Source organism: Mytilus californianus, unplaced genomic scaffold (genome assembly GCF_021869535.1).
Source record: "Mytilus californianus isolate M0D057914Y unplaced genomic scaffold, xbMytCali1.0.p SCAF_15, whole genome shotgun sequence".
NCBI lineage: Eukaryota > Metazoa > Mollusca > Bivalvia > Mytilida > Mytilidae > Mytilus > Mytilus californianus.
In genome coordinates, this window is record NW_026262637.1 from 13,982,493 (window position 1) to 14,126,671 (window position 144,179).

Sequence of the window (144,179 nt, forward strand, 5' to 3'; positions counted from 1 at the left end):
CTTATGATTTTAATATCAATGATGTTGTAAATGTACGAAATTGTGTATACGATTACCAGTAAACAATATTATACTATAACGTTTGAACATTATAAAGAAAGGATTTGATATGTCACTCACGACAAAACATCATCACGTGAACATAAAATTAAACCATTGGCTTTTCTATGGAAAAAAGATTGTTTCAAAGAAGAATTTAGGAAGTACAAAACACTACATATATACGTCATATCAAAAATATTTCCGACTTTGTATGGTTACAGAGGAGTTGCGGCTCAATGAAAGCGGTCTCTTCCTTTGGTAGTATAGAAGATTCATAACGTTTATTTGAGGCAAACTAAAGTGAGAGAATGGAAACGAAAAAAATCAGCAATATTTCCATTTGTAAAGGAGCATATTAACTCAAGAACGATAAAAGTGACGTCACCGAAATTACAAATCTTGATCTCTGCTTTGTTGTTATAAGCAGTGTGTATATTAATAAGTTTCGTACATTTGATAGAGGCAAATTAAAGTGAGCTTCCTCATTGGGTTTTTGATTATGTGATTACTTGACCGCTTTTATAGTGATTATTTGATTATCAGACCAAATATTTCATAATTTATTATTTGATCATTTGTTCATCTGGGACTGTATTTTTGATTATTTGATTATCTAGTTTAAAAAAATAATTAATGATTTAATTTATGTGATCATATTGGCAAAAAAAAATGTGATAATGCGATTACTTGGACACACCCATGAGGGGCCTCTAAAGTAAGAGAACTGAAACCAATTCGGAACTTACGGAATTTCGGACGTACACACAGCAAGGGTTAAAGTTATCGTCCCCTCTAACAACGTCGATCGAGGTTTACTCTGAAGTTTTGTTCAATGCCACGTCGGATCGTCAATGATTACATACAGTGGAATAATATTTACTGTTTTAAATACATGTACCTCTTAATTCTATAAAACATACAAATAGTTAATAAAACATTATAATACAATACAAGAGTCACTATAAAAAATGTATATACATTATCTACACTATTTAATTGGCAATATAAATACATCTTCTTTTCATCATAATGTCATTGCAGATTTTGGCAGTATAAAAAGAACATATTTTCATCTGTGAATAAAAATATAAATATATCATCATCAGACAAATGCATTAAATAAACATTTTCTTGATAAAACAAATAACAAGGCTAATCTTCATACACTGGACAATTCAATGAGACATGTTTTTACATCTTCAATGAAAAGATTTTCATTACAAGTGATGTTAAAAAAATTCTATTTTCAACTTTAAAAAGACCTTCATAGCTTCTAGTCTCAATTTTCAATGGAGCAGTATCATAACAAATACAGATATTAAATATAACGAATTTCATCCATCCTTGCACACAACTAACATACTGATTGGAATTGATTAATCACAGCACTATCATAAGGAGACAAGTCAGTCCACATGTTCAACTTCTATATAAAGAAGGATAACTCTAATAGTTCTTATAAATATACTTGGCTTTTACAATATTATAATTATAATCTCCGATGCAAATAAAAAATGAGACATATAAAAATACACATATCTGACTACACTTAAAACAAAAAGGAATTCACATAAGAAACAGGTGGGCATAATAATCTAGACTATTGAGCATTTGTAGCTGTACACTTTTGTGAACAGAACGAATGGAAATGCATATTTCATATTTCAATTTGTAATAAATGATAAAATTGTGATAAATAATAAAAAAAAGCACACAATATAAACAATACAGATATAACTTCATACATGTGTAAATCTTAAAATTGCAATGGTCTTCTAAATTTTTTTTTTTTGAATAATAAAAGTTAAAAAACACTTTCTAGATTCAAATGACATTTGACAAACACAATTAAAGACATAACATTAACCACTTTCTTTCTCGGTTTACAATTTGTAAATTGAAATTTCCCGATAACAACGCCTTCACTTATACTATAGTAAAAGCATATGCATTCACGGTGAACGTAAGAAGTATCCCGAACTCATATACAGACAACCCACTTCTTGTAGTATTGCTAAATCTGTTCTATAATTATTGGAGTGTGAACAAGTTCTGGTCATCAACATTGCACTCTGTGTATATGATGTTAGTCTGGTTTAGGGATGGACCATTTCTGTCAACTGTTCTGCTTGGTTGAATACCCAGAGGAGAGGATTCCATCATATGCACATTTTCCTTTTTGTCGCTATCTTGTCCTAATCTGTATTTTAAGCAGGATTGGTAGGTTGACTGTATAATACTTAAGCAACGATGACGATAGACATAGATCAAATAGATGGCAATTGAAATAAAGAGTATGTCTACAAGTGTCCAAGCTAAATAATAATCCCATCGACATACTTCAATTGTTCTAACTTGTTCTGTAATATTACCAAATGGATAAGAAGTGTTGAATTTGCTGTTACAGACGGGATATTGAAGTAACCAATAAAACATTGAATTTGAGTCAACGTTCACATTTTCCTGCTTTTGAAATATGTTGTCATCACGCAAATAAACAGAAATATAATTAGTTTTCTGCTCTTCACAAAATTCAACCAGACGGCAATTTCTGTCATACAAACAATGATAATGATTTTTGTTTCCCGGACATTTCTCTTTAGCTTTAACTTCCCAGTCCTTTTGAAAACGTGGACATTCAATTTCTTTCGTTGTATGAGGGGCGTCTACCGCTATAATAGATAGCGTAATTGTAACTGGTAAAAATCTGGAAATAAAAAAAAATATATATCAAAGTGATCACGTGGCTCGCTTATTCATGTAAATCCTGTATGAAGAAAATGCAATTCGACTACTTATGAACTCTGAAAATGAGTGTATAAATGCGGAATACAAATACAAGTTACCGTTTGTAACACCTCAGTATAGAGAAGAAGACAGAAATCAGAAAGGGTAATGAACGTCAGAGCAATTTTGTACTAATATGTATGGACAAAATCATTTCAGTCTGTCTTAAATGGAGCAAAGGTTTTTCCATTGGTTTATATTTTATTACAGGGCAAACCCAAAAGACACGATAGACGGTATAATCAAAATTTCCATATGGTATAATAAAACGTATACATGGTATATCACATAAATAAAATCACTTCATTAATTGAATAATATGAGAGTATGTACGCATGTGTTCAGGAAGCTCAATACTGATCTTTCTAGTAACAAAAAGGATATATGCAAGTCCAAGACCGAGTTATTTTTTAATCCTCCCGCCTTGTTCCTACATTATGTAGTTTGATACTGAATATTCACTATCCATTCAAGTAGTCTCCAGTACGATACATTTACGAGAAATAAAAAATCTGTTTAATTCACGACATAAATTGTAGATTGACTAATTGATTGGGTGTTGCTTCCTTCACGACAAGTGACAAACATTCCATGCATATTCAAGAGGAGAACAATCAACAAATCATAAAAAAAGTAAGTCGATCGGGATGATGGATAGGATATTTGGACCACAGAGACTCGGAGAGCAGATTTAAAAATTTTAATCGATGTTGTTTTAAATTTATTTCGTAATTCCTGTCCTCTCTACTAGGATTTTTTAGTATACGAATATCGATATGGATAGTAAACTGAACATTGCTAGAAAACTATGAAATATTGATACCAACGTTAAATGCGTTAATAAAGTAACCAGACTCAAGCTAGCGACCAATCAAGCTAGCGACCCATTCTATCGACCACTTAAGTTAGCAATGAGAATCAACTTGTCAAAGAATCATAATGCGGTATGTGTGAAAACCACAAAATCCCATCATGAAAAAACGTTCAGTGAAAAAGAAATTCTAGCTACCAGTACGGTATATATTGCTTTTTAACGTTTGAATGACCAGATATGTCCAGCATTTGAAGTGAAAGTGGAACACATCAACACCAATGGCGTCTGTATCTGAATGCACTGACTAGCTTGCTTGCTAAATGCCGGCATATTGAATTAATGAATAAAGAAATATATAGTTTCTATAAAAAAAAAAAACGTGCCAGCAATTCGAAAAAAGTCTAAACATCTTAATAAAGCCCGTGTCAGATGAATGATGTTTGATGAAATTCGGTATATGTCTATTATTAATACTTTCGTGGTTAACGAACTACCGGGGGGGGGGGGGGGGGTATTTTTATTCAGCTGCATCCAAACACATACTCAATATTATCCTACATGTATTTTTATAAATGAAAGTGCGCCCCTCCCCGGATTTTACACCATCGGGTTGGAAAATAACCATATTTTAACATCTTCTTTACGTTTTCTGTGTTTTCCAAAATCATATTGTAAACTTGTATCAATTCTTGCAAATAAAATATTAAAGACGTCTATCTCCTAAGCATACAATGGCTATATAATAGCACATAGCGGATCAGACATGAGAATAAAAAGTAAACAAATTGAATTAAAAATAAATGGGGTATGTGTTCATGGGACACAGATGATGCCCCCGCTTGCATATAACGTTATAAAGGGACATTACCTAAGAACGGTAAAAGTGACTCTACCAGATTTGTACTTGATCTGAGTTTTGTTGTAATAAGCATTGTGTATAAGTTTCATAAAATTTGCTTGAGGCAAACTTAAGTTAGAAAACAAAAACGACAAATTCAGCAATTTTTCCATTTGTAAAGGGGCATAACTAAATAACAGTAAAAGTGAGGCCACCAAAATTCAAACTTGATCTGTGTTTTGTGGTAATAAGCATTACACATAAGTTTCATAACATTTGTTTGAGGCAAAATAAAGTTAGAGAACGGAAACGATAAATTCAGCAATTTTTCCATTTGTAAAGGGGCATAACTCTAGAATGGTAAAAGTGACGCTACCCAAATTCAAACTTGATCTGTGTTTTGTGGTAATAAGCATTGTGTTTAAGTTTGATAACATTTGGTTGAAGCAAACTAAAGTTAGAGAACGGAAACGAAAATTTCAGCAATTTTTCTATTTGTAAAGGGGCATAACTCTAGAACAGTAAAAGTGACGCCACCAAAATGCAAACTCGATCTGTGTTATGTGGTAATAAGCATTGTGTATAAGTTTCATAACATTTGGTTGAGGAAAACTAAAGTAAGAGAACGGAAACCAATTTTGGGACGTACGGACGGACGGACGTACAGACGGACAAGGGTAAAACTTAATGCATAAAAAACAAGAATATTTGTCCATGATGATTTGCTCGCACAATCATTTTCCATATTCAGTGAACCGTAAAACTTGTGTGAAAATGCTAATTTTGGCATTCAATTTTGAAAGATTACATTATAATGAACATGTGTACTAAGTTTCAAGTTGATCTGACAACAAGTTCATCTACAACTACATTCATTATTAACGTTAATCTAATGCAGTATGAATGGACTGACAGACGGATAAAGGAACGGAAGAACGGACGAACGGACGTATGAACAAACACACAGACCACTGTTATCATGCGCTTTACTATATCGTAGGTCGAGCATACAAAAATATATGTAAGTTGACTTAAACTTGTTCCTTAGTACAACGTATATGCTTTCAAATAAACGAAATAAGAAAAATACTATGTGCGATAGAATTACTGTATACTGGCTCTCAATACACTCAGCATCCTCAAATATCCTGTATTTTTTAGAAAAGGAACTTTTAATGTCTACTTTCAATACTCAAATTGAAAACATAAAGAAGAACAAGCTGTAAGAGTGTATTTCATGCCGATACCAAGTACTTTCAAATGGAATTACACGTGCACTTTTTTGTACGGCATGCATCCTTACTTGAAAGAAATGTATCGACAGGAAAAAAAGACTTCTGATTAAAAACAAAAGTACACTTTGAACAGCAATTTTGAACCCATACAATTCCCGAATGGGCCTAACTCCCAAAAAATCATTTCAGTGGGCCCTTCCCTAAGTTATTACCTTTCATTTGAGCCATGTCCGGTAAGGAACTTTGCCGTACGGAGCTGGCGAGGCTTACCGAAAGAGTGTAGGGTGGACACGTAATTACTTTTTTAACAGCAACTTTGAACCTCTACAATTCCCGAATGGGCCTACGTACGGCAAAGTTCCTAACCGGACATGGCTCAAATGAAAGGTAACAAGCATTCTGTGAGTATTGCATGGCAATACATAGTCCCCTACCGGTTAAAAATTCATTGTATTGGAACAAAATTCTAACTTGATCTATAACTTTTCATGGTGTAAACTATATAAGAAATATCAAGTCAATATGTTCAAGCATGACGAAAAACAGTGTTGAAAACTGATTATTTAAGTGAATTTTCTAAGTCCAAGGACCATAACTCTGCACAAAATCATCAGACCGGAACAAAATTCAAACTTGATCTGTAACTTGACATGATAAAACTATATACCAATTTTCAAATCAATATCTTCAAGCATGACGAAAAAAAGTGCGGAAAACTGATTATTTTTGTGAATTTACTAAGTCAAAGGACCATTACTCTGCACAAAATCATCAAACCGGAACAAAATTTGAACTTGATCTGTAACTTGTCATGATAAAACAATACACCAAATATCAAATCAATATCTTCAAGCATGAAGAAAAAAAGTGTGGAAAACTGATTTGCCGGACGGACGGATGGACAGACAGACAGACAGACAGAGTGCAAACCTAAAGTCCCCTTCGACTTCGTCGGTAGGGGACTAATAACTTAGGGAAGGACCCTATGAAATGATTTTTTGGGAGTTAGGCCCATTCGAGAATTGTAGGGGTTCAAAGTTGCTGTTCAAAGTGTACTTTTAATCAGAAGTCTTTTTTCCTGCAGATAAATTTCTTTCAAGTATGGGTGCATGCCGTACAAAATAGTGCACGTACAGCTTCATTTGAAAGTACTTGGTATCGGCATGAAATACACTCTTACAGCTTATTCATCTATATGTTTTCAATTTTAGTATAGGAAGTAGACAATTAACGTTCCTTTTCTAAAACATACAGGATATTTAAGGATGCTGAGTGTATGGAAAGCCAGTATATAGTAATTCTATCGCACATAGTATTTTTCTTATTTCGTTTATTTGAAAGCATATACGTTGTACTAAGGAACAAGTTTAAGTCAACTTACATTAAATATATATTTTTATGCTCGACCTACGATATAGTAAAGCGCATGATAACAGTGGTCTGTGTGTTCGTTCGTTTGAATGCCAAAATTAGCATTTTCACACAAGTTTTACGGTTCACTGAATATGGAAAATGATTGTGCGAGCAAATCATCATGGACAAATATTCTTGTTTTTTTTTAATTCAATTTGTTTACTTTTTATTCTCATGTCTGATCCGCCATGTACTATTATATAGCCATTGTTGCTAAGAGATAGACGTCTTTAATATTTTATTTGCAAGAATTGATACAAGTTTACAATATGATAGGTTTAGAGTTTAGAAAAACACAAAAACGTAAAGAAGACGTTAACATTTGGTTATTTTCCCAACTTGTCCCTTTCCCGATGGTGTAAAATTCGGGGAGGGAGCGCACTTTCATTTATATAAATACATGTATGATAATATTTAGTATGTGTTTGGATGCAGCGGAATAAAAATAGTTCGTTAACAAAGAATGTTTTAATAATAGACATATACCGAATTTCATCAAACATCATACATCTGACACGGGCTTTATTAAGATGTTTAGACTGTTTTCGAATTGCTGGTATGTTTTTTTTTTAATAGAAAGTATATATTTCTTTACTCATTAATTCAATATGCCAGCATTTAGCAAGCAAGCTAGTCAGTGTATTCAGCTACAGACGTCATTGGTGTTGATGTGTCCTACTTTCCCTTCAAATGCTGGACATATCTGGTCATTTAAACGTTAAAAAACAATATATACCATACTGGTAGCTAGAATTTCTTTTTCACTGAACGTTTTTTTATGATGGGATTTTGTGGTTTTCACACATACCGCATTATGATTCTTTGACAAGTTGATTCTCATTGCTAACTTTAGTGGTCGATAGAATTGGTCGCTAGCTTGATTGGTCGCTAGCTTGATTGGTCGCTGTAATTGGTCGCTAGCTTGAATCTGGTAATAAAACAATACAAAAAAGACAGGAATTACATTTTTTTTCTAAACATTTATTAAAATTTTTTAATCTGGTAACCGCCAGTCCCTAGTTGTCACAGTGATTTGGACTGCCTAGAAAAATTAGGGCAAATTGAATATGGATAGAAATCTACCCGCAACAGGTCACCTGCGGACCCCTCAGACATTTGTTGCAAGATTCTTTCCAAGTTCAAAGAGAGTGGTACCGGATTTATCTGGACGAACATGGCTGTGTATTTATACATCTCGCATTGTCAAACGAATGCCATACTTTACCTAGTGTTTTACTGCCGGACGGGATAAGTTAATTATAAAGGGATAATAAAGTCCAAATAGGGAGGCGTCACAGCAAAAATTAATAGCCTAGTATCAAGACGTCATAAATATTTGGATTAAGGGATGATATAGTTTCTATGATCTTCTATACTCTAGTCAAGCAGTAGAACCTTCCAGATAAACTAAATAGAAAAAGGAGGAGAGCACCTTAAATTGGGGGCCCTATTTGATTTACATTACAAGTGAAAAGGTAGACTTATAAATACCTTTATGAACGTAACGAAAACATGTAAAAGGAGTGTTTGTTTTTGCTTTCTAAAAATAGTAACGGGGTTTTCCATGTTCAATGTAGAATAAATGCCTATGAACAGTCGAAAATATATACTTAGACTGCACTATCTAACATGTATACCTCTGCCTGAGACCTCTGTACCGCCACACATTACCGACCCATACACATTTTTGAAACCGACCGCTGTGTGTAAACATGTAACTTGTAAGGGACACGTGTCAACTGCGATCACATTATTATAATAACTCGTTAAAAACTTACCCGTTATCTAATTGTGCGGTTGTCAGGTAAAGATATAACCCAATTGTTAACAAAATGAGTATATTATCCATTATGTCAAGGAATGATGTGGTTGTATTTTCTCAAAATAGTCTTTTTAATGAATCATGATTAGTCATGTGATAGCACTTAAGCAGTTTCATTGGTTGCCTATTTTAAGAATAGAATAGAATACAATACAATACAATACAATACAATACAATACAATACAATACAATACAATACAATACAATACAATACAATATTTTTATTTTTCCAAATTAAAGTGCCCATTAAGAGCATATTAACATTAATAACAACATGACATAGACATTACAGAGTGATTAAAGAAACATAAAATAATAGTTCAAATTTATGCATGAGGAAAGGGTCAGTGGTCAAGGGGAGATAATTTTGCTATCTATTAGAGTATTTTTAAAACTAATTTTCTGATTTTCTAAGTTGCAGGCCTTTATCAAGGTATGCACATACAATAGATAAAAAACTGCTATCTTCATTACTCATGATCCATGTAAAAAGATCATTTCTGTTTAAATTAACTAAACTGGGGTATTTTTTGATATAATCAGTCATATATCTCTTCTGAGGTTATTGTAAAGAGGGCATTCCAGAAGAAAGTGCATTTCATTTTCAATAGAATTTGAATTACAATATAAACATATCCTCTCATGTCGAGGTAATATTTCATATTTACCACATACATTGATAAAACGTTCATGTCTGCCAGTTTCTATTCTTAAACAGTGATTGCTGAGTCTGTATTTTGTTAAAAAATGTATTTGGGGGTGCTTTAAATCTAAATAATTTTCATAGTCAAATGACCTCTTGAATGAAAAATAGAATAGAATATTTTTATTTCCCAAATTACAGGGCCCATAGAGGGCATAAAATCAGATACAATTGATTTACATAATTGGTAACAACAACAATAATAGTCACTTGTAAATATATATTTAGTATATTAGCATTGGTCAGAATCAGAGCCAAAAACCACATATATATTGTGAATAAAAGAATAAAATTACATTATATGCATTCATTCTCAAATCATTTAATTGACTTAGTGTCAATATTCATACCTGATCTTCTTAATTCAAAACAGTCACAAATATAACAGCCCAGTTTTTCCATAAGAGTTACATTTTCTTGGGTCAAGAGCCATAAAAATTTAGAAGATTTATTTAAATTTTTAAAATTATAACAATTGTTAGAAATATATTGAAAAAAATCTTCCCTTTGAATATCATAAAGAGGGCATTCTAACAAAAAATGAAGCTCGTCTTCAACTTTACCAAGTGAGCAATTTGAACAAAGACGCTCAGATCTTTCTATATATTTTTTTGAATATCTGTCTGTCTCAATTTTTAAAGAGTGAGCGCTTATTTTTAATTTACAAATTGACTGTCTTTTTTTAAAATCCTGTAGTTCTAAATATTTTTCTTTTTTAAAACAATTTTTTATAGAAAAATAAGTACCAAGCTTCCCTTTTTCAGAGTTAATTGTTTGATACTTCAGTCTATTCCAAAATGTTAAATAACTTTCACATAGTTTATTTTTTATCTAACATAAAGAACCAATTGATTGGTCAAAATTTGGCAATTCAATCTCTCTCTGAATATAATCTATACTAGAGTACCATGTATTTGCATTAGAAATATGTAATTGTTTACAACATATGAATGCATCAAATAATAATCCTTCTTTCAAACCTTCCAGTCTATAACAATATTAGCACTGACTATTGAGAAAATCGGTTGTTGAGGTGTTTCTTTTTTCAAAATTCGCCGTTGCAAAATTAAACTGAACGTTGTGTCCATTTAGTGGAGTAATTATACGAAACTTTAAAAAGAAGAAATAATTATCACGTATATATTCTTCTTCTTTTATAATTAAATGTTTCGTTTAGTTTATACATATATTTGTACGTTTAAAAAAAGCTGATGATTTATTATTAAAAGAGGCTTTCAACCTTTCAAAGTTTCCACATGATGAGCAGAAAAAGCTCGAGAGAAAAAGAGCTGGTATACAAGTATTCAAACTTTATTTAAATACTTTAGCATCAATGAAAATTATGCACTTAATTTAAAAACAAAGTTAAAAAAAAACTATTTATGCAAGAAGATGCAATCAAAATATGATTTAATATGGCATACTGAGCTTAATAATGATTTCAGAGGCAATAAACTATATGGGAACAAGCTGACAACTTACAGGCTTTTTAAAAGCAGATTTTGCTTAGAAAATTACTTTTTACAGGGAAATTTTAAATACAGAAATAACTTAACAAAATTCCGTATCAGTGCTCACGATTTGGAGATTGAGAGGGGAAGGTACAAAAATCTGACAGTATCAGAACGTATCTGTAAATTGTGTGGTACTGAGGTTGAGGATAAAATTCATTTTCTTCTTCAGTGCCATAAACTTTCAAATATTCGTCTTAACTTTTTAAATGAACTAAACAACGGTTTTAAAAATTTTAGTAGGTTAGATATTAAATCACAATTTATTTGGCTTATGTTTTCTGAAGATATTTTCATACTGCAGAAACTTGGAGAATTATTGGAAAACTTATCCTCTCACAGGAAAGTTTCCTTAAATGATAAATAGTTGTAGTAATTTGTTTGTTTGTTTGTTTGTTTATTTGATCATATTTTATTCGCTCAAAGCAAAAAGGATCTTTGATCAGACACAAGTAAAACATACTTATGAAGTTAAAATACAATATATGATAATATATAACAATACAAATTGAATATGAGCATGCATTATATAATATAATCAACATAAATATTACTATAATATACTGAAAAGAGAAAAGGGGATAAAGAAAGAACGACATGGATTAGGATGATGATGATAAAATATCATGATGAGTTGCGTTTTACCTATATTGTTAATATACCACAAGGAATCTTTTTTATCTCTTTAAAAATTAAATTAAATGTGAATGTATGGTATGGAGATCATCACTACTTAATAAAATACAAAATAGTAGCAGAGTAACATCAGAAGCAAATTTTGTACAAAACATCAAGGCAAACTCTTACTTTCACACTTGAGAACATTTATAAAATTATAACAACTATCATTAGTACTTATTAGCCCAAAACGATAGATAATTACCGATGGACACATCAATCGGCTATCCAGCTTCAATAGCATGCACTTATCTATATAGTATTCATAAGATATAATGAACTGCTTATGATACATGACAATGAAGATACTTGTATTAAATATCATGTTATTATGGCCGTGTCTTCCACATGCTACAATACATACGACCAAATTTGCAACGAAATTGACACCCTAAGGAAAAAGAAGATAGTGTCAGTAAAAAGCAGCATTGCGCAAGGAAGTTTGCGACTCAACTCTATATTTGAGTTCACAGGTTGGAATTTACCAATGACAATGATCGTCCCGTACAAGGTGATCTTATAAAGTTCGCTTGACCGATTATGTCGTACGACCTTTCGCTAAGATTTGCGACAGTAAGGTGTCAGCTATGTTCAGTTTTATCTGTGGCATTCTTATTTGTATCTGTGGCAATACCATCTTATGCTATTATTTAAGAAAATAATCATATAATACCTTAATATTACACGTGATATATTAAGGTATGTATGTTGTATGTATGTTGTTGTTTTTGAAGTGTGTATATATTAGTCTTTATATATCTAGCACATTAGTATGTTCCCTTACAAATGAAAATGTATACATACATTTAGTATAGTCATCGCGTCTGTTTGTCCTGTCGTTTTTCGTCCATATGTTTGTCCTGTCTTTTTTTCGTTCATCTATTTGTCATTCCGTCCACCCAGCTCGTCCATATATTTGTCCTGTCGTATTTTCGTTCATCTATTTGTCATTCCGTCCATCCAGCTGTGGGAAACCCTTGTCCAATATTTTAGAGTTAAAAAGTTGTCTTTAAATACATTTTATATATATTTTCAAAAACTATTATTGACCTTATGACAGGTTAGCCAGTGCCAGAGAAATCATATATAATTTTTAAAGGGATATCCATTAAGCTTTTTGTATATAAAATCAGGCCGTTAGTTTTCTAGTTTGAATTGTTTAACATTTGTCATTTTAGCTGACTATGCGGTATGGGTTTTGCTCATTGTTGAAGGTCGTACGGTGACCTGTAGTTAATAACTTCTATGTCATTTGGTCTCTGGTGGAGAGCTGTCTCATTGGCAATCATACCACATCTTATTTTTATATTTTCTGTATATTGTGACTTTAATGAAAGAACTTATAACAATTTTGTTATACTCTCAAACTAAATGTTGAGAAGCATATAGTTCTTGCGTATTCATGAAGAAAGATAACTCGAGTATGCCATTGTTGATTTTAACAAAAAGTAAACTCGAGTATGCCATATTGTTGATTATACTAAAAATTAAAGTCGAGTATGCCATTGTTGGTTATATTAAAAAGTAAATTCGACTATGCCATTGTTGATTATATTAAAAAGTTGGTTATATTACTAGATATGTTTCTGCTTTATTCAACAATTGTGTTCTCATTTTACAACTCATAAAACAGTTTCCTGAACAGTTAGTTTCTGATTTTCCAATATTTTGTCAAATAAAAACTGTTTTTTCCAATTCTTTTATCAAAGTTAGGCTATGATTTGAAAAGAAAATAATTAAAAGTTAAAGTCTTATTATACAATAATTATAAAACATTATATTCTTTACTCCTTAATGTCATTTTTTTTTACCATAAAATCAAAAACTTCTTACCAGATTAATAAGTCTTTATCTTTCTTTTTCATTACATTTTTTAACATCCATTTTCAAATCTTGGAGAAGTTTAATATTTATATCTTTGTTTCCCACATACCCCATTGTCGGAAATTGTTACTGTTTAACCTTGATTGAAATAGTAAAAGAATTTACACTATATATATCTTTATTCTGATAAACCTTCGTCAATACAATGGTATACAGAAGTTACATATAATAAATTATAGCACAGTTATAAATTAAAATACATTTTGTAAAACATAATATGTACACTAATTACAAATCTAAATTGAATTTAGCCAGGAGAACACACACATGAATTAATATGCCTTATAAATGTACATAGCTTTTTTAAATGTGATTGTTTTGTCATATTCATAACTTCCTTAAATTTAATTATATTTGGATAATTAATATACTTTTGTCTTTCTATTGCCATAAATTTACACTTCATTACATTATGAAATTCATCTCCAAGATCTTTTAAGTCACATTGTTCGCATATTCTTTTATCTCTCTGATTTTTTTTCCGTCTACCACTTTCTATCGGTAATCTGTGGTTAATAAGTCTAAATTGACATAGCGTGTAAATATCACGGGGTTTCAAAACATCTAAATACTTTTCGAATCCAAAGAGTTCCTTGAAAAGGCGGTAATTTAATGTTTTCGAGTTCGTTTGAATATCTGAGTACCAATGCATGTTTGTTTAAATTGATCTTGGAGAGATGTTCTAACAGCAGTCTTTAACCAAATTTCATTAATACAAGTTTGAAATAACCATACGTAAGGTAAACCAGTTTCATTAAGAATAGATTCTATACATTTCATCCAATAAAATTTAACATTAGTTCCATGAGATAAACTAAACATTGATTTGTATGTTATTGCTGATAATTTACTGGGTTTGCTAAAAATCAACTTTGTCCAGTATGAAATCATTCGAACTTTGATATCTAAACTAATAGGATAATTCTCCATATATAACACAATTCGGGGTGGATGATTTTAGATGGAGAAGGTTCTGTATTAGGGGTCGACCGCGACGAAGGGAGGGAAATTTGGACTTTCACTGGAAAATGAGGGTTATACTGGACAGGGATAGTATTTAAGCCTTGCAACAGGCCACCTACGGACCCCTTAAATAATTGTTGCAAGGACTCTACACGTGTAGGTAGCGTGGCTGCATATTTAAACATCCTGCACCGACAAACGGACGCCCCTCATTACCATGTGTAAAACTGTTGAGTAGGAGATATCCATGCAGGTGATATATTTTTATACCCCAGTCAACCCCTGAGGTTCCAAATAGGAATTGAATATGAACATTATAAGAATGAAAAAAGATAAAAAATAACCTTTCTGAGATCACTCCATGTTATATTAAAAGCCAAGTTTTAAAAACTTAAGACTAAAATACTTGAACAATGAATGAAAATTGTCTATTCGGAGCCACTGTTGAATTTTACTAATACAATATTTATGGTAATAGAATATATGTATCTTGTTAACGGAAGTTCCTAACTGAAGGTAAACACATGATCACCAGTATTAACTAAGAAAGATCATTTGTTTTCATCCTGATTATGCATAATGATACAATGTATATCGGTCACTAAACGTTAAGCAAACATTAATTCAACAAAAAATATTTATTTTTATTTGTGTATTTGACTCAAACGTTTTTACAGTGAATCGTTTACTTAAATGTTTTAATTCGAAAAAAGTTTGCTATAAGTATGACATATTGTTTATACACATTAGCAGAAGTCCATTACTAGGATATGGATTTCTGACATTAGTGAATAACGATTACTATTCTGAGAAACTATATGCATAAAAAAGGAGATATTATATGATAGCCAATGAGATAACTACCCACCAGAGTCCAAATGTCAACTATATGTCACGATTCGATTAAAAAATGTGCAAAAAACATACCGTATAGTACGCAATAAAAGGCATGACATGACAGATTGTATAAAAATTCAAACGAGAAAACCAACCAATTTATGAGGAAACAATTAATATAAAAAAAATATGGCAAACAGCAACAAACGACAACCACTGAATTATTAGCTGAAATGGTACCTGCATATATATAAATGTAGCGCAAATACACATGTCTGCGAGCGCTCAGCCCTCTTGTAACATGGAACAGTGGTAACAGCACAACGAAAGAACAAATATATGTTCAGATTATACCTGAAAATATTTTTTGAATTATTCCCCTTGCTCCATAAAAATCGTCGTATAAATGGAGATTAGATATTTTTAAAGAATACCTTGAAGATTTGTACATTTGTTATTCCTTTATCAGGAAATAAATAACAAACTCCAGGAAAGGAAAATAACTTACTCACATTTATTTAAATTTTTTGGGCGTATAGTTAGTTTCTATATCCACGTGTATCACTTATATTACATTTTTTATGTTAAAAGATTAAAATCACTCTTTTTAATTAGTACGCAGTACTTACGAACTACTTTGATTGATTGATTGATTGCACACATGTTTATGACGAATAAATTAACAATAAATGCAATGGGTAGGTTCTGTAATATGGGTCGACCGCGATGAAGGGAGGGAAATTTGGACTTCCACTGGAAAATGAGGGTTATACTGGACAGGGATAGTATTTAAGCTTTGCAACAGGCCACCTACGGACCCCTTAAATAATTGTTGCAAGGACTCTACACGTGTAGGTAGCATGGCACTCTCTCAACACGAGGCATCGGATTTGACGTCTCCATTCTGATCGAACGTGGTTGCGTATTTATGTATACCGCACAACCAAACGGACGCTCCACTTTGGCAAGGGTTTTACTGCCGGTTCGAATAAGGCCAAGAGTGACCAAATTTCTATTTCCCAGTCACCCTTGGAGTTAACACTTTGATTTTTTTCATAATGTAAATCGATTTTGAAATATTCAAATAAAAAAAAAATACAGTCAGTTGGAATTCTAACACCATGCCACGACCTGTTTTCCATGTATTGTATGTTCCAAGTTTTAAATCCAATAAGCCATTGATAATAAAGACGTTATGAAAGTACGTTTTAATAACAAAAAAAGTATTTTCAAAAGCGTTGTTCATTGCAACACGAGTTATGCAGAAGTTCTAAAGTCGTCATAAGCTGAAAATAAAATTCGACAAAATTGAAAAACTCTTGTCATGTAATTCATACTTGAAAAAAAATCTTTTACAAATTAATCTAACCCAAAGATTTGAAATATGTCGTATCAAACTGTAATAATTAATCCGGTGATGAGCACGTAAACTAATTTCCAAGTTCTGTGTAATTTAAAATCATTAGAAAAAAATAATGTAAATCATCTATTTACATGTATAAGAATGATGGTTTGCTGGTAGAAACAGTCTTTCTGTTGGCTTCTCTTGTTTCACTGCTTGTTTCACTGCTTGTTTCATGCTTTCAAGAGAATCGATCTCAAACTGGTGTTACGTCGTAGGTCGCATGTATACTAGGTTGGTTTCCTTCGTAAAATATTCAGTATGCCTTCGGAATATGCAAAGTATTGTCAAACTTGTCAATTAACGGCGATGTACTAGTCTACATGTATGCGTGTTTCATTCTTGAGAATATTTGAAACTAGATAAAAAGAGGCGGAAGATATCAAAGGGAAAATCAGAACATACGAGTCGAAACTTGTCGAAGAGAGACCGACAAAATTATGGAGAAAAAAAACGACGAAAAGACAAACAGCAGTTTACAACACACAAGCTTATGCCAGTTAACGCTGGTAATATGTTATCTTGACATGATATAATAAAAAATTGCTTATTTTTGTTTTAAGGTGTGTCTATATTCGTGTTCTTGTAAAGAGTTGTGTTATTATGTGTTCTTTAACCAGTGAGTATTTCAAAATTGACAAAAAAAAAAAACAATATCAAGTCTTCAAATCGCCAAAGTTAGCCTTTATTGTCAGTGCAAATAAAAATTAAGGGAGACGTGAATATCAAAATGTATAGAAAGATACGCACTTACAACAATACAATAAAAAGCACTCTAAGCAATAGCTTGATATAAATATATTTCACAACACATCTACATAGAAAAATACCATACAATATCACGCACTATAGTGCTAGGATTTTATAAAAGTCAGCTTACAAATGAAGTATCTGATAAAAAGTACAAATCAAGCACATTCAATGTGGGGTTAGTTGTAAGTACATTGCATGTCGGTTATTTTATTTTTGGAGGAATCGGGTATTGGTGGTTTGTGTGGTCTGTTCAGTACTTTTGTGATTTCTGTTATCTTTTTTATGTATTATTCCGGTTTTAATATACTCCGTTGTAAGTCTAAATGTTCCATAGAGCAACGTTATAAATTTGCGCAGATTAATAACATGTTGTTGTATATGTGTTTTTGGAATATGTTATGAAAAAGTAACCAAAAAAAAAAAAAAAAAAAAAAAAAAAAAAACGCACGAAAATACAACTCGAGGTTGATACATGGTATTAGACATATACAGAATGAGGACACAACAAGTCTTTCTGTTAATCTTTCTGCGTCTAGAAAACATGTTGATTTTGATAGAGGACAAAGAGCTTACATCAGCACCTAAATTCAATAAAAGAACAAAATGACGACAATACTTGGCGAGGTTCGTGATATTTGACAAGCACACAATAACATATGGTGTTAAAAATGTTGCTTGATCACTGAACCCTGCCGTTCTTTTATTCTGATCAGCTAAATAGGCTAAATAACAGTGGAACATGGGAGAACGTACATAAAAACAATTCAGGTTGAAAAACTACAAACAAATTTGACATATGACGGTATTGGTTATTCTGTCTAGAATGGTTTGGTTTTTATGCTCACAAATATTTTATTTTTGACTATCTGTTGTCTCGAGGGAATGTGATAAATGTCATTACAGAAAGACGTATCGTGCGTAATGAAATCGCTTTTATTGTCTCGCCGGCGACGAAAGTCGCAGAATGCGCGATTTGGGCCTAGGGATAACAATCTGGCGTCGGCGAAAGTGTTTTGTTATAAGCTTTATATTACATATGGTGTAGCATTCTACTTTTTTATTAGTTATCACGATCACGTGATGCAAAGGATAGACTCTATATGTTTATGTTTCTATTTATATATATATTGACGGTCAATATTAAAAATCTTGCAAAATGCTATGTTTCTATTTATATATATATATTGACGGTCAATATCTTGCAATATACAATGTAAAATACACAGCAAGAACATTGAAGTCCATTTCAATAATACACTATTTACTGGACATATGTAATATATAAATTAAAGACTTTCAATCAGTCAATACGTTATATATGGACCTGTTAGATTATATTGAACCTCGGACTTCGTCCTTAATATGATAATCTTGATATCAAAATCTGCGTTAAATTTCCTGTTGTTATTTGCTTTCCCTTATGTTCTTTTAAAGTTTCTTTCTTCCAGGAGGATGGGGATATCATTTTGAGGATATTAAGTGTTTATCCCTTCGTCGACCAGCCATCGAAGTTTCGCCGACCGCGATTGTCGCAAAAAATAAGGGAAAAAAAACCTGCCTATTTCTAAAATGGATCACGACTTGTTACTTGTTCGTGTGATTCTAATAATATAGAGAACGATCGAAAAAGAAAATTTTTTTTTTTCAAATAATACAGCTCTATATATAGCACATGATTGCCACCCAAAGAATCGAGTCTATTATCTGAAATCATTGACCAAGAACTGTTCATGTCGACACTAGGGATAGGTCTAATGATTCGTAGGACAGAGCTTGTAACAGTGCAAGGCAGATCATTTGGTTTAAGTATATATTTTTGAAATACAGCCAGTGTAAGCTTAATGTTGTCAGAATTCTATCACAAACGGCCAATACCAACACAAGATCTCCAAAAATCACACGGATCTGTCTTAAAAGAGACACACATATGTGCAACTGTGTAAGTTAAGTACATGTAAAAATTACAACGGAAGCGCTCATAAATATAAATATAAAGCAAGAACAAAAAATTGCAAGTTATCGATGAGAGCTGAAAAAAAATTGTAATGTTCCTTTAATTCTACATCAATAGGCCACATAACGATTATCATAGAGTGTTAAAATATCAGGAAGGCTATTGTGTTGATGGTACCGAGATGATAATCAATCAAGTGTAACTGTACAAATGGGGACATTTACTTAGAGGCATGCATTGTTAATTTTCAACCTAAACGATATCGCATCCTACTATAGTATCTGAACATGTTTAGGTTTCTTTTGTTTTCCTGTTTTATTTTCTTTAAATTTTGTTTTAAAACAGCTACGTTTATCGTTCTTTTCTCTATCTGAGTTATAGCGAAAAGCAATTTCATTGAATCATACGTCATTTTTTGTTTTTGTTTTGTATGATTGTTTTTCATAGAATATTGAGTTGAATAACAAGGATTCCCATGTAATTAGTTTAATTATTGATATTTTTTTTCTACTGGGTCATATTTAAATGTCTCTATGCAAACAATTTAAACCAGAAAATAAACGGAATTCGATAACGTATAATACATTGCTCTTATCTCTACTTGATCAAAACAATTTACAGTAATAATTAAAAACGAGTGGTTCTGTTAAAATGTTTTTAAAATGGACGCGCCTGAATTATCATTAGATGAGAATCTTACTTTAAAAATAAAATTTATTACGAATATATTTTAAATTGTCCTCGTTCCACTCACAAATTATTCTTTTTAAGACCATTTTTGGTTATATGGTTTTCTCTGCAGGTGGTATGCATTTTTGCTTTTTTAAATCATTGGCCCTTTCAGATCTGTTATTGAAGGAAGTTATTAATCAAAGTCGTAGCACGCAGCAGTTTGATTTACAATGAGAACACAACAATGATGGGAAACTTTTATTTCCAAGCAAATACGTCATGATTAGTCCAGCAAGTTGTGTCTGTTATGCCAGTATACACTGAGTTTGTTGTAATGTCTTAATGTATATAACTAGTGTCAGAGCACACGGAATCATTCTAGTTAAAAATGTAACTGTGTTGTCTTGCAACGGCATCATTTTTAATGTTGTATGTTTGACTGTGTTTTAAGGGCCCATTTTGTATTTTTTAAGGTTAGTTTTCTATTATACTCACATACTGTTATTCCAGTTCTTGCTTGTTGGAATATATATATATAATTACAATAATTATTATTGTGATAAAGTACCTATAAATAGTTGACATTTACATATTATTTTGCTGTGTACAAATGATCCGAATATAAACGACAATATAGACCTAAAAATCTTGTAATTCATATAAAAATATATTTTATATAACCCGGTGTCATGATTTATACAATAAACTTAACATTATTGTACAATTCACGTTACATTGATAGTGAAATGTACCTTATGAAAAGAGGGATCAAATTCGGGTTTAACATTTCTATTATCCTATACGATATAAAATAAATAATATGTCAAATGTTTTGATTTCATTTTCCTTGTTCGTTGAATATTGACTTTACGTTTTAAAACGCCATAATATAGTATAAAAAAATGTATGAAAAGACGAAAGAAGAAGTCATGTGATTTAAATACACCGAACTACTTTGTTACCCATGACAATTATGTACACTAAGATGGCGGATGTTTGATATGACATGGGTCAAGTCCGTTAGGTGTAATATTATACCGGTCTTATATGTTTGATTTAATAACTTAGGGTATTAAATTAGTGACTTAATGTACTATTGTGAAAAATAAATAAGGATAATGTGTTTTAATTGACCAACTACTGAAGGACATTTTGGATAAGAACAGCTATGGCAAGCAGTATGGCAGTGCCCCGTTCTTCGAGATCCATAGGGTCGGGGAGGGGAAAAAATATCCCCCTCATTACCCATCCTATGGCTAATCTAGGGAACATGACAGATTTAACTATACGTGGTACATCAAGTCTTGGTTTACATAGACAGAAAACTGATGTATCGTCCAACAGAACAAAACAAGATCTTGGTACCAATGTGAGAAGGTCGAACACTGCTGTAAATAACGAGAGAGATGCAGAGGTTATTCTCGATGGAAGAAAGAGCTGTCCTGATAGAATACTACAATGGCCACCAGGTAAGAATTACGTTATCATACAAATTGTTCATATTTAGCAAATTTTTCATTATTGTGTAGCTATATTAGCATAGATTACATAAAAAGTCTTCAGGATGAAACTTTGGTTCCCATACAACAAAAATTATATCTGCACAAATCTTGTATTAAAGAATTATTTATTTCCCATACAAGACGAACAATAAAGTGTCATGTCAGCAATACTTTACATCCGTAAAAAGCACATAAAGCTTGTTAAAATTCGTTTAAAGAAAAGAATTATATCAACAAAGAATGTCTCTTTATTCATTATTGCTTAATATCGTCTAATATAATATCGTATGAATAGTCAATGATTATCATGCAGGTAGACTCCAATGTTTTGGTGGTGAGCCATAAAGCTACCACAACGTGAATATTATTACTGTAGAACAATAATATAAGATTATATAAATGTTTTGTTACGTTTATTGCCTTTAAAATTTAATGTTTACATTTAAATGTCATTATCATAAGGACATGTAAATGCTTTCTAATTTCGCGGTATGTTAGCGGACAGAGAAATTTTAATATAATTAAACAATAAATTATATGATAGTAGGAGATGAAATATGAAGACATTTTTTTTTGTAAACGAAGGTCTACACGTATGTTCTTAGCCAGTTTTGTAAGGCTTTCAGGTGTTTTAATTTTTCAAATCCTTGAAATAGTTTTAACAACTTTCTTGTGTACCGTTTTCCATTTATCTATACATACATTTGATATTTATATTAAAATGCTTGTATTTTCTATTTAATTATCACATAATCTGACAATATTACCGAGAGTTGTGTGGTAAGCTATATCGGTTATATTTAAACATCGACCCGTTCCAACTTATACACGGAATACCTAACTTGTAAAATCTTTAAAATAAACATTTAATGGTTGAACTTATTACTAAGTTTCATGTTTAAAGGTGTCTTACATTATTTGTCAAGAATTTTAATAATCATATCTTGTTTTAGGGATATATCAGATGAGACCCATTTTTCATAGATCAGTGCTCGTAATTAGTAAACATTTAGTGTTGACTGTAATAAACATAATAACAATTTATGCAAGCTGCTAAATGTGTAATTAAAGTTCCAGATATTTGTTAAATAGCTTATCACATATTCATTCCTTTTTTGACGCGGCTTTGATCATTTCTCTTGCATTTCTTTAAAAGTGTAGTACCAAGTAAAGGCTAGTTTTGGCCTAAAATTCGAAGTACATCTGATGAAAGATTTTTGACATATTTTAGACACTTAAGTGTCTACTTCAGTCGATTCAATTGGTTTATGTTACAGATTTGAACTGATTTGGTCATTTCAGATGCTCAAATTCAACCTTAAATATGAAAAATCTATCAAATATGCCATAAAACGTCACTTTTCATGTGGTTTTTGTCTACAATAGAAGTGGCCGCATTCGTGTTCAGTCTCAACCTTTATATATGTTATGTATTATCATCAAATACAACATATATTTAAATATCAAGACTGAACACAAATGCGGCCACTTCCATTTTAGACGAAAACCGTCTTAAAATTAGCACAAATGCTACAATTAGGAAGATTTCAGTAATTTTGCATGAATTTATGATGCTATTACATATTGCGTGTGCATTATATTGTCAAAACAGTATTTTTTTAATGGAACAAAAGTATTCTAATTTCCAATAAAGAGCTAAAAGTTTACATTTCAACAAATTTGTAAAAATGCTATATTTTGGGGCCAAAAAGGGGTCTTATCGGGTCTAATCCTTTGATTTCAAATGTAGTTCTTTTCGATAATTGTTTCCAATATATTTAACATTACAATAAAGAATTGTAATTATTAACATGGTCGTCAGTTTAGTTTACGATTGTTTGATGGTTATAATTGTTATCTGATCATTTTTTTCCAGTTTTTGCCCTCATGATTAGTTATAGACTGTCACAGCTAAGCATTTAATATCAAGATATAAAAGCAACTGTTCGTACCCCTTAGATACAGTATACTCTGTTGAAGGATACGTCACGTTATCTAGGATTATCTAGTTTTATCTTGGCCAATATATTGATGAGCTATTGATTAAACTTCACAAACATTCAGTGAATACTTTATTTCAGTGTTTCTGTTATTTGGTTACCTCGATTTTTTGCGTAGTAAACAGCACATGTTTGACAAGTTAATTCCCCTGTTAAAGCTTACGTTTTCCTGTAAGCAAATACTCCACATGTTGTATTGTATAACACTTATATTATCTAGTAAATGAGAAGAACTAAAGCTTTGTTTGGTCAATGTCTAATGTTTAAAAAATGCAATGATTGATACAAAAAGTAAAAACCATTTATCTTTATCAGAAATAAATGATCCTAGCTAAATGTGTATTTATCACGTATTTATTATCTGTAAATTTTCTTTTCTTCATACAAATCTAGCAGCTTTGTTTTGCTTTTGAAGAATTTTTTATATATTATGTTCCTTTTTCCCTCCAACTGATCAAGTGTGCGATTTTGTGCCACCATATTCCTACCGGAAGTCCACTATGCCAACTGGCTTTCTTCCAAAAATAGAGGAAGCAGAGGAACAAAAATATAGTCATAGGAAAAACACAGAAGTTGACATTGGAATAGTTGAATACACTGTCAAAGGAAAGAAGAAAGATCGCCTTCAATTACCTCCCATTGAAAAAATAGTGGAATTAGTTAAAGAACAAAGAGGTTTTCTGAGTGGTCTGATTAATCTAACTGAGTTGCAGAGGCAAGCTTAACCAGACACCTTCTAAATATTATGGGCAACCCCTTTATAACTTGTCTTGTCTATAACTTACAACTGCTTTGTTTTCACAGTAAAGTTATTGGTGTATCGCGGTTTACCTTTAAAGCTATGGCGGTATAGACTTTTTCGTCTTAGTAAGTTTGGTGGAGCGTGGCATATTATTGCTGTGATTAGGTTAAAATAAATGTTCAACAGCACAGGAAACGGAAACAAGTTAATGCCACTATCAACCATAGCACTGTGTGATAAAAAAAAGATTCGTTGTCTGATTTTACCATATATTTTGTTTGGCTTGAATATATTGTGGCTTTTATTGAGCTGGAATTCGTACAAGTACAATGTACGTCCCTGTTAATACTGAAGTCAAACTAAGAATTAGCAATACGATGTATGGTGCTATTTTCTACCACAGAAATCAGCTTTTAAAGCCATGTTAATGTTCAGTTTAAAATATTTGAAGCATTTGTCCGTAGAAAACAATTACACTATTTAATACAGAAAAGAGAAAAATTTGCAATAGTACAACATAGTATATGTGTTTCCCCATTGATTAAGCTTAATTCTTAGGTCATGATTTTCAGTGCTACAGTATGGTTGATGTTGCTTTCACATATAACGTTATATACGGGTTCGTGTGTTGGTGTGTTTGATGTTTGATTTTTTGTCTGTTTATATGTTGGTGAAGGGATTTCTTATAAAACAGCTGTAGATTTCATTTAAATGTTCAATTCGATCAATGAATTTAAAGCAATACAGACTAGTCGTAATAAATTTCATTTCAATTTGTAATATTCAATAAAGTATTACATTTTTACATTACATTTAATCTATATTTGTTGAGATATCTAAATCGAATTACTTATGGCCTAACATGAGGCTATCCAAATTGCACATGTTTTTACAGTTTTTTCACCTTCGTTTATTCTTGAAACAAACAAGAGTTTCAATACTGTGTTTATTTTGTAGATATATCTTTACTAACTATATAGTTCCACAAATTTAATTTTGAATCCAAACTGATATATATAGTTAAATAGGTTTGAACCGACCTTTATCAAACGATTCAAGATTTTTTAACGAAGAGTACATAAATTACACAAATGCTTTACTGAACATCCGTAAAAATCGAACAGCTGATGTTTTGTTTTATTTTACTACTTTTTTTTAGATCATTTGACAGGTTAAGCATTTTGTAAGAAATGGATGCCCGACACATATTTAATTGCTAATTTAAAAACAAGTCAACTTTTTGTGGACGTCGCACTCTGCGTTTCGGTATTTCTTTTTTTACACTGGAGACTTCATCTGTCGATATATAATGTGACTGTTTTGTGTATCTATAAGTATATTTAGATATTCTGAAAGAAATGCATTATGGTAATTAATAAAAAACCGAATTCTTTAGTCTTTAAGGAAACCTATAAGATTATCCGTAACTTTTGTTTTGCAAAATGGGTACAAATTTGATACTCGGTGCAATTTCGGTACTGTGACGTTACTGATTTTGCTAAATAACTGAAATATATAAAGGGAGATCAGATACTCAGCTAAAGCTCAATTTTGTGAGCTCGCCTTTTATTCGCTTTTTAACCTCTCACTAATTATTTCTATATGTTACAGAATATTTAGTGGGACCCAAAGCATCAGCTGTAAAATGCGATGACTTACAGTTTTCTCCGGCTAGAGATAAAGTCCTGGAGGTAAGAGCAATTCAATTTCTTAACAATGCTTTCTGTATATATATATATATCTTTTCTTTTTATGCTGATGTCCTATGGAGCTAACAGCTCTCTCTCTCTCTCTCTCTCTCTCTCTCTCTCTCTCTCTCTCTCTCTCTCTCGTCTTTATGTAGTTATTTCACCTACCAGAAAAGCAGCTAATAGCAAGTACGTACTTTTCTATAAAGATACGTCGGAAATCACTCAGATAACAAATAAATATGTGAGATGCAAAAAAGCTTAACATAATACCCATTTATGTTTCATTTTCTGGGATTGCTGTTTAATCAACTAGTGGGAAATATTTCATTCTTGTTTGGCGACACAAACCAAAATACAAAACAAATAGATACTAGTTTTTCTGCAGTCTGTAACCGGAGAATTCATTTTTAACTACTACACTAACGCCAGAAGTTCCATGTAAAATAAGAAACTTTGCATTATATGTGGTCACCTATGGACCCTTGTTTTGATTCTTGCTATGTTATATATGCGTTTATAAACATTCAAGATATTGTTCAATACAAAGGCTTATAGAAATTCCATTGATGGAATAATAGGTTTAATAAAGGTAATTATGGTATTATGACAATGAGATGATTAGCGATTTAATTTATTTGCTTCGGTTAATACACAACAATGGCTCTTTCGTTTTAATTATGACTTTAATATTTACTGTTTTAACTCCCTAATCCATGTAAATAATATTTGACCTGAAGCTACTACATAAACTTAAAAGGACGTTTGTAAATAATTTCTAACAATTCATAAGATTGATGGCTTTGTAATGGTTTAAAAAGGGTGCACGGTGCTTACAATTAAAAAGTTTGCAATACATCTTCTTTGTAATGCAAGTATCATTTTGTCAATACATGTGCTTGCTATAATTTATAAAACGGTAGATGTCATAGATGCATATTTGCTTAACCTTGAAAATGGTAGAACGTTGAAAATACTTGGCTTTAGGCATCTTCTTTGTATATACCCCACACCTTAAGTTATCTTCTTTGTATAGACCCCACACCGTAAGTCATCTTCTTTGTATATACTCCACAGCTGAAGTCATCTTCTTTGTATATACCCCACAGCTTAAGTCATCTTCTTTGTATATACCCCACTGCTTAAGTTATATATCTCACAGCTTAAGTCATCATCTTTGTATATTCCCCACAGCTTAAGTCATCTTCTTTGTATATACCCCACAGCTTAAGCCATCTTCTTTGTATATACCACACTGCTTAAGTTATAGATCTCACAGCTTAAGTCTTCATCTTTGTATATTCCCCACAGCTTAAGTCATCTTCTTTGTATATTCCCCACAGCTTAAGTCATCTTCTTTGTATATACTCCACAGCTTAAGTCATCTTCTTTGTATATTCCCCACAGCTTAAGCCATCTTCTTTGTATATACCCCCACAGCTGAAGTCATCATCTTTGTATATTCCCCACAGCTTAAGTCATCTTCTTTGTATATTCCCCACAGCTTAAGTCATTTTCTTTGTATATACCCCACAGCTTAAGCCATCTTCTTTGTATATATCACACTGCTTAAGTTATAGATCTCACAGCTTAAGTCATCTTCTTTGTATATTCCCCACAGCTTAAGTCATCTTCTTTGTATATACCCCACAGCTTAAGTCATCTTCTTTGTATATACCCCACAGCTTAAGTCATCTTCTTTGTATATACCCCACAGCTTAAGTCATCTTCTTTGTATATACTCCACAGCTTAAGTCATCTTCTTTATATATTCCCCACAGCTTAAGTCATCTTCTTTGTATATTCCCCACAGCTTAAGTCATCTTCTTTGTATATACCCCACAGCTTAAGCCATCTTCTTTGTATATACCACACTGCTTAAGTTATAGATCTCACAGCTTAAGTTATAGATCTCACAGCTTAAGTCATCTTCTTTGTATATTCCCCACAGCTTAAGTCATCTTTTTTGTATATACCCCACAGCTTAAGTCATCTTCTTTGTATATACTCCACAGCTTAAGTCATCTTCTTTGTATATTCCCCACAGCTTAAGTCATCTTCTTTGTATATACTCCACAGCTTAAGTCATCTTCTTTGTATATACCCCACAGCTTAAGTCATCTTCTTTGTATATACTCCACAGCTTAAGTCATCTTCTTTGTATATTCCCCACAGCTTAAGTCATCTTCTTTGTATATACCCCACAGCTTAAGTCATCTTCTTTGTATATACTCCACAGCTTAAGTCATCTTCTTTGTATATACTCCACAGCTTAAGTCATCTTCTTTGTATATTCCCCACAGCTTAAGTCATCATCTTTGTATATACTCCACAGCTTAAGTCATCTTCTTTGTATATACCCCACAGCTTAAGTCATCTTCTTTGTATATTCCCCACAGCTTAAGTCATCTTCTTTGTAATATACCCCACAAAGTCATGATAAAGCTTGTTGATTAATATAGATAAACTAAGTACAAGGGTTCAAAAAGTTTCCATTCTGGTTTTCTTTATTGACAACAATGTTATTCTGGTTTCAATATTTTGTATTACATTATTATTTGTTTTTATTATAAAGCTGACTGACATAGTACGAGAAAGACTAACGACAGGATATTACGGACTACGCCATCTTTTCAGAGCCAATGATCCTACTGGCCAAGGAAACGTGTCAAGGTAATTACTCCATCCTGATAAACCGAACTAGTAAAATATATACAAATGTATGTCTTTTTGCTATGGCTGTGGTTTTGTGTCCATTGCTGTTGATTTTGATACTCTGCACTGCAAGAAGGAATAAGACAGTCTTTCGTAAGTCGGGAATATATAACAGTACCAGTGCACAGAGTTTAGTCACAGTCAACGATAATGCTATCAAGATTGTCATTTATATACTTCTTATATAATATTCCTATCGAATAATACATGTTTTACAGGTCTTCTTGAGGCCCTTATTTGGTGAATAAAAATTTATTTTTAATATTGATACACGTTTAATTTGCAGATCTATATTTGATTTGCAGAGTTTTAAACACATTTTAATTTTCTGATTGTCTAATGGTCATGTTGAAATATGCAACTAATATCAATAAATGAATAAGACTAGTAAATAATTGGGAAAAAAATGAATATTTATGAATGCGTTTTATTTTCGAATAAGCTTTACCATTTTTATACATATTTCAATTTCTGATTATCATTTGTACACAATTTTTTATCCCATTCTTTTGTTACAGAGAAGCATTGCTTCGGATACTATATTCCCTGTGTGGATTTATCACAAGAGAACAATACTCAAAGTTTCTAAAATCGTAAGTAATTATAAATTACATGTACATGCATAATAAATATATCTGTGTATTACTTTTAATGGACACTTTGAGGTATTTCATTAGTCAATGTGACAGACTATATTTTACGTGGATCCGTAGACTGATTGATTTCTTGTTGTTGGCTACACGTCTAGCGTTAGCCCGTTTACCTAATCTTTATTGTGCATCTGACAACGCTCCGTTTTAATTGCTATTTTGTCCACTTCATCAGCATATACATTTTCCGTCCCAAATCTTTTAAGGTGTGTATTATAAAGAAACATTTCACGAATCACTACAAGTTCTTCAGAATGTAGAGAAAAAATTGGCCATTGTCAGATCTGGAATTTAATTAAATTAAGTTGACGTGATACTTTTGTTTCACGAGGCATCGAACGTCCCTTTTCAGCCAATTAAACAGACACCCTGTGGGAGCATCGTACCAACAGACGAAAATAACTGGGCCCGATTCCTATACCCCGGGACTCTTTGGAATGAGTGTAGGTAGGAACCTTATATGCAAATGCGCCTTATACTTGAAAATACAAAAACTGTTATTCCTATGATATCTGTAACCAGTTTATATATATATATATAGACCATGAAAATTGACACCCACTTCATTTAATAACAGGATTGACTATATTTGACATGTTCAGTGATGATTATACATGTTCACAAACTGCAGTTATGCTATAAACAACTGTAATGCGATATACTATTTCGCAACTATTTCGCAACAAATGACCTGAAAAATACAAAATACACTGCCGCAGTTAATGAAGTGTCCTCAACTTTATGATTATCAATTCAATTCAATCATTTTAAATTCCATATCAATGAGTAGTAACGTTCAAGGATACAATGGCAGCAATTTAAACTTCATTTCAATGTGTATTGGTTTATATTAAAATTGAAGTCTCGGGGATATGACATTTCAATAACTGTCTATTTAAACTTGTGTTAAGTCAACAAATTCATGTTGATAAGGCTTGAGTTTTACATATATAACAGGCTTTACAGAAGTATGTTTATCATTGTTTCGTAGTCGCTAACCGCTGGATAAGTTTTAAAAAATGACATAGTTTTATAAAACGGATTTGACTGAAGAGGCAAGAATGACCGCCTGAGTAGTTAGATCATGTTTAACATCCACATAGTATGTCTAAACATGGATGGACTGGGATACAGAGTAGTTGATTAATTGATGTAAAATTATCTAACTAGCTTCACGTGATCGAACTAGCTACACTTGTATATTTCCATTTTTTTTTTATTTATTTGCAAGTCAGGGGCTTATACATGGAATGTTATGATCTCGTCATTTATTTCATAATGTTGACTTGTTCTTTTCTGCTATCTTTTTGACGTTGTGTTTCTAACACGAACATCATGCCAATGGTCGTGTCTTCTCTTTACATTTTTGTAGAACTGCTAATTGTCTCGCCGTCTAATTAAACCTATGGGTTTTAGATTGTCCATACAAGCAAGTAGGATGGTATTTTCTTCCAATTTCAACTATTAAGTCTTCTGCAAAAATATATAGTGTGATGTTTGGAATTTTCTATTATTTTCTCCCTCTTTTGAGTAGACAGCGTTCCTGTCCTTCTCTATTGAGTGTCGATTGATCCTCGGGGGACCTGTTATTAGTTGCGATGGTATGCCTTTTGTAGGCGGATGCACTTCATCTCAACTGAGTTGGACTCGGCCGGTGTGTCCGATGCCGAGACAATCTCAATGGTTTGAGTGGTCTCTCCTGCCTCATTAGTTTCTGCATTGTCGTTGTCATTCGGAGTGGTAGTTCCATTCTCTTTTGATGACCCAGAAAAATGTCAGGAAAGCACTCAGTCGGCAATTATTCCAATCCGAACGTGCTTTAGATGAACTCTTTCTGTGGTTTGAATGTCGTCTCATTTCTCTTTCTTTCTGTGTCTCCATTTCGCGACAAGCTGTTAGTACCCAGTCGGCGGTTTTGTCCTCTAGGATGTGTAGACAATGAAAATATCACTGGATAGTACGGGCTGTTGTTGATGTGTTTCAACATCGTCGACAGATATTATGAGAGCTTCTACACGTCATGTATATTTACAATTGAAAAAGTTTTTTTTTTAATATAAGGGCGTGATGATTTTTGATTTATAAAAGGCTAACTAAATACGCACGAGGATTTGCACATTTAACAAGGATTCTTCAGAACGCACATAGTAAGACAATTTCCAAATCACTTAATTTTATTACGTTAAACGATATCTATACCGTAGGTACATTACAACTATTGAATATCACAAACTGTAGAATAAATTCCAGTATAGAATAGACATAGATCATATACTTATATGTACCACACGTTATCCTTTGGGTCAGCAGTATAGATACAAAGTTCAATGTTATCTGTGGTCAAAATCTGTCCTGTCTTTAGTGATGTGTGTGATTTCAGTATTGCAATTGAATATAAACAACAAAGTTTTCAGTAATTCTCAAAAGTCTTAAGCTTTGCTCTATGAATTAGCTGTTTGAGTTTTAGTATCTTGTGTGTGTTTAGTTTCATTATATTTGTTGGAATGTTCTCGATAAAATATCAGTTGTACTCAATGCTATATGAATACAAAACCATAATATTATATTACAGTCTTGGATTGGAAGGAAAGGAAACCATAGCATTCGATAACTTTGTAGCATGTTTTAAAGAAAATGAGGTACGACTATTACAATTAAGCAATTAAAAATACGAAAAATTTAATTCGCGACTCAATTACCAGGTGTGTCGTAAAAAGCATCTACACTAGATTATGCTAAATACAAAATATACACTATGATTTTTTTGTATGTATTATTTACATAAACAGTATTGTAGGTTAACCTACTAGTACGTGTATATTAAACTCAAATACAGTTGTTTTGGTCAACTCAAATGTAAAAGAGATTGCCACATTAACACCAAAGGTTTATGTTAGCATATTTTGAGCGAGTGTGAAAACCAATCACGATGAACTAATTTAACGGATTTGTGAAATGTATATCAAAGGTTAATTTTGCATTGTCTTGAACACGTTCGAAAATTAGTTCCGTTCAAATATTTCTAATGGAGTTATACCTAAGTTATTAAAATTCAAGTTATATGTCTAGGTTAGTCTATAAAAAGGTATATACTATGAAATTTAGAGCGAGGGGCTTGCCCCGAGCTCTTAATTTCATAGTATATACCTTTTCATAGACTATCCAATTTAGCACATATTTACAACTCGAGTAATCTTTTAATTGGTCTATTGATAGTTTATTTTGGCTGACTACTTGTATCACAGGTGTTTGTAAAACGGAGCTCATAAACGAAGTTTTGTAAATCTACTCACTAGTATCATTGTAAAATATGTGATTTCAAAAGGCCCTTGACTCTAGAATGAAAAGATAGTAGCTGCTGGTGTAAGTATGTATATTGATATAAAGCGGTGTTTTACTATACATGTTCTTCTTACATGGTAAGATGACCAAATAAATTGACCAAAAGCAGGCAATAATTAAATTGCAGTGGAAGCTTTACATGTTTTGAAAACATTTTTTAATTTCACAGTAAAACTTAAGCTATAATTAATTTGAAACATATTTTTAGATAGTTTGTCCCCATAGATATAGTTTAGCAGATAGGCATTAAAAAGCATCCACAAATAGATCAGAGATTATAGGTTTTGTGTTTTTTTTTTTTTTTTTTTTTTTTTATTATTTCAAAGTAAGAAACTAAAAGATTTATCAGAATATGTTTATATATATATATATATATAATTGGCACATTATCTTCAGACATAATCACAGTTTTTCAATTCATGACATCGTCCTGAACATGCATGAAATATTTGCCACTGGAAATTAAGCAACCGATAATCAATAACTCAATCAATTCATGACGAAATAGATCACCTTCCTTAAGAAAGTTTAAAAAATTATCACCAAGTTGCTTTAATTTCCCTTCACAAGGTTTCATAGTACACACTTTTTTGTGTACAAAGTAATAGCATGGATGATACATTATCATAATTTTAAGATATCGTTGTACTCTAATCAAGGTATAAAGAACCATATGTATTACCCTTTATTTAAATGAAAACAATTTGCAATTGTCAAAAACATTTTTTAGATCCAATGATTTTAGCAGGATATTTAAAAATCAACGTGAAAACTAATTACAAACTATTTAATTAAATTTGGAACACAGCATTTTATTTCAAAATAGCCAGTGGCAATTTTTGTTTTAAATATCTTGATTACGATACAATGAAATCTTACCCTTGTGGTCATTCGTGCGTAGTTACTTAGTACACGGGAAAAGTATGAACTATGAAAATTAGAAGGCAAATATAAGCAATTTGATTGGACGAGAAGTTGTAAATATGTGCTAAGGAAAATTACATTGTGAACGCTTTCGAGCCTACATTAGTTATCCTATTATGTTATTTATACAAAAGGTTGATCTTGGCATTTTAAAAGACGATTTCGATAATTAGCGCCGATGAAGTTTTTGGTGGGCGGGGAGAGGGGGTTGTGTCTCTTGGAAATTATATTTTTTTTCATTGGAAGCGCTCTGCCACCACCATTTTTTGTCAGATATTTAATGCAAAGTTTAACAGAGCAGAATAAGTATGGCAGTAATTGCCTTTAAAAAAATTGAGTGGTGGCGGGGGATATTGAAACGCATATCTTATATTATTAACATTTCATCCATGTTATCATTCATTAATACCGAAGTGCTAAACTTAAGTATAACGTTGATTAAAGTGTTGACTTGTATTACATTATTATATATGTTATTATCGTTACAGACAGTACAAAAGCAATGGGTAAGCCCAGTACAGAGATCAGCATTAGAGGAGGCATTAAAACGCAGGCACCCTGAAGACAGACTTAAACTTGATTTGAAAAGGCACGATCCATATACATCTGCACCATTCTCTGATACCATCTTCAAAAGTAAATTAAAAACTATGTAAGTTTACGAAAGGTTCTATACTTAAACTAATTTAAAACGTAAACTGATAAAATTACTGGACCAAGTTCATGACATAAACTGGTATATATATATGTACATATGACGTGTGAGATTTAGATTAAATCTTATTGTTATGAATCCAATAATTAACAAAATCATCACAAGTTGAAGAATAACACACAGCCCTTCCTAAAAATAACCCAACAAAAACCAAGGGAAATGTTTCCATATAACTATCTATACATAATAAAAGTAATATCCACTGTTTCTCCCGACAAAGATCATAAAACTCCTGCAGCAACATATAAATCTATGACTGAATTAATACTAGTCACCCTTACAAAGTCACTAAATATCAAAGATGATAACACATAACTTTATATACTACAATTTCTTTATTTTCAGTGAAGATGCTAGGAAAGTGTTCCCTCCAATATGTTTTGAACCTGATGGTATGATAGTGCCTCCACAACTACGAGAAGCATACGCACACATCGGCATTTATCTGCACGATTCAGACTTCCAAGTTTTGTGGGATAGGTGAGTTGGTGGCACTCTATATTTACTACATAAAGTATATTTAGAATATATATAAATGTTATTCCCTCCCGTAAAGACGAAACATAAATATGATAAAAATGACACGACAGATTTGAATTTAAATTGCTACTTTAAAGGTAAAAAGGCACACGCTCTTTAATTTCCAGCGATTTTCTGAATTTTTCTTTCAAATAATTTAATTTTCAGAAACAACCTCTAAGGGATTATTATATCAATGACCAGTGTGCTTGGTAACTGTTATTTTTTCTGAACAAGATAATACATGTATATACAAAACAAAATAAATTATTTATGTAATTAGCCAGGCGTGCATTCAAAGAGGGTATATCAGCTTTTCAATATTATGAGCAAATAAGTTATTTTGGTTTTGAACAAACTAATTATTTAAAACATCACTTTAAGAAATGATTTGTGCTACTTGTTGTAAAAGACAAATTTTCTATGTACAGGTATGACACTGAAGGTTCTGGTGGTATAAGAACAATTCCATTTCTACGAAAGCTTGGTTGTGATTTGAATCCACGGCCAAAAACGTTCCATAGATCACACACGCAAATACCAGTCCAACAACCGCAGAGGCCAAAGTCCGATCATTTCCTTTATAAATCCCTGGATATTATAGACAAAGTGCAACATGATGTGGAAACTAACACTGCAGTGCAAGTGGAAAAGACAACTGAAAAGACGGGAAATGGCGTGATTAAAACGACAGAGAAGTCAGAAACAACTTTGGAGAGGGAAAGCAAAACAGAATCTACAGAATGTGAAACTAAGGTCAAACAAGCAAAACCAAAACTAAGGAAAGGGCAGCCAAAATTAGATAATATCATAGACTGTTTACATTATAGGGTAGGTAAATTTAAGCAAAAATTATTCAGCACAACACATGCTCATTTAGTTTAGTTGATGTTATAGTCATACTTATTGAATTTATCAACAAACCTTTATCAGGGTTCTTAAATTTATCTTTGATGAGTTAGTTTTCTTTCTTAGAATTTTCTCTCCAGTGAAGAAACTAAATACTGCTATGTGCAGTAAAAAGATGACAACAAACGAAAGCAATTTCTGATCTTTTTGTTCAACATATAAATTAAAGGACGAAACAAATAAAATGTTGACTTTTGGAAGAAAACACCTTATACATTCCGATAACATCTTTGGCCTCACTAGTTATTTTCAATCCAGTCTAGTTAATATGAATTCTCCAGATTTGTTGACTTGTTCAAAACCGTCAAAAGCTAGACACTTTTAACGAAGTTTTAAGACTTAAGGTGTATCAATTACCAAGTTGTAATATTTCTTTACAGTCCTTGTTTTTTTCTTATATCCGTATTCTCTTTGGTACAGGTTTGAAGAAAATACCAATAAATGTGGACCTTCATATACATTTTATGCTGTAGAAGATATTTTAAAATTGACTTTTTGTGACCTTTTGATGAGAGAAAGTAAAAATATTATTTTAATTACGGGGATCTCAAACAGGTGCGTTTCATAATGGGGCAATTTCATAAAACGGTAGAAAATATATCACTGCTTAAATACACTATTTTCATATTACCGACTTTTGACTCCGGATTATATAATTTGTCTACTGGTTATCTTGGACATCATGGTACCAAGTCAGGTAAGAGCAAGCCAAAGAAGTAAAACCAAGCTTTCAATCGGTACAATTTTGGGAGAAAATTACCTGCTTAACATTTTTTGTTCACTACAAAATCATCGGAAAACAGTAAACTTTCCCCTCAAATTACACCGATTATATGTTTGATTTTACTTATTTTGGTTGCTCTTACTTGACCGAGTACTATGATGTCCAAGGTAACCAGTCGACAAATTATATAATCCGGAGTCAAAAGTCGGTAATATGAAAATAGTCTATTCAATATCTTGTAAAATAAAAATGTAGGCGACCATGGTGCATTCAAGATTAGTGGAATGTTGTCAATATAATATCTCTATTGTGATATTTTTTTCCAGTTTGAAGAATCATACAACGCAATATTAACGGCATTTGAGTTATTTGACCACTTGAGTGATGGATATATTTCCAGAGTAGACTTTAGGCGTGTTCTACAGGAATTTGGCTTTAACATTTCTATAACTGATTTAGATCATTTCTTATCTAGGTAAGTTTGATATCAATGCTCTGCCAGATATAATTGCGGCTGTCATATATAAGCGATTTTTAGCGCTAAAGAATTTACAAGTTAAAGTTTTACAGTATGCTAATATTTTAAAGCTCTGTATTTTGTTTCTAAAATGATGAAATGTCTAAACACTAAAATAAAATACTTTGCACACAAAGTATCTTTAGGCCAATATAACGATTTATATTTATCTAATCAGTCTAAGGGAAATAATCAGTGAATTTTTAAATGTATTTATGGATATATATGATGGAACAGTGACTAAAACACAAACTTTGTATTTTGATTTGATGTTTATATCTTCCTTTTTGTTTATTATTCTTGATATGATATTCCAAATGCATTTACTCTAAGCCACACAAAAATCAAGCTATTAAGATAGATTTGACTAATTATGAAGACATATATCCAGAGTCTGATATTGCAATTGACAAGAGTAAAATATTTCTAAAGATAATATGAATGAAAAGAAGGATATTAATTTTATAATGTGGAACATTTTTTTTTGTTTTTACACACATTTTAGTATTGAAAAACTTTCAAAACAACTAAATGATAAAACACTGAGTAAAACATTCAAAAGTATATTTGGCGGGAGACTTAAAGGAAGTGCAAACACTGCCATGGATAGATTATCAGAGAAAACAGTTCAGGAAAAAGAGAGAAATGTTACAGTGGGGAATGCTGATGTTGGAAGTCGAGTCAGAAAAACTGCTTGGACTGAATTAGAAGAGAGTGACTCAAATGTGCACATTGGCAACTCTAATATCTTAAATAGACAATCAACTAATTCACACCAGAAAAACGTAACCGAACGGAAAAAGACAGCTCACTTTGGAAACTCAAGTTTTAACAAAATGGCGAAAGCAATGCGAGAGAGAAAAGAAAGCCAACAGACATCAAGTGCGATTGTCGGAAATAGATGCTTTAGTAGAATGTCAGAAAAGGTTACAGAGAAAACGATCGACCAGGATAAAAGATGCGTTAGTGTAGGAAATACAAGTATAAGTGTGGAAACAAAAACAACACATAAGTCCGTTAGTTCTGTCGACATCAGGTATCCACCACAAATACCCTTCTGTATAAAACAACAATAATCTTACTATTTCACACGTGCGTGGACCTTTCTAAAAACCTACCTTCGACAGTAAAGGATGATAGAAATCTATTGAAAAGATTTACAATGTAAAAATGTTTCCAATAGTGGTTTTTCGACAAGCGTATTGACAAACACAACAAAATAATATATTTTTAAAGAAAGGTAATGTAAAACAATGTCTTAATATTCTCATGAAAAAAATAATTAATCTCATTTTTAAAGCGTTTTTCAAAGGTTTTAAATACGCTTTTTTTCCATGAAGACAATATTTGTCTCAATACTTGCATTTAAACTTTTAATGAATATTAAGAAAAGAAGGGATGGTTCTTAGAAAGGTAGTACACACAATATAGCACATAATAATTATATGGGGAATGCTTACTGATCCAACTTGCTATTCGAGGGAGATACTTATAATGTAAGTTATAGTAATGTGACATTAATTGCTGCAACATTGTGATTGGTGATAGGAATTAAATCACTTTGTTCTGGCAAGGAATGCATAGACTTGAGCAGTTATTGTCCAAAAAGTTTACAGTTGCTTATTTGAAAGCTTTAACACCAACGCGTGTTGCTTAACGAGTTGTGTATTTAAATTCTTGTTTGATAATGAAAAGCATACCTACATACTGCTCAGGTTCTACAATTAATTTTATATGTATTATGGTATTCATTGATCGAGGAAAAAAACATTTTTCTTAATGTAATTGTATCGATTCAGTGATATTTGTTCTGAAGCATATGTTTAGAGCCTTTCATCTTTCATGTTTTTATTTTACCAATTTTGCGAAGAAACCAAATATAGAGCGATCAACTCCATAATGCATATATAACACAGAATTAAAAACACACTACACTTGATCCCTTTTAATTCTTCCTTTCTATGCTTCTGTAGGGCCAGTATAAGATCTATAAGGGGTCAACTGAACTACAAGGAATTCTTGTACAAGTATCAGAGCAAGTCAGAAAACAGTATGACAAACAGAATTGTTACAAACCAATCCCATATGTAAGTAGTGTGAAACATCGCCCTTTGTTTCAACTTCATTAATAATTCAGATCATATAATAGAGAAATCGTGTCTTAGACTCTTTTTATTGTTATCGGAAAATTAAGTAGTAAATACGCTTTAAATGATCATATATTCAATCATTCTTCATGTATGTTTGCTTCATGTTCGTTTTGTCTGAAAGCTTGCTTTTGCGCGAACAAACGAAATCTGACATTTTGAATGACCGCTTTAAATTGCATACAGAATTGAATTTTTTTATAGTGACTGAGTTGCTTTGAGAAGATATTGTACAAGCCTACATTACCTTGCTTCATAGTTCATAGCTTACTTCTTTGCAGTAAAAATTACTCTCTTTTTTGCCATACTATCATACGTAGTTTATAGTCACTCAGTAGCATGATATTATTGTAAAGTTATATAGAGTAATAGTAGCATCGCTAGAAGTTAAAATGACCAGTTTTGCTACTGGTCAGGTATGTTTTGTATAACTTGACCTCTTAGATAGAAAATTTATGGTAGATTTTTAATAATGGTAAAAGCTAGAAAACCAAATGCGGCTGTCAACATCTTATTTCATAAACATGTTACAAAATGATTTTTATGTAAATAAAAGTACAAAATTGTTGCTATCATGATATTTCATACTTTAAACTGAATATTTAAAATGTCATCTAGTTAAATTGTTTTACTGATTTCATATTTAGTCAACTTTCTCCTTCAGTTGAAAAAAATATATAAATTACTACATCCTCACACTTCTTAATCAGTTTTGTTTCCGAATCTTAATCTCTTTTAATTATGAACGCTTTCAATCAAGGTTATTGATTAGACCGTTTAAGAGCCACACAGTCATTTAGCATAGCTGTTCAAGTTGTCATAACACGTCATTTGTTGTAATGGATACCGTGTTTCACAAGAAATTGTATTAATGATCAATATTGATTTTCAATGGATTTTGCATTATCATGGCTGTGTGTAGATTTTTATAAGTAAATATGATAGCAGCGATGATGTGCATATCGAAAAGGATAAACATAATTCATTTTGGCCATTCTGAATTATTTTTATACGTTCAGAAAGATCAAACATTGTAACAGTTGTCATACAGTGTGTTAAAAATCGCATAGAATTTTGCTTGCTTTTTTATTCATTGTATCTTGGAAGTGTTATGTGGATATACATATGTAATTCACTGTGTAAAAATTAGTGTGAAATGGCCAAAGTAGTGATGAATCCATTACATTTTTCTGTTATTGGTCATTCAGTAAAGAAGCATGAGAGGAATATAAACTTATCGAATATAAATATAACAACCATAAAAATAAATATGAAAGTAAGGTATGTCGAATAAACAATGTATATGTTTTAAAGATAACAACGGTAGGAACCATTCTGAATATTCTATATTGTATGTTTTATAAAGACTATTTTATTGTAAGGAGATAATTTTATTGTTTTATATCAAACGGTAATTTCTAATGTAATCATACGTTAAACTTTTTCAATTTCTGACTTTACTCACATAGATATTGCTGCAAATTGATATTACATTAATAATTTGAAATACAATGTACACTGAAAGAAGTGAATATTACAGTAATTTTATAAAAATCAAGATTTTTCAGATCGTACTCTTCATATGTTAAGTTCAATGTCAACTTATACCGTTTAATTTAGTTTCGTTTTGTTTTTTTGAAGATTTCAACATGATTCACAACCATTGCCAAACAGCAATTTAAGCGTAGAGGAAATGGAAGCCAAACTTGTGGATTATTTCCATGGAGATTTTCTCAAGCTCATGAGCTATTTGAAGTGAGTGGCTAAATTATTATTTTAAAATCTTGCTATTGTAAGCGTAAATTTATTATATTAGACCTCACCTGTCTATTTTCACACGAAATCACCAAAATATCTGCAACTTATAACCACAGTTTCTAATACAATACTTGAACAATCTTCATTTCTGACGCTAAAGATCAAAAGTTTTCATAAGACCGATATATTACACGTTTGAAAAAAAATAAACTAAAATCGTCATATTCAATAGGGTTAAACTATTAATCTTGTTTGAGGGAATTGCAACCATTGTTTTTTATGCATATGGTTATTTATTTTTGTAAATGTACCCTTATTTACTGTACAGTTCAACAAATCTAATTTTGAATCCGTACAGAATCATAGAATAATGGATTAGAACCGACCTCCAAACGATCCAAGGTTCTGTAATGAGTGATACAACTTTCAACTTGTTTGATCATGACTTAGACACATTAAATTCGTGTAACAAGAGGAATACTACTTGTTAAATAAAAAGATCAGCTGATCATTTGAAACCTAGCTTTTTGCAAAATGAAAACGATGTAGATTAATGTGTGTATTTACACAGTGAACTTATATATGTCATAAAACTTGTAACTCACATAATGATTTCCCCCTCCTTCACTACATCACATGTTAAAATATTTGTTTTCTGAAATAGATATTTCTGTGTTCATACCTAGAATGTGCAATAAATTCTTTCCCGATTAACTAATATAAATAATTCATTTTTTATTTGATATATCTGTTGTAATATAACCGAGAATATCATAAGTTTTATTGGTATTGGTATTTGCTTTCAGATCTTGCGATAAGTATGGTTTGGGTGTAATTACCCCTCATGAGTTCCGTGGTGCTTTAGAGAAGAGACTTGGTTACACAATGTCCGATAAACAGTGGGAACAACTGAAAACTGATGTCGGACAAGATGCAGATGGTCTAATACCTTACAACAAATTCCTCCAACTTTTCGACGTAATGTATGTATTATAAAAGATTCGTTTATGACGCAATATATAACAATTAAATGCAATGAAATAATCTTGAGCGAGTAACTAATGTGAAAATTGCTACATGTTTGCTTCTTGAAATGAACCCTTCCTTTCCCCTGATAATATATACAAAAACTAGTAGAAGTACAATGGATAATGCAGCTAAGAAGATATCAATATACACAATAGATGCAATGGAAAGAATAAAATAACATGAGGCCGAGTTACTAAATATAAATTTGAAAAACGAAAGTCAATGAAAATTAGATGAAAAAGAGCAGTTTCAGATATCTTGATGTTGCTAAGTTAAACTTAAAATTTCTTGTATTCTGAATCTCGTGATGACAACTTTAATTCTGTTAAACATTTTCTTGTGTAGCAAAGCAACCAAAAAAAGGTATTTAGAAAATGTCTGGACATAATATATGTGGTATGTGGATATATACACTGTGTAATAGCACTCATATTGTACAGAGAGCAGCTGTTAAGGGGTGTGTTTTAGCAATATCTTGATGTAACGATTTGTTCCTCACAGCACTTAGCACATTTGTATAATAGAAGTGTAAATTTATAGTGTGTTGGTGTCCCAAAAAGAAACATTAAACTTGCATGGCTTATGATAAAGTTGATCATACTGTAAGATTCCCTTTAAGGCCACAATTATTTAAGAAATATATATACCTACCGCGCTTTCGATAACAAATGGATAAATGATGCGATAATATTTAAATTAAGTCTGTAAATAGCCAAACAAATAAAAAAAAACATTTCATCCATTTACTACTTATTATCAGGAAACACAAATGGCATAAAACTAAAAAGTTTACATAAATACTAGTAGTCAACGTACTATTAAAAACGTAATTTGTTTGCATGTTTTATGATTTGTTCTTATGTCTACTTCCAATATCTATATTTTAAAGGCCCGGATCATGGAATAAGAAGCAGGAAGGAGGGGTAGATGTTGTTAAGGTTGTAAAGTCAGATATGCCAACACCAGCAGCAGTGGAACTGTTAATGAAAGAGAAGGCAAAGACGTCTATATCATTTAAGGAGGTGGATAAACTAAAAATAGATGGTGCAGGAAATAGAACAATTGTAGAGGTAAATATTGTTTAGCAGTTTATTTAAAATTTTCTGATTTGTGATAAGTTGCTCTTAAATGTTACCATAGTTGCAATAAAAGTATTTTTAAGTTTTTAGAAATGAAGTCGGTTACTTCAGATGAAATATCCAGTTTGTTATATTTTGCAGCAGAAATATGTGACACTTTTCAGGATTACATGTAGTCATTATCTTTTTATGTCTTTCAATCATCTCACGGAACAGAAAAGTATGTCTACCGTATTGAATATATAGAATAAGTTTTGTTTGGAAATTACCAAATACGAAGAGAAGACAGGATGAAAACTCTACAAACATGTGACCCTATTTACAGAAATATTTTATAAATGATGTTGTACATTTGGACATGCATCGCTAGTTTGATAGTGAACATTTGTATAAGCAGTCATATGTGAAATACCAGCACTAGCTAGATATATCCAAACAGAATGTATTTTTTTTTATTTCAGCTCAAACGACTGCTAGAGGAATTGTTCAAAAATAAGTTCCACACTTTTGATAAGGTACATTATAATGCTGATAACCTGGATTAAGATATCTACTACTGTATTACACCTTATTGTTCATTTTTAACACTTTAATATAACAAGTCATCTTATTATTTCTATTCACATAGTTTAGAAAATCTACATTAATTATCTTCTAAATTTATAAAAGAGTCACACAGCAACTAACTTTCAAACTTACACCAGTTTGCAATGTTCAATAATCGTTTGTTCATTATGTTCATTTTTTAATTGCGCGATTTTGGAAAAGTAGTGAATGAATATAACTTGCAGAAACTATCGAAAAAGTATAACAAAAATACCGAATTCCAAGGTAAATTTGAAAAGGGGCAGTCCATAGAAAATCAAACGTTATCAAGCAATAGAACGAATTGTAAACAGCTGTCATATTCCTGACTGAGAACAGGCATTTCCGAAGGAATAGGTGGGTTAAACCTGATTTTATAGCTAGCAAAACCTCCCACTTGTATAGCAGTTGTTTATAGTTCCGTTATATTGACAACCTTGGGTAACAACAATAATTTGGATCCAAAACTGAGTAAACATACACCACAGACATACAACACAAGTGACTACAGAATTCAAACAAACATACATGGATGGATACCCCATATCCTTTCATTTCTATTATACAACTAAATCTTACAAAGACGCCAACAAAAAAGTTGTAGTTGATAGTTAAATTGAAAATGACGTCAACTAAAAAGTTTTTGTTAGTTGATAGTACATACCAAATATAGTATACACTTTCTCGAAAAAGTACAAGTTTAGTAAAATATTAAAACAAAGGTAACCAAAATGGAAACACCATAGTATAAACCACTTGCGTCCGAATTGCATATCAGGACCCATCTGCGCCTGGAACGCCTATAGTCAAAAACACGATAGCGGTATGCACGTCAAAAGTCATATCACAAAAAGAAACCATGTTGTGTTTTTGTGGAGTTCTAAGACATTGAATATTTATCTATTAGGTCTTGGTACTTTCCGATGAATTGTTTGAGAAAAAAGACGAGGCGTTCTTTGACAAAACCCTGGCTCATTGTTATTTTGCTTAGACACCGATGACATTTTAAAAAGTCTGAGTAGCAGCTGCGAGCTCCTGAATGTAGAATGAGCTGAGAAATGTATACGCCATACGCGGGTGAAGTTGGTATATTTCGCTCAACGCTAAACTCCAAAAAACGACAAACAGTAACAATTCATTTATAATATTTGTTTATATTTTTTTTTAAATTGTGTAATAAAAAATTGTATGTTTTTTTTTTCAACAGCATTTCAAACAAATGGACAGGAAAATGATGGGAAGAATGAGTAAATGGCAGTTTGGAGCATTGATCAAATTGTAAGTTATACTCAACGACATGTATATCGGAGGTTGCAATCTATGTTCAAATTCACAAAAGTAGGTGTGACAGGAAGACTTTTTTAACCCTATAATTTACTAATAAATGATGAATGAAACAGTCATTTATAAATGATTTCACGTGTTAAAATGTTCACTTATGGTGAAATTGTGTCATAATAAAATTGAGAATGGAAGTGGGGAATATGTCAAAAAGACAGCAACCCGGCCAAAGAGCAGATAACAGCCGAAGGCCACCAATGGGCCTTCAACGCAGCGAGAAAATCCCGCACCCGGAGATGGTTCTCAGCTGGCACCTACATAAAAATATGTACTAGTTCAGTGAAAATGGACGTCATACTAAACTCCAAAACATATAAATGAACTAAAATTAAAAAAACATACAAGACTAACAAAGGCCAGAGGCTCCTGACTTGGGACAGGCGCAAAAATGCGGCGGGGTTTAAAAAAACTGTTTTAACTTCTTTATAATTTCAAAATGTAGACTTTTAAAAAATATCCGTCATCAGAAAATTCTTTATGACGAACAATAAGAATGTATTCTAACAGGAAAGTCGTGAAAAGGTCTAAACATGAAAATCTCTCATCATATATCAAAATTAATTATCTAATCATGAAGTTGTTAAATTAAATCGAATATGATTGTGTTACAAATTTTATAGCAATATTATTTTTTAAATGTTGCTTTACGTCGTCGCGAGGAATAATTGCTAAAATTAGCATCTTTTAAATAAAGGCAACAGTAGTATACCGCTGTTCAAAAGTCATAAATCGATTGAGAGAAAACAAATCCGGGTTACAAACTAAAACCGAGGGAAACAGTCATCAACTATAAGAGGAAAACAAAGGAACAACAGAAACACTGAAGTGCAACAAAAACAAACGCTAACATACATAGAAACGAACTATTTGATATCAACTGCCATATTCCTGACTTGGTACAGGACATTTTAAGAAAAAATGGTGGGTCAAACCTGGTTTTATGGCTAGCCAAACCAAATAACGTCATCGAATTATTTTTTATATGGCTTAAAAAAAACTCACCAAAGATAAATGAAAAAATAAAGAGATGAGGTATGATTGCCAATGAGACTATCAACCAAACTTCAAATAAAGTGGATGTAAACAATTATAGGCAACGGTACGGCTTTCAAAAATGAGAAAAACCAATACCGTATAGTCGGCTATAAAAGGCCCTGACATTAGAAATATGAAACAATTCAATTGAGAAAACAGACGTGTCGTTTTTTGTCTTTATGCGATTCTTATAGGGTTTTTTTGGGGTTTGTTTTTTTTGGGGTTTGGTTTTTTTTTTGTCGTGTTTTTAATTGATTTGTTAGTTAAGTCAACTTCACTAATGAAGTAAGTGATTATATAGGTTTGTCACATTAATTTCATTCATATTACTTACAGATGTGGATTAACAATGAACCAACAGGAACTTGACAAAGTTTGGGCCACACTCAGTATCGCTAATGATGGAATGTACAGCTACAGTGCACTTATACGACATTTTATACAGTTTAAAAATAAAAATAAAACAGCAGAAAATGTTTTAATTGGTGAGTTAAATATAGATTCTACCACTTCATCGACTGTGATACGATATTTCTACACTCGAGACAGTTAAATATTTAAAATTTAACTGTCGAGAATGGAGAAATATCGTATTGTACGAAATTTGGTTGTAGAACCTGTTTCTCTGAGGATTTGTAGACGATATGCAGACAAAATAAATTCTTTTTCTTATTGATCTGCAAAATGATGTGTTCTCTCTGTGTAACGTCATCAGGCATGGTCGCCTTTTTTCGTGACGTTACAATAGGAAATTCAGGGGAACGCATGAAAATTTGACGTCATAATTGACTTTCGACCAATGAAGAACTGAGATCAAAGGAACCACACGTTGATTAGATAAAAAAAGTCAACAGTTCAGGAAAAGGGTGAATTTGCTTAGAATTAAAGAAAACAATATTAATGCAGAGTACAATATTTGGTTGATATTATAATCCTGCATGTGTGGATCGTGTGCAAATGAGGGGTGTATGGTGGTCTTTTATTGATTGAACCATTCACAATTTGGCTGGATTTACTTGCTGCATGTCATGGAAATATGTTCTAAATTGAAACCAAATATCCGGACCTCTAGATTTCCTCTTTTGTAAACTTCTATGTTGGTTTCTTTCATATTGGCATTATAATTTCTTATCTTCATTTTATTTAAACGTTCTCTTTTGTTTAGAGGTCGTTGAAAGGAATCATCTTTAATACACAATTTCACGATTATTGGTTACAATCAATGATGATCCAAATATTCATATTTAACTATTGCGTGTCTTACGTCAATTATGATGAAAATTACATAAATTGATGAGTTTCTTTTCACATGAGATAATTAACCTGTTAATATAATGTATTAAATCAGCAGAATACTTAGTTATTTTCGTAACTGAAATAAGTTAACAAGAAAGAAGTGAATAAAACAAAATATGTTTTATGATTAGATGATCGCAATTTTCTCACAGAGGACACTACAGAAGCTGTAGAGAGGGCCCATCAGGTCCAGAGAGAAAGAAGAGAGAAGAAAGCACACGAAACCCATGCGTCTATAGAAAAGGTTGAACCAGAACTTCAGAAAACCGCACCATCCTCAGCAATATCAGTGAAGAGTGTTCGTACAAAAGACTTATTAGTTAAGGTTAAACCCGACGTAAGTAAATATCTACTGATTTTATATAGTTAGTCTGATTATGAAAAATATTTTTAAAATGAACTTTTAATTGATATGTTATATGCGACAAATATTTCAGTATTTATAAGTTGTGCAATGTACATTTTGGCTTATAATAAAACTGATTTTAAATCATTATAATAACTGTTCAAAAAATATTTTAAAACCAAGGTTTTATGGATTTCATAACGTTTTCCTTCACATTTGGCGTTTTGTCTGTAATAAAAAGTAAAATAACAAAAATACCGGACTCCACGGAAAATTCAAAACGGAAAGTTCCTTAACAAATGGCAATATCAAAAGCTCAAACACATCAAACGAATGGTAAACACTGTCATATTCCTGATTTGTTACAGGCATTTCCTTATGAAGAAAATGTTGGATTAAACCTTGTTTTATAGCTAGCTAGACCTCCCACTTATATGACAGTCGCATAAAATCTTATTATATTGACAACAATGTGTGAGCAAAACAAATAGACATAATAGGTAAAAATGTCAAAAATTGGGGTACAGCAGTCAACATTGTGATATAATCTTAATCACTATAAAAACAAATAACTATGTCAACAAAGAAAAACAAAATTGCATATAAACACTCTATAGACAAAGTAAATAAGCAAAAATGAAAGACAAGAATACAAAAATGACCATAGCACAATAACACAATGGCGTATAGTATTTGAATTATTGATAATTTAAATAATTTTGTTTTGTATTTTATGCATTTAGGTAATTAGCAATTGGGAGGGACTGAAATCTGTATTCAAATATATAGACAAGAATGGTTGTGCGACAGTTAACTATAATGAAATAACGGTAAGAGCCTTATTCGGGAATAAACATTACCCATTACTATACTGTATGTCTTGGCATATCAATTTGTTTAACACTTCATACATTGTATTTCACCATAAGCGCAGTATTTGACTTGGAAAATTGCAAACAATATTCTTTACTGTATTTCATTAATATACATCATGTCATTCTACTTTGTTCATTTTTGGGGAAGTATTTTACTATGTTCATTGGCTAAATTTCTAGATTTGATCGTTTTTGCAATACTTATAAGTAAAATGTATCACAAATCATAGAAATTTCTAATCATTTGAAAAAAAAAACATCAAAATTACTAGGCAGTTAACTTTGGTACGACAGATGATTGGAAAGGCATTATATGTCACAAACATAAACTTTGATAGACGATAGAAATACAAGAACTTCTTTCCTAACATTCTGCTTTACAGGAAGTAATGGAGTCAATGAAGTTTAATCTATCAGCAGAAGAACTGAAGGAATTAATACTGAGGTTTGATTTACAGAAAAATGGAAGGTAATTCTATTTAGGAAAACGTTGTGTCCTATAAATTGTTGAGAGGTGCTGTCCGCAGCATTGTTTTTTTTAAATACATATCGTACTTGATTTATACTGCCATCAACGTTCGTACAATCATTCTTCCCTCTATAAAATATGGCCTTCAGAAATATGGTGATGAGGCATATTCAACCAGAGGTATCAATTAGACGTAGACTATTAAAGAGTCTAAATATCCAAAATATTCAATCACAATCTGTAGAACATTTCAGTAATATGAAAAAATTAAATTTGTCTACGTTCTATGTAATCTGGTAGTCCCCAAGCTCAATTAAAAAATCATCTACATTGTGTCACAGGTTTTTTAATACAAATGGGAATCGAAGACACAAAGTCCTCTGTTGGAGGAGAATTAAAGTCCTCTCCTCGAAGAAGCACACTGATTTCAACAATATATACACTAGATGGACTTTTTTTTTTAACTTTTCAGATATATTGACGATGTCCTGCTTAAATTCTCATTTAAGTGAAAGTTTGCATTCCATATATATCACAGACGGCTTGCGATTAAGTATACAACCGATTGGGAAGTCGACAAACCCGTGCTTCTTTTGGAGTTCATGTAATTTTCGCAGTTTTTTCTTGTATTTGGGTTTCCATTCTCTTTTCTTTTATGACCACTGTTGCCTCAAATTCAACATTCAACTTAGCTTAGAATGTTCTCGATGTTTTACGGTTAAATAAACAGCTATATACCAGTTGGATATAAATTCATCTCTGGAATAAGATAAATAATAAAATATTGATACTTTTATGTAAATATCATCAGCAGAACAATAATCTAATATAATTTACCTAATGCAAACCATATATTATCATTCTCTTATAATTGTGTTAACTTACTAGCGACTTATTTTTGCCGTCTAAAATCTGTAGAAACCCGTATAGTAGTATGATCTGTAATTTAACCGATTGTGTCCTATTACCGATTGTGGCATTTTGCATGAGAGTGAGTTCGACTGGCGGGTGATGCATGCACATTAGGAGACGCTTACCCTGTTGACACACTGGTTTCGCTCCTTTTGGAGTTAACGAGATTCTTACTGGTTTTGTTTGTTGCACTGATTGGTCTTACAGATTTTAAAAATCGTCAAGCTGCTGTCGCCTTGATTTAACAGATATATTTCATGCATATACTGAAAAGGACTGATGATAATCACTATTTGGTGAGATTATTTGGAACACGTGATTTGTCAGCATAATGTGTAATTATATACAAATACATTGCAGTCCTTTGGATAAGTCATCATTGTTTTTTACAGTGTTCTGTATTTTGATTTGTTTTTTACAGATTTCATTATTTGGAGTTCATGAAATGTTTTTCACATAGACCAGTACCAGCGTCACGTTACAAAACCCTTGTCTACAGCAAACATGCACACAAACTAGAGCAAAAAGTAAGTACACCTCTACTGTGTCTGTTACAAGCCCTAAACATATAATGAAGTCAAGTTGAACTTCACAAAACATGGACATCACATAAAACATTGATTGGCTAAATTAAATGTTAATTCAAAGTGGTTTAGACAATACAAAAATACAATCCACGTCTGTAGATTTATATTCATTTTGTAATTATATGCTTATTTTTTGTTTTTCTGTATTTGTTAAGAAACAAATAAAGAACTTAAATGGTCTAAATCTTTGGTTATTCTTCATGGATTTCCTTTGTTTAATTCTTATACATAATCTATAACCTATTTTTCTTTAAGTTCGACATTATGACAATACATATGTAATATTGTTAATGGCGGGATATTACTTTGTCTTCTTGCAAACTAACTAAGCTTTTTATCTTGTTCACCTTTAGGTTGCTACATAAAAGTAGCAAAATCTTTAGCAAGTTACGATTTCTTTGTAAGTAAAAAGAAAATTTGCCGGTTTGAAATAATGTTTATATTAAGTTAAACATTTGATTGAAATGTGTGATTCACACTGCTATGACTATTGTTGCTAAATGATGACTAATCACTTCTGCAGGTTGCTGCACGGAACAAGGTAGTTCTGATCACGATCTTAAAGATCAAATGCTATATGTATATGTTCATTCATATATATATGTTATAAATTATGAACAGAAATGTGAACAGTTTCCTAGAAAATGTCAGAATTAAAAGCTACACAATTTGTATCCTATTTGTTTAATAGCTTACCTAAATGTAGATTTATAAAGTTGTGTTTTCAATAATTTGCCTTTCAAAGAGTTTATCTAACCTGTCTTTCGGAAAACTTAAACAGACCTTAATAGATGGAGAAAGTGTTCACGTTTTCAAATGTCATTCACATACTTGATTTTTGGATATTTAGAAATTACAATTATCAGTATCAATTCACTTTGGATGTTGTTTATTTTACCTTTCTTTATTTTTATTTAGTATTTACATTAATGATCAACATACCTTCATATCATAGGTAAATAAAGTTTATTTATTTAAAGAGTCAATGGTCTGATGCTGTTTAATTTCTTATTCATAATAATAAGTGAAACATAGATAGCAAAATAAATTCAGTGGAAAAGACTTAATATACCAAAGCCAGACTCAAAACTCATAAGTCGAAAAGATACCTTAAAATTCATAGCAAAACACATAAAACGACAACAAGGACTGAGCAACACGAACCCCACCACAACCGGGGTCGATTTCTTGTGCCTTGGAGGGGATGTTGGGTATTTGTACTCTGTAGTACAACATATGTGTTGTCTTTTTCAGTTTGAAAATGCGTTTCACTATACTTTGAGTCTAAATATCGTTTATGAATATTTTATATATAGAGTTTAAATATTTGAAAAACAGCATCAGAACATTTTTTCTATGTAAATGAACACCTTGTGGGTCCTACTCTTGTAACAGTCCCTGGTATTTGATCCCACAATATAACTGTGTGATGTTGGTTGATAAATTAGAGAACATTTTTCCTTACCCTATTATAAGAACACAGTAAAAACTCCTAGTTTAACAGTTTGAAGAAATAAACGTTAGGTGTGGTTGTGAATTTTAAGTTATATACAATATTTGTTAATATTTATAACATTATGTTTGGTTTGAACATGCTAATTTGCACCATTGTGCTTGCTTTATGATCTGACATATATTCATAATTATTAACAGCAACGGGACATAGGATCAGCCACTGTTGCACAAGTAATAAACAATATGAGAAAGAAGGTGACACTTTCTATTATCTAGTCGAAGCATAGTGATTAATGCATTATACATATCATTTTTATGCATGATTTTTATATTATATATAACTCTGCTCTTAGCATTTAAGTGCAAAATCTCAGATACTGTTTAGCCACATAGACTAATGAATGCAGCTTCATATACTATTAGACAAAAATGACACTGTATTATTTCGTAGATTTATGCATGTAAAATGAATGTATACAAACAGTGGCACAATTAGTGTGCACTTTCTGTTACATAGTATGGAAATTCTATTATTTATCTTTAAATCGAAAACATACATATATTTCCAGTAGAAAGTACACAGTTTTTCTTTTTAGGAAAGATTCTAACCGTAGTTACAATTCAAAGTATACAATATTTGTACAATGAATTACTATTTTTGATCCGGAAATGTGAAGAAGGTCATATTTGCATTCGTTATATTTTGCAGTAGCTTTTCATTTTAACATACATAAATGTACTCCTCGACTACCATTGCTACTTTGACTCTTTTTATTTTTGTTGACATGTCGTTTTCTAATGAACGTAAGGATTTATTTTGTAGAGACTGCTTGTACTTGCTATACTATTTCGTTTTTAAAATTGCATGATTTGTTGAATCTCTGAACATCGTTTGAATGAAAAGATAATTTTAATTGTACTTTTGTACATATGTACATATGTATCGAAGAAATTACGTAACTGTTTTATGTAAGAAAACGGATATTGTGTATTAATTCATAACATAAACGTTAAAATATTGTTATAAAATTTTTCTATATTTTTGGCCCGAGCATCGCTGAAAGATAATTATTGTCGAAATGCGGATCTTGTGTAGTAAATAAAATCATCATAGATACCAGGATTAAAGTTTTGTACGCCAAAAGACTCACCAGTGTCGCTCGATTAAAAAAAAAGATTAAAAAGGCCAAATAAAGTATGAAGTTTAAGAGCATTGAGGACCCAAAATTCCGAAAGGTTTTAACAAATTCATACCGTTAATGTTATTATAAAAATCTTATAAAGGCAGATGAACATCGCTTTTATACGATTTTTCACTCAAGAGACATGCTAACGCCTGCAAAGAGTAGCTGAGCTGTAATGATTTCCATTTTGTATGAGACTTTGTCATAGACTTGAGATGTATGTCTACTTTAAATATACTTGTTATCGATTTTAAACGCTTTTGATTTTCAAGCTCTCGAACAACTGTCCGATAGGTTGTACATATTTTATTTCGTGACCATTGAACGACATTTTTTATGAAATTAAAAAAAGTATTTTCTAATTTTTTGAATATGAACAATCGTCTTGTCATGTAATGATTAGAAAACACCGTGAATAATACAATGATAAAATTTAAGATATACATAAAAAGTATAATGGAACAGACATATGATTCAATTAAGTGATAAGCAGGAGCCAAAACAGTAAGGACTAAAACCAGTATGATAAAGACCTCGGTAATATTAAAATAAAGAGATCAAATTGATTCATTTTAGTATGGTAAAAATTGACTTTTCATTATCGTACGAGAAAATCTGTTCTGTACATTTGCAGTTTGTACAGTAAGGAATGTACATGCAGTGATTACTGTACTTTCGGATCAGTATATATTTTTTTAATTCAGTATTATATCAGTAAATATTTACAAAATTGATATTCAACTTGTATAACTTTTATACATTTATAATACCGATGCACATATTGTTTTTGAATCTATGTTTATGTAAGAATAGCAACTACCTACAACTTATTGTTATATTAATATTCTATATTTACAGATGATGAATGAACACAGAAATCTAAAGCGAGCATTTAAAAAGATAGATCGTCAAAACAGAGGCTATCTCAGTGTAATGGATTTCAAAAAGGTTTTGACAAGCTGCAAAGTCAGCTTTAGCAATGAAGATTTTTACCATATCCTCTCTGAATTTGACCATAACATGACTGGAAAAATATCATATCAGGATTTTCTGACAACGTTCATGAATGCAAATATATAGAATAAGTACATTTAGAAATAGTGACGACGTAAATATGAAGTTCCTTTTTTGGTGCATTTTTGAAGCAAGAAATAGTTTTATTACGATGATTTTTTCAGCAATTTAAAAATAAGTTCACATAGCATTTAGCAATATATTTTTTTTAGAATCAGTAGTTGCGAATAATACATCTGCTTATTTCTTACCTATTTTTGCTTTTGTTACTTTAGGACAATTCATTTAAAGCTCGTGTCCAGATTTCTGTCTGTGCCAAACAAGAAATTAAGGGCAGATGATATTAGATAAACTCATAGATACCAAAAATTGACGTAATCTGTTATTATGTTACTATACTGTTATATTTGTTTAGATATTGTTATGTTTTTATTATTTAATAGTCAAATATTTTTGTTAAATTATACTGTGATAATAAATGTTTTTGTAATGTTTCATTGTTACATGTACGTCTATTTCTTTGCAATGTTCATATTAACTCGCCATCATTTTAAGAGAAGTAGAATCAACTTTTTAAGCAGAATTTGCATTTATTTATTTTTAAACTTAAAAAGAATAGTAAGCATTTAGGAAAATGTTTAAATCATTGAAATACAAGACAAGACATATTATCATATTTTTCAAACAACTTTGGTACTTGTTAAAATTTTTTTAGTTTTCATTATTAATAATGAACTTATTTCTCATTGATACTTTTATTTTTATAACCTACTTAACAATAACAATAATAAAGTAGTACAATCAAACGATAGATATTTTTCCTTTTTTTATTTATGTTTTAAGGAAATTTACACAGCATTCGTTATGTATAATGTTACATACACTACTGGCATTGAAGAGGTAACCTTTTTTCTCTGTTGTTGTTTATTTTGGAAAGGTAGCACTTACTCTGGACAAAAGTAATTTTATTTTGACGGTCTATCCCGTATGTTCTTTCTTTCAATAATGGTACCCATATTGGTTCATCATCAGAAACACCAGTAACATATTTGAAACATTCTTGGCTTTAATTGTTTTGTTATAAGTTTTTTCAATTTCACCAATGAGAAACAATACTGAAGTAGGGCAAACTGTATCCCAGTCTTAACAACCCTTTCGAAAAAAGAACTGTGATATAAAAATAAAGAGATGTGATATGATTGCCAATGAGAAAACAATACATTAGAGCTCAAATGAAGTGGATATAGGCCATCGTACGTCCTTCAACAATGAGAAAATTTCATACCGTATAGTCGGCTATAAAAGGTCCCAAAATGAAAAATGTGAAGCAATTCAAACGAGAAAACTATCGGCTAGGTTTTTAACAAAACTATTTACGAAAAACCAATTTGACAGACATAAACCAACGACTAGCATTGAACTACATGCTCTCGACTTTAGACAGGCACATAAAGAATATGGGGGGGTTAAACATGTTTGTTAGCGCTCAGCCCATGATTCTTATGTTTTACGTTAATTTTATAACTTTGATTTTTTTATTGCGTAATCACCTATTTTTTTCCTTTATTCTATGAATATGTAATGCACTTACAAAGTAAAAATCTTTACCTGATCCAACATTATGCACTCAAAGAGAAAAAAACTGATTACCAGATCCGATTTAATGCACCATGCTCGTTCCTGTTGCTTTACATAGGCAGTGTATCAGTTTGTCCTACCTAGTTGAATATTTTCCTTTGCGAACAAATCTAAAACTGTATTATTATGAAAAGCACAAAACAGACAACACAAACCTAAAGTTTAGAATGACTGGATTTGAAAATGTATACTGTGATCTTGTATATATGGGTTAAAACCTTGGATCTATATCTTAATATTCATACATCATAGCCACGTTCAAGGTTATGCTTACATTGTACCTTGGTTTGACGGTATCTTTAAATGATTTTAGAAAAATATATTTCACAATAAACCTTTCCAAGTTCAATATCATCGTTTCATGAAATCTGACAAATTAAGAGTCTATTAATCACAACACGTATGGATTTACTGCAGACGGCTTGTCATGATGGATATGGTTTCAAGAAATTCTGACGTATCCTTATTAGAAGAGTTAATGGGAAAACTGTAAAATAGATAAAATGATACACAACGTCAGAACCTGAAATCTATAACTCAAGACTATCCTGTATTATTTGTCAAATTGACACTGAATATTTATCTATTAATAGATCTTGGTACTTTCCGATGAACTTTTTTGAGAAAACACACTCTAACTGCATTGTGATAGGTCAATTTATATTGAAGACAGATCGGTTTAACGTTCATCAGGTTGAGAGAAAAAAATTAGGTTTTAATGATATGCTTAGTACAACAATCTTAATAATGTCAGAATAATTCTCTTATAAGTCGAGACTGTATTATTATGTTCGTACACTCATGTGATGACCCTTAGTTGCAAATGAAAGAATATCAGTATAACTGTTGATGTTGATTCGAATTGATTGATTTTTGGATTGTCATATATATTTATTGAATGATTCATAGTTTGAAACACAACTGCAATGATTGTTATTTCTTTGTTCTAAAATTCCCTGAAACTTTGGTATTGCAAACACGCGTCTTTCTGCACTTTTCAAACCATTTTGTTACTGATACATGTGATATATCATAGTGAACATAAATGGTATCTTTGACAGATAGTAAAAGAAATATATAATACTGATTTCCGTGAACACACAACTGTATTTTTTATGAACTAATTATAAACAGACCCCACCACAAAATCAAAATGAATAAATTTAGATATTTAGAAGTGCAAATACGAACTTTGTATATACAGAACAACACATAACGGTGTTTTCAATTTTGCATGGTAATATTGCAAAACGATATAAAAAATGGAAATTTTAACCAAATTTCTATATTTATCAAATATAATAAATTGTAGCCATTTCACTACAACAGATGTACAATTGACAATTAATGAATGGCTTGTATAACGGGAAAAAAATTAAATAGTATAGCCAAACCCGGACAAGTAATCACATGAGGGAGAAAATATCATTTTCTTATATTTTTTCAATAAACAAAATATCTCCATTTTTATGTGAACCCTTCTACTTATTGAAATTTAAACTTTTTCTTTCGGTGTTCAACATTTTGAATTGAGTTTTGTGTTGCTTTAAAGGGGCTTTTGCTGTCAAAATCATGTTCACCGATTTGACTCAAATACTAAGATTTGATTTATAACATACTTGAACGTATATCCAAATTATAAAAAGTATAAAATAAACAATTTACAATGCATGGGCTCGATAATGTGTATCAACATTTCGTGTGTAATATAGTCTAGACGCCATCTTATTAACCATCGATGTGACCTCCGAAGACTGCCGACGGTAGAATAACCCGATATGAACATAAATATAGATATAAATAGATAGCGAACTCGTGCAATTGGATTTTTCTAGGTCTGTTTGATTTCATATTATAAGTTAAAAATATATGTTAATCATCGTTTTTACCTGTATGAGAATTAGTTTTTGTGGATCGAATCAGTCAATCAAATGGTTACCCTTGTTTCACTTTCAAAGTTGACATTCTTTTCCTTTTAATAACTGAACACGCCTAATTTATCCCATCTCTAGCTAAGGGTTAAATTGAAGGTCACATGTATACGGATCCAATGAGGTCGAAGTGAATAATTCATCAGCGATGTTTTTAGCTTATTTTGACAAAATTGAACCAAACTGGCTTCTAAAAGTGAATTATTATTTCATTATTTCACTTTCATTAATGATTGGACAAAACAAAAATCATATTTTAATTTTTATTTATATCTCGATTCTAAAGCCCCTTTAATCATTGCTGTGATGTTAATTAGCAACAGATTAAATCGTTTGACCGTTGTTTAACATTACATACTCTTTAATAGATCGAATGACGGCCTTTTTAACGTCAAGCAGTAAATCGATATCGTGTAACGAGACGCGTTGAGTCACAAATTCTAGATCCGTTATTCTGCACAGATACATTATTTTGACCCCTAGTGCACCGCATATAGAGGGTAAGTTTCCTTATCATTGTGATATTTTGAATGAATGTGGCTTCACATGGGTGATGTATGCATTACAAGAAACGACCTTTGAGGACTCACCCGGTCTTGACCCTTTTTTAGTTCATGCAATTCTCTCAGTTTTGCTACCTTTATCTGTCTATTGGTAATTGATTAACGAGATTTATTCATTGTTTTTTTCTACTTTGATTTGCATGTTCTGAATGAAACTATGCAATTTTAACATAGGTAAACTATTTCTGCCTTTAATGTACCATCAAACAGTACACGTAAAAGTTTTAAAATAGTACAAAAAGAGAAAGAAAATCCACAAAACATGAATTTTGGTGACAATTATATACAACATTGACTTTATTTATAACGTTAAATGTGATGAATGAATGTTTCGTTAAATATGTGTATCAAAGGCATGGTTGTAGACTTACATATTATAAATACTACAATGTATGTTTAATAATTCTGAATCACATTGAATTTCTAAATTTAGGCAGCCAATAGAAACCATTAACACGCTCCAAAGACTTCAATATCAGATAAAATAATCTTATCTTAGATCCATGGATTTTGCATATTTAACACAAATAAGCCGAAAATGAATTTTTCAACTCTCTTTACATTATGGTTATCCTTTTTTGGATCATACACATTACGTTGTTGTCCGCTTTTATTCATCCATATCCAGTGAATATAAACAGGTGCAAAAAAGAGAGAAACATATTTAAATATATGCACACACTCCTTTCTCTCTTTGAGAATCTATTTACTATATAAAATGTTCAAATCATTATATGTGTGGAGATCATGTGGAAGAGAATGTGACTTCCTCACTATGGTGATACAAACAATCAGAGGTGAACACCTTAGATAGTTTATGTTGTACACGTAGCGTTGGTAATAAGTCGCACTCAATTCTACAATGATCTTCTTTTGTTTCAGTTACTTGTTTTGAGAAATCTTCTCGTGTATTTACTAATATTTTCCTGTTCTGATGTAACGTATTTTATACAAATCTGCTTGTTCAACTTGTTTTTTTTTACCCTTATTATTTGCATTAAAGTAAAGAATAACGATAGTTTGTTCTAATGTTCTAAGTATGATAGTATAATGTCTGTTGAAAAGAGAGGCAATTGATACGAAAGGTCCATGTAAATAGCCGAATAAAAACATACATTTCCATGGACAAAAAAAAAAAGAAAAAAAAAACGACGAAAAGACAAACAGTTTTTTATATAATCTACACAGACTGAGCAAATCGATGTAGACCCAAAAGCGGGTGATACCATTAGTTCTGCGGAAGGTATACAGTTCCTGTTCCAGCAAGTCGAATATCACCGCTTTCTTTTAAGAAATTATCAAACTAATGATAGATTGTACCGTCAATTCATTTTGACCCCTTTCCATGCATCCACGTTCATTTTCTATATAGAGATTACTTTATCTATATATAACATTATACATATTTAAAAGGTTAAATCCTAACTATCCCACTGCCTTTCGATACTTTTATTTTGGCATTGCACAAGTCATGTCTTTTTTGACTGTCCCTGACGTTAAAACACTAAATCCCTGGGATGTGTTTTAGTTGATTTTAGTCTCTGATGCATGATTTTTTATTATTAATTGTTTTTTGCTTTTAACTAGCTTTCAGGAACTGCGAGTACTCTCAAATCGTACTTTCGTGTTAGTTTGACCTGTTGATACAATTTGTAATGCATTTTTGTTATCTAATGTTTACTTATTTTGTGTTATATCTCGTCTCACTATTCTTAATATATACCACCTTTGATAAGTATTTAGTATGACGATAAATTTTCACTTCTGTTCTCGTACTATGAACAACAAATTTATTTATTTTGTAAAAAATATTTCCGTGCTCCATGTACTCCTTACAACATATTTTGTCCAAGGTTATAGTTGTCTTTCTGATATTGTTTTACATCTCACCCCCTTTTTTTTATTAATGTAGTATTTACATTGTGTCATAGATCAAATTTATTCGTTCAGTGTATGTTTACTTGTTTTTGTTAATATGTCTTTTGATTGAGTTAAGCCATTTCAATTGATATTTTATAGTGTGTCTTTTTATGTTTTGAAGTTACACTATTATTTCAGGTTAGGGTGAAGGTTAGCGCCTGTTAAAACGTTACAACCCTCTGCATTTGTTTGCACCTGTCATAAGTCAGGAACCTGTTGTTCAGTGGTTGTCGTTTGTTGATGTGGTTCATAAGTGTTTCTCGTTTCTCGTTTTTTTTATATAGATTAGACCGTTGGTTTTCCTGTTTGAATGGTTTTACACTAGTCATTTTTGGGGCCCTTTATAGCTTGCTGTTCGGTGTGAGCCAAGGCTCGGTGTTGAAGGCCGTACTTTGATCAGTAATGGTTTACTTTTACAAATTGTAACTTGGATGGAGAGTTGTCTCATTGACACTCATACCACATCTTCTTATATCTATTAATTTTGTTGTGGAGTAAATTTTAATTGATTCGTATTTAATTATCATTTGAATTAATATACACTATATATTTGTTAAATCAGAAGTCAGGTATTGGTTTTCTTTTAAAGCCTAGGCAATTGGTTGTGACCCGTTAAAAATAAGAAATCCTTTGATATTCCAAATTAATCTTAGTGTAGGGATGAAGATAATGGTAAATGAACTAGAACTTTTATATGAGATATTTCATTATCAAAAAGCAGTAAGAAAAAAATTAAAAACACTACAATAAAGTCTGAAGAATTTAAATCTTCTTGAATAGCAACGTAATGAAGGCACTTCTTCTCAGTGACAATTAGAGGAAAAATTAAACAAAACTTACTTAATAATTGCCAATAACATTGGCAATCATACAACACCTGCTTATCTTGATATTTATATCGGGTTTAGCTTTTACTAGTTTTGTCTAGAAACTATTAAGTTAATTTCTTAAACACCTGTCGTGCACAATGAATCATTATCCAAGTTGTTTTACTGTCTGTACATCTCATTTAACCAGTCATCTTATTGTAGTAAAACAATGTTCATTATGCCCGTGTCATTGATATTTTAGTCTTAGATACATGATTTCTTTTATTAGTTGTAGTTGACTTAGAACTAGCTGTCGGTAACTGCGAGTACTCTCAAATCTGTACTATGTTTTTTTTTTCTGTTGTTAGGGATGTATAAATACCCTGCCACGTCCGGTCTATGTTTTTGTTAGATCTTTTTCTGTTTAGTATCGATCTGATGAGTTAAGCCATTTTCAACTGATTTTTATAGTTTGTTCTTATATTGTGATGTAACACCATTGTCCCAGATTATATCCTAGGCCGTTAGTTTTCTCAATTGAATTAATTCATATTTTTCATGTCGGGGCCTTTTATACCCGACTATACGGTAAGGGATTTTTCTCTTTGTTGAAGGCCGTACGGTTGCCTACAATTTCTTACATCCACTTCATTTGAACTTTGGTGGATAGTTGTCTCATTGGCAATCATACCACATCTCCTTCTTTCTATGTTTATCTCACACTTGTTTAGTTAACTGACGAAAGTGTCGGTAGTTTTATTTTTTTTTCGTTAAAATACACTCAAACATTCCAAATCGATTACTCAGAGTATACTTGCTGAACATTATTCAAGAAAAAAATTGCCATGCGAAACAAATTGGTATCATATTGATTTCTACTTGTAAACATATGTAACATTTGTATGTAAATCAGTCTGATGTTCAACATTAACCATCATTATTCCTTATTCACAAGCCGTTAAAAATAAAATTAAACTTTTCAACTGCAAACATGAACAGATTTTAGAAAATGAACGTTTTTTTCATCTAAAAAGGCATAATTTTTAAAACAAGAAATTGAAAACAATATGTTCACTTGCCCTTTTGTGATATTTTGAGTGAGTGTGGATTTGCATACTGGTTGATGTATGCATAGGAGAATACGCTTAACTGTTGACCCACCCTGTTTTCTCCTTATGGTTTGGCGTTGGTTTGTATGATCTGCATGGTTTTATGACATTTAACATAGATAAACGATGCTGTCTTTGATTTAGCATCAAACCATTCACTTTAAAGTTTGAACATAATAAAAAAAAAAAAAAATTGAAAAACCTATAACATCAATTTTCATTAAAACGATAGACAGCCTTTATTCATAAAGTTATAATTTATTAAAATGTTACGTTAAATGGGTTATTCAAAGGCATGGTTATATTGACATGTTATGAATACTTTGTTTAATAATTCTGAACCACTTTTCAGTTCTAAATTTAGGCAGCCAATTGAAATTGTTAGCACGCTTCAAAGACCTAAATATCAGATAAAGTAATCTTATCTTAGGTCCATGGATTTTTTTAAAATTTAACCAAAAACGCCGAAAATGAACTTGTCACCTCTGTTCACATTATGTTTATAATATTTTGGACCATACACATTACACAGATGTCCACTTTTATTCATCCATATCAAGTAAATGGAAACAGGTGCAAAAAAGAAAGAGAAATATTTAAATATATGCACACAATTTTGTCTTTCTTTGCGAATATGTTGACTATATAAAATATTCAACTCATCATTAAAGTGGAGATCATGTGGGAGTGAATGAGACTTCAACGTGTTCTTTATTTTGTTTCATTTGCGTGTTTTAAGAAATCTTCTGATTTATCTATTAATAAAAACTTAAATAACAAAATACCGATATCCAAGGAAAATTCAAATCGTAAAGTCCCTTATCAAAGGCCAAATCAAAAGGTCAAACACACTAAACGAATGGAAAACAACTGTTATATTCCTGACTTGGTACAAGCATTTCCTTATGTAGAAAATGGTGGATTAAACCTGGTTTTATAGCTAGGTAAACCTCTCGCTTGATATTTGTCCTGTTCTTACATAATGTATTTTTTACAGTTCTGCTAGTTCTACTTATTTCTAAATTTCTACCAATGGATTTTGCAAGTTTAATAAAAAAAATTCCAAAACTGACATTTCGACTCGGTTTACAAAATATATGCACACAATCTTATCTTTCTTTGAGAATCTATTGACTATAAAAGTTCAAATCATTATATCAGTGGAGATCATGTGGAAGTGAATGTGACTTCCTCGATACGGTGATACAAACTTCAAACGAGACGATTTTAATTTTGAAATTATCAATGTCCTTCACCTTAGTAGCAATATACCAACTTCACCTGCATATGGGATATACATTTCTTAATTTATTCGGTATTCAAGAGCTTGCATCTACTACTCAGACTTTATAAAACGTCACCAGTGTCGGAGCAGAAAGTTGATGAACCAGGGTTATGTCAAAGAACGTCTCGTCCTTTTTCTGAAAAAGTTCATCGGAAGATACTAAGACCTTGTTGATAAATATTCTGTATCAACTTCACAAATAATACCTGATGGTCTTGGAATATAGATTCTAGGTACTGACGTTGTTTATCATCTTTATAACGTGTTATAGTGTTCTTTTATTTGTCTTTGTAAATTATTAACCTTTACTGTTTAGTCCATTTTTTTGGTAACATCCTTTTGGCGTGGCTCTGTACTAATACATCCCGCCATTGTGTTATTGTGCGATGGTCTATTTTTGTATTCTTGTCTTTCATTTTTGCTTATGTGCTTTATCTATATGCCATTTTGTTTTTCTTTGTTGACATATTTGTTTGTTATTATAGTGATTAAGATTAAAACACTATGTTGACTGCTGTACCCCTATTTTTGACATTTTTACCTATTATGTCTGTTTGTTTTGTTCACATATTGTTGTCAATATAATGGAATTTTATGTGTCTGCCATACAAGTGAAAGGTTTAGCTAGCTATAAAACCAGATTTAATCCACCATTTTTTACATTAGAAAATGTCTGTACCAAGTCAGGAATATGACAGTTGTTTTCCATTCATTTCATGTGCTTGAGCTTTTGATTTTGCCATTTGATAAGGGACTTTCCGTTTTGAATTTTCCTTGGAGTTTGGTATATGTTATCTTACTTTTTACGATGTACACGTAACGAAGGTAATCAGTTGCACTCAATTCTACAATGATCTTCATTTCTTTTCAGTTAATTGTGTTGAGAAATCTTCTCGTGTATCTATTATATTATTCATGTTCAGACGTAATGTATATTTAACAGTTCTGCTTGTTCCGCTTATTGTTAACCTTAATTTATGCTTAAGAGTAAATAAAAGCGATATTTTGTGTGTGTTTGTGTTAAGTTTTACTGCAAAGAGACGGAAAAGATACGACAGGTCCATCGAAAAATATTCAATCAATAAAGAACAGACATAACAAGGACAAAATAAAAAGAAACGACACTTTTCAACTGCTAACATGAACAGATTTTACAAAATGACAGTATTTTCCATCTCAAAAGGCATACTATTTATAACAAGAAATTTAAGACAATATGTTCCCATGCTCTATTGTGACATTTTGAGTGAGTGTGGATTTGCATTCTGGTTGATATATGCACAACAGAATACACTTATATTGTTAACGCACCCTGTCTCCTCATTGTGGGTTGTCGTTGAATTGCATGATCTGTATGGAGTTATGACATTTTAACAAAGGGGAAACGATGCTGCTTTTATTTTCACTTTAAAGTTTTTTTTAACGTAACTAATATATTTTATTGCACACTATTGCTGTTAACAATTTACTTAGTGTACATCATTGCACTAAGTATCCCTGATATATTAGTTATTAGGTATCCAGGGAGAATATCTAATAAGAGTAAATTGATATTACATTACAATATTACAATATTTTAAATTATTTCATGTTTACCGGAGTATTCCACTTCTATCCGACAATGGTTTTTCATATTAGTTAATATACAGCGTGTTGCCATCATCATCTTTGATTTGATGTTCTGGATTATTTTAACTGAATTTGAATAACTACGGAATATAATATTTAGACAAATTGTCCTTTGTTAATAGGTAAATTGACCATAATCTTCTTGATTTTTGTATCATAAGCAAATTTTGCATTTATTTGAACTTTGTGCAGTTCTGACTAAAATATAAACAAACTACTCTGGTAGACATGATTAAAGTTTGATCATAGTACAAAAATAGATTGAAAATCCAATAACACCAATTTTCATTACAATTATAAACAGATTTTATTTATAAAGGTATAATTTGTTGAATAAATGTTCCGTTAAATGGGTTATTCAAAGGCATGGTTGTAGATTGACATATTATGAATACTTTGTTTAATAATTCTGAACCACATTTAAGTTCTAAATTTAGGCAGCCAATTGAAATCGTTAACACGCTTCAAAGACCTAAATATCAGATAAAGTAATCTTATCTTAGGTCCATGGATTTTGTCAATTTAATAAAAACGCCGAAAATGAACTTGTCACCTCTGTTTACATTATGTTTATAATATTTTGGACCATTCACATTACACAGATGTCCACTTTTATTCATCCATATCAAGTAAATGGAAACAGGTGCAAAAAAGAAAGAGAAATATTTAAATATATGCACACAATTTTGTCTTTCTTTACGAATATGTTGACTATATAAAATATTCAACTCATTATTAAAGTGGAGATCATGTGGGAGTGAATGAGACTTCCACGTGTTCTTCATTTTGTTTCATTTGCTTGTTTTAAGAAATCTTCTGATTTATCTATTAATATATGTTTTTCATTCATTTCATGTGTTTGAGCTTTTGATTTTGCCATTTGATAAGGGACTTTCCGTTTGAATTTTTCTTGGAGTTTGGTATATGTTATCTTACTATTTACAATGTACACGTAGCGTACGTTATCAGTCGCACTCAATTCTACAATGATCTTCATTTCGTTTCAGTTACTTGTGTTGAGAAATCTTCTCGTGTATCTATTAATATTATTCATGTTCAGACGTAATGTATATTTAACAGTTCTGCGTGTTCCTCTTATTGTTAACCTTAATTTATGCTTAAGAGTAAATAATAGCGATATTGTGTGTGTGTTTGTGTTAAGTCTACTGCGAAGAGAAGGAAATGATACGAAAGGTCCATCGAAAAATATTTAATCAAAAAGGAACAGACATAACAAGGGCAAAATAAAAAGAAACGACACTTTTCAACTGCTAACATGAACAGATTTTACAAAATGACAGTATTTTCCATCTCAAAAGGCATACTATTTATAACAAGAACTTGAAGACAATATGTTCCCATGCTCTATTGTGACATTTTGAGTGAGTGTGGATTGAGATTCTGGTTGATATATGCACAACAGAATACACTTATATTGTTAACGCACCCTGTCTCCTCATTGTGGGTTGTCGTTGAATTGCATGATCTGTATGGAGTTATGACATTTTAACAAAGGGAAACGATGCTGCCTTTATTTTCACATTAAAGTTTGATCATAGTACAAAAAAATTGAAAATCCAATTACACCAATTTTCATTACAATTATAAACAAACTTTATTCATAAAGGTATAATTTACTGAATAAATGTTCCGTTAGATGTGTTATTCAAAGGCATGGTTGTGGATTGATATATTATTAATACTTTGTTTAATAATTCTGAACCATTTAAGTTCTAAATTTAGGCATCCAACTGAAATCGTCAACACGCTTCAAAGACCTAAATATCAGATAAAGTTATCTTATCTTAGGTTAATGTTATATTAAATCTAACAATAGACGCCGAAAATGAACTTGTCACCTCTGCATACATTATGTTTATAATTTTGTGGACCATACACATTACACAGATGTCCACTTTTATTCATCAATATCAAGTAAATGTAAACAAGTGCAAAAAAGAAAGAGAAGTATTAAAACATATGCACAAAATTTTGTCTTTCTTTGCGAATATGTTGACTATATAAAATATTCAACTCATTATTAAAGTGGAGATCATGTGGGAGGTAATGAGACTTCCACATGTTCTTCATTTTGTTTCATTTGCTTGTTTTAAGACATCGTCTGATTTATCTATTAATAAAAAGTTGAATAACACAAATACCGAACTCCAAGGACAATTCAAATCGGAAAGTCCCTTATCAAAGGCAACATCAAAAGCTCAAACACATCAAACGAACGGAAAACAACTGTGTTGTTCCTCACTTGACAGTCGTTTTCCATTCATTTCATGTGTTTGAGCTTTTGATTTTGCCATTTGATAAGGGACTTTCCATTTTGAATTTTCCTTGGAGTTTGGTTTTTGTTGTCTTACCTTTTACAATGTACACGTAGCGTAGGTTATCAGTCGCACTCAATTCTACAATGATCTTCATTTCGTTTCAGTTACTTGTGTTGAGAAATCTTCTCGTGTATCTATTAATATTATTCATGTTCACACATAATATATATTTAACAGTTCTGCTTGTTCCGCTTATTGTTAACCTTAATTTATGCTTAAGAGTAAATAATGCCGATACTCTGTGTGTGTTTGTGTAAAGTCTACTGCAAAGAAAAGGAAATGATAGGAAAGGTCCATCGAAAAATATTCAATCAATAAAGAACAGACATAACAAGGACAAAATAAAAAGAAACAACACTTTTCAACTGCTAACATGAACAGATTTTACAAAATGACAGTATTTTCCATCTCAAAAGGCATACTATTTATAACAAGAAATTGAAGACAATATGTTCCCATGCTCTGTTGTGACATTTTGAGTAAGTGTGGATTTGCATTCTGGTTGATATATGCACAACAGAATACACGTATATTGTTAACGCACCCTGTCTCCTCATTGTGGGTTGTCGTTGAATTGCATGATCTGTATGGAGTTATGACATTTTAACAAAGGGAAACGATGCTGCCTTTATTTTCACTTTAAAGTTTGATCATAGTACAAAATAAATTGAAAATCCAACAACAACAATTTTTAATACAATTATAAACAAACTTTATTCATAAAGGTATAATTTGCTGAATAAATGTTCCGTTAAATGTGTTATTCAAAGGCATGGTTGTGGATTGATATATTATTAATACTTTGTTAAATAATTCTGAACCACATTTGAGTTCTAAATTTAGACATCTAATTGATAAATAAAGGCAACAGTAGTATACCGCTGTTCGAAACTCATAAATCGATAGAGATAAAAACAAATCCGGGTTACAAACTAAAACTGAGGGAAACGCATCAAATATAAGAGGAGAAGAACGACACAACAAAAACACAACATTAAAATGTAACACACACAGAAACGAACTATAATATAACAATGGCCATTTTCCTGACTTGGTACAGGACATTTGAAGAAAAAAATGGTGGGTTGAACCTGGTTTTGTGGCATGCCAAATCTCCCGCTTTTATGGCAACGTCAAACACAACACCAAAACAACAACATCACATGACAGGACCACAATACAAATAAATGGGAGAACATATAGGACAAAGAAACACACGAATAATAACTAGCAGAAGGTACTAGGCTTAAAATTCAATACGCCAGACGTGCGTCTCGTCCACACAAGACCAACCAGTGACGCTCAGATAAAAAAAGTTTGAAAGCCAAAACAAGTACAAAGCTGAAGAGCACCGAGGACCAAAACTTCCAAAAAGTTGCGCCTAACACGGACAGGATTTTCTGCCTGGGACAAGAACATCCTTATTATTTAGAATAATTTATAATTTTGCAAACAGTAAATTTTATAAATGACTATATAATAGATATACATGATAAAACCAAAGTGGGGACTAACTACAGAATACAAACGGATACATTACATAAAACAACTTAATCCAACATATAAAAATACACAGCCGAGTTAGCTAAAGCCTCAACGCACAAAGTGACGTCACATTTGAAATTCTAAAAAAAAACACACAAAGTGACGTCACATATGAATTTGTAAAAATATTTCCCAAAAATAAGATAGGACCAGGATTGACCAAAGACCAGATCTGCAAAACTGCCATTACATTTATTAATAACAATGAAAATTACAATACTTATTAATATCAAATTGTGGTAGTAATTAGATAACTAATTGTATCATCCAGCTATGTCGGTGTTTCCTCCGAATCAAACCGTAAGCCAAATATATCGTATAAATTTCGTTGAGCCAAACTAAAATCTAATAAATGAAGGGGGTGATTAATTATCTATGCCATAACACACGAATATAACAGAAAATACGTTAAGACATTTGACAAAATCCGACGAAAACAACAAATATAACATCAAAATTAAATACATGAATTTGGGATAGAAAGGTACCGTGACACGTCTTATAGCAATGCGGTTTCACACTCAGCAAAACAGTCACAATCGGGAATAAGTCACGTTCGGTAATTAAAAGATCAGACGACGTAATGACAAACCACAATCTAACACGTGGTAAAAATGTCCTTAGTTAGTTTTGACAAAGACACATCGTATGGATCAACCAATTGGTGATGGTGTCCGTAAAATTTACGAAGTGTCATTTTTAATCTGTCCTCCTCATAACTTTGTTGGAGCAGTTTCTGCGTAAGGAGCACACTCCTGGATATGAAGTCCGTATAGGGTGAACAAGCACGAGAATAACGTATCAATTGAGATATGTAAACACCATACGAAGGGGCAGAGGGTATGTTACTGCTGAGAAATGGGAAATTGATAATTGGGAAGTTGAAATCGTCCCGTTTATCATAGATTTCGTGTGAAGTCGTCCATCTGTGTAATATTGAGGAAAATATCAAGGTATGAAGCAGTCCTTCTAGTATCAATAGTATCCTTAATTTCAAGTTCACTGGGATATATGAGATGTAAGTATTGGCTGAAATATGGGTTATTCAATGATAGAACATCATCAATATATCGGAAAGTAAAATTAAAGAATTTCGCAAGGTGCTTTTTCTTTTTGTCTTTTAGAAGGTTCTGAATGAATTCTGCTTCATACGAGTACAAAAACAAATCGGCCAGTAGGGGTGCACAATTAGTTCCCATTGGAATACCGACTGTCTGTTGAAATATAAATCCTCCAAACTCAACAAATATATTGTCGATCAAAAAGTCCAACATTTTGATAATATCATCTTCAGTATATTTTCTGGTAGATTAAGTGTAGTTTTTCACAAAATATGAATTATTGTAACCCAAAACAAGACATTTGTATCTACGATTCCCATTTTTATAGAAAAAGCTCTGTTTAATGAGATGGTGAAGTTGAAATCGTCAACACCCTTCAAAGACCTAAATATCAGATAAAGTTATCTTATCTTAGGTTCATGTATTATTAAATTTAACAAAAAACGCCGAAAATGAACTTGTCACCTCTGTTTACATTATGTTTATAATTTTTTGGACCATACACATTACACAGATGTTCATATTTATTCATCCATATCAAGTAAATGTAAACAGGTGTAAAAAAGAAAGAGAAATATTTAAACGTATGCACACAATTTTGTCTTTCTTTGCGAATATGTTGACTATATAAAATATTCAACTCATTATTAAAGTGGATATCATGTGGGAGTGAATGAGACTTCCACGTGTTCTTCATTTTGTTTCATTTGCTTGTTTTAAGACATCGTCTGATTTATCTATTAATAAAAAGTTGAATAACACAAATACCGAATTCCAAGGAAAACTCAAATCCGAAAGTCCCTTATCAAAGGCAACATCAAAAGCTTAAACACATCAAACGAATTGGAAAACAACTGTCATGTTCCTGACTTGACAGTCGTTTTCCATTCATTTCATGTGTTTGAGCTTTTGATTTTGCCATTTGATAAGGGACTTTCTGTTTTGAATTTTCCTTGGAGTTTGGTATTTGTTGTCTTACCTTTTACAATGTACACGTAGCGTAGGTTATCAGTCGTACTCAATTCTACAATGTTCTTCATTTCGTTTCAGTTACTTGTGTTGAGAAATCTTCTCGTGTATCTATTAATATTATTCATGTTCACACGTAATATATATTTAACAGTTCTGCTTGTTCCGCTTATTGTTAACCTTATTTATGCTTAAGAGTAAATAATAGCGATATTTTGTGTGTGTTTGTGTTAAGTCTACTGCAAAGAGAAGGAAATAATACGAAAGGTTTATCGACAAATGTTCAATCAATAAAGAACAGACATAACAAGGACAAAATAAAAAGAAACGACACTTTCCAACTGCTAACATGAACAGATTTTACAAAATGACAGTATTTTCCATCTCAAAAGGCATACTATTTATAACAAGAAATTGAAGACAATATGTTCCCATGCTCTGTTGTGACATTTTGAGTGAGTGTGGATTTGCATTCTGGTTGATATATGCACAACAGAATACACTTATATTGTTAACGCACCCTGTCTCCTCATTGTGGGTTGTCGTTGAATTGCATGATCTGTATGGAGTTATGACATTTTAACAAAGGGAAACGATGCTGCCTTTATTTTCACATTAAAGTTTGATCATAGTACAAAATCAATTGAAAATCCAATAACAACAATTTTTAATACAATTATAAACAAACTTTATTCATAAAGGTATAATTTGCTGAATAAATGTTCCGTTAAATGTGTTATTCAAAGGCATGGTTGTGGATTGATACATTATTAACACTTTGTTTAATAATTCTGAACAACATTTAAGTTCTAAATTAAGGCAGACAATTGAAATCGTTCACACGCTTCAAAGACCTAAATATCAGATAAAGTTATCTTATCTTAGGTCCATGGATTTTGTACATTTAACAAAAAACGCCGAAAATGAACTTGTCACCTCTGTTTCCATTAAGTTTATAATTTTTTGGACCATACACATTACACAGATGTCTACTTTTATTCATCCATATCAAGTAAATGGAAACAGGTGCAAAAAAGAAAGAGAAATATTTAAATATATGCACACAATTTTGTCTTTCTTTGCGAATATGTTGACTATATAAAATATTCAACTCATTATTAAAGTGGAGATCATGTGGGAGTGAATGAGACTTCCACGTGTTCTTCATTTTGTTTCATTTGCTTGTTTTAAGAACTGATTTATCTATTAACATTTGGTCTGTTCTGACACAATGTACTTTTTTACAGTTCTGTTGGTTCTACTTATTTTTAAACTCCAGCAATGGATTTTGCAAACTTAATCAAAAATTGCTGAAAATGGTTTTTTCGACTCGATTTACAATATGGGTATCATTTTTTGATCATACACATTATAGAGTTGCCCGCTTTTATTCATCCATATCCATTGAGCAGATTCAGGTGCAAAAAAGAAAGAGAAAAATTTGGATATATGCACACAATCTTATCTTTCTTTGAGAATCTATTGACTATATTAAATGTTCAAATCATTATATCAGTGGAGATCATGTGGCAGTGAATGTGACTTCCTGTCTACGGTGATACAAACTTCAAAGGTGAAAACCTTAGATAGTTTACAATGTACACGTAGCATAGCTTATAAGTCGAGCTCAATTCTACTATGATTTTCATTATATTTCAGTTAATTATGTTGAGAAATCCACACAGATAAGTAATGACTGATGAAATCGATGTACACACAAAAAGCAGGTGATACAATGTTTAATTAGACCTATCACGGGTTTTGTACTTACATGAGCAACATGACGCGTGCTACATGTGGAGCAAGATCTGCTAAGCCTTCCGGAACACTTGAGATAAACCCCGGTTTTTGGTGGAGTTCGTTTTGCTCAGTCTTTAGTTTTCTATTTTTTGTTTTGCATATTGTTGTTTGTATTTTTGTCTTTTTCTTTTTTTCTAATGGCGTTAACAGTGCATTTTCTACTTATGAGTTTAAATGTTCCTTAGTATCTTTCGCCTCTCTTTTATTAAATCTTCTCGTGTATCTATTAATATTTTTCCTGTTTAGGCGCTATGTATGTTTTACAGTTCTGCTTGTTCAACTTTTTTTTTAACCTTATATGTGTATTACTGTTTTATTAGCGATTGTACGTTCTTAATATGATAGTATAATATCTACTGCAAAGGAAGGCAAATGATACCATAGGGACAATCAAAAACCTTTAGAAGAAAGAAAAATCATCTACAACATCCATCTGATAATTTGGTACGCTAGCCTCGCGTTACGTCTACATAAGACTCACTGGTCATATCCAGAAATCAACGCCACTTTGCTTATTTGAATATTATACTAAAGAAATCGGATACGGGTCACGGAAATTATATTGAAATGATAGGGAATTTAAAAAAAAAAGTCCGTTTTATCTTTAATTTAAGTGATAGACAGGTTGCGGGGACAGAAAATAAATATACACAACAATATACACCTTTTAAACGAAACATAATGACTGTCGTTGCAAAAATCAAGGTTCCTGAGCTATTTTAAAAATCGAAGCGAGAGGCTTTTAACATTGCAGTGTAAAATACAGGCTAAAATGACTGAAACGTCAAATTTGCAAACTTCGTGTTCAAAATTGGCTAACAAGGTAATTACAAAAACAGGTTGCGGGGATGAAGCTTGAAACTTGAATGTCCAAAGAATAAGCAAGTCCAAACCTTGTATGTGTAGTCGTTGAACTCTAGGTTCCCACGTAAAGTTAAAATGCCCCTATTTCAAGAAGAATAAACTCACGAAAACACGAAAAATTCACTAAAATCGCGTTTATTGTTTTGATTTTGACCGCCTGACAACTTACGGAAAATCACAGTGATTATAAACAAGGACTCTGTGACGGGCAACTTATAATATCCGTGTTTTAAAGATTTTAATGATATCAAGCCAGTCCAGTTCAAACTATTATCACGTGGTACAATTCTCATTTACATATTATGAATATTAATTAGCAAAAGTACTACTTATTTCTGGCTATGTGGTGCTTGAATTGCAATAGTTGGAAGGCTAAATCTAGTACAAGGTTGAAGAGCATTGAAACCAAAGATAGCTATGTATGCTTCAGGTGACAATTCTTAGTGTTTCGAATAATCTTACAGTTTATAACCAATAATTTATAAATATAAACTTATCAACGATATTTTATGTCAACACAGAAGTGATGTCTACTTGGCCGGCGATACTCTATGGAAAGAAATGTCCACCAGCAATAGCATTTACAAAGTGGTTGTTACACTTAATCAATTATATTAGTCTTATAATTTAATATGCACGGTGTGCGTTCGGTCGACATAAATCTCATTAGTGATGCTCGAATCACAGAACTATTAGTTGGAAGGTAAAATCTAGTACGAAGTTGAAGAACAATGAAAACAAAAAGATACAAACATTTCGCCAAATATGTATAGGGTTATTTCCCCGAGCAGAAGTCCTTAGTGTTTCTATTAATTTAACATTTCATAAAAGTAAACTAAACAGGTCATACCATGGACCAAAAACAAAAGCGTTTCACAGAAAGCTAATGTTTGAAAAACACGATCCACACCGAAAAAAATGATAGATACTTCGGCAGATTCAGCAGTTCCTGTTTGAATAGTTCTGGTTCCCCCAAGTCAAATACCATTTATGTTAGTTTCCAAATATGATTACAGATTGCTTCATAATTTTATTCTAACCCTTTTCTATCCAATAATGATTTTGGATAGGGAATTAAACATATTTTTCAGAATGGTTTTCGAAATTAAATCTTCATGAGTTATGCCTTCGACATTCTTTGTGTGACCAGGTGGGAAAATGCTAATGATGACTCGAATGTGTTCAAATACTTTAATAAATATAACAAAAGAAGGCAATGACAGATCTGAAATATACAGATAATGACAAATAAATATAACTTCACAAATAAATGCATAGGAATATATAATTTCGTAGCAAACAATGTATATTATGTTTAATTACACAATTGCAAATATATGATAATTTTAAACAAAACACAGTTAATTGACAACTCTAAATGTAAACAATTTGTTAATCAATTCAAATGAAAACTGTTTACTAAAGTAAGTTGACTATACGACTCAATAAAATACTTTAGAATATAGTAAAGTGCTCTCGACCAATGAAATTGTAGGATTTGATGCCTCTTAACTGTGAAGAATGAATGTAAATCATGTTCTTAGTAAGGGATTATTTTATTATGTGGGTCTATTTACAGTTCAAAACAAAAAGTTTCCCTAAATGAGTTACAACTGCCCCGAAGCACATTTATCAGATTGAAAGGATTTATCACACAGTGATTGAAACTGACTAACAGTTGAATTGTGAAACAAACAAAAAACTCAAAAATAATTTGTGCAGTAAAATTGGTACCGTGAATATTATTATGAAAATATTAATAACTTCAAGTTACTAAATAATTAAACAATATCAAAGCATTTGCAAAAAATAGAAAAAACAAGCTTTAAAATAAAAAAAAACTTAATCTTTAGCTTTCCAAAACTTTGATCACTGGATCAGCGGTTGGGAAGAATAGTTATTTCCAATATTTCGATAAAATAAAAAAAAAACAAAAAAAAAACAGGAATTTAATTTAAGTCTTGAACATATTAAAAACTTTTAAAGGCATTTTATTTGAACATTTCCCTGACATAATGAAATAGTATTTGATGTAAAAAGCCGGACCAAAATATTGACTGTTAAATAAAATTTAGTTGTAACTCAAATGTACCAATTGATTTAAACTGTAAATTAAAAAATAAGGATAATTCCTCACTAAAATATTACATGATTTACATTCATACTCACAATCAGGAAACATATACAATTCCTACATTTTCTTTGTTCTGTTGTGTCACCTAATATGTATAACGCATTTTTTAGAAATAATAATAATAATCACTAAAACTAATCCATAAATGAAATGCCTAAAAAGGAAGTCATGCATTAATTATAAACATTGCACTGACAATGAAACTAATTCTTATATACAACCAATTAAGAGATCATTTAAGCCTTGAGCACTTTACAATATTCTAAGTTTGTAAGAGAATGGTAATCCCTTACTTCATGATAAGTACTCGCTAACGCTCGTACTTAATCATGAAGAAAGGGATTATCATTCTCTTACATATATGTACAACATTGAAAGTTAATTACAGGTAAATAAGAAAATATAAAGTATAAAATACAATTAGCAAAGGCAACGAAACTAAATGAAATACTTAAGACAAAAACTTTTAACCATAGATTATTTGAAAAAACCTTGAAACGATAAATACCTTTTAATGTTGGCTACGGCTCATAATGTTGCTTCTGGTCTAACATATTCCGCATTGACAATATAGATAAAAAATCACAGTATATATAGTCAAAATACAAGTTCCAACTAGCCAGTACCAGATAAAACAATTATTCAGAAAAGTAGTTTGTCCAATAGCCAATAGAGAGTAAAAATCAAAGAGCCTACATGGATTATTTGGATTTACTGAACCATACAATGAAAAATGTGTTCAATATAATTAGATCATTATAATATAAGAGGAAAATATATATGAATGAAGTACAAAGTAGGGAATATTACCAAATAGATAAATTATACATACTGTGGATTCATTATTATTCGTTGGAGACCAATTTTCGTGGATTTCGTGGGTACAGGTGAACCACGAAATTAAATGTTCAACGAATACCAAATTTTCTATAGGCTTGTATGCAGACTTCGGCGAAACCACGAAATTAAGTATTCACGAACATGTAAGTTTTCCTTAATCCACGAAAATTGGTACCCACGAAAATAAATGAATCCACAGTAAACCAAATTGTCTACACCTGGAAGACAAAAGACTAGATTGCCATATTTTTGGATTATCCTTGTATCTGTTTAACATGAAAAAGTGTTTTATATAATTTTTTTTTTACTTTCGCCATTATGACCGCTTATTGATCAGAAGACTTTCATTAACAGCATATTTGTTCAGGAGCTGTGAAATTTCAATTTCAACATTGTTTTCAACAAAAGACAGTGTCTAACGAATATGTAAAACTCTTCTGTTGCTCCGGAACAAACAATGAAATATATTCCAAAGATATGAAGATTTGGTTTTGAAGTTTGGTTTGAAGCCCGGAAATTTGGAAACAATCCGGGTAAACTTATCGATCCTTTAAATAAACTTATTCTAAAAGGTTACCAATTCAACTCTGTAATTAAATCTTTGAATTTTGTTATCATTGGTATTAATATTAATTTTGTTATCAGTAATTAAAATCAAACTAAATATTTTATTTTTATATACATATGCACATTCATGGCTCTACAATCTGTCAATATCTTGGCATTGCACAAGGCCATATTTTTCTCTGACTGTTTATGACGTCTTTACACTAAATCCAATGGATGTTGGATGTGTACTGATTGATATTTTAGTCTTAGATGCATGATTTTTTTCATTAGTTGTTATTGGCTTTGAACTAGCTGTCAGTCAGACCTTGGGTAATTAAAAATGTAATTGTAATTAGCTGTAATTAATTACAAATTTGAAAGTAATTCAATGCAGTGTGTAATTGAGCATGTTTTCAATTACATGTAATTGAAAGTAATTAATTACATTGCCTTTGCCATTTAATTATGAATTACTTTTCAATTACTTTGAATAACATTTAAATATTTGTTGGGAAATTTTAAAGATTTTTGGCTTTCTGGTTCAACTTGTAAATTTTATTTTTTCCAACATTTAGTGTGCACTTGGTACTTTGATTTTTTGAAATACTTTTTAAATATTTATCATGATGAAAAAAAATAACATTCCTTGATTTTTCATTAATCATTATAGCATGTATGATAATCTTTATTTGTATTTAATTCATTAATTTTTTCACATGTTTACATAAAAAAACTTAAAAATTAAAACAATACCAACTTATTTACATAAAATTTGTAAATATGTTTTTCTAACAATTAACCATAATCTTAGCCTCAGGTTATTCCTTTCACTTAACTAATTATTAAGTACAAGTATGTCCCTTGATTAAAATGCCAAAGGCAATTTTTATTTTAAACCATCTTATTCATATGTTAAAATCTGTTCAGATGGATATTATATGAACACTTTCTACAAAATTTTGAATACGGCAGTCAAAACGTACAAAAATGGAGTCCAATATACTTGACAATTTTGACTTGCCAATTTAAGACAAGTCTGAAAAATGTTACCAGTAATCTTCTGTAATGAATGAAAGCTTTAAAGTTACTTCAAATTTCACATGAGGTACATAAGAAAACCTTTAAATCTAAATTAACATTTTTAGTAGAAACTTGAAATTTTAAGATATCTTTATGATTTTTCCCCCATGAAAAGAAGAAATGCAATCAAATAATCAGCATTTCAAATCTAATGGTTTGTAAACTTAAAACAAATTTTGTACAAATGTTTTCACTTTTATAAAGTGCATGTATATTTAAAAGTTTCATTCTATTTTAACCTGTTGTCGTTTTTATGATTTTATTCAATATGATATAGCTCTTACATGTCTTTGGACAAAAGTAATTGAAATGTAATTAATTACATTGGCAATGTTATTGTAATGTAATTATTACATTGGCAATGTTATTGTAATGTAATTAATTACATTGGCAATGTTATTGTAATGTAAGTAATTACATTTGAAAATCAATGTAATTGCGATGTAATTAATTACATTTAAAAATCAATGTAATTGTAATGTAATTAATTACTTTGGCATGTAATTGACCCCAGGTCTGCTGTCAGTAACTGCGAATACTCTCAGATCTGTACTTAGTGTCTTTCTGTTGTGTGGATGAATAAGTACCCGTCCACGTCCACTCTGTGTTTTTGTTAGAAGTATTTCTATTTGTGTCCATCTGATGAGTTAAGCCTTTTTTCAACTGATTTTTATAGTTTGTTCTTATGTTGTACTGTTACACCACTGTCCCAGGTTAAGGGGGGGGTTGGGGGGTTGGCGCCAACAAACTTGTTTAACACCGCCGCATTCTGTATGTGCCTGTCCCAAGTCAGTAGCCTGTAATTCAGTGGTTGTCGTTTGTTGCTGTGAAACTTATTTGTTTTTCGTTCAACATTTTGTACATAAGTTAATTGTTACAAACTTTTAACTTTTTAACAAACTAAAACCGAGGGAAACACATCAACTATAAGAGGAAAACGACGGAACAAAAGCAAACGCCAACATACATAGAAACGGACTGTTGATAACAACTGCCATATTCCTGACTTGGTACAGGACATTTTAAGAAAAAAATGGTGGGTTGAACCTGGTTTTATGGCTAGTCAAAACTCCCGCTTATATGGTAATGTTAAAAATACCGCTCAAATGACAACACTACGTGACAGGAATACAGTACAAACAAACGCAAGAACACTCAGCACAGAGAAATACATAAATGAACAATATGATAATAGTACATTAAAACATGTAAACCGCAGAATAACAACGGACACCTCCCATGAATTTTACGACAGCTTTATACCAGGCTTTAACTTGTGTACGCCAGACGAGCGTTTCGTCTAAAAAAAGACACGTCAGTGACGCTCAAATCAAAATGTGTGTGAACATGTATATAGATATAAGAAGATGTGGTATGAGTGCCAATGAGACAACTCTCGATCCAAGTCAAAATTTATAAACGTAAACCATTATAGGTCAAAGTACGGTCTTCAAAACGGAGCCTTGGCTCACACCGAACAGCAAGCTATAAAGGGCCCCAAAAATAACTAGTGTAAAACCATTCAAACGGGGAAACCAACGGTCTAATCTCTATAAAAAGCGAGAAACGAGAAACACTTATGAACCACATCAACAAACGACAACTACTGAACATCAGATTCCTGACTTAGGACAGGTGCAAACAATTGCAGCGGGTTTAAACGTTTTAATGGTACCAAAGCTTCACCCTTATCTGAAACAATAGTGTAACATCACAACACAGAAAGACACACTATAAAATATCAATTGAAATGGCTTAACTCAATCAAAAGACATATTAACACCAGTGAACATACATTGAACAAATAAATTTGATCTATGATACACTGTAAATACAAAATAAATAAACTAAGGGAAGAATAATTAAAGTAACATGTTATACCGCTGTGAAATGTTAAATAATTTAAGAAAAACAATATGCTTGAACAAAAATATCAGTCATTTGCAAAAACCTTAAACACAGTTAAATGAAAATAATTGTGTTGTGAGGTATACGTGTACAGTTCAAATGGAGAAAGGAAATATTTTTACAAAATAAATAATTTTGATGTTCATAGTACGAAGAAGTGAAAATTGTAGTAATACCAAACACTTATCAAAGCTAGTATATAGACCAGATATAGCCCTGAATAACATTAAATAACAAAAAAGCATTACAATTAGTATCAACAGGTCAAATAAACAAGAAAGTACGATTTGAGAGTACTCGCAGTTACTGACAGCTAGTTAAAAGCCAAAAACAATTAATAATAAAAAAATCATGCATCAGAGACTAAAATCAACTAAAACACATCCCAGGGATCTAGTATTTTTACGTCATGGACAGTCAAAGAAGACATGACTTGTGCAATGCCAAAAATAAATGTATCGACAGACAGTAGGATAGTTAGGAGTTAACCTCTTTATAGATCAAAATGAACGTCGGTGTGTCTTTATACATCCCGTTTGAAAAGAATACAAATATAGTTAAGTTTTAATTTGCTGATGACAAAATCGATATTAATGCCAATGTAAACTATATTCAAAGATCTAATTACAACATTTGTAAGATAACCTTTAGTAATAAGTTTGTTTAAAGGTTCGATGAGTTTACACGGATCACATAGTGATATCCGCGCTTTAAGTACAATATTACCGTAAAATTTAGGATGTGAAATACCGTTTTTAATCAGTTTTCTACAGGTACCACCAAATTTACTAATCAAATCTTTGTATCTATGAAAGAATTTAGTAAAGGTTTTACGTAATTTATGGTAACGAAATCCCTGACTTAATAATTTACCAGTGATGCATTGATTACGTTCGTTAAAATCTATGACATCACTACACACACGGGCATAACGAACGAGTTGGGATATATAAACACCGTATGACGGAGCCAAAGGAACATCGCTGTCTAAAAAAGGAAAATTAACAAGAGGGAATGAAAAGTCGTTTCTTTTGTCGCAAATTTTAGTATGGAGTTTTCCTTTAGAGATTGAAATGTCCAAATCTAGAAAAGGACAACTACTGCTCTTTATAATATATTTAGTTAAAGTAAGTTCTTTTGGGTAAATTTCGGTGCTTGTTTAAATTGAACAAAGCGATATATTCATAATCGGTTGTGAATTTTATTAGTAATTATGTTGAGTGATAGTTTAAAATTCTGAGATTAAAATCAGATTCAACTGCTCCATATTTTATAACGAGACTTTGTATTTTTATTCTTTGTACGTATACATGTTTTAGGAAATATGATTCAGTATGATGTATGATTATATGCTTCATGAATATTTGTAATAATATAAAGGTGTACGAGTTTAACCTTTCCAAAAAGGTGTAGAGTATGTAGAGTGCTTCGCAGTATCTTATCGTCAGCATTTACTTTGGGTTTTTTTGTGGTTGTTAGAGAAAACAACAATTTTCATTATTACTTTTATTTTCGGATACGTTGTTTTTGTTTTTGTTTCAGTTTCGTTATTATTAGCAATATGATACAAAATACGATCTAAAAGGGAATGATGGTTACGAATAAAGGTCTTCTAAAGGTAAATAGAAGATAAAATAGTTAAAATAACAATTATTTCATTAGACGGAAGTTACATTCAGATCTACTTACACAATTTTGATTAAAATAATTTCATCGATTTATTTCTGTCAGTAAATGAATACCTTTAAATGCATCTTCCCCTTAACTATACAGCGAGAGTTACTCATTTATTGATGCTTTTAAATTTACTAGGTTTCGAGGGTTTCACCTATAATTCTGACATTCTTTATTTGGGTGCTAGTTTTGTTTTTTGTTGTACTGATTTTTGAAAGTATCGTTTAAAACCCATACTTTAATTGTACAACTAACTCGTCAAAAATTAAAATTTTGTACGCCAGACGCGTGTTTTGTCTTCAAAAGACTAACCAGTGACGCTCGAATGAAAACAAAAGTTTAAAAGACCAAATAAAGTACGAAGCTGAACAGCATGAAGACCAAAAAGTACGTAACGTTTTGCCAAATACGGCTAAGGTAATTTATTTCTTGGGAAGAAAATACCGAGTATTTCGAAAAAGGTTTTGCAAAAAATTGATCATTATGACCATATCAATGATAATTACTGTCAATACAGAAGTGTTGACCACTGTTGAACAAATTCCTTTTAACAAATAAATAACTAAAATTTACACATGGGACAACATCGAATAAACGCACCATTGAACAGAGCTACAATCTTCGTATTATATATGTAGGACTCTAAAATGCGATGGGGACGCTAAAACGCGATGGTCACGCTAAAGTGCGATGGTCTGCGCTAAAGTGCGATGCCTCCATACGCTAAAGTCCGATGGTCCGCGAAAGTATAGACGTAAGAAACGTAATTGGATTATGACGTTAACAGTCGTTTATACAAACCAAAAATGAATATGCCGGAAGATAAATTAAGAATATTTGATTAACAACTTTTAAATCAAATGTCCATGACTTAATTTCAGACCTAACCGTGCTTTGTCGGCTGAAGCAAATGTGTTTTTTGGGGTGCTGGAAGAAGGACTTGTGTCCTGCAGTCTAACATTTTACTATATAGATACAAAATAGTATACGCATAGGTATCCTGTATCCTACTTCTATTGGAAGCGAACGGATACATTTATTTCAAATGATTTGTTTACGTTGCAGTTTACTTTGCTGTCCCCATTAAAATATATATTGTCAGTCGATTTTTTTTAAAAGTAACGTCGGTAAAATAAAGGTACATGTTTTTTAAGCGTAAATTATAAATTGTCGGCTAAAACATAGCTTGTTCAGTGTAGGAAAATATGACATGTATTTGTAAAAAAGGAGAAAGCTCGGCGAATACCGCATTTTCTCGCATTTAAGCTTGAAGCCTTGTATCAATAAATGCTAACTTACTTTTTCCGACAATGAACGCATTTTGTATTTGTAATTTACAATGACGACTGTAAAGTTATTGATAGACTTTGTGAGCGGCAGGCTACACCAATTATCCAAATATTTAATACGAAAGAAATTGTTAAAAATCATTTAACAAGAAATACAGTATTTTGTGACACATAAATCACCTTTTTAGCAATGATTACGTGGTCGATCTTCTAAATTTAGAAACAGTCACTATAGCCTACCGGTCAATCATAAAGCCTATTACATATGTTATACCTTAGCATACTAGCTTTTGCAAAAAGACTTGTTTTTAACATCCATGCACTTTACTGAATGTTTTAAGCCATCGAACCTTACCCTATTGTTCCATCGCACTTTAGCGTGCTATACCATCGTACTTTAGCAAAGTAGAAATCATCGCACTTTAGCGTGAGACACCATCGTACTTTAGCGTAGACCATCGCACTTTAGCGTGACCATCGCACTTTAGAGTACCATCGCACTTTAGAGTCCTACTTATATATATATAAGATATAATTTTATTGGTTTAAAATCCAACGTTACAGGATTGTTACCAAAGACAAGAGGCATTGGCTATACATAAACATACAAACATATATCTGTCCACATTTATAAACATTGTATATGTAAATTTGTATATTCCCTCCATTATTTTTAAGAAAATATTGTTACAATAATATATGTATCTAATGTCTGCTGAGGAGGTGGTACCACAAAGTTATTTATTACCCAATAAATTATTTTATATAAAATGACTGACGTAATTTATGATATTAACACCATACGCTCCTTACATAAAAAATAATGTAAATAAAAGAAATCTTATTACAAAGATTAAAACAAAGAATATGAGTGATATAAACTTATCTATTTTGACTGTCACTGTTTTTCAACAATGTGTGATCCTATGGCATATTCATAGGTCGTTTTTCGACTACCCATATACTGTCAGACCATTCCTATATTTATAGGTTTCATAACGTTGGGGGAATTGGATATCGTTTGATATCAACCCGAGTTATTTAATTTCAATATAATAATAAACGAGCCTCGGCGAGAGTTTATATTAAACGATATCCGATCCTCAAGAGTTATTACACCTATTTCTCTTTTGGTCAACACTCTCATTGTGTTAAATTAAAAATTCCGCGAATCGTTGGTCTAGTCTTTTGCATATACCTGTATGACGTCATATGTCCTGTTCCGGAGTCAAATTTTAACATGAGACATTTTTAAACATTTTGTACGCTTCAGAATTTAATACAATTTGACAATAAGAAGATTTTCAGGTGAAAAGTGTGAGTGTTTTGTTTTTATATTGACGAAATCGCATATGTCCGTTGCCATGGATGAAATGTACATCGTCTTAACCTTTGAAAGTCGTCAATGACCTAACGAATAGCCAATGGAAATGTCGTTAATTCGTCTCATGATGCTGGATAAACCAATCAAATTAATGCAGTTCTCGTATCACTATTTCATATCACACTCCGTGGAGTGCGATACGAGAAATATTATCTCTTCATGCTAGAAATAGATAACAGGCCACAACCATAAGAGAGAAATTCTTCTCCCCTTCCTGTCGTGATCCCAATGTTTAACACTCCAATTAGCAACCAATCACAACTAACTGTTGTTAAGTAATAATTTCATGATGGCGTGTATACCGACTAAAACTAATAGCTTTGCATCGTAATGTGAAATAAATATGTCTGTTATCGGTCCTATGGATTCTGATTTTCAAGCCAGAAATAGTTTAAGCTAATTAGATAATATGCATATGGACAAGGATATTAACAGTTACAGTAATAACATAACCGTATTATTTGCTTCCTCAAATGCACGTTTTGGCCATCAGCAAAACTAATACCCTTTAGCTATATAAATCGGGAATTGATTCAAAAATGAAAAACATTAAACGGATTGAAGGTACAAAAGTAAACGCAAAATATTTTTTGTATTGGAAACAAAAATAGATAACAAAAAAAGATTGATCTAAAAATACTCGCAGTTAATGAAAGCTAGCTCAAACAGCAATTCAAACAATATTCTATCAAATTTCAATTTGATTTACTTCAACTCCAACAGAGTTGTCAATATTTTTGTTTTGTACGATTTTTATCATTCGTTAATACAATCCTCGTGCTACAAACCTTCGAAACAAGATTAATTACTCTTCATTCCTATAATCTGCACTTAAAGACCATAGAACATGGGGATAAATATTAAAACCAATATCTTACCCATAGGTTGTTGATCAGTTTTATATCCTATATAAATGTAACTTTTCATACAGGTGAAATATATATACAATACTTACAAGTCATCTTCCTGGTATTTGAAAGGAAGGTAATAATCTGTTAGCAGTTTGAACATTGATTATATACCTAGATTTCCAGGCGGAAACCCAGTTGAAATAGAACAAAAGAATCGAAGCTCTTTGTTAGAGAAGGCGATAAATGCTTACTGTAATGTTTACTATAGTAACAAAAATTTTAAAAGTTAATAGAAACAAATAAAATGACAGTTTTCGGCTAAATTACGAAGTATTTTATCATAAAAACACCATTTGCATAAGTTTTCAATTTATCTATTACATAATTAAGCAGAACAATTAGATATCAAGTCCACGACATGGGTGCCTATTCAGTTGGATCTAAAAAAAATGCATAACCTCCAATTTAAAAAATAAAAATACCACGGACAGAGAACATATCAATCTATTTGTTCCTTAATTTTCGCTTCTGCCCTTCCATTATGTGACTCAAGAAATAATTCCAAAAATGGGAAACAATTGCATCGAAAAGATAAAATCGAGTGCACCTTTTTATTTTAGGGCGTGTTTGAGTTGAATATTTTGTCTTGAAAACGTAAAAAGCAAAAGTATTTGATACATCATCTCGCTTCAGATTCTATCATTTTTATATATTAAGGCTACAGGTTGACTTTATAACATCGAAAATTCACAGTACTAAAAAAAATGAAATATATGGGTCAAGTGAAATACCTTTCTAATGAATCACAGAAACAGAATCGGTGTGTTCGAATAGCAAATTTTTACTAAAAATACTTGACGACAGACTTTTAAGTTGGATCTTAAAAATGCATATCTTCGAAAAAAACTTCATTTTTTGTGTGTGATATCTACGGTTTATAGTCTTCAACCACTGAAAATTTTTAGTCTGCCCTTCCACGAAATATTGAACTAAATTTTTTTTAAATGTTTATGAATTTTCGAAAATTCCACCTGACAACCGATCAGACAATAGTTTTAAGTTGACTGAATGTAGACAAGTACATTAACTGATGCTCATTAGCTAGTAGATACATTTGTCTTTGAAGATACAACTGGCATATAAGGATCGTAATGGTGCTATTTGGATAAATTTATCGGTTTTCAAGAGCTAAATTGGCAGCGCGTCATCCTTACAATGGCTTCCATTTTTACTATCGTAAAAATGAACTGGCGTAATGGGGAGATAATTTTGACAGAGTACAATGTAGAATCCTGACTGGATTTCGGGTAACTGACTTCCCTTTTCCTGAAATTTGTTTTTTTGAAATAAACTTTTGTCTATGAAAACGACATTAAATTATTTTGCCAAAATTTACGTCGTTACCTAAAATTATATGATTTGATATACTGTTAGGACTTTCAAGCAACGATACACTTTTGTTTGCAATTTCCAGTCGATGATATTTAAATATCATATCCAACATAGCAGTTTTGTAGTATATATACGTTTCAAATTTGTCAAATATGTGGAGATCTGACGGCCAAAATAAGCCGTTAAAGAAATGACATGAGGTTCGTTAGGCTACCGCCTGGTATCCCAGTCCAAACATGTTATAGTTTTGGTTTGTGACCTGGAATTGTTTCAGTTAAATCGATTATACTACTATTACCTTTATTTATAGTATAGCAGGTGTAGATACCCTTATGTCAAAGCTACCTGTCCAGTAGCTTTTAAAAACTAGGACAAAAAATATAAGCGATATGTAGCTCAAATCAGGAAAAAAAGCGAACTGTAACTTAAATCAGGACCACGAAAAAATTAGTGAACTGTAGTTCAAATCAGAAAATAGAAATAGCGATCTGTAGCTTAAATCAGGAAAATAAATATTGGGGACTTTAAAAGTTCCTATGGTAAATCTGGGATATAAAACTTTGGCTGTTATGATCTTCGTTTAATAATATCTTTTTCAACTTATCATGGACTACAGAAAGTCTGCTTTTGATAAACAAAGCAATTCATACAAACATACGAAGCAGTAACGAAAGCTTTCTTTCTTTGGTATACTGAATTAGAGGGTAGTCTCAATCACACATAATCTTTATATCTAACTGATAAAATAAAATAGAGTCTAGTCCACTCTGACAGCTTATTGAAAAGAAATGGAGAATTGTTCAAAATAGTTATCCGTGTTGACCTGCCGACTTGCTTTTGTACTCACATGAAGCGCAGAATTAATACAGAAACTTCTCAAAGATAAAAACAAAAAGTATCTTGCAACGTTCTTTAACTTCATTTTCATATTCTGTGGATTAGTTTTCATGTCACTAAATGACCCAGTGCTTGAACCTCGTCAATTCCAAAGAAGTTCAGATTAAGAATAAGACAGAAACTAGGTATGTTTCATATAATCATGTTCCCTAGACATTGACCCAGATGGACGACTTCGTCGTATAACATTTACATATCTAACATATGTTACGCTCGTACATGTTCAGACTGTAAGGACTTGTTTAACGAGAATGTCGTAACAGAGTTATGTGGAAGAACGATTGAAATCAAAACTGCAGAATATTAACGATCCCTATCACAGTTATGTTGATCAATATATGTGTCTGTGTCTCGACTTATTAGCAACAGGTTTTGTGGTCTAATATCTTTAGATATCAGAAAAGTTGCCTAATCTGTTAATATACCGATTGTTGTTGACCTAGCCGATCTAGTTCGTTTTAGATTTCATGTTTTTTTAAATTTTAACGGATTTATGAAATTTTAAAATCTGTAAAATTTTGTCTATATTAACTCAACTTTTTTACCGTAAGTTTTAATTAACATCGATGCAAGGTGTATGTGTTTGATGGTTGTTGTATTATTCTAAAACTATATGTGGATGCAGTATAAATGTGTGTTCCGTATTCGATGATCCTACTTTTACTGTTCATATATAGATATCATTTTCAGGACATTGTTTCAAGTAATCGACTGTCTTCATCATACATATAATTAGTGTGATGCAAAGTATAGACTTTGTTTAGAATTGTTTAATCCTTCCATTGGGTTTCTTTACCCATATAAATATATCAAGAACACTTTTTGTTAAATTTCTCCAGGTAGAATGAGCGTCATATGGAAATCCTGTATCTAATTAAAGTAGATTTTTTTCTTGCAAGTTCATATACAGGAATGTCCAACGTAGATATAAGTTTAATATCTGACGAATTGATAAATCTTACTTTGTAAAAGAAAGTGACATTATCGAGATGTTTGATTTCTTAATCGACATGTTCCTGTATTGATATGAGGCAGAATTTATACAGGATCTTCTGAGTAAGAACGATAAGAAGCTAGCAGTATCCTTTAACTTCAAGTTCTGTTATATAGATGATGTCCACACACTAAATAATTCAAAGTTGTATGACTATGTTGAACGGATCTATTGCATCGAATTTGAAATATAGAACACAACAGATACAATCGACTCGGACTAGTACCTTGACTTACATCTAGTAATTGACAATATATGGTATATTTGAATTTTACACTATCAGATCCTTTCTGTGGCTTCATAAATTTGATGAAAAAATTTAACTCTACTCCATGGCGCAGCAATAGTCATCGTTATCAAGCATGATCTTCTTTTCATAGTCGCATTGATGTACAAATGAACTATATACAGTCCACACAAGAAAGGTTGCGTATAAAAGCCATTCTTATATTAACCAACCCTTTATATGATAATTTCGTATGGCATCTTTTGAAAATACGCACAGTCCTGATTAAATCCCATGAACCGCTGTTACCTTGATTAATTCCTTCACAAACTTCCAAGATAAGTTGTAATATAGTAGAATAATACAGGCATAGGTAACGCTCCATTCTAAGATTAAGGAAATTAGGTGATTATCGGCATAGATTACACCAAAAAATCTGAGGTTGCGGGATTTAGGTATCAACATGAACCCTGGAAGAACAAGTGCAAGAAAAATAACTCAATTTCATTTCAACAATTACATTATGCACGATACAATTGTTTAGATAAAATAAAAGTGTAGTTATGTTTTTTTTTAGTTGTAAGTAACTTTTAAAGCTTATAGATTAGCATGCATAACAGCAATTCATTTTATATTGTTAATATATATATCACAAACATATTTTATACAGTCTGAAAGGTAAAGCTTACTTTTAGGGAAAAAAAGAAAACATAACAATAATTCATTGCAATTAGTTAAACAACTTAATTAAGCGTTAGTAAGCATAAATGTAAACAAAGCTATATAAGCAACATAACACAAAAATAACGAATTTCTATCCTTGCCCCACATTTTGCCATACATTTAATCAATATACATCATCATAGCAATGAAATCTAATTTATTTTCTTCCAAATATGATGAACAGTATGTTATATTATCTCTTATAACTATTCTGATGCTGGATCACATTCATAAATGTATTTAAACCGTTTACTTAATGATGTGCATGATCCGTTTTGGGTGTTCCAGATCTTCAGAGGATTATTCATCTTAGTACCGTATAATATTTTATTCCACCTAAAACAACGTGACTGATCCTTCTCTCACCTGTACCTGAAAGGGATAACTGTGGAAATACTATTGAATAAAACTCTTGCTGGACACAGTTTGTTGCTCACCACAGCGTGATTTATATTAATAACATAACATTCAATGTCTTACTTGCATCTTTTAACTACGTTTCCAAACTATTGTAGATACTCACTGTTATATAAGGACGAACTCTGTTGTCATTTTCTGCACTGCGTCATTATTTAACTTAAACGTTATAACATATATCAATATTTATTTAACACATCGTTATATTGTATTTATATTTCAAGTTTTAGTTTTCACAATATCGTTTGACTGATTCAGGGAATACATATCAGCGCCTGATATCCTTGCGCTGTCTAGACCTAATTGTCGGTTACAAATACTGAATCGCTCCAGTGCAATGTTTCTACTTTCTTATCACAATAAGCTCAATCAAAACATAAAGATACATTAAACTGATCAGCTGAACTTTATTCAATGGAAAAAATGCATGGTTAGAAAAGCTGGAGATATTTTGCAGTAGAAGGGCAAATATCTCACAAAGTAAAGTCATTATCCAAACGTTTTATTTTTTTATGATTTGTTAAAACACAGTCCGTAATCTAACTTTGTATATATACATAAGAAGATGTGGTGTGAGTGCCAATAAGACAACTCTCCATCCAAGTCACAATGTATTATTAGTTACATAGTCATTTAGTGACCGGGTAAATTCCGTACCTGGACACTAAATGACAATGCAACGAATTAACCACGTCGATGCACATGTTTGAAACGACAAACACCAAATGAGACATACACATATTTAAGACAACAATCGCCAAAGGATGCACCTATATTTGAGACGACAAATACCAAGTGATGCACATGTTTGAGACGACAAACACCAAATGATGCACATGTTTGAGACGACAAATGCCTAGTGATGTACATGTTTAAGACGACAAACACCAAACGATGCACATGTTTAATACGACAAATGCCAAGCGATGCACATGTTTGAAACGACAAACACCAAATGATGCACATGTAAGAGACGACCGGCTTTATCTATGTTAAATACTACAAATATAAATGTGAATAAAAATTTAATTCAACAATAACAACAAGGAAAACAACATGAACAACTGATGTCACTTTGCAAAATTTTACGAAAAGATCATCAATGTCATTTTGAAAGTTGAAGTTTATTGTTTCAATGGTACATCCTGAAAAAATGGGCAGGATTGGTTTTTTCTGAACATTTGAGATATTTGTCTCGGTTTGCAATGAACTTAAAGGAAAGTCAGTAAAGAGATCAGAAATATTCAAACCCTGCAATTCCGAAACTGCGACTGAACAACAAGGTCCATCCCCACATTCTTGCATAATCGGCACAAAAATGTACATTCTATTACTGTTTCAGGTGGCGGCAAAGAAAGTAAACTTGAATTTTCTGGTGGCGGCAATGATAGAAAAGCAGAATTTTGGGGGGTTAGACTTTTTCCCATTTTATGACCCATTGCAATTTTCACTTCAGTATCAGTTCTCTGATAAACAGTAAGAGACTGAACCGATTTATGTCCTTTCACTGCCATTATTTGAGATTGATTAAACATACCTTTTTTGTCAATATTGTTGCTCCTGTCGCACGAATGGAATGGTTTGTGTAAATTTTGGAAAGTTTAGCCCCCTTACTCAACTTCGTCATGAATTTTGCCAGTGGTTTTTCTCCTAATCGAGAGTTACAGTACCAAACTGTATCGTCATCACTGAACAATTCCTTCGGGGTCTGCCACAAACTAGTGCATAAAGGATGAAGTTTGCTGATGTACTTTTTAAAAGATTTGACGGGACAAAAGGGTGATCCAGGGAACTCGGGCATAACACCTGATGTTGATTCTCTATCATTACCTCTATGATTTTTAGTTAGTTCATCTTCACACTTTCAGACATATTTAAGGCCAGTCTTTGGATCATTTCAAACTTCAAAAGTTGCTTTTTTCATTCCTTGCATAATTTCCTGTGATCTTCTACATAAATATAGTCTAATGTCAAACTGCACTTTGTTCAAAAAAGCTTCTGGCGCGTCAAGGATCATGATAATAGATTCATAAATTTTCTTACGATCAGGCTCATTAATAACTGGATTGTGGACAACACTGCCTTTCCCTATCCGTTTCAACTCGGCAAGCGCGGCCTTTAAACACTCATTAGCATCAGAAAATTCCGTGTCCTTTATGATATCCATCTTGCGGTTGTATGGGACACCATGAAGATGTCTGTTAAGAGCATGTCTGATGTTTTCGAACGATGTTGCTTTGTAGTGTTCACCGTCTTGTTTACGTGTGTTCATGTAAAAATGTCCCAACACTTCGTTCGGTTTTACTGCGTCAAATTCCTCGAAATTTTCGTCCTGATCAGTTGCTTTCAAATATGCTTTAAGTGTTCGTGCTGCCTTTTGATTACTTTTTATCGTAACTTTTGCATTAATCAGCATTTCTTTTTTCAATCTCGTCTGCTGTTAGGGAAGCAACCGTTTTGTCGCCATTTTGTAATTTTGTGTTGTGTGCATAGAACGATAACTCTACCGTTGACAGGGTATTGCTAAAACAGTTACCAGGTATAAGAAATACACGGTCTTTGTCAGGGTATTGCTAAAACATTGACCGGGTATAAGAAATACATGGTCTTCACGTGGTGCTAATTATGAACAGGGATTGGTTGATTTATTCAGAGATGGGGTAAAAGTTAACAATTATAGGTCAAAGTATGCATGGTTATATTGTTGAAGCATATATCCTAATAATTTTGAGGTAAGGGATACCATTTACCATTTTCAGAGTTCATGTTTTCCAATCATAATTTTTTGTAAGGGGAATGGTGCTTACTACAAAGTCACTGAACTTTGAACATTAACAAACTTTTTTTGACCGTTAGAGTCACGGATAGGTTAATTTACCATAGACATAATTCCTACTTTCTATTCTTATTCAACGAGAAGGATTTATCACATACATGTTACTGGACATTTAAAAGTTAACACAGGCCAAACCGGAAATTATCACACTATATAGTAACCTGATTTTTGGTGGGATTGTGTGTTGCTCAATCTTAACTTTAAGTATACTTTGTTGTGGACTATTCTGAAGTCTTTGTTACTTGACCATGTTGACTGTGTACCTGCTCATTGTACTTTTTCTAAATATAATAAGAACAGGTGAAAATTCCAAATATTTGATTAATCATATTTTCCTATATACAATATGTCACTTATGTGCCTTTTTTGAATACATAAATAAGCATCTTAGTTTCATTTTGCCTTATTCTCATTGGAAGGACACATGACTTTTCTGAATATTTGATAATGGTATTTTGTTATATGCAAATTCTCAATATTTCTTGGACAAAAATATGGGCAATTTACTTGATGGATTTTCTTTCAAAGATATGGAAGACAATCTCCATAAGTACTGATCTCAATTAAAGACACTTTGTAGTTAATGGATATCTTTTTGCATGAGAAAATAAATCCTTATCAAAAATTTACTTTTACTATTCTTTTACTCCAATATCGAAAAACAAATTTTATTTCCCATTTTAAGTTGGAATGTCAAATCACGTATTAAGTTAAAGAGCATTGAGTACCAAATATTCCAGGTGTATACTGTGGTACGCATAACGCGTGTTTATATAAATAAGAAGATGTGGATTGAGTGCCAATGAGACAACTCTCCATCCAAGTTAGTCTACATTAGACTCATCAGTGACGCTCGAATCAACGGATTTGGAAGGTTAAATCAAGTATGAAGTTGAAGAGAATTGAAAACCAAATATTCATAAGAGTTTTGCCAAATACGGTTACGGTAATCTATGTCTTAGTGTAGAAAATATTTATTGTTTCGAATAATTAAACAGTTTGTAAACAATAAGTTTAATAAAATGATCGTATCAATGATATTTTATGTCAACACAAAAATGCTGACTACTGTGCTGCCGATATTTTCGAGAAATAAAAGTCCACTAGCAGTGGAATTGACCAAGTGGTATATAAATTCATCAAAGATACCAAGCTTATAATTTTGTAACGACAGAATTTAGTCCACCTAAACATATCAGTGACGCTCAACTCAAAATAGTTGGAAGGCCAAATCATGTATAAAGTTTAAAAGCATTGAGAACCAAAAATTCCAAACAATTTGGCTAAATACGGCAAAGTTTGATTATGCCTGCGGTTAGTGTCTCAAATAATTCAACAATTTGTAAACAGTAAATTTATAAAAATGGTCGTATTATTAATCAAAACAAAAAGGTGTACTTCTGGGTTGGTTATACCCTCGTACAAAGAAACGTCCACCAGGAGTGGCATCTCTCCAGTGGTTGTAAGCATACATATAGATATCAGGATTATAACTTGGTAACGCGAGACGCTCGGTTTATCTATACGTAAGACGCGTTAGTGACTCTGAAATCTACATGTACAGATTGGGAAGGCCAAATGAAGTATGAAGTTGATGATCATTGAATTGAGAACCAAAAATTCCAAAATGTTTTGCCAAATACGGCTTAGGCAATCTATGCCTTAGGGTAGAAAATCCTAAGTGTTTCAAATGATTCAGCAATTTGCGCGTTTTTTTATTTGATTTGATCTGGAAGACGGAAAAGCGACACACAAAAACAGGTCTCCTTTTTTAGTATCATAAATGCCATTTGTTTTAGTGTAAACAACATTTATTACGAAATTCATGTGACATTTATTCGCTAGAATATGATTCAAAACGGAAAATCGACCATTTGAATACAGTTGTTAATAATCAGTTGTAAAAAAGATGCGGAATATACCGAAGGGAGAATCAAACCTGTAGTGATATTATAATCGTTATATATGTTCCCAGCAAAAAATAGTCGGTCACATCAAGATTTATAGCTGTATGTTAGCTAGAAAGGATGAAAGGAGTGATCAAACATATTTGATAGTACAGACGACATGAACCACCAACACTCATCTCCAAATACAAAAGACATACAAACAAAAACAAAAAACAAATGGTTTACTTTGTACAACGCAAACATGTGGTTGGATAAAACCAGTTTTAACGTGCACACAGACCTCAAACTTTGTCAATCTAGATCATATCAACAAAAGTTGTCTGATTGGTTATAAGACAAATATTCGTTAAACACCAAAACACAAATTTGATTAATTACAGGACAACGTAAGGCCTTTTTCATGGACAAAATACATACCTTATACTTGTACTTAGCTATAAAAGGCCCTGGATGACAAACTGTGAATTGTTTGGAAAGAAACAGCCAACAGCCTGAAGTATACTTATCAATAATCAAATAACAAGTATAGTAGAGCAGATAGCAACAAAAAACAACCCCTGGATTACATGGTCTGGGACAGACAAATACAGAATATGGCGGAGTTTAACATGTTTGTGAGCTTTCAACCCTCCCAGAAACTGACTCAGAGTTGTAACAACGCAAGAACAAACTGTCAAAAATAGTTGGATAGGGCTTGACTCATGAGATTGATACTAAACACTTGGCTAATACCAGAAAGATAAAGCACAGTAAGAACCGATTGAAGAGTACTCACAGATACTGATAAATAGTTTAAAGCCCAATCTTCAGTATGTTTTCCTAGATTACAATATCAATGAGTATTCCTCCAACAGATTTTCCCTACGTCTAATTTGTAATTTTGTACGATTGAATGGTTCTTTCTGACACTTTTCATGTGCACGTAGTAAACATTTTGAAAGACATTCTTTAAAAATATATTCCTATACTGTGTTTTATAGAACAATGCATCAAGGTCATAAACATTAAGATCAATATCATATATACCTGTATGAATATCGTATAAATAGTTTTCTGATAACGTTTATATCACCATTTCGAACACTGATTATTTATCTAGATATCAGTTAACTGACTTTCTTTTGTTCAAATGTGCTGTTATCCAAATAGTCTTCTGTTTACAAATGGAACATAGTCTCAGATTGAGAAAATTTACTTTGTTACATAAAGTGATATGCGTTGATATATATGAAGCCCATCCTTTCCTATATATACATATTTTTGCAGTTTGCTGTTTTCAACATTTAAATATACCACCCCATATTATAGTTTGTTGTATATTTGATACCTTTATAAACGACTCAGTCCTACTGTACACTTGGAGATCTGACAACCAAGGTTAGCCGTCACAATAACAAAAGAACACGAGGGTGTTTAGGCTACCTCATGGTATCCCAGTAACATACTTCTTAAAGGCGAACTGTAGCTTAAATCAGGATTTAAATTAGGGTAATACCATTAGCAACCCTGGGGTATTAAACTTTGGCTGTTATGATCTTCGTTTTATAATTCTTTTTTTAAATGTATTATGGCCCTAGTCTATTTCATTATTCAAACAATACATAACAAACATATATCTTTCAAACTTCACCCGCGTATGGAACATACATTTCTCAAATCATACGATATTCAAGTTCTTACCGCTGCTACTCAGACTTCGGTGTCTGAGCAAAAAATTAATAAGCCTGAGTTTTGTCATATATCGTCTCATCTTTTTTTTCAAAACGTTCATCGGAAAATTACTAAGACCTAATATATAAATATTCAGTGTACCCTTCACAAACAATACAAGATGGTCTGGAAAAAGATAGGCGAGGATACCAAATGGACATATATGCATGATTTAGAACTAGCTGTCAGTAACTGCGAGCACTCTCAGATCTGTACTTAATGACTTTTTGTTGTTGGGAGGTATAAGTACCCTGCCACGTCCACTCTGTGTTTTTGTTAGATGTATTTTTATTTGTATCCATTTGATGAGTTAAGCCTTTTTCAACTGATTTTTATAGTTTGTTCTTATGTTGTACTGTTACACCACTGTCCCAGGTTATGTGGGAGGGTTGGCGCCTTCAAACTAGTTTAACCCCACCACATTCTGTATGTACCTGTCCCAAGTCAGGAGCCTGTAATTCAGTAGTTGTCGTTTGTTGCTGTGTAACATATATGTTTTTCGTTCATTATTTTGTTCATAAACTAGGCCGTTAGTTTTCTCGTTTGAATTGTTTTACATTTGTCATTTCGGGGCCTTTTACAGCTGACTATGCGGTATTAGCTTTGCTCATTGTTGAAGCCGTCGGTGACCTATAGTTGTTAATTTCTGTGTCATTTTTAAGTTTCTTTTGGTCGTATGACTTTTGACTTGACTCTGTATTTATGCATCCCGCAATCGGGTTTTTGACTTTTTAACTTTGGGAATTCTGGACGTGCAGTTCGGATGCAAAGGGTTTTACAGTGTTGTTTCCAGTTTGTTTACCCTTGTATTTCTCTTTTATTGATTTTCACTTTATCGACAAAGTGTATACTATAAACAGTATGTACTATCAACGACAAAACCTTTTTTTTGTTGGTGACGTCATTGTTTAATTTACGTCACTAATGAGTCTTTTGTAGACGAAACGCGCGTCTGGAGTAAACAATTCTGGTATTAGCATCTATGATGAGTTATTACTATTTACTACACCTTTTTTGTTTGCGTCTTTGTTAGATTAATTATGTTTGTTTGAATTTTTTAGTCAGTTGTGTTGTATGCCTGTGATGTATGTTAATACAGTTTTGACTGCTGGATCCTAATTATTGTCACATCAACCTATTATGTCTGTTTGTGTAGCTTACCCAATTTTGTCAATATATCGGAACTGTAAACAACTGTCATACAAGTGGGAGGTTTAGCTTGCTATAAAACTAGGTCTAAACCACCTTTTCCTTCGGAAAATGCCTTCACCAAATCAGGGATATGACAGTTGTTTTTCACTTGTTCCGTTGATTGATAGCGTTTGATTTTGTTAGTTTTTATGGACTTCGTCTTTGATTTTGAGTTCAGTATTTTTGTTTTACATTTGTTTTTCTATAACAATGTGTTGCAAAAGTGTGATGTTTTTCAGTAGTTTCACTGCATAAAGTTAGCCTGGCTGTTATCAGTTTTGTTTTTCAGATATGGTAATCTCAATTACACTTACGTATACCTTGTATTCCTATTTTTACAGTTGATAAACGGTTTGTCTTGTCTAATATGTTGATGCAGGGAAACGTAAATTCCTTTCATTGTAAATCTTTTTAGCGTACGTATTTTTTTGTAAGTAGTTCGGTCTTCATCCCACCTTTTCCATTATCGAGCTTTGTTCACATTTGACTAGTTCGACAGGTATATATTTAAATCATGTCAAATAGTGACGATGATGTTCAGCATTCAGAGTTCCGTTTGTCTCCCACATATGCTTTATCTTTATTCTGGCAGAAGTTGGACAGTGCTTTAGTTAAGCACAAACAGTCAATAATAGAAAGGTATCTTTCAACCGTCCTGCTAGACCTTCTCACACATTCCACCACAAGTTCACGTTGGAGGCAAATGGCAGGCAGCATGATAGTAACTCGTCCCGCCAAGAAGAGATTGACAGAGTAATGTCTTTATTGGAGCTAGGTGCGTACGATTCGGTCAAAAAGTGCTTGAGCAGAGTCAGAAGGAGTTACTACAAAAAGCACAGCTATTTGTATTGAGGGTAAATCTGGTTGGAGTGTGGTAGCAGAGTATAATAACGACCCTTAAACCAACAACACCGACGACGGTACTATGTTGAGACATGCTGAATATCGGGCAAACAATAAGAAGAGAAAAAGCAACGGAAAGGAATAGAGACAGTCTTTATCTTAAGATAACAGGAGTAACTGAGCTTTACGTGGGCCGGGTGCAAAACATACAGATGGAACACCTAGATATACATCTCAATCCGGGAAACTGGTGTACACCCTGTAAGAGTATACGAAAAAGCCAGGCCATTGCACCTACACCTGTCCCAAGAAAGTTAAACTGAAACCAGTCAGCTTGATAAGATATGAAAGTATACATTTTTTTTCATGTGATGAAAGTTATGAATATAATAATTTTGGTTAGCACATTGAATCTTTGTTTTACGTCGGAGGTTTAAAGACAAATTTTGCTTTTTAGACGTTTTGAAACCCTACAGTTTCGTTCTAAATGTTACTTCCAGAAATTATGTAATTCATTTTTTTTTTACAGTCCGTATTTGAAAAACTGTCGTTATTATAATTTGCATGCTTTATGTGTCGAAGACGGCTTTAACAAGCTGCTTGACAATGGAGCTGTTTCAGAATTAAGGTAACTGGGGTGTCCAAAGTCCCAAGTCAGGAACCTCTGGCTTTATTAGTCTTGGGTGTTTTTTAATTTTGGTTCATTCATATGTTCGGAGTTTAGCAGCTGCAGCCCGCCTTCGGGTGCGGAATTACCTGGCTGCGTTGAAGAACCATTGGTGGCCTTGGGCTGTTTTCTGCTCGATCTTTGGTCGGGTTGTTATCTCTTTGACACATTCCCCGTTTACATCCTCAATTCTACACAAGGGAAACTTAATTTTTCCTTACATAGGAAACATTAAATGATAGAAATGGTTAAAATTCATTGAGATAATTTCTTTTCATAAATACTTCCGAAATATCAAATAAAAGTAGGGTGTTACGGGCGTTATTTTCTTGAAAAATAAAAAAAAAGTCCTATGAAATTTAGTATCATTACCTGATTTTTTCTGAAATTTGGATACACTTAACGACACTTAATGTGACATTTCAAGTTTAATGTGTTTCTGTTGTATATTGAATTATACTTGGTAAAATATTTATAAACTAAAAAATATTTTGCAACATGCCCTGAAGGGATGCTCAGAAAAAAACCCACCCAATCTACCTTAAAAGATCAAATTCCTTTCATTGTCAACCCTTTAACTGTTTCAGTTAAATATCACTTAATTCTAGCCATGTCGTCATTGAGTTTGTTGATAAGCAAACTATTAAATTCTAGGGTTTGCATAAAGCTTTACCATTGATAATTGAACGAGGATTTAAGTTCAAATTGATTTTAAACAAAAATCATCAACAATATTTCGGATTTGCATGGACATTTGGTTCTTAGTAAGACATTTTGTTTTTCGTTTACCACCTTTCGGTTTATTCACCGCAAGGCATTTGTTTTTTTTTTAATTCTAAGGCCGTTAGTGAAATTCTGGAGTTCTCAAGGCCAGAGGGTAACCATGTATCTAGATGACGCCTGGGGCATTGATTCAGACTTTAAGTCTGGTAAATTGTTAGCTTTTAATTAACTGAGGAAAGATCTTTTAATGACAGGTTTTTTCATGAACAAGGCCATGATCATATTGAAACCCATTAACACACTTTTGGGTTAGATTTTGTTTTATGATTTTAACTCTTGTTCATTAAAAATTTCACAAGAAAAACTTGACCAATGTTTTCACTTGCACTGAAAATTATTGACCTCCTTTCATTTTAATTTATTGATCCTTTAAAATAACACTGTAGCGAGATCTTTTAACTATGTCTTCATGTCTGGCACTGACATTGAATTTGTTTTTATCTAGATATGTATGGTACAAAATGAACACTTTTGTTTCTACATCTTGTGATACTTATATTTTGGCATTGCACAAGGTGATGTTTTTTCTGACTGTTTATGTGGTATTTACACTAATCCACCGTCCTCAGTCAATATACATCTTTTAGGTCAATATATCCTCGTATCGATATAATATTTTTTATGTATAATACAAACATATTTTATACAGTTAGACAGGTAAAATCAACTTGTATGAACATCGACTAATTTCTTTGACCTTTACAGTCACAGATATGTTCATTTGTCATAGACGGAATGAATGTTTTCGATTTCTATTCACCGACCACGGCTTATCACATAACTGTTACTGGTTATTTAATAGTTGCTACAGGCCAAGCCGGAAATTCTCACACTATATTGTAACCTGATTTGATTGGACTGCGTTTTGCTCAATCTTAGCTTTTTAGTATACTTTGTTGGGGACTATTCTTAAGTCTTTGTTACTTGACAGTGTAAATACTCCTTGCACATTTTTTTTAAATATAAGAAGAACAGGTAAAATATTCAAATATTTGATTAATCATATTTTCCTATATATACAATATGTCACGTATGTGGCTTTTTGTAATACATAGATAAGCATGTTATTGTCTTGTCTTATTCCAATTTCAAGGACAGATGACTTTTCTGAAGATGTGATAATGGTATATTGTTATGCATATTGTAAATATTTTTAATTTTTCGAACAAACATATTGTAAATAACTTGATGAATTTTCTTTGAAAGTTATGTAAGACACTGGCAAAGCTTTGATAATTTGTAGTTAACGGATATTTTATTGCCTTAGAAAAAATCCCAAGCGAAAATTTACTTTTACTATTCTATTTCTTCAGACGATTATATTTCCCTCTTTAAGTCTGTTTAAAAATATATATGCATTATAATTGTCTCCCTTTGAACAGCAAAATAAATGCCAAAAAATGGTTCACGACTGAATCTTGTAATAAGTACAATAATTAAAGCTTATCTATTTTAGCAAAATAAAAAGAATTAACAAAAATAACGAACTCAGAAATTTCTGTTGAAGAGTCACGAACGTATCCGTTATCACAGAATACCAAAAACACAGAGCAACAATGATCTAAATATATTGTCTTGTCTCCAGAACAAAGTTATTGCAAAACCAGACAAATCTCCGAAACATTTAGGTCAAGCTGAATTTCTACACTAAGTTTTTCAAACCATCAGACAACTTTTATTTAAGCAGAACTTGTGTTGGATCTTAATCCATATTCAGTTCTAATATGAGCTATAGGTCCTGTCATAAAATACGAGAAACATTTAATTCTAAGTGTCAGTGCCAAATTGCTAGAAATGTTTAGCTGTTCAGAACAATATCCTTAACATTTCCTTCTACAAATCTATAAAGACCAGTGATGAAGTTTATTTAATCATTATTGCAATCCTATCGTTTCCTATATTTGAACCCATGGATTCCAATTTTTTGTTATATTTTTGTAACATGACAGCCTTAGTATTTTTCAATTTTCAGTATTATATCTAAAGTGTACTATATTGGGACAGATTCCAAGCAAAATGTAGGCATTCGAATAACCATAATGAATAACAATCAACAAATGTGTATTTTATCATCTCTTATCATTAAAACACAACATGAAAAATGTGTAATTTAATAAGTTAACATGGTTAAGAGACACAGAAAAACAAACATGCAAATATTATAATATGAGACAGTGAAAAGATATGATATCTATAAGAATGTGACCAGATAAATATATCAACCAATAGATGGACACTATTTTTATTTATTTTTTTTTTGTATTTAAAAAAAGTTCGTATTGATTCAACAAGCTTTGCTAGCCATCATTTCTGATATATATGACACCCAGCGTCATAGGTTTGGCTGTTTTTCGTAAACTAGAGATAATGGCATTACATAAGCGTACACTGATAATGTTTTTCCTTATCATACGTATAACAATCATGATGTAGGGTCATTTCAGTCCATGAAACATTCACTAGTTACTCTGGGATATTAAACTTTGGCTGTTATGAACTTCGTTTTATGATATTTTTTTTTACAAAATTCATAATGGACTTCATTTTTCAAAACCATACATAACGATACCATTATATAATACTTTGTTATAAAATATAATATTTAAGTAAAGTTTCACAATACAAAGTTATCATATAAGCCATTATAATGAAATATTGCGTCTTTTGCTTTCTTTCTTTTATCAATTTTTCTTCCCTGATTTATACTGCATTGTATTGTATTTTCAATTTCAATCACATTATATGTCTTTGTCATTTGACGTACGGTTTGTCTTTTTTAATAAATTGAGCCGGGGAATATTATGGTGTGTTTTGTGAGCATTCATCGGTAATGTTGGACTTGTTTTTTTTAATATCAGAAAATAATTTATAATGTTTATGTATATCTTTCCGATCGTTTGAAATATATTTGCTTTCTAACTACAATGTTTTCAGTCCAGTTTAACTAAATATACGTATAAAAATTCTGAACCACATTTAAGTTCTAATGATGTCTATTGTAGAGACTGCTTGTATCTGCTATACTATTTCACTTTTAAAATTGCATGATTTGTTGATTCTCTGAACAATGTTTTTAGAAAAGAGTTTGAATCAAAAGATAATTTTAGTTGTACTTTTGTACATATGTATCGACAAAAATAAGTATATGTTTGTTGGGAGAAAGGGATACGGTGTATCAATTCATAACATAAACATGAAAATGATATTTTAAGATTTTCAATATTATTGGCCTCGAGCATCGCTGAAAAGATAATAATTGTTGAAATGTGGATCTTATGTAGTAAATAAACTCATCATAGATACCAGGATTAAAATTCTGTACACCAGACGCGCGTTAAGTCTACAAAATTCTTATCAGTGACGCGCGAATAAAAAAAAAGATTAAAAGGCCAAATAAAGTACGAAGTTGAAGAGCATTCCGAAAGGATTTACCAAATAGATACCGTTACTGTTATTATATAAATCCTACAATCTTGACAAAACCAAAGACTGATGAACATCGCTTTAATACTATGTTTGCTCCAGAAGGCCTACAAAAAAAGAGCTGAGCTGTAATGATTTCCATTTTGTATGAGCTTTTGTTACAAAATTGAGGTGTATATGTACTTTAAACCTTCCTGTTATCGAGTTTGAAAGCTTTTAATTTTCAAGCTCTTAAACAATTTTCTTATCGGTTGCAAATATTTCATTTCTTGGCCATTGAAAAATAAAAAAAAAGAAGTATTTTCTAATTTTTTTAATGTGAGCAATCGTCATGTCATGTAATGAAATGAAACTTTCGTGAATAAAAAATGATAAGATTTAAGATCTACATGAAAAGTATAATGGAACAGACATGTGATTCAATTAAGTGTTAAGCAGGAACCAACACAGTAAAGACTAAAATCAGTGTAATGAAGACCTCGTTAATACTAAAATAAAGAGATCAAATTGATTCATTTACGGTAAAAATCGACTTTTCATTACCGTACGAGAAAATCTTTTCTGTACATTTGCAGTTTGTATAGTAAGGAATGTACATGCAGTGATTACTGTACTTTCGGATTAATATATATTTTTTAAATTCCGTATTTATCGGTAAATATTTACAAAATTGATATTAAACTTGTATAACTTTTATACATTTATAGTACCGATGCACACTTTGTTTTTGAATCTATGTTTATGTAAGAATAGCGACTACTTACAACTAATTGTTATATTAATATTCTATATTTACAGATGATGAATGAACACAGAAATCTAAAGCGAGCATTTAAAAAGATGGATTGTCAAAACAGAGGTTATCTCAGTGTAATGGATTTCAAAAAGGTTTTGACAAGCTGCAAAGTCAGCTTTAGCAATGAAGATTTTTACCATATCCTCTCCGAACTTGACCATAACATGACTGGAAAAATATCATATCAGGATTTTCTTACAACTTTCATGAATGCAAATATATAGAATAAGTAGAAATAGTGAAGACTTAAATCTGAAGTTCCCTTTTTGGTGCATTGTTTAAGCAAGAAATAGTTTTGTTATGATGAATTTTTCAGCAATTTAAAAGAAAGGTTCAGATAGCATTTAGCAAAAAAAAATTTATAGAATCAGTATAGTTGCAAATAATACATCTGCTTAGTTTCTACACATTCGTACTCCACTTCAGGACAGTTCTTTTCAAACTGGTCTTCAAATTTCTTTCTGTGCCAAACCAAAAAAATAAATGGCAGATGATATAAAAATGATGTAATCTGTTATGATGTTATGATACTGTTAATTTTGTTTAGATATTGTTATGTTTTTATTATTTAATAGTCAAATATTTTTGTTAACTTATACTGTGATAATACGTGTTTTTGTAATGTTTCATTGTTATATGTACGTCTATTTCATTGTAATGTTCGTATTATCTTTTTAAGATAGGTAGATACATTTTTTAGCAGATTTGCATTTTTTTTTAATCGTAAAAAAAATTAAAAGCATTTAGGAGAAAGTCTATTAAGATTTAAACCATAGAATTACAAAACACAACATACATTCGTCAAACAACTTTAGTACTTGTTTAAATTGGTTTAGTTTTGACTTTTAATGATAAGCTTATTTCTCATTGATACTCCTATTTTATAACCTACTTAACAATAATAAAGTAGTACAATTATACCATAGATATTTTTGTTATTGAATTTATTTCTGAAAGCAACTGGCACAGAAGTCTTTATGCATTATGGCATATGCATTGGGTACAATTTCCTATGTTGTATATTATTGAAAGGTTTAACGTTTACCCTGAACAATAGTTATTCTATTTTGTCAGTATATCCCTTACGTTCTGTCTTTTAATAACGGTATCCATATTGATTCATCCACTTATAAACACCAGTAACACATTTAAGATATCCTTGGGCTTTAATTGGTTGTCAGAGGTTTTAAAATGATTGCAATGAAAAAAAAAACCTCTTATGTAGGTAGAAAAAATTGTATCACTGTCTATATACAATCCTAACATGAAAAAAAGTGTTTTGATATTTTTGATGTAGGTATGCTTCAATGATTTTTATTGCATAATCATATATTTTGCAATTCCATTTATTCCATGAACCTGTTTTACACTTTCAAAGTAATTACCAGACCCCGCAAGGGTAAATATGATTACTAGATCGCGCACAATGAAATTAAAGGTTGAATATTTTAAATCATTAGCAGATCGCGCACAATGCATTGTAAGTGTTAAAATTATGACCAGATCGCGCACAATGCACTGTTGTTTCCGTAACTTAAATCTTTTTACGGAATAGAGTTGTTGGCCCTATGCAGAACCCCCTACTTGGAGGGCAGGAATTTTCTGTCAAGGTTTCCTTCCTTTAGATAAGTTGCCGACCAAGGCTGACGAGCCAATATCTGCCCGTTTTTATTTCAGAGTATTCTTTCTCCTAGACAAATTACCTTCCAAGGTTAGCGATCTTCATCTAACCGGCTATTTACCCATAGTTGGGGCAAGGTTAATGAGAGTAAGGGCGTGTCCACACACCGGTGGGCCTACACTCTGCATCTTTAGGGCCCTTGCTGCTCCAATATCCCCTACAGTAAAGCCTGAGATACTAGATCCCAGTTACCATGCGCTGTCGCGGGGAGGCACTGTAGAAGTCTTGACAGTGTAGAGGCTATGTACTGGCAGGAGTTGCTTACTCACTCGGCTCTCTCGCTGCTTACAAATGTAGGCTAGCCAGCGTCAGCTAATTTGATAAAAACAACCACACTAGATGAATACAACTGGCCTGTGGAACAACAACCAGCGCAATGCACTGTAAGGGTTAGAATTATTACCAGATCGCGTTTGGGATACAGTTTGTTATATCTAGATGATGTGTTTTAGAAAACATTCTAAAATTGAATTATTATGGATTATTATAGCATAAAACACAAAACATATGTCTACAATCTGGAATGACTGGAATGGAAATGCATACTTTGTTCTCGTATATTTTGATTCAAAGCTTGGATCGATAGGTTAATATTCATATATCATCTTAATTACCTTTGTTTATGTTTTTTAGATGATTCTGGAAAAAAAATATATTTTAAAATAAACCTTTCAAAGTTTAATATGAATGGTTTATGAAATCTGACACATTCAGAATCTATTTATCACAACACTATAAATGGATTTACTGCAGACGGCTTGTCGTAATGGAGATGTTTTCCAGAATATCATACAACGTGCTGTTATTAGTCATTATATGTATTTATTCTTGTTAATGCGCTGCAATGCACGTGTAAAGTGTGACGTAGTATGCAGGTGTGAAAAGTAGCAAAGTTATCTTTCTTTTTATTAAACCACAGCATCTTTAGCAATTAACTGGTTGACATTATATCTAATCTCTAAAGAAATTGTTTATTTGTCATTGATGTTATGTTTTTTCGTGAAATTTACGAAAGAGTTTACTTTGTATGTTTATTTGTAATAATTTGATAAGGACATTGAACACTAAAGAACCGTTTTCTTATATTAGTTCAAACTACATGTTTATAAATACAACTCTCACACACGTATAACCGGAGATATCTACTATCTTAGGTTAGGCCGAACTGTAATATCTATAACAAAATTTCTTACAAGAAGATGATGCCTGATTTTCTTGTAGTATCTGAGTCGCTATGCATGTTAGAGTATTCAGATGCTGAAAACCTGAGATATAGATAATCTTCGTTTTGCAATAACTTTTTTTAACTAAAAAATGGAATAAAGAATAAATCATTTTACTACGGCGAATTTTTTTAATGTATTATTTCGATATCAATGTAATTTAAAATCCAATAAAGTAAGTTTTTTTTTCCTAACCATCATTTTGGTTGGTCCCAAGACACAAGCAAATTTATCAAATCAGATAAAACAGAAATTATATGTTATTTTCTAATGTTGAAATCCCAGAAATGAACTTTATATTCAATGATAAAAATATACCTATTACAAATATTCATAAACATTTAGGTGTTACATTTAGCAATGATGCTAAATGGAATGTTCACGTTGATAATATTATCTTAAGCACATCTAAACATATAAATATGCGAAGGAAGTTGAAATATAAACTGAGCAGAAAAAATTTAGAAAAACTCTATTTAGTTTTTATAAGACCTTTATTTGAGTATGCCAGTGAAGTTTGGGATAATATTGGGGTAGGTTATATCAATAAACTGGAGCAATTACAGTTCCAAGCTGCTAGAATAGTTACGGGGTTGGTTACCTATATTCACAAGCTCAAGGGTTATTTATGAAGAACTTGGATGGGAAACATTAGCTGAAAGAAGAGAGAGAAGAAAAATTCAAATGTTTTATAATATTCAAAAAAATAATGTTCCAGAATATTTGACAAAAATCCAAAGTATGACGGTATATCCTCTACGCAATGGAAATGACATCATTATTCCATTCTGCAGACTAGCATTGACACATGATTCATTTATTCCATCAACCATACGTCTTTGGAATAATCTTGATGATTCAACTCGTGATGCGGAATCAATAAATAAATTTAAATCTGATCTAAAAAAACTTTACCCTCAGAATAATATATTTGTACCTAAGCAATATGAGTTTGGAATTCGAAAACTGAATATTATTTTAACCCAACTTCGATGTTTTGCATCATCCTTAAACTATGATCTATATAGGGTCAATATTATTTCTGACCCTTCTTGCCGCTGTGGTGTTAATCGTGAAGATTCCTATCATTTCTTTTTTAAATGTATATTATATTCAGACATACGGAATAAAATGTTTGAAAGTCTGCGCTGGCTTCCAAAAGATTGTAAAATTAACATAGAACTACTAACCTCGGGTAGTTATCTTCTTTCTCTAGAGCAAAACCAAACCATTTTCAAAAATGTCTTCGAGTTTATTAAAAGTTCGGAAAGATTTCTAATTGCCTAGATAGCAAACCATGATCGCACACACATCATCATCTAAGTAAAAGTCTTCCTTTTTTTTCGTATTTTTGTTTGTTTAATTTGTATTTTATTTTTTGTTTTTGTTTTCTAAATATTCATTTATTTATTTTTATATATTCATTTTTTCTGTATTATTGTTTTCTTTCTGTCTTCACTTTTCTGTCTTTTGACATAAATCCATATATATATATAAACATATATATATATTAAATAGATATACCATTCTATACATGCATGCTCAACCATATATTTTGTATTATATTGCTATAAATGTTAAATGGAGAAGACTTCATAAGTCTGTTTGACTTGTGTCTTATCCTATTTGTACTTGAACAAATAAAATATGTTTAAACTAATCAAATCAATGACCTTAGAAAACATTTTTAAAAAAGGCAATTCAACATATATCGGAATACGAATTCTGCACAGAAAAGGGATTACTTCGTGTATATAAGTTTTGTAATGAAAACCTTGTCAAAATGCTAATAAATACCAAAATAAAATACACCGGTCAACGATAAACGGTTACCGATGATACATTTAATACATTTAATATAATTAAAGTTTACACAATTCGATTGATTGATTGATTGATTGTTGGTATTTTAACGCCACTTTTGGGCTATTTTGTGGCGGTCAGTTTTTATAGGTGGAGGGAGCCGGAGTGCCTGGAGAAAACCACCGACCTTCGATAGGAAAACTGACAATCCTAGTCAATTAAGATTGGATTCGAGTGCACCCGCACGAGCGGGGTTCGAACTCACAACCTCAGTGTTGACTGGCTAGTGATTACAGTAGTAGAACTACTTAGACCACTTGGACACCGAGGCCCCAACACAAATTCGACATTATACACATATATCAAACAAAACTGTACACATAGATTGATTGATCGATTGATTGATTGATTGATTGGTGTTTAACGCCACTTAGCGCTATTAGCTATAATTATCGTGACCAACAGTGCTATATAACTACTATGGAAAAAAACTGCGAAAATATATCATAACGCTCTCTATGCTACGTATGATACAAGTTAATTTCATTCTAGTGCACTACCCGTTTAAACATTCTTTTATGAATAGCAAATTCCACGCATTAGCATACGCAATCAGCATCATTACCTAAACGCCCTTTGACATATCATCCCTATGTAGTCGAAGTAGATTACTTTCATGCAACTAATTTTATCACAGTTTATTGCATCAATGTATCTCCACAGATTATTTTGACGATGCGCTTTCACTGTGTATCATCGCCACCGGAAATTGGGTACTAACGAAGCGGAGAGAAATGGAGAAAAAAAGTAAACAAGGTAAGAATTCATTCAATTTAAAGCATTTCTGCTGATTTGACGAGGGTACCGCTTAAGAAATGATTTTCTGATATATAATTCTTTAAATTATTAGGCCGATAAGTACAAAATTAAGGCAATATTTTGTGTTATACTCCAAATCTTGCCACTTAGTACCTGAAAATTTCGAGGTCGATTGTCCTCTGTCGCCCCATTGGCAAGATATTCAACTGTTTTTCATTATTTTTCCAGACACGTTTTTAGATTATGATAGTGTGACATCATATTGACTGAAATCTGTTATCATAAAGATGTTTTTAAAGAATATGGACCAAAACATTGTTGGTTTATTGTACGGCGAATTGCAGAACGTTGTACGGCGAATTGCAAAATAACAACTTTTGTCTGTACGGCGTCTTGCTATATATTGTAATTTAAAGATGAAATTAATCACTGTTTAGATAATATCAAGTGACGAAATTTTGGCTGTATCAAAGCTCTCCTGGCTTACAAATATACAAAATAAACTACTTATCAAATATTATAAAATATATGCCGTTAATTTCGTTCAGAAGTCGTCGTTGCGTACCTCTATTTGACTTTGTGTTTTTAAAGACAAAAAGGTTTTTTTCAACCATATTATCCTAAATACATTCATATATCGTTATACTACTAACGATTGTTGTCTTATTTGTTGTCAGGGTGAAATTTTGTAAGTTCAATAAAAAAAAACCGACCATTCATCTTTTGTTGGCGCTGTTTTTTTTTTTAAATATAAACAGTGGAGATGTTGTATGATTGCAAATAAGATAACTATCTACCAGGGTCAAACAAAGTGTATGTAAGCAATTATATGCTATCGTTTGGCCTTCAACAACGAAAAATCGTACCTTACAGTCGGCTATAAAAAGCCCCGACATGAAAATTGTGGAAGGATTCAACAAGAAAACTAACGGCCTAACTCATAACAAAACAATTAACGAAAAATAACAAATATGATAGAGATGAACCAACGACAACCACCACTACAGGCTCGTGGCTTCGGACAGACACATAAAGAAATAATGTGCTGGGTTAAATAGATATAGGAAGATGTGGTATGAGTGCAAATGAGACAACTCTACATCCAAGTCACAATTTATAAAATTAAACCATTATAGGTCAAGGTACGGTCTTCAACATTGTTTATTGTTTATTTTTTAAATTTCTGAAATGAATAATTTGTTAAAAGAAAAGTGAAGAAAATACTTTGTTTTCATTGAAAATTAGGAGAAATAAATCATGAATTGTGTTTCGAATTAAATTTTTTGTTTCTTATTGAAAATAAGATTGAATTTTTTTTAGTTTCAGTAAATTCAATCAATCTTTTTATTTACAGGGAAAAAATAATAAAAGACTGTTGCTAAGGTAGAGTAGTTGGAGGGGTAGTGAAAAGGAGTGTTTTCGTCCGAATTTTTATTGTTACAGTAGTACATTTTCATGATTACTATGTATAATATTTCTCAGTAAATTTTAATGTGATATTGTGACAATTAAAATTATATAATTAATACAAGTAAGACTTGCATTTGCCTTAAAAGATATAGCAGTACGTGACTATTTGTTTTCAAACACACCTTCTCTGTTTTGAAACTTATAAAGGTACGGATCTCGGCCTATCTGTTTGGTTGAATATAAATGTGAAGTCATAGAGTTTCAAAATCAACAGTAAGCCCTATTTTTGTGTGTGTGTAAATAATCTAATCTTTAGATAGATGCTAAAATTAAAATCATTTTTCTTAATACGAAGAAAAAAGTGCAACTTAAGCACGCCTGAATGTAAAAAGGTGTACCCGACTTATTCGTTCACGATAAAAATTTACCGATTTCGGTATTTAACAAAACTGTTTACGAGGGCAAATAAATAAATGAACGCTATCAATTCAACATATAAATTGACGTGGATTTTTCCAAAAAGAATATATGAGTATGCACCATCAGGATTCAAAAATATTTCAACCTGTCCTTATTAGATGTTATTTCATTATAATTCTTTAAACTTACAAGTCGAAGATGCTAGCTTTTGTGAATTGTATTATTAAGTATATAATATTAAGATGACAACCAAACAAAACTTCATACAAGGTCATCTTTATTCTCAAGTAGAAAGTTTATATAAATAGTTTATGCCGTAGCCACATCCCTTGTATCGGATTCTTCATTCATTCTTTCCAAAAATGATTAATCTAAGGTTAATATTTTTTTTAAATTTAAACAGTGTTAGCCACCGAGCTTGTTCATTTCTTACTATATAGAGATGAAGTTTTTTTTTTAGAAAATTAATGTTCTTTATTCTAATATATTGGCTGTATCTGCCTTTTACAAATAAGACAATAACATTAATTGAAAAAGGAGACGTGGAATGGTTTTCACTGAGAGGACTTTCAAACAAAGTCCAAATGAAATAGATTTGACCAACTATTGGTTACTATACACTTCACAATGAACAAAACCAATACCGTATCAAAATTGCCTGATTTATGACAAAATCATAAAACAAATATGTCAGGCAGCAACTTCCGACAGCCGCTATATAACATGTTCCTGACCAGGGACAGACACATATATATTGAGGCGGGCTTAAACATGTTTGTGAGCGCTCAAACCTCCCTTGACATGGTGCCGTGGTGTAGCAATACAACTTTTTTTTTTTGCAGAGAATGATAATTCATTTATATTTCATTTTATCTGAAAGTTGAAAGAGAATTCATTCACTTAATGGTTCTAAATATTCAATGCGGAAAAATTCTCCTGCCATTACCTCCTTCCTTCCCTCCACCCACAACCCATTCCCGAAATGTTAATCACTTATATGCAAATGCTGACTAATGTTGTATGGTTAAAACATTTGGTTGAGGCAATCTAAAGTTTAAGAACAGAAACGACAGCTTTAGCTTTTTTTCATTTATAAAAGGGCATAACTCAAGAATGGTAACAGTGACGCTACCCAATTTATAACTTGATCTGTGTTTTGTGGTGATAAGCATTTCGTGTACGTTTTAAAACATTTGGTTAAGGCATACTAAAGTTAGAGAACGGAAACCAATTATTGGAACTTTCTGGACGGACGGGAGAGACGGGTCGGACGGACATGGGTAACATTTAACGCTACGTTAGGGCAGAACAACAGGTCAGTAAAACAGTGACATGCCTTTCCAAAAGTTACAACATTTGCCAGCTTTTGTATATGCCGTATTCATATTGTATACATCAGGTATGTAAAAGATGTAATAGGACTGTTTTCAAGCCTTATATTGTGTATACATCTTAAATGGTGTCAAGCGAATTGTATTTTTATCAAATGCATAATAAGTTATTTGAACCTAATACTTTATTTTCTTTAAAAAGACGGCAAATAAATATTTTGAAATTAGCAAGTTGCCATACAGTTGAAAACAAGTTGCCATACAGTAAATTTGTCAACATGAGCAAGTTGCCGTACCCTAGACTTTATTTTTTATGGTCTATATTCTTTAAAAACGTTCATTTTGACAACAAATTTCAGTAAATATGATGCCACACTATAATAATCTAAAAAAGTGTCTGGAAAAATAATGAAAAACAGTTGAATATCTTGCCAATGGGGCGACAGAGGACGATCGACCTCGAAATTTTCAGGTACTAAGTGGCAAGTTCTTGAGTATAACACAAAATCTTGTCTTAATTTTGTACTTATCGGCCTAATACTTAAAAGAATTATATATCAGAAAATCATTTCTTAAACGGTACCCTCGTCAAATCAGCAGAAATGCTTTAAATTGAATGAATTCTTACCTTGTTTACTTTTTTTTCCATTTCTCTCCGCTTCGTTAGTACCCAATTTCCGGTGGCGATGATACACAGTGGCTTTGCGCCTAAAAATCGTTATCAATATTGTGGCGTTTTTTGCGAAAAGTTAAAACGTAATGCACCATTTAGAAAAAAAAAGATTTACACAATCAGTTTTGCTCGCCTTCTGGGAAGGGAGACATTATACAGTCTAAGGTCAAAAATGTTTTACCTATCCCAAATTTCCCTATAATCATGATTATTTCATATGATACGCGTTTTTTAAATATTTTTATGATATGTTATTACTAAGAAATCATTATTTGTATACAAATATTGAAATTATTATTATAAGTGTACTCTTCATATATAGCCATACGATTTTTTCTTGCAAAAGTTGATATTTGTCTTTAAACAGTGATTTCTCTATAAATAGAAATCATAAAAATACTTCATATTTTTTTTCAAGAAACTGCAGACATTGCTGTATATGATAAAACAAATCATTCAACTTGGACAAGAAATATTCCAGTAGAATTTTTATCAAAACTGTGATTTATCTGAAATGATAAGGGAATTTCCAAATAGTGAAACAATTTTGACCTAAGACAGTACATAACCGGACAAGGTTGTACGTGTAAGAATAAGAAGCCTAAACACTACCAAAACATATTATTTCACTGCATGTAACTCTTGATAGGGAGCTGCTATCGGGGAATATGAATTTTCTTGGGTGAACAAATTTTCATATCTCCCTCAGGCACGGGAAATAAATGTATATTATTTCACTGCATGTGACTCTTGATAGGGCGCTGCTATCGGGGAATATGAATTTTCTTGGGTGAACAAATTTTCATATCTCCCTCAGGCACGGGAAATAAATGTATATTATTTCACTGCATGTAACTCTTGATAGGGCGCTGCTATCGGGGAATATGAATTTTCTTGGGTGAACAAATCTTCATAGCTCCCTCAGGCACGGGAAATAAATGTATATTATTTCACTGCATGTAACTCTTGATAGGGCGCTGCTATCGGGGAATATGAATTTTCTTGGGTGAACAAATCTTCATAGCTCCCTCAGGCACGGGAAATAAATGTATATTATTTCACTGCATGTAACTCTTGATAGGGCGCTGAAATCGGGGAATATGAATTTTCTTGGGTGAACAAATCTTCATATCTCCCTCAGGCACGGGAAATAAATGTATATTATTTCACTGCATGTAACTCTTGATAGGGCGCTGAAATCGGGGAATACGAATTTTCTTCAATCAGTTAATAAATCTCCCTCACACAAGGGACATAAATTCTCAAAAAGAAAATTGATACTTTTACGTACCTTGATCGCTTTTTCTCCGTTTCGAAACTGCAACCCTGTGTCAAATATAGCCAACATCCGTCATGTGGCTTTCTACACGTTAATGATTACCTGCAAATTCTTCATCACTTTATGTAATAATCACTTTTTTTTCAATATTGTGATTTTCTGTTTTAATAACCGTTTGACAACAATTTATATACTTAAGCAGTTTAAACACAAATAATGCTATTACTCCGCATTTCAAGATGTTTGTTGTATTGTTGTAGTTCTTGTTGATTTCAATTAATAACTGTAAATACAAAAATGTTTGTGCTACCAATATCAGTGCTAGGGCTCTCCCGCAGCTTGACTTACTCTCAGCAAGCTTTTTTTTTTTCAAAATGAAGTTCTGAAGATAACACTTGTCCTGATCAGAAGATTTTTTCATAACTATTACATGTTTGCGTGAAAATCATGCATATCATATTTGATTGATTTTTTGGTTTCGTGGTCGGCAGTGCCTATATAGTCAACAGTTTAGCTACCTTACCTAGCTTCCTGTAGTAGCGATCACACATCGACCCTGCTTTCCAAATTATATTTCGTTTTTATATATAATTTTAGCTCCAAGTGGTTATGTTGACACATTATAATGATCGGGTACGGAAAATCGTCCCATTTGCACATACAAAACACCTGACATCCGTTAAAATCTGTTATTGGACCGTTCGGGAAAGAGAGGGGGTCTTGATTATTATAATACATTAGTAATGCAGGATTAAAGTACACAGAGCTAAATAACAATTATATTTTGACTTATGATCCCGTTCACAAGTTCTGCATGTAGATCCCCGTCAGAGTCCATAATCGACATACGGAAACGTGACTGAACGTGAAAAATACAAGATTTAGTATAGAAGAACATTATTTATTTTTCAGTTGTTATTGGCTTTGAACTAGTTTTCCGGTACGCAGAAACTGCTCCAACAGAGTTATGAAGAGGAAAGATTAAAAATGACACTCCATAAATTTTATGGACACCATCACGAATTGGTTGATCTATACGATGTGTCTGTGTCTAAACTAAATAATGACATTTTTACCACGTCTTAGATTGTGGTTTGACATCTATGTTGTCTGTCTGCTAAGTACCGAACGCGACCTATTCCCGAATATGACTGTTATACCGAGTGTGAATTTGCATTGCTATACGACGTCTCGGTATTTAGTACATCCAACATTCATGTGTTAATTTTTATGTTTCTGTTATGGTTTCGGTTGAATAATGTGTTATGTCTTATCGTTTGTTGTCCAAATAATTATAAAATTGCCTTTCAATACCATCATTGTCATATTCCCGAGTGTGAATTTGCATTGCTATACGACGTGTCTCGGTATTTTGTACATCCAACATTCTTGTATTCATTTTTGATGTTTCTGTTATGGTTTCGGTTGGATAATCTGTTATGTCTTATCGTTTGTAGTCCAAATAATTATAAAATTGCCTTTCCATAACATCATTGTCATGAAAATTCTTTGGACGAGTATTGTGAAAATAATTGTATAAAGTTCGAGATTGCATGTTAGTTACGTAAGCGCGTCATTGTTTTTTATTTCCTGTGGTGTTTGTCGTTGATGGAATATGTTCGTTGTTATTCTGCAGTTTGCATGTTGTGTCGACTATTATATTATATGTTTGTGCTGTATTTCTGTCACGTAGTGTTGTCATTTCAGCGATATTTTTTAACATTGTCATAAACGGGAGGTTTGGCTAGCCATTAAACCAGGTTCAACCCACCATTATTTCTTAAAATGTCCTGTACCAAGTCAGGAATATGGCAGTTGTTATCAAATAGTTCGTTTCTATGTTTGTTGGCGTTTGTTTTTGTTGTACTTCAGTGTTCCTGTTGTTCCTTTGTTTTCCTCTTATAGTTGATGTGTTTCCCTCGGTTTTAGTTCGTAACCCGGATTTGTTTTCTCTCAATCGATTTATGACCTTTGAACACCGGTATACTACTGTAGCCTTTATTTCCGTAATTGCAAGTAAAATTAGATTAGCAGTTTGTTTCTTTGTCTTTACGTTAGTCATTTTGTTTTTGCTTCATGTCGATCCGATGAGTCAAGCCAGTCCAAACTGACTTTAACGGTTTGTTCTGTTGTTATGCTGTTACACCACTGTGCCATGTTAGGGTGACGTTTGGGTGCCGGAAAACATGTTTAACCCCGTCACATTCTGTATTTCTTCCAAGTCAGGAGCCTGTATATCGGTGGTTGTCATTTGCTGCTGTATATCATACTTAATTTTGTTTGTTGTTTCCTATAGCTACATAAGGCCGTGTGTTTTATCGTGTGAATTATATTTTTTTGTCTTGTCAGGGCATTGTTTAATTTGCTATGTGGTATTGGTTTTGCTCGTTGTTGAAGGTCGTACAATGACCTATATATGCTAATTTTTACGTCTCTTTGGTCTCTGGTGGACATATGTCTCCTTATCATACCACGTCTTCTTATTCTTATATTTGTCGTTAGTTCAAAAGTGAAAACGATCGACTTTCTATTTAAAAATGATAAGCGGTAGTGGTGTTCAGTATAGTTCAAAAATCGACTCGGACAAATCAAGGATACAGACAAATCCTAGGAAAATCGCATGATAGGGGGCTAGGATGAAAAATTTTGTCCTGCATTTATTTTTAGTTGTAATCTCTGTCCTGCCTTTTTATTTTTCATTCTATTCGGTCCTGCCTTTTTTTTTTTAAAGTTTATCCTGACTTTTTTTTACCTAAATTGTCAGCCTGACTTTTTTTTTGCAAGTGTCTCATCCTGCCTTTTTTTCCCCTCAAAACTCCTGTCCTGCCTTTTTTTTCAAATTTCATCCTAGCCCCCCCCCCCCCCCCCCCCCCCCCCATAAAAACAAATGGTAGCTCCCTAAACTACTCAATGATATTAAAAAAGTGGAGAAAATACTACAAGGGCAATCAAAAATCATAAGTCAGGGAGATGTAGAAAACACCATGGATATCGTTGACGTCTATAAAGCTATAAAAAGACAAGCTGTACTAAAACCCGTGTTGAAATCTATTGACACGGAAGGATAAGTGGTTCATGCTCCACTGAACCTGTTGTGTTGTTCAAGGCAAATAGTTTATCTGTTCCATTTGTTGTAAAAGACGTTTGATACCGATTTTCGTGTGCATTACATGATAATGTGGATTATCTACATTAGGTAAGCCCAAGTCCCAAATATTGGCTAACTAATATCGCATTACTTATTGTGAGTAAATAAAATCAGGTTGACCCTACGATTAGATCCATAACTGTCCTGCATCAGCTTTGCTTGAAGGAATTGCAACATTGTTTTGATTAGACGAACCAATGCGTCCAATGCAATACACATTTCTTTAATTCTTTTCTATCATATTCACAGTAGGTATAGTGTCCGGCTGGGATCGTGTTTTTTTCGAGTGATTTGATCGGGTTTTTTTTCGAGTATGACCACGTTTTTTTGAGTGAATACTATCAAAAATGTAAACAAACAGACTTCCTTTCTGATAAAACGAAAAAAAAAAAAAAAAATTCTAAACCCTTAATATACAAGATCATAGAAGGTAAATTAGTATTTGTGATAAAAAGATATTATCAACCCCTACTTTATTTTGTTTTAAAAACATTTAATTTAACCTTACAAAGATTTATTCCAAAATATAGAGTCAGTAAGTATTTTTTATTGAAGTAAAGTCCAGACATTGAACTATCATCAAAACACAACAATTACAAAATGAACATATACATATGTTTATAAAATGGAACGAAATTATAAAAAACAACAATACATTGAACAGAACAATTATCATCACTGATACCACGGCTGAGTCAATTAGACATTTTGCACCTGTCCCAATTTAGGAACCTGATGTTCAGTGGTTGTCGTTTGTTGATGTGGTTCATAAGTGTTTCTCGTTTTTTATATAGATTAGACCGTTGTTTTCCTATTTGAATGGTTTTACACTAGTTATTTTTGGGGCCCTTTATAGCTTGCTGTTCGGTGTGAACAGAGGCTCCGTGTTGACAGCCGTATTTTGACCTATAATGGTTTACTTTTACAAATTGTGACTTGGATGGAGAGTTGTCTCATTGGCACTCATACCACATCTTCTTATATCTATTATCATAAAGAACTTACAGGTTATCTCCCTTACTACACAACAATGCAAATACTTTAATTTAGTAGAAATCAAATTTATACAAAAGTGAGAGTTAGTATTATACGTCTTGTTTAAAAGACAGATTATAGATTAAAGCAAAAAAAAAATCCTATGGCTTAACATGTAACAAGTCAGTGCAATTACGTTTAAAAAACAATGAAGAGGTTTGAATAAAGTACTTTTCAAAGCAAGAAACAATGCATTAAACCAGTTTGATAATGCTGTATTAACACGCAAATTTTATAAAAGGCATCGTTCACTTGTATTCAGAAATGTTCATGTTAGTGTACCAATATGGATTTCATACAGTAAATATTTCGTAATATTATGCGAGCACAGGTATGTTGGATTGAGACCTACGTACACATAGTGTGTAAAACGGGTAAATGTGGGTTTTTTAACAGAAAATACATCCTAAATGTTTCATTTACTATTTGTCTTGATGGTAATATGTTTTATCGTTCAAAAGTTCATAAAGTCTTGTGGAGGCCTCTATTAGTAGAATATTTGGGTTATATTGAGTTTTTCTGATTTTTTACTGCTTTTCCTTAGTTTTTTCGTCACTATAATATATATCAATCATGACATATTATTGACTGTAAAATTATGTAGCATGAAATGAAATTATGAGTTCCTGTACTAAGTTCTATAGATCGTTTTAAAAGGGACCCAGTGATTTCTTATATATCGTAATATTGCAAGGTTATGGTAAAAACGTTTTCAGAACAGAAAGTTTTTATTAAATAGAAAAAAGGATTGAGTTTGATCTACATAGTAATATGTTTTTGGGACTTATTAAGAACATATAATATTGTACTTCGCTTAAGGTATAAAACCACTAATTTATCGCCCCATTGCTTTCTATGTTAAATTCTGCAATTTCAAGCACAAATGGCTACTTTATCTTAAGTTCAAATAAAGTGGCAGTTATTTCATGTCAAAACTGTACCTTATGCTGACTTGTGCTGAAAAAATCAACATACCTTTAATTGCATATTAGAGCGTACTGGTTCCCGGAAGTTTGATAGTACAAAAACAGGAACTTCTGATCTGAACAACAGGCCAAATGAGCCCTCCTATTAAAATTTCCTATACTTCATTATTATTCAAATAAAACTTTCAACAAGGGTTCTACAGTGACCCCAAGTCCCTAAGCTTTCATTTGATACTAATAATACACAAATATTCCCACTATTGACAAAGATACAGCTATGCGTAGGAACTATTTTGTTTAAAATATGTACTACTTTCTTGTATGTTCTTTCCGACCGGGCCTGAATTAGTGGTTCTATACCTATAACAGCACCAAACTTGTTATATTGACTTCTGCTTGACTTAATTTCCTTCTATGATCTATTTCTAGCATAGAAAAACACATAAAGCTTTTGTCAAAACACTATACCACTGAATTCAAGCTCAAATTGGACTGGAAGTAACATATGCGTTAAACAAAGAAAACTACATATGGATACTAATAGTGACAGATATGACACTTTTTCAATTTTTACTAGTTCTGATTTGTTAATATCTACTCAAATAACAGTGTTCTTACCTATATGTCTTATTTTTATCAGAGATTCTTCCTTGAATATAAATATAGTGGTCCAAACATAAAATATAATTGATAATTTTGTCCCCCCTTTTTTCTACATGTTGGAAAAGGAGAGTGATTAGGTAAAAAAACCATACTTTTATGTATAAACATAGATCAACAAAGCAATTTATGTATCTCCAAGCTAGACAACTTGCTAAAATGGTTATAAAATGCATTTCAAGTGAGATTTTGGAATTCCTATATAAGTATACACCAATTTTCCTTGAAATAAATAATTCACCAAGAAACACAATAAAACATGAACACTCACTAGATAATTTGACCAAAAACAATATTTATACTATAAACTAGTCATAATATACAAGTTTCATTGGTTTCAGTGTTAGATAATCCAAAAATTTAAATTTCAGGTAAAATCTTAACTGTGTGCATGCTAAATGACCAAAAAAGGCTAAAACAACTTATTGTAGCAAATTGAGGGCTGTAATTTGACACTAACATAATTGTTACTTAAAAAAAATAATGTAACATGATTTCTGACAACAAATGTGACCAATTTTCACTGTAAAGGGTATGATTTCTAAAAATAGAATTTCACATGCCTGTCAGTAATAGGTATAAAACCACTAATTTATCGCCCCATTGCTTTCTATGTTAAATTCTGCAATTTCAAGCACAAATGGCTACTTTATCTTAAGTTCAAATAAAGTGGCAGTTATTTCATGTCAAAACTGTACCTTATGCTGACTTGTGCTGAAAAAATCAACATACCTTTAATTGCATATTAGAGCGTACTGGTTCCCGGAAGTTTGATAGTACAAAAACAGGAACTTCTGATCTGAACAACAGGCCAAATGAGCCCTCCTATTAAAATTTCCTATACTTCATTATTATTCAAATAAAACTTTCAACAAGGGTTCTACAGTGACCCCAAGTCCCTAAGCTTTCATTTGATACTAATAATACACAAATATTCCCACTATTGACAAAGATACAGCTATGCGTAGGAACTATTTTGTTTAAAATATGTACTACTTTCTTGTATGTTCTTTCCGACCGGGCCTGAATTAGTGGTTCTATACCTTAATTACAGTTACATACTATAAAAAGTGAGTTTTAAGCCCAAGAATGTCTTCTTTCTTATTCTCATTTTTTTCAAAAAACCCGGACGTTTTAAATGTTGCTCTCGAAAAAACACGGACAATATAAAACACTGAATTGTAAGTGAACTACAAGGGAATTTTGCGTCCTTTTTGCTCAAAACATGTATAGCATTCAGAATAAGATGAACAGTCACTATTATACTCGCTAATGAGCAGTAAATCGATTTCATCATTGGTAATATCACTTGAAACAACCTGATTCGCTCAGGAAGTTTTTTTGTAACAAATAAAAAGAACTTTAACATCTCATATATCTAAATTTAATAAATCAAATTGTGCATAATTAATGTTAATTATTATAGTTTTAGATAAAAAGATATACTTAAAATAATTTCCAAAAAATCATAATTCAAACAGAAACAAAATGAAATTATATACATGGTATCAAACACAAACACAAAATATACAAATGTATCCAATAGTATAAAAAACAAGTAAAATAACAAAAATACCGAACCCCAAGTAAATCCAAAACGGAAAGTCCCTTATCAAATGGCAAAATCAACAATTCAAACACATCAAACGAATGGAAATCAACTGTCATATTCCTGACTTGATACAGGCATTTCCTTTTAAAATAATTGTTTATTTTTGACACAAACATGTGTATCTCCGGTTTCCATTAAACTTGTCACGATGGACAGCCACCACAATACATGGTTGAATGGCACAATCATCGCAGTTTCATTATATTGTTAAAATACATATTGTATCTAAGTGAAACAATCATGTCCATTATAAGCATACGACACCATGTCCCAAAAGACGACAATTAAACTAAAAATTGGGAAAAGCGAACACCACCAAACCACATGTGATCTCGGTTGCTCTGGAAGGATTCGCGATTCCTCTCTATTTACCAGCCGTTGTTGTGTCAATTATTCTGCTATATACAATTTGTTGGACTCACGTATTATATACAAATTACGGTACATTGTTCATCAGTTTCAAAATGCAATATTTGCATATAACAAATTCTGAACATGTACGCTGTCATCTAGAGTATGCAATAAACAATATACTACGCAAACCATAACACAACAAATAAACAATTCATGCATCAAAATTTTAACTTAGAAAAAACTATAAGAAATGACACAGAGGCAGAACAGATTTAAGATGTGTTTATACGTGTACTATTTGTCGGTATACAACAGTATAGGTTTTGTCAAGAAATGTATACGGACAGAAATTATACTCGTATACATGTAACAAGAACATTTTTGATAGAAATCCGTTTTTAGATATCCGTTTTTTTTTCAATTATTCAAATTACGAACAGGAAAGTTGAGAAATGAGAAGAAAATGCTTATATATACAACGATTTTTTTAATAGAATTACACGGTTTTCAATTTATAAGGCCATATATTTTATGAATGGGGAAAAAACTGTGTTCTTCTCATTCAAGGACCTTGTTTCAAGATTTTGTTCTGTTTTTAATGAATGTTTATATTTTCTTTTAATTTCCTACAGCAGGTATTTTTAGTTAGTTTTTTTTTGTAAATCACTACAATTAGTCCGTACATTCGTTCTATTTCCTGCAATAAATTAAGAAGCTCGTCACACCATTTGCCGTTTGTCAGTTTATGGAAACAATTACATAACTAGAGGTTATCTTTTCACATATCAAATAATTGGGAAGTTTAAATATCCTCTCAGATTATTCAATTTTATATTACTATTCATGCTTGACTCAATGCTTTTTGTTATACATGTTAGCAAGCAGACTGCATTTTATGGCCGGGCAGACAACGGATTTCATTAACAGTTGCATCATTTCTATTCTATGTTATCATTAGATGTACTTAAGTTCGATATGAAGGCAATAAAATTATTGAGAACCAACATTTTTAATTTCACCTAGAACTTTGTATTAAATTTATATGAACTAAATTATTGGAATTATCTGCTCTTAGTATGACGCAGTGAAGACTCGTTTTGTCAACAAAACTTTTATTTGCAATTGCCAGTGAATATACCCAAAATCATTGACAAACGTCTATATGTGCTTATTTATTTTACTATAACATACACGTGATATTTAGGAAGTCTTTTTGTTAAGTTTGTATGGAAAATAATTCAGTGTCAAGTAAATCTGTTCCAGGTTAATAGTAACCATGGTATCATAAGGCTTTGAAAAACGATTGTATTCAAATTTTTTACAGATTGTGTTATCTACTTTAAATTAAGTAAATAATAAAAAAAAATATCACTATTTTTGTTATTATTACATTTATTATTATTATCAGTAGTATAATTATGATAATTTCATTAAATGAAATACAAACATTACAAATTAAAAGGAAACATAATATTTAAAGCCTATGATATTGTGTTTTTTTAAATGTATTCATGTGTGATAGTTTTTCGCTTTTCAAAATAATAAGCTTTAATGTTATCTTTGTTGAAACAAACATAGAATTCAAAGAAAAGTTCAGCCTATTGAGTTTCTGTACTGAGTGGTCTTACTTTTGAGCTTCTACGCACCCAAAATGATTCACAGCAGCTCTTATTCTTTTCACTTTCTCTTGCATTGATTTTATTCCTTACATATGATCTCCATTTCTTAAAATATTTTAATTCAAGAAACGGTGTCCTGATAACTTTCATTATAAAAAGCATCCTAATATTATCAATTTTTTTCTCTATGTGCTCCTATCATCGTTCTGTTTTTTTCCAGTAAGTGCCTGCCTTTATCGAATTTTGATTTAGAGAATTTGGGTTTATCCGTAAGTTTTTCAATCATTTTTTTCACAGCTTCACGTCGTTTTATTTCTTCTGATACATTAATATTTGTTGTAGCTGCGATATGTACAAGCGTAGAAAACCGGTGGTAAAGCATGCACAAAAATTGGATTAGAAGAAGAAAACCAAACACAACTGCAAAGAGAACAGCTATAGGTACAATTGGGGTCTCGGTACCACCACAGTTAAATTTAATAGCTAATGAATTCGTAAATGTGTCGACCTGTGTCAAAGAAAACATTGTCGTCACAAGGAAAGCATTTAGCATGTAAACAGCGAGACATACTTTGTTTCTCAGTTTTATTAATTTCTGTTCATTTTCTTTATCTTTACTTTTGTTCGATTTTAGCGGTGTAAGATAATTTGCGATAGTTTCCGTCCAAAACGTCGTTTCTTCTGAGTCGATGGACTCTCCTATTCTTAATAAATACGGAAGACAATCTAATTCAACTGACCTATCGCTCGGCACGTTTCCAGTTTGAGATGATTGTTCTGTGGGTTGACTTTCACATGTTGTATCTCTCGTATCTCCATTTGTCTCGACTCCAGTTTTAGATTTTTGTTTTGTTGGTTGACTTTCACCTGTACCATTGTTAAGTAATTGTTGGTTTTTAAATTCTTGGTCTTGGTTTGTAGGATGTCCAGGTATTCCTAAATGAACAATTATATATTATTCCTTTTTTTTAATTTTAACATTGAAAAAATATTTTAATTAGTTTTTAAACTCATTCACCGTTATTGAATATTTGTGTTACACTGCTATATTCCATTTGTCATAACCAACACGCTTCTTTTCTTTCACTGTGACGTCATCGGATGAGACCTATCATGAGCAACACTACAGGTACTCTTTATTGGATGAATCTTTGTTCTGACGCCTTCAAACTTTTACTTACTTGTAGATCGTGTCAGGAGATTATATTATTTGTGCCTTTTACAATTTCTCTTTATCTATATCGTTACTAAGATAACAGAAAAAAAAATAATTACAGTTTTCATTTAAAGTTTTATAACTCCTTAAGTGAGTAACCTGACACTAAAGAGACAGTAGTTTACGTCTGGATATTCTGAACACATTTCTGTCTGTGTTTGATTTTCTCTATCTATAACAGTTTACAATACAATAGAATAGTTTATCCCTATATTCTATTTTTGGAATTGGTTTACCCCACGTACCCCAAGGATAAGTATTGCCAAGTATGATTCCAATTGTCTCAGTAGCTTCAGGTACTAAGTAAATCTCAATTGAAGACGACCGATGAATGATGCCAAGCGATGTCAACATAAGCTTATTTCCTATACAAAAAATATTACCGATGAAAAAACTTGTAAAAGACATTTTTGGTAAGGAATTGGCTTATATCTATATAGCAAAGGCAACATCTGAATATGAGATCAAATGGGAGGTTTAGCTATCTATAAAACCAGGTTTAACCCACCGTTTTCTTTGGAAAATGCCTATACCAAGTCAGGAATACGGCAGTTGTTTTTCACTTGTTCCGTTGATTGAGAGCGTTTAATTTTGTCAGTTTTTATCGGCTTCCCCTGTTTGAATTTGCCTTTGAGTATTTTTTTGATACATTTTTGCACAAACATGTTGAACCCCGATAAATTCTTTATGCGTATCCCAAGTCTGTTATATGTTTTTGTTAGTCAATGTCTTTGTCCTAAATCAGGCCATCGAATATTTCGTTTGAACTGTTTCACATTTTGTCATGTCGGGGCCTTTTAAATAAAAATAAGAAGATGTAGTATGATTGCTAATGAGACAACTCTCCACAAGAGACCAAAGACATAGAAACTAACAACTATAACACCAAACGTTTGAAAACTTTGCATATTTATCTCCTTCGTATTATGAAACATTGACAGTAAAATTTCTGATCAATACATTTTCCTACCGTTTACTGATAAATTGTTAAGACATATGAAACAAGTTTCTAGTGATTATAATGTTAACTAAATGTTTAATCAATATATTCATTTTTTCTAAACTAAGTCCTCAGCATTCTATTAGTTAAACGTATAATCGACAAAAAATAACTGGCCAGTGTTGATCGAAAACAATGGCCGCTTATTGCCAGGTCTCGGGTTTTGAGGCCGAAGCATAACGATAGTGACTTTGATAAACATTCAACACAGAACGATAAGTACAATATTATGACGACGATAGAGCAATGTTTATTTGTTGTTGTTTTTTTTTAAGATATTTTCCAGCGATTAGGGATACTTAGTGCAATTCTATACACTGAGTAAAGTGTTAACAGCAACAGAATGCAATAAAATATATTAGTCATGTTAAAAAAAAAAGAAAATCCACGCCTTCCTATGTGTTGCTTCAACATGTTAAACTTTGTCATAACAGTTGTTAAATGATTTGGTGTATCAAAATCTGTCAGAATTGGGCAATACTGCCTTCCTTCCACGTCTGTTTACTTTTTCTTTCGTCACGGTTTATTCTTTCGCACTTGCGCAGTACGATTGCAGAATTTCTACGAGAGGCGTCATGTTAATGTCATTGCATACGGAAGAAACGTTGTAGGCGAGTTAGAGTACGCGAAGACAATAAATCAAAAACAGCACATTTTCTCTAGATTTGGTCAATATAACGGATTTTCTTTAACAAAAAAGTAAAAACTAGAATTCAGTTTTATTAAACATATTCATCATTTTTGTCAAATTTGAAGGATCAAATGACTTTAAATGGATAATCTTCCACATTTAATTTAAAGGCATAGTTAATGATCACTGTTTCGATTTGGATATAGTGGTGTTCAAAATAATAACGAAATATAGGTTTTTTACGAAAAATATGGCCTAGGACATTCTTTCCCATAGATGCTACACTAGATGCTCTTTTTAACACTGTTTATATACTTGAAGGTGACTAATTCAATACGTAATGGTAACATTAATCCCAAATATAACAATATAATTTAAGCTCAAATAGTTTTATTTTACATACCTGTAGGCGCAGTAATTTTTGCTCTGCTGCGTTGGTTTATTTCAATTATTGTGTCAAATTTATTCAACACATTTCTATGAATAAGGTCTTCTTTTGTATAATCATTCGTTGGACAGAGAATGCAACTGAAAAATAAAACAAAGGCTCAGGTCGACTTATTTGATGACGATGACTACAATGTGAGTTCGAATTGTCGTAACCACAATCTCGTCCTCTTTTCCTCGAAGTAATATCACCAAATATCACCAATTTTGTACATGAATAACACTACGGGTACCTAACGTGGAGCAAGATTTGATTACCTTTCTAATTGAGCACCTGAAATGACCCCGGTTTTTGGTAGGATTCGTGTTTCTCCGCTTTTAGTTTCCTATGTTGTGTTTTGTAGACTTTTTTTTTATTTTCGTCGTTTTTCGTTTTGTTTTGCCATGGTTTTGTCAGTTTGCCTTTGACTTATTAGTACGAATGTCCCTCAGGTATCTTCCGCCTCTCCTCTGAAAAAATATATTGTATGTAAAACTTTATGTTTTTTTGCTTAATTTTGTACCTATCCAAAGCCCAGAAAGGAAAGCCGTTACTATGAAAATAAAGAGATGTGAAATAATTGCCAATGAGACAACTATCCACTAATGTTCAAATGAAGTGGATGTAAGCAATTATAGGCAACTGTACGGCCTTCAACAATGAGAAAACCCATACCGTATAGTCGGCTATAAAATGCCCGGACATGAAAAATATGAACAATTCAATTGAGAAAACTAACGGCCTGATTTATAACAAAACAATTACGAAAAAAAAAATATGACAGACATGAACCTACGGTACGTAGTTAAAAGAAGAAATACTGTTTATTTCCTGCATCTATCTGATATGAACAAAACGAAATATGGGACAAAAGTCCATGTGAAAACAAAATAAAGACACTAATAAACGACAAAACATTTCCTTGTTTTATCCAATATGAATAAAAGGAGATGTCAAGAAGGCCTTCCAACAGAAAATTGTATTTAACTTTTTTGCCGATGCACGCGTAATTGGTGTATGTTTTGAGAGTTTTCTTTTGCGACTCGCAAAACGAAGCATCCGTCAGGATAAATATTGTATCGTGTTCTAACAGTCTTTTAGGTTTTGTAAAGATATTTTGAGGCGGATTGAGACGACGAATATTAAATAAAATTGTGTGATTTTCAATTTTTGTCAGTTTTTGCTGTTTAAAGTGATATCCGTCAGACAAAACACCAACCTTGGATCTCTTTTGGTAAAAACTGTATGTGTTTTGTTTGACTACAAAAAATACTTAAAATTATTTTCCAAACATTTAAATTAATGCGTTTGAATATACCTGGGGTATCTGTCGCCTCTCTTTTATTTTCTAAACATGTCGCATCGATTTGAAATTGTCAGTTTCTTAACTGAATAGTACTATTTTAACGTTTTCATCGATCCTACATGACCAATTGACCACTATTATAATACATGTATGTGAATCTCAAATACATATATAGACCACACATACCTATCGCCTTCTCCAACGAAAAAGGAATAAAAACAAAGACAAAACACAACGAACACCACTGGGTCAAAAGACCTTCACTTCCTACTTGCACATCAATTTGGTTGTGCAAGCATTTTCATACAAAAGTATTAACTTTTCGTACCAGAAGGACATTTTGATGCTTATTTAACCAGTGATATTAGTGTTAAAACCTATTTTGGGAAATGAAAGGGTATGGTATATTAATTCGCTACACAAAATCACTACTCGTACCGGACAAAACTAAAAGCAAAAGAAGACCGCTGCTCTATATTCCAAAATTAAAGTGACATCTTTGAGTTTAGCTACCTATTCAGTACTTTTCCTAAGTGCAGGTATCAATTAAGGTGTTAGTTTTGATTCGAATGAATTAATTTACCTCATGAAACTTCCAAATTTACAAAAATATCCTTTTTCTTCATTTTTCATGCTTTCGGCTTTAGCTTTCGTCGAGGTATTTTCTTTGTTTGTTTCTCGTGTTCCCCATGATACAACATGCAGGTTGCCAATAGAGTACAAAAACATAAGCATAGACATAGATGGAATCGCAACAAAATACAAAACACCATGCAGCAAACAGAAGAATTCCTGAGAAAAAGTATAAATGAATTAATGATATGATATTATTCGCTTAGAATTTTATCGTTTGCTTCCCTTTGAGTCTCATTTTTTATTATTTGTTCAAATACAGGACTTGCTGTGATATTCACAAAGCTTCGCTGCTATTCTACTTCATACACTTAAATCATTTATACCTGAATGAACGCAATGTTTTCAACATTGTACTTAAATTGTTATCTTGTATTAGATAAATGTACATCATACATACACACTTTATATATCTGTATAAGAACATGCTCTGGTTTGCATAAAACGAAATGTTTGATCAATCAAGAAGTACTTGATTATTGTTAATTCAATCATTATTAGCTGAAATCAAAATGACCGTTCCTATCAAACTGTATTTAATACTGCTGTTTGAAACTTTTTTCTCCAAATGTTATGAATGTTTGTAGCAATTAGCCAACACGAACTTATAAGAGAAGGGAAGTAAATATTTCAATAAAAAAAAAAACAATTGGTGCAATCAAATGTAGAAGTGGCTTAGCTCGCCGTTATCTATGTTCCTTTGTTCTATTTATGGATATTTCTCAGATAAGCGATGACTCATTTATTAGTAATTTCGTCGGTATATGTTTTATTCAAAATGACTTCTCTTCAACATTTATCAGCACTTATTGCACTGTTAGTTGTTATCAGCTGTCCTATAAGTTACATCTGCTCTACATACGTTGAGCCTTTATGACCTATCGTTACAACTGCTCTACATAGATGGTGCCTTAGTGGCCATTTGGTCGACTAAGTAGTTCCTCTACAGTGATCAAAAACCTATCAACACTGAGGTTGGACCCTGCTGGTGGTAGATGCGTTCGACTCTGATCTTTATTGACTAGGATTGACAGTTTTCCTGTCAAAGTTCGGTAGGTCATTCAAGACACAATACTTTTTGTCTATTGCTTAAGTCAACTGCAACATAGGACATTGTTTCGCGGTCTTCGATTTTGCATGAAAACTCAAAACAGAATATAAATAAAGATATCGTTATTTTTCTGTCGTGGACATTTTAAAAGTATGTTTTTGAATTAACAGATCACAAAACGGAAGGTGTAAAAAAGTATAATCTACACACAAAAATAACCATTGTTATAGTTCTGTTACGCAACAAATGTTAAGTAAAGGTCTGTCGTTGTCTTCATCATCTATGAATATTTTGGTGGACAGTAATTTTAGTGTTTCTGTGATTAAAAATTAATGGCATATATTATAATAACGCAATGACAATACAAATGTCCTTCTCATACATTATGTACTGATTACATGAAATAGTTTTGTTTTTTCCCTTTTGTTACCGGATTGCCTTCTTGTGTATGTAGAATTTTTAAGATAGTCTTCTTAATAATTCACACAACTGGCTATCTGTATTAAAGAAAAGATCTTGTCCCCTCCATACCAACTATGTCCTTGTATTCACTTATGGCAACAGCTTGTTACTCAGTGACAACAAGCAAGACATTGTCCTCATAACCAAGCAATGCGTACATATTATTGACGTATTGTTCTGGCTGATGGTTGATGTATATTGCGTAGAAAATGGGTATCTCTTAGTATTGATTTTTTTATAAGACCTAGTTTTGGGAGCTAATGTAAATGTTTTTATATGTAATTGTGTTCTCAGTTTCAGAAGATTTTAAATTCGCCCCAACAGGAGTTAAAAAGCATCAGACGCAAATTTTGTAAGAAATTGCTAAAATTTCGAAAATATGTCTCTATTGATAATCATGTTTAACATAAAGAGCATCCAAACTATTGTTAATCCTCAAATGTATAAGTGTACCTTCTAAAATCAGCCCATGCAGTTTGGGTCAAATGTGATTCGGTTTTTATCTGTTAAACATTTTTTTGTCTAATTGATTTTTAATCATATATGTCTTCTGTTAATTACATTTAAAGTTTTTATCAATTTTTCCATTTTTATTATGTCTTTTTTTCACTGTTACATTTATTAAAATTAATAAAATCTTACCTTTGGATGGAGTATTGCAGATGTAACAAAAACACCAGCGACAAATATGAAAAATATCGTGGTAGTTGAACATAAACGCTTATCTGCAGCATCTTGTATCACACCAATAAGTACAATCACCATTACCACTGCATATATACAGGAGAGAACTGCTGCATACTGAAGCTATAACAAATTATTCAAGCTAGTTCCATTTTAAAATGTAATGTTCAGGTTACACAACAGTTGAAAACTTGATATTCTTTTATTTATAGCAAGCAAGCAATACTCCTTTACCATGTTTAAGGTCATTTACTGTTCTCATCTTTAGATGGGAAGGCATTATATTCATTGATATCTGTACACCAAATGTAAGCAAGATGTAAAATTAATGTTGAAAAATTTAAAACACACATGTGACGTTAACCTTTTTTTTCAAATGCTCCATTTTTCAGGAAATGAGTTATTTAGACTTCCTCTATAACATAATTTCCGCTGATGTTAAAATGCACACAGATCATGACGTGTGGTACATGTAATCAAATTAAATTCTAATAGGAAATTCTGAATTCTGAATTTTGTTCAAAGCAGACATTAAAGACAAATTTAACAGGCTGTCATTTTGATTTTGACAAAGCAAGAGCGTTCTGGCATTACTGACGGTTTTACAATTGAATGATATTGACTTACTTTTAAAATATGTGACGCAGTAACTTTTTTTACTTGTTTTATAAAAAGTTTACAGTTATGATATTAAAATTTGTGCTGTATATATTTATTCCGTTCACATTCCTTATGAACTAACATTAATAAACATGTATTACATAAAGCATATTAAATGTGATTGAAAATTTGGTTATTATAATGCAATTACAAGAATAAACTGAATTCCACTTTAATAACGCTCTTTTCCTATGTGCCTCCAAATTCAAACAGGCGTGTGGTTCTCTAGCAGGCATTATTTTGCACCTTATAATCACAAACAAGACAGTAAAACTCTTACTTTCTACAACTATTTTAACTTTATCTATTTATATTTCAAGATATATTGCCAGTTATAAGTCAGCTCTGATTTTCACCTTTTTTGCTTTTGTTTTGTTTGACCTTTTTCTATTCGAGAAATGATAGAAGTCTTCTACAATATTGGTTTTGCACAAAATCAGTCTATAATTTTACTAGAAAAATTACTATGTATTTGTTGTAGTTCAGTATTTCTGTTGTTCCGTTGTTTTCCTCTTATAGTTGATATGTTTCCCTCAATTTTTGTTTATAACCCAGAATTGTTTTTGCTTAAACGAATTATGACTATTGAACAGTGGTATACTACTTTTGCCTTTATTTTACTAAAACTAGCAATTTAGTCAAAACGTAAATTTATCTTGAGGTATTTATTGTGGAATGAAAACATTTATATGATTTTCTCCAATGGTAAAATTCTTTAATAAATCGAAAGACGTTTTACTTTGAATGTTGAAATAATACAAAATCTGTTCTTCATATTGAGAGATCTCTTGTATCATAAACATTCTTTCAAATTAAATTGGCTTGTTTTTTCACAATCGATCTGTTTAATGTGATTTAGTGTATCTGTATACCATTAAACTTAAACTGACACAGTTTCCAAAACTGATATTTTTTCTAAATGCAGCATTTGTTTGTTTTTTTTAAACGAAAACTTAACAGAAAGGGAGAAGATAAAGACACCAAAAGGATAATCAAACTGAATGCCGAAAACAAACTGACAATGCCATAGCAAAAAAACCGAAAAACAACCAAAAGAAATTCAACAGTTTGCAAATTTTTTTTTATAGAAAACGAAAAAATACAAACAAGTCTAAATTGAAAAAAAAAACATATGATTGCGTTGGATAAAAACCGCAATTTTTATACGTGTGCATGCAAAACAAATTTCTTGGTAGAGGGGTCTAAATACAGCACAAACAACATTTTCCAAAAGACCAAAAAAAGTAAAAAAGTAGATTTTAACAAAACGCATTTGACTAGCAGGTCGAACAACGGATGTTCTTAAACCCTGCTGACTACCATGGCGATTTCCAAATAAACGGATCACCAAATGTAACAAAATGGATCTTAACTATTAATTTAATACCAAACAAAAAACAATAAACTTGCGCAAAAGATAGTATACCGCAAACAAAAGGTGCACATATTAGTACACCATATCCGGATTTCGACAATTAATGTCTCTTCAGTGATGTTAGGAATCGAAACGGTATTTGGAAGGCCATATAATTTACCTCAATTTAGGATAGACTCTTGGATTTTAAAGAGTCGAAATAGGATGCACGGATTATAAATCCGAAGGCAAATATAATACAAGCCCAAACGAAAAAGCATAAACAAGTCTAAATTGAAAACAACGTTCAAACCTATGATTGCGTTGGATAAAAACCGCAATTTTTATACGTGTGCATGCAAAACAAATTTCTTGGTAGAGGGGTGTAAATACAGCACAAACAACATTTCCAAAATACCAAAAAAGTGAAAAAGTATATTTTAACAAAACGCATTTGACTAGCAGGTCGAACAACGTATGTTAAATCGAGTTGTGTACAGATTCGTATATTCATAAAAAAACACAAAAATTAAGTAAGTGAAAAATGAAAATAAAATCGTTTTGACAAATGTTACGGTTCAACAAAATTAATAGCCTGCGTCAGTGTCAATAGTGTTTACAGTACAATACAATACAATACAATACAATACAATACAATACAATACAGTATTGTAAAAATTATTGACACTGAAGAAGGTTTTTTTTTTTCAGCCGAAATATTTGTCAACACGATTTTATAACATCATCTTTGTATATTACCATCTTATATTAGTACCGTTGTGCAAATCTTTACACTTTTATAATTTTTCCTTATCTGTGCAGTATCGTCTATTCTAGACGATCCTGTACATATTAAATTCTCTGGTTTGTCCTTTTTATAGACGTTCTATACATATATATTTGACAGTTTTGTAATACACATTAATTTAAAGTGGAAGAGATGTAATAGCATACCCCATATTATTCAGCCTTTTTTCTTACACACTTACTTGTCTTTCAGAAGATGCATACAAGCACATTATCAGAAATAAAACCACGGGGATGAGATTCAAAATCAGAGCAAGATAAGGTGGTATAGATTCAAAGCCGACTATAATAGCCCCTAGTATAATCATGAAGATCGTTCCTGGTGTTAATAAAGTTGACACAAAAAGCAAGGCTTGGTAGATGATATAAAGAGACGATATATTCTCGTTTTTCGTAACATTTTTGTAATCAAGTAAAAGATCAAGTATGTTTGCCATTGTAGAAGGTGTCCATCGGCGACGTTGTTTGTAAAAATCATAAAATCCCTCTGGTGCATATGTGTAAGAATCAGACTCTGCACAATATTCAACTTTCCAACCTTGTTTCAGTAAGAGTGTACATAACCATCTGTCTTCGCCTATAAAAAAGAATCAAATATCTCCAACATCTGTATTTTTCTAACACAATAAAATTCCATTGTTATTATCTTTTAAGAGGTACAACTTTTCATTATTTCGTTGTATTTCAACAGCACACATTGAAATACAAATTAATTAAAGGAATGGCCATTTTTCAGTTGAAGTTGCAATTACGTATAAGATTCTGAATCACATACCCGGAAAGAATCGTAAACCTTCGGCGTGAAACTGGTAATCCTTGGCAATTGAAATTGAAATACAACCCACCTGCCAGGTGCGGGATTCGAACTCACAGAAGGTTTCCTACCCGGGGTATCACCTGCTCAGTAGTACGCACTACGGTGTTGACATGAATTATCGGTTATACGTGTTGTTTTTCGTGCTTGATAATTTTTCGATGTTTGTGCTGTATATACTGGCATCCAAATTGTGTTTCAATTTTAAAGTTTCACATTCTGTCAAGTTTTAGGGTTAGAAAATTACATGGCCGATGGACTAGAATTTGGTGATGTCTAAGGGTTATATACGAGTCAATCACTATTCCGCTCTTATGTGATGTTTAATCACTTGATTCAACGTATCAACGTATTTCATAGGAGTAACACGACGGGTGTCACATGTGGAGCAGGATCTGCTTACATTTCCGGAGCACCTGAGATCAATCCAAGTTTTTGGTTGGGTTCGTGTTGCTCAAGTCTTTAGTTTTCTATGTTGTGTTTAGAGTACTCTCGTTTTTCTGTTGGTCTTTTTCTTTTTTAGCAATGGCGTTGTCAGTTTATTTTTTACTTATGGGTTTGAATGTCCCTTTGGTATCTTACGCTTCTCTTTTGTCATTGATATGGTCATAATTATAAATTAACTGTTTACAAAACTTTGAACTTTTCGAAATACTAAAGATTTTTTACCACAGGAATAGAAAACCTTAGCTGTATTTGACAAAACCTTTCGGAATTCAATGTTCTTTAATTTCGTACTTTATTTGGTCTGATTAACTTTTTTTTTATTTGAGCTTCACTGCTGATGAGGCTGGCGTATGAATTTTTCATCCTTGTATCTATGATGAGTTTAATCACGACCTTAGTGGTCACAGGCTAGTAATACTGTAGATGAACTACTTAGACCAATCACCACCGAGGCTTCGACGACCAGACGTAAATATGGTATGAAACTGACGAAATAATGTACGTTGTATAATAGCTAGCTTTACCATATACACACTTTTTTAGTATAAAATATGTATCATATACAACCATTTCCAGATTTGGCACATTTGCTTTGGTATAGTTCGATAGGATTTCATTTTACTGGATGCTTCATGCAATGACCTTTACACATTTGGATAACAAGTTAATAATATTTTTTATCCTTTTTTACATTTTGCGTTGTTTTGACATCATCATAAACAAAAGTAGACACAACGTAATCTTGAACGTTCATCGTCTCGTAAACAGAAACTATTATTTCGGAAATAATGTTATCTTAAAATCATAGTTATATTGAGTTATAATCTTTGATCCTAAACTTCGTAGATCACACACAACTCAAACCTGAACGCGCTTATACATCCCATAAATGCCCGAATGTTATGAAACATGCTTCAATATATGTATCTAACCAACAACACCACTCTAGATAACATCTTCAAGCACAGGAGTAATGTCATAAAGATTCCATATCTCCAAGTGAGGGAGCTCTGTACTGGCAAGAAAATACGGATATTGTCTAATTGACATTACATAATATATAACTTATAAATTATTTGAAATTAAGGAATGACGCTCACTCAAGCAAAATCCATGTGCTTGATATACTTTGATCAAAGTTTGTAATAAGTTTTGGGTCCTTAAATATTTTGCCAGAAGCATCATGCTGCACTAACTTGATACCGTACAAAGTTCTTTACCCTTTTGGGATTAATTTTGGTATGAACATTTCGATTCATGAGAAATTCTTTTTTTCTGTTTGGTGTTAACGTTTAATATCAACTGCTATAATTATCAATTTTTTATTTGAAAATTAAGATACATTTTCCCAAAATGATATTACCATAATAACTCACCTTGGTCATATTGTATATAATCATTCGGTTCTTTCGATACTGTTGTATATGTTTCGAGTACATTAGGATTTAAAATTGCCGCCCCACGAAATAAACTAAAGCAACCAGGGCTACATAGTACACATCCAGTTACATGCTCTGTTGACTTTTGCAACCAATGACTTATTGCATATTCAAACTTCTGGTACCACACCATTGGACCTAATGATAAAGATCAAAAGTTAAAACGACACAGGAAATACCCAGTCTATATAGCTCTGAAATTACACATCTGACAAATTTAATTACCAACTAAGTAGAACAAATATTTAGTAATTTTCAAAAGGTATATTTTGTTTCCAAATATAAGAAGTTTGGGAGTGTTTTTTGTTTGCTTGTTTGTTTGTTTGTTTGTTTTAATTCCTTTTCCTTTAAAACAGGATATTTTAACCTCGTAAATCCATTTTGATAATATAAAGTTAACATTCTATCTACCTGATCCTATTGGATGAATTCTTCCACAGGCTGCTCCAACAAGATTTGATTTATTCATTCGTCTGACTAAACTAAGGACAGCTTCCGGTTCAAAATCGACATCTCCGTCAAGAGCCAAAATATAGGAATTTTCTGCCAATTTCTGCATTTCCAATTTCTTAAATTTTTGAATATTGAATTCTTTTTTAACAAGATCTGAATTTACCATATTTTTTCTAACCTCTTGCTCCAACTTCCATTTTAGAATATAGTACATATACATAACCTGTAAATAAACATGTGCATGTTTCAACTTAGCTTATAAAGTGGATCTTTTGTCAGTGCACATAATAAGATGACATCAAATGATAAGTGTGTTAAAATAAATAACAAAAACACACAATATGAGTTATGTAGAACAAGGTATTGTGTCGTTGATATACCAAACATGTTATGACAGAACAATGTAAAGGGTGCAGAGTTTTCTTGAAGTATTCAATTTACATCATATTATGTCTTTCAAGATTACCTAACTTTCGGTTTTAGACATTATACACAGAAAGACTCATAAAACCGGACCCAATTCTATCATGTGCTAATTCTCTGTGGATTTGGTGTATTCATTAGAAGATTTATTATCTTTTAACACAACAGCAAACTTTGAATTATATAAGCTGTGGTTGAATGCCTAACGCACTCTTTTTGTTATTATCTTTATTGCTCTGAAACCGTAAAACATATCGGTAAACTACATGTTCAAATTGTTCGTTCAATCCTAAGGATGCATCAGTCAATCTTGACCCAAGTGATCCAATGACATCTAATTGGAGTTATTTACTTCCTTTTTTTAAATTGAAATATAAAAATAAAAAGATGTGGTATGATTGCCAATGAGACAAATGTCAACCAGAGACCAAATGACATAGAGGTAAGCAAATATACGTCACCGTACGGCATTTAACAATTAGCAAAAACCCATACTTCACAGAAAGCTATAAAAGGCATCAAAATAACAAATATAAAACAATTCAAACTAAAACAAATGGCCTAATTTATGTACAAAACAGTAAACGAAAAACAAATATGGTTTTAGCAACAAACGAAAACTTCTCAAGTACAGGTTCCTGACTTGGGATAGGTATATAAATAGTGTGGTGGGGTTAATCATGTTTGCAGGCGCCCAACCCTCCCCCTAACCTGTGATTTTGGTGTAACAGCATGATAACAGATATCCAATGAATGGATTTTTTGTAAAGACGTCATAAATAGTCACAGAAAAACATGACCATGTGCAATTCCAAAATAAAGGTATCTACAGAATGTAGGATCGTGATTGTTTTTTGTTAGGTTTCAATTTATTGATAACAAAATCAATATTTGGTTCTTATTCATCCTTGGCTTTCAAATATTCGCAGTTGAGCATTCCTGATGAAGGTAAATCCAGAAAAGCGCTCTGAATGCATGAAATTTATAACATGTTGTTTTCATATTTTATACCGATAAAAAAATATTCACAGATCTAATTAGAGTGTTAAATTTGTAACCTCTTAAAATAAGTTTTATTCAAATTTGTAATAAGTTTACCCGCATTGTATCTTATTTTTACACACTCGGTGAATAGCATCACTGTAAAAATTAGGATGTGCGTTCCATTATGTAATACGTTTTCTACAGATACAGCCAAACCGCCAAAACTTCCAAACCAAATCTTTGGATCCGTGAAAAAAATTAGTAAAGGTTTTAAGTAAATTGTGGTAACGAAAAACTTGATTTACCACCTAAACTCATACACCATATTTCTGTTTATTCAAACACAATTATTATTCTACCTGACTCCATCTTTTTTTATGTCTTATTTTTCTCTTATTCTTCAGATGTACAACCAAAGTATTTTCGCCAGGTAGTTTCCAGGTAAGTCTAGCACCATATGGTGTATGTTCTTTTTTATAATCTTTAATTTCAAGACTATCATTATATACCAATCTACAAAAAAATAAAACAAATGCAAAGTTATGATGTTTAATAGATAATAAACCAATAGCATGTGAGATGCTTCAACGCACCAAAATGCGCTTTTTATAGAACCGTGGTGGAAACTTAAGACTTTCCACAAACACATATACACAAACATTAACATACTGTTTAAATCGTCGTTTTCGTTTTAGTCAATTTTGAATCAATAATATAATGTATAAAAACTTAAAATATTGACTTTTATAATTTGCTTAATAGAGATGAAGATCTTTTGGATAAATACACTGATCTTATAAAAAAAACTCGGGATCATCAAGGTTTCTACTATTATACTTAAAAGTGTCGATTAAACTGATAGAATATTTTCTTTCTCGTCCTTAAGTTGTTCCACGAAAAGAAATTATCCACAGTTAAGAAAAATATCTGCAATTATAGAAGCAAAATATACCAAAGGAACTTACAAACTCATAAGTTGAATATATACTGACAACATCATGGCAAAAAACGAAAAACGACCAAACCAACTACAAAACACAAACTAACGACCGACCAACATGAACACCGCACCAAACCAGGTTATCCGGATAGATTAGCAGATCCTTATTTACCTGTACACTTCACCCTCCTTCTGAATTGTCTGAAAAGCTGAACAGTTTTGAATTGACTGTAACCGAAGTGGTTAATCTTGAAATCGAATGAAAGACTGAAAAAATTGTTCAGACTTTTCAGATGATGTAAAGATAAAAATGACTTTTTAAAACTAAAATTCATTTACTATTGTTAGAAGATAAGCCGTCCCCAGTTCACCTTGTCGCGAGTTTCAAACATAATGTAACAGTTCTAAAAGGCATAAGTTTGTACTTTTTCCTGCACGGTCATAACCTGAATATTTATTTTCATGAATTTGACTCCATTTAATGCAATGCGATATAATTTGTATGTGGAAATATAGTTTTTATGACATGAAGTTCCAGTTCTTCTAATATATAACAAATTTACTTGACATTAAATTTCCAATACAATAGTTCTTTGACATTAGATATATACAAATTGGTGTTAATATTGTGCATATTTGAATTGAAGAAATAGTTTGAATCTATAAAATGATAGTATGGCATGGATGATTTTCATATACATGTCAGTACAAACCAGTAAAGTCTGAAATGGGTAGTTTTTTTACTTGACTGTACTGATTTTTACTCGATCATTCTAAATTGGTCTGAATTGAACTCAATATTACTCAACTCGAGTTTGAACCATTCTAAACTGACCAAACGTTTACTCGACAAGTTCTTAATGACCGGGGTTGTCTTTAAATAATACTATAAATATTCTTAGTAGGTCTATTGTATTTATATAGGACTTTATCTAGTTGCGTATATTCTTGGATCTATGTGAAGATTGTATCTTGTCTGTAATCAGCAAAACGGTAGGATTTTCATTTATTTTTGGATATATTGTATAACAGCTAATCTATAAAATTAATCTGTTTTAACTAATATTTTGTCATAAGTATGTACTGCACTTATGAGAATAATATCAAGTAGAACTAGATATTATTATTCAAACATAAAAATACTTTTGAATCATGAAGCCTGTAGAGATTTTCCACTAATTTTCTTATTTTCTGCTATTTATACCCCAGACCCGATCATTAAACCATATTAAAAAATGTTAATCATACTCGACCCAAGTTTGAACCATACTCGACCAAGTCTGAAGCATACTCGACCCCGTATGAACCTTTCCCGACCAAGTATGAGCCATACTCGACCAAGTCTTAACAATTTTCGACCTATTTTTAATCTATCTATCTATCTTATTTTTTCCTATTTACAGTGTATTTTTTCAGGGTTTGTTTCCCTTGGGTATAAATTTGACCAAGAGGTATCATAACTGAAAACAAGATAAAACTAGAGGGAACTAACTCAAGATAAAAAAGTGGTTTATGAATTAATAGATGATGGTTATATATTAAAGATTGAAAAAGTAGAGGTTTATTGGTCGAGTAAGGTTTAGACTTTGGTCGAGTATGGTTCAGACCTTAGAGTTGTTTGGTCGAGTATTGTTAAGACATTAGAAATGATCGAAAACTGGTTGAGTACAGGTCGAGAATGGGTTAAGACTGTTTCAGTCTGGTAAAGTATGAGTTCAGACTTTTAAGTATGGTCGAGTTAACGGTCGAGTACAAGTTCATATAGTTTCGTACAGTTCAGACTACAGTCAAGTAATATGAAGTAAAATTCAGACAAATTCAAAATGGTTGAGTTAATATCAGTTCATTCGAGTACAAAAAGTGCCAATTTCAGACTTGTACTGGTTTGTTGTGTTGAGCATGTGCAGATACACTGAATTGAACATTCAACATAGAGCATTATAGTTAACTTATATTTAGCTATTGAAGCCTGTGAATTTTCAAATTTGCCTATAGAGAAAATTTTAAATCATTTTAATAATAAGGTCTATGCGTGTTTGGGCATAACTAGTTTAACCATTTGATAAGCAGACGAAAAGTTTAAAAGAAAGAATAAACTTAAAGACGAAACAGTTTATATGCATCTTAAATCCACTGCTAACTACCTTAACATTATGAGTAACCGGAACAAATTCTAATATCTTGAATTCGCTATTTTTTCTGTCGTGTGCATGATATTGTACAACGCAACTGAGGAAACTTTGTTTAATGGGTTTCTTTGTCCTTGTGGATATAAAATAAAATTTACCTTCCAGCTTTTCTTACTATTCCAATTAAGGCATGAGCATAGTCATTTACATCTCGACGTTTACCTCCAGTCTTTTTCTGTTGAAAGGCGTCGTCAAAGAATATATGAGCTAAACAGAGAACATGTGTCAATATATTTTGATGAATATCGGCTAAATTGATTTTAATCGAGTACAGAAAAGTAGATTATTATGACACAATATTAAAATGCATGTAGTATTAATTCAGTAAACCATTGCCGGGGCTACAAATGTTTCCCCAATAAAAAATGTATAGTCATTTATTTTTAGAGACGTTAAAGTGGAGTGACAAGACAGGAAGTTTTCAGCTACTTTTCATGTACGTAGGTTTAATCGATCATCAATTTTCAAAGGAATTTCTTAACTTTATTTTCACCTGGTACATGTAAAAAATGGTACAAAACCCTTGAATTTGAGGTTAAATTTTGATAACTGTAATAAAGATTAAAATATGACGATGTAATATTAAAGTTTATGAAATACTACAAAACGAGTTTCTATATGACACAATAGTAAGTAGTTTATCCTTTTTATGACAAAATTGATATCGTTTATAAATTAAATGTCAAGTTTAATTTCTCAGTTTCGGGATGAAATTCTTAAAACGATACAAGAGCATTTGTATCACAACTTTATAGGGATGCGTCAAAGTTATATGATAGAAAAATAACCATATATGTACTAAATGTTGGTCATAAATTCAAAAAAAAAATTGAGGGGGTATGATGAAACCGATAATTTGGTCCATAAAATTGCAAAAATAGTAAATTTAATCAAGCTTTTCAAAACTATTGTAATTTCATTGATAAATAAACTGGTTAATATAATCTGAATACTTAAGTTTAGAAAGGTCACTTGTTATATGACATTGACGTCAAAAACATGTCCTTTACGAAAAAAAGCTATTTTACGCGTATTTTTTGTCAAAATATATATGAGCAGCTTGACCCAAAACGATATTTTATACACATTAACATCTTTGTAAAATACGTTTTGTAGCAAAACATTTTCTGGGTTAGGATGTTGCTCATATCTAAACATTAACGACAAATCTCAAAATGAAGTTTTTTTGATAGTTTTTGCCGTTTTGCACTAACATGCAAGATTTAGGAAGCCCTAATGCCAATATGTAAATAAACTCATCATAGATACCAGGATTAAGACAACATTAAGTAAAAACATAAATACCGATGTCCGACAACCATATTTTTTATGAATATCTGATGGATACAAATATATAATTGTATTAACATGATTGACAAATCTAGATATGGAGATTGAAATAAGAAGATACATATCATGATAAAAATAGAAACTGAGGGAAAAGCATGAATTCAAAGAAGCTAGACTATGCGCGTCTACAGGGTAAGCATATTCTGATATGTTTGCACAACTCTCCATGCAAATCCACACTCAGTCAAAATGTTACAATCAGAAAAAGGACCAAATCGGTAAATTTACAGATCAGACGACTATTCTGAAATATAGATATCTAAGACCACGACCGCATGTGATTTGAAACTCAAACTCTTCGTTTCGGTCAACCAATGCATGATGGTATCCGCAAAACATAAGTTAAGTCGATCACAGTCGTTCTTCCTCATAATTATGTTGGAACAACTTCGTGTTAGAATCACTACTTTGTTAATGACACCTGTATAGTGTGGACATGCACGAGCATAACGTTTTTTTAACTTGAGATATTTAAATTAAAAAAAGGCGAAAAACATGATCTGGCATCACCGCATGTTATTTTTCCTGTCCAAAGTCTGAAACCTCAAGGATTGTCTGATGTTATATCTA

The 144,179-nt window shown here is 31.8% G+C and overlaps 2 protein-coding genes and 1 long non-coding RNA gene across 21 annotated transcripts in view; 1 reads left to right on the top strand and 2 right to left on the bottom strand.

The window, feature by feature from the left end:
- LOC127725472 (uncharacterized) overlaps positions 1–9,036 on the bottom strand; it is a 9,442-nt gene extending 406 nt beyond the window's left edge. The window contains exons 1-2 of the long non-coding RNA XR_007993014.1: positions 8,908–9,036; positions 1–2,749 (exon numbers count right to left, since the gene is read on the bottom strand). The exon at positions 1–2,749 is cut by the window's left edge and continues 406 nt beyond it. This is a non-coding gene — a long non-coding RNA (uncharacterized LOC127725472). The remainder of the gene's footprint in view (positions 2,750–8,907) is intronic.
- A 12,161-nt stretch (positions 9,037–21,197) lies between these two features.
- Positions 21,198–104,713, top strand: LOC127725466 (EF-hand calcium-binding domain-containing protein 6-like). 19 transcript variants are annotated; one of them, XM_052232439.1, is made up of 25 exons: positions 21,198–21,777; positions 24,270–24,485; positions 26,164–26,243; positions 28,816–28,913; positions 29,474–29,548; positions 32,178–32,244; positions 34,360–34,523; positions 34,932–35,066; positions 35,537–35,936; positions 37,065–37,213; positions 37,761–38,291; positions 41,044–41,157; positions 41,967–42,143; positions 42,535–42,552; positions 43,079–43,259; positions 43,730–43,783; positions 45,061–45,131; positions 46,566–46,714; positions 47,657–47,862; positions 48,615–48,701; positions 49,130–49,215; positions 50,549–50,654; positions 51,238–51,255; positions 52,368–52,424; positions 104,349–104,713. In XM_052232439.1, the coding sequence occupies exons 1-25, from the start codon at positions 21,477–21,479 to the stop codon at positions 104,568–104,570; spliced, it is 3,762 nt and encodes a 1,253-aa protein (XP_052088399.1). In that variant the 5' UTR covers positions 21,198–21,476; the 3' UTR covers positions 104,571–104,713. The 19 variants fall into 19 exon arrangements, with proteins under 19 accessions (XP_052088399.1, XP_052088406.1, XP_052088402.1 ...); XM_052232438.1 differs by lacking the exon at positions 104,349–104,713 and adding an exon at positions 54,212–55,178 and having other exon boundaries at positions 21,203–21,777; XM_052232443.1 differs by lacking the exon at positions 104,349–104,713 and adding an exon at positions 54,212–55,178 and having other exon boundaries at positions 21,203–21,777; positions 47,678–47,862.
- A 24,785-nt stretch (positions 104,714–129,498) lies between these two features.
- LOC127725981 (chitin synthase chs-2-like) overlaps positions 129,499–144,179 on the bottom strand; it is a 25,781-nt gene continuing 11,100 nt past the window's right edge. Inside the window, exons 2-8 of the mRNA XM_052233280.1 lie at positions 139,490–139,643; positions 137,902–137,946; positions 137,682–137,838; positions 137,208–137,408; positions 134,753–135,147; positions 131,708–131,872; positions 129,499–129,711 (exon numbers count right to left, since the gene is read on the bottom strand). Of these exons, the coding sequence (XP_052089240.1) occupies positions 129,499–129,711; positions 131,708–131,872; positions 134,753–135,147; positions 137,208–137,408; positions 137,682–137,838; positions 137,902–137,946; positions 139,490–139,643 (1,330 nt within the window). The remainder of the gene's footprint in view (positions 129,712–131,707; positions 131,873–134,752; positions 135,148–137,207; positions 137,409–137,681; positions 137,839–137,901; positions 137,947–139,489; positions 139,644–144,179) is intronic.

Coding starts and splice junctions, on each gene's coding strand:
- LOC127725466 (XM_052232439.1), top strand. CDS start 21,477: ATGGCAAGCAGTATGGCAGTGCCCCGTTCTTCGAGATCCATAGGGTCG. Junction 47,863..48,614: donor TAGTTAAGGTTAAACCCGAC/GTAAGTAAATAT, acceptor TTATGCATTTAG/GTAATTAGCAATTGGGAGGG. Junction 48,702..49,129: donor TTAACTATAATGAAATAACG/GTAAGAGCCTTA, acceptor TCTGCTTTACAG/GAAGTAATGGAGTCAATGAA.